The sequence below is a fragment of the Cetorhinus maximus genome, chromosome 11, assembly GCF_964194155.1.
Source record: "Cetorhinus maximus chromosome 11, sCetMax3.hap1.1, whole genome shotgun sequence".
NCBI lineage: Eukaryota > Metazoa > Chordata > Chondrichthyes > Lamniformes > Cetorhinidae > Cetorhinus > Cetorhinus maximus.
In genome coordinates, this window is record NC_135889.1 from 34315830 (window position 1) to 34450139 (window position 134310).

Here is a 134310-nt window from a genome sequence, read left to right on the forward strand (position 1 = left end):
CAAGTCCCATTCCCCAACCACCTTTGCTGACCTGTATTGGTTCCCGGTCGAGCAAAGTCTTGATTTTAAAATTCTCATCCTTTTCTTTCAAATCCCTGCCTGGCCTTGCCCCTCCCTATCTTTGTAATCTGCTGCAACCACACAACGCTCTGAGATGTTTGTGCTCCTCTAAATCTGGTCTCTTGTGCATTCCTAATTATAATCGCTCCACTGTTGATAGCCGTTCCTTCAGTTGTCTAGGCCCCAAACTCTGGAGTTACCCCCCATACCGTTCTGTCTCTCTACCTTTGGAGGTCAGGAACTCCAGGTCCTGACAGTCCTTGGGTCTTCCATGTATGTGCCTGTCGGGAAATGGCTGCACATCCGCAGTTTGGTTGTTTTGTGTTCTTTAGGCTGGGGACTGGCCCTGTGCGCATGCGCAGAAGGGAAAACAACGCAAAGAGGCAGGTCAGATGACCTGGAAGGGAACATGAATGCAGTGTGTCCCCCCGGGAACTTGGCAAACCTTTAAGACACTTTTTAAAACCTATCTCTTGAACCAAGCTTTTGATCATCTGACCTTAATATCTCCTTATGTATCTCATATTTTGTTTTATAATGCTTCTGTGAAACACCTTGGGGTGTTTCATTTTGTTAAAGGTGTTATACAAATATAAGCTGTTACAACCTTGTTCCAAAAAAGTGTAAGATTTGGAATTCTCGAGACTTCTGGCATTGCCAGCCTCCTGACCCCAACACTCCCTCTCCCCTACGCATTCCGCACCCCCGCCCCCCCGTATCTGAGGATTGAAAGATTATGGCCAGTACCTCCAGAATTTCTGTCCTTATTCCCCTAAGTATCCTTGGAAGCATCCCATCTGGTCCTGGTAACTTAACCACTCCATATACAGCCAGCCTTTTAATCCCTTCTATCACTTCTTAGCCCATCTCAATTACTTCCTCTTTCATATGACTTTGGCGGCAGCATTTGCCTTGAATAATGACAGATGTAAATTACTCATTTAGTACCTCAATCATGCCCTCTGCCTCCATGCATGCATCCCTTTTTTGTCTCTAATTGACCCTAAAAATTGCAGTAATCGCCAATGTAAACCTGGTAGGTACGGTAAGAGAATGAGCTTAAAAACTTAACTAAAACCCTTGATTGCTGCATCAGCAACTCCCACAGCGGTAATAGTAAACACACTGCAATCTCACAAATGGAATATATAATGAGACATATGTAAACAATTTTCTAGAATGATACTTTATTCCCCCAAAAACTGTAGAACCTGGTCCTAGGGATTCCAAAAATGTTGGGTGCAGTTGCAGGGGAAATAAAAGTGCTACATCATGAGCTTAGCCGACAAATACCCTCAGTGATAAGTAGGGATTAAAACTTGCCTAATCATTTATTTATTTATATATACATATACATAGAGTAGCATTAATGTATATATAGTCCACTGACTTAATGTATGTACATAAATTATGGTAAATTACATAATGCATTGATTGTAACATGTATGCAGGCCATATCCTTCTCCCTCTAGTGACATACTGTTCATAAACCCAGCTTTGTAAGTAAATCTGGAAGAAAACTATATTGGAATAGCAGTTGAAGATGCTGGTTTTTAAACAGCTCATTTTAAATAAATACATACCTTATTGACCCAGAAGTTGCTGGAATGACACATCTCCCTGCGAGCAACATGACTGAAATTATTACCTCACCCTTCAGGTCGCATTGTGTTTGCACCACAAATTCTTGGAAATACAAATTGATAACAATGCATCAAGGTCAATGTCACATCTGGGGCCATTTTAATGTGCTCAATGGTCTCTCTCCTCGACAAGGAAACAAAATGATGGAGAGAATATTAAAATTAACAGCGAAGGATATCTGGTAAATTAAAATCAAACCAGAGATAGAAATATAAGCGAAGAGGGAAAGAAAGTGGATTAAGAGAGAGAAAAACAAAGGAAAAGTAATTTTTTAAAAATCTATTTGAAACTTAAAATTCCCCTAGGAACAACTACCTGGAAAGGTGATAATCAACAGTTTAATTATTCCCTTTCTGGGTCTGTATGGTTGAGTGGCATGTCAGAACCATAAATCATCCATCTTATTAAAAACGTCCTTACACCACATATTATCAGTCCTAAATGGTTCCAGTGAGATTGATTTGCATTAATTTTGCAAATGAAGCAATTTCTTGGCATACAACTAATGTTGATGGGGAGGCTCGCAGCAAGATTCCAATTCTTATTTTTTACAAAGCTAACAACAGAGCAGCACAAATCATCCAGCAATTTGTGGAACACAAGAATTAGGAGCAGGACTAGGCCGTTCAGCCCCTCGAGCCTGCTCTGCTATTTGGTAAGATCAGGGCTGATCTGATTGTGGCCCCAATCTATTTTCCTATCCATCCTCCATTATCCTTAACTCACATGTCAATCAAAAATCAATCTAACTCAAAGTTGAATGCATTTAATGACCCAGCCTCCACTGCTCTCTAGGGAAGAGAATTCCACAGACTAACGACCCTCTGAGAGAAAAGATTTCTCCTCATCTCTGTCTTAAATGAGTGTCCCCTAGTTCTAGACTCCCCTACAAGGAGAATCAGAACTTGGCATATCTCCTCCACAAATTGCTTTTTTTTATAAGCTAATAATGGTGGACACCATGAACTTGTCATTATTTTCCAGCAATTTTTGGGCCAATATTCCTAAGGAATTATAGTACCAAATCATACTTTCTCTTCATGTTTTCCCAAGAACAATTGGATCAATTGTTAGTTTCAGAGTACAAAAATATTTCCAGAAGCTAAGCTTTGACTCTTAATAATCCTGAATGTTTTAATTCTCATTATAAATATAAATAATTTATAAAGTGTTTTGTTAATAAAACAATATAGTTTAGAAATGGAGGTTTGTGGTGCAATAGTAGTATCCCTACCTGTGATCCAGAAGCTCTGGGTTCAAGTCCCACTTCAGGAATTGATGGTCATGGAAGATGTGTTCATAATATGGCCAAACAGGTTGATTATCAGCCTGTAAATCCTTCCAATGATGGCAGGCAGTAAGAATGGGAGAGTTGCCTGCTCAGCTATACTGCAGAAGGCAACTACAAACCACTGCAGTACTTTGCCAAGCATAATCATGGACCGATCCAATGGAAGTCCATGATCTCCAACACCCTCTTAGGTCGTGGTACGTGAAGGAGTATTTTAGAAATCCTTATCAGTCCCATTATAAGCAAATTTGTACCACAGATTGAGTTGATATCAGCTGAAGTTATCTACAAGTAATAATGGCTTATTCAAAGTTGGTATATGGGTAATATTCTTCTTAAAGGAGCAGTATTGTTTAATTGGAGATTTCTATTGCTGGTCCTGAGCACAGGATGATGTACTACTATAGTCATTTGGTAGTATTGAGTATTGCTGAAAAAAGAGACATGTCAAAGCTTTTCATCCTGCACTTAGGACACTTCACAAGAATACCAATATAAGGGAGAACAACAATTTATACTGTATGAGAAGAGACTGCTGATTGGTAGAGGCGTTGCCATGGAGAATGCAGGTTAAGCAGTTCAATCCTCCCATCTTACTGGACTGAATAGAGAATGTACTGTACACCAAACAGAAAATAAAGTCACAAGTTCACCAATTTATTATTCCACTGACGTGGAATTCTGAAATAATATAAACAGGCATGAATTTCACATTACTAAGTACCCTCAGACTATATTACAGTAAAACTTCAAAACTGGTTGTGCAGGATAAAATCAATTGAATAATCCAATTCTACACCTTTTGAAATTCCATCCTGTTTTAGCAGCCTTACAAACAGAGAAATCAGAATTATTACAGCACAGAAGGAGGCCATTTGGTCGGTCGCATCTATGCTGGCTCTCTGAAGGAGCAATTAACCAAGTGCCACTACCCAGCCTTCTCCCTGCAGCTCTGCACATTCTTCCTTTTCAGATAATAATCCAATTCCCTCTTGAAAGCCTCGATTAACCTGCTTCCACCACACTCCCAGGCAGTGCATTCCAGACCCTAACCACTCACTGTGTGAAAAAGTTTCTCCTCAAGTCATCATTATTTCTTTTTCCAATTAGCTTAAATCTGTGCTATCTTGTTCTCGGTCCTTCCACCAATGACAATAGTTTCTCTCTATCTACTCTGTCCAGGCCCCTCATAATTTTGAATACATCTATCAAATCTCCTCTCAACTTTCTCTTCTCCAAGGAAAACGGTCCCAACTATTCCAAACTATCTATGTGACTGAAGTTCCTCATCCCTGAAAGCATTCTCATGAATCTTTTCTACTCTATTACGACCACATGAGGAGGAGTAGAAATGACTCCCCTATTCTACCACTCCTGTCTAACCATAACAGGGTTTATGTGTCAATTTAGAGACGATGTGATTTGCTAATACAGCAGGAGTCCCATTCATGCTTCCCATTTATAAAGAATTAGTCAGGCATGTTTTCTGAGTTTAAACAAAGAAGAAGAAAGGTTTATTGAAACTATTTCCCAAATTTAAAAAGAACTAGGTAAATCGCAACCACCATTCCCTGGGCCCATATGCCCAATAGTACAGAGGGTAGAATAAGAGGATAGGCTTCAAGGTTTTTTTACAGTTCGTGGACAGGATAAAACAAAAGAGTATACGGTTAGCTATCCTTTGGCTGGTCCCAATGCTGGTCCCATGATTCCACGGTGCGGCCATTTTGTTCAGTTGTCTTCCTGGGTGTAGTTGAATGGAACAGATTTCCAAGTTTTATCCCCAAAAGATCTCAGTTTGCAGTAGATTTCTCTTCTCAGGATGGTTACTTTGCAAATCTGAGCACAATATTTTTAAGAGAGAGTAACAGCTTCTTTGCAACCTTTCAGTACATCATTTTGATCTCTGATCTCTCTGGCTTGGTACACAGTTCTTAACATCCTACTGGCTGTGTATTCCAGAGAAATTCAATTAATCCATGCCTGCTGCCATTAATTGCTTTTAAAGCAGGTAATTGGATTTTGATGTCTCATCTCAGAAACTATTGAAAAGTTTCAGGATAGCGTAAGAGTGGAGATGGGGTCTTTCACACACCCCAAGGGGTTTGAGTATCTTCTTTGTCATCCCACTTGGGTGGACTGCAAGTTTGTATATTGTAGCTGGCTGGCAGTCCTCAATTATATTAGTAGGATTACAGTTAATTGTTTTTGAAATCCAGCCAGAAAAAGAACTAGAAATTGTATTTTTTTTTTTAAAAAAGCACATCCTCGTAACAACTCTCTCTAAAGCCCTCACATCCTTCCTGAAGTGTGATGCCCAGAACTGGACACAATACTCCAGTTGAGATTGAACGAGTGTTCTCCAAGTTTAACATAGCTTCCTTGCTTTTGTACTCTATGCACAACAAAGCTTAGGATGCTGTATGCTTTATTAACCACTCTCTCAACCTGTCCTGCCACCTTCAATGATTTATGCACACATACACCCAGGTCCCTCTGCTTCTACACCCCATTTAGAATTGTAACTTTTATTTTATATTGTCTCTCCGTGTTCTTCCTACTAAAATTCATCACTTCACACTTTTCTGCCTTAATTTATCCTGACACTTGTTTGCCCATTCCACTAACCTGTCTATGTCCGAAGTTTATTTGAAGTTTTACACTATCCCTTTCAGTTCATAAACTTCCAATTTTTGTATTGTAGGCAGATTTTGAAATTGTGCCCATCTATGCCCTTTCCACAGCCCATCTCCTGCTAAAACCCTCACCATGCTCCAGAGTTGACTCTTGTCCTCATGGCTCACATTAAGTCTTATTAATCCTGGGCTAAGGACAGAATTTTCCATGCCCGCAGGCATCGGATGTGTTCGGCGGCATAAGCAGACAATATGCCGAGAAGGCCAAAAATCGGTTTCACAAAGTCATGAAACCAGTTTGCAATCATCCACTTTGCCTGTCAGATGTCAGGAACCTCATTGTAACACATCTGCAAATCTTTATAAGCCCTGCCCATGGTAATCATCCCCCCATGCTGGATCATCTGAGTGCGCCGACGTATTTCACAACAGCATATATAAGGCGGGCTGCACTTTGCTCGCCTACCTTGCTTTGGGCAGCAATCGCAGTCATCAGTACCAGGCTTCACAGACAGCACCACATCACTTTTAGAGGGGCTGACGGGCAGCTCCATCTACCAGACCAGCCATAAGGTGTGGGTGGCTTTTCAACAGCTGCAGGGCTAGGGCTTGCATGGGGAAGGGGGAGAAGTGGCCTCATTGGAAGAGTGGAAGCACTGAGAGTATACTTTAAATGTGGTGCCCGGCATGATGAAGCAGCAAGGTGATGGTGTAACGGGCAAATGAGAGCCTGCCCGCCATCGAAACAGTGTGTTTCCCAGGAATGCAGTTAATGCGGCGGGATTGGGATGGTATGGTGTGAGAAACCGCCGTTGTGGCTGGTGGGTAAAACATTGTTTTCCCTGCCTGCTACTGCACTTAGTGCAAATCTGGGAGGATTCTGCCCTTAGTCTTGTTAATCCATCAGCCTTGTATTCATTTACCTACATTGGCTCTCTGTCTAGCAATGACTTAAATTTAAAATTCTCAACCTTGCGTTCAAATACTCCATGGCCTCACCTCTCCCTATATCTGTAACCTCCAGCCCTACAACCCTCCAAGACATCTGCGCTCATCCAATTCTTGTGTATCCCTGATTTCATTTGCCCCATCTGTGGATGCTAAGCTCTCCTTATGTGGCTATGTGCCAAATTCTGTCTGATAACGCTCCTGTAAAATGCCTTGAGACCTTTTATAGATTAAAGGTGTTACATAAATACAATTATTGGGCAGAATTCTTCCATCTGTCAGGAAGGTATAATAATTCTCATAATATTATTGGAAGTTATTGTAAAATAGCGGTGTGTGTGACTTAATTGGATTAAAGGTGGCTGGTCTGAAGGCTTTGATGTGAACATAGTAAACATGGGGTAAGTTTAGAATGTAAGGTGTAAAAGGACATTTCCATTTTTCAATGAACCAGACAAGATTGTTTTCAAGGAGTGAAATGTGTCACCTAGCCAGGTGAAGTTTAGAAACTGTGTTTATTTTTCCCAAAGATTACTGGTAAAACTTAGTGCTTTGAGAGATTTTTATTATCAGGAAGGAAAAGTCCAAAGATGTAGTGAAACAATGGGTATTTGCACTCAAAGGGGAAAATGTGTATAAAGGAGCGAAGGCTGTGTGTAAAGATAGGCAGTCTAAGATTCAACAAGTGTGAACGCCTTCAGCCTGTATGTACCAAACTGCCGCCTCCATAGACTGGACTTAAGAGAACTCACTTTGAATTCGACTGTTCAGGGTATCATTTATTTTGCTGGGTCTTTTAAAATCTATGTGTTTTACTGCTGCATTAACTTATGTTTAATTTAGTTTTATAAAAACCTCTTAAGACTCAATGGTCTTGTTATTACTGAATTCAAAGCCCACATCTCGAAACATACAAATTAAAAATTAGTTGTGACAGTTGTTTCATGTTTCCCTCTGGGATTGAACAGCTCAGTATTTACCATTTGCTGTGTCATAACACATTCACCCATGGTCGGTTTCATAGTGAGCGGGAGCGGAGAATCCAGCGGGAGTCCAAAAAATCAGAAACCCGCCTTTGCGAAAACAGGTCACAATTCTCCCAATGGTGTTTTCATGGCAGGTCAGTTATTGCACCGACTAGTGGCGCAAATGCCATTTGCGTTCATTAGCATGTCATGAATGCTCCTTAAAACAGCTGCTGGCCAGAATCCTGCCATGCCTTCCAATCTTCCATCATGCCAGCAGGAAATTACATCAGTGTCAAAGCCCATTTGAAAAGGGGCGGCATGCACAAGTCGGACCTCAGTTCGCTGTACCTTCGAGGTGAGTGGAACATACTTGCCATAGTGCTGTGCCGGTCTTGTTGTGATCAATGCCACTCTGCTGGAGCTGTAGGGTTGGTCTGTTCCTTCTCTTTGAGTTCATTGTCCCAAGGAATACCACTTTTCTGGGTTTGCCCTCTAACCTCTCGTTGCCACCGGAGTGAGCAGGAGACTGCTTAGAAAGAAAGGAGGAAGACCTCCTTGCAATGAAAGCTACTTAAAGCAACTTCATTAGCACTGTTAAAGGGCTACTCAGTGGCTTCACATCACAGTCACTGCATCTCAAGAGTTACACATCAGAATGTAGAATTTGGGAATGCAGAAATAGTGAGGGAGACACAGCTGTATCATAAATGGCATTTCATCAGTGAAGGCCTGTCATGTGTTCACCGGATTTGACACTCCTAATGGGCCAAAGCTCATCCACTTATTGACCATGAGCAACTGATTAGTCATTAATATGCCACATCGGAGACTGGAGCACAGAGCTAGGTTGGGTCAATCGTCTCACTTAAACTTTAGCATCCCATGCAGGGCTCAAGATGTTACATATCTGCGATGCCATATTGGTCACCTTGATATGTGTCTCAGGGACAAGGCAGCAAGTAGGGCAGCAAAAACTATGGACCCTTACAGTTTCCAAATGTTTCATCTTCTGAGCTTTTCTTTCTTGCCCCTTGAATCATTAATGTCTTCAACGTTTCCTTTCAGAATGAAAGCAAAAGCACATATGGATCCTGGGCTCAATGCTGCCTTTGTCAGGGTCCTAATGCAATGGAGGAGGCGAAGGAGGAATAGGTGACCCTGTGCACAGCTCCAGCAGGAGGGCCATGGTCAAGTGGAGCCAGACCATGAACAGGAGGGTCAGGAGGAGAGACCCAGACATTGGAGGCGAATCGCCAGACTTAGGGTTTATCGTCCAAGAGTCTCCCATTTACAAATGAGTGAGAGGCAATGCCATGCACATCTGTGCTTTTCCTGAGATCTAGTACATCACATATGCCACATTCTTTGTGAAGACTTGACACCATGTGGAGTTGGAGGATATTCCCTGCCAGAGGCTTTGAAGATGACCACTGCACTCAATTTCTTGGCCTCTGGTTTTTTCCAAGAATCAACAGCCTAGCTGGCTGTGGCATCTCTCAGTCCACAACACATCTATACATAAAGGAGGTCACGGATGCCCTTTACAGGAAGGCCCATCATTCTGTCAGGTTTGCTCTGGACGAAGATAGCCAGGCTGCGAGATCCATCTCAGGCTTCCCTAGATTGCAGGGTGCAATAGCCTGCACCCATGTGGCTATACAGGCTCCATGGCAGCAGGCCCTAATGTTTATAAACCACAAGGGCTATCGTTCCATCAATGTACAACTGGTGTGTGATCACCGAAGCACGTACTGCACGTTTGTGCATGGTACCCTGGGAGTTGCTATGACTCCTACATCCTGAGTCACTCCCAGGTGCCTGAGATTTGTGAGGGGCCATTACATCAGGGATGGCTGCTTGCGGATTAGGGGTCCCCAATGAAACACTGGCTGATAACACTGGTGCATTGCCCTCAGAATTCAAGGAGAGGTACAACGCTGCTCACAGCTCCACACACTCCCTTATAGAGCAGACCATAGGACTTCTGAAGATGCATTTCAGATGCTTGGACCACTCAGGTAGCTCACTCCAATACACTCCCCATAGGGATTCCCGCATCATCGCAGTGTGTTGCACCCTTCACAATCTGGCAAAGCAAAGAGGTGACCCCCTGCCAGAGAATGACCTGGAGGAGGATGAGAGCTCATTGGAGGATGAAGATTTGGAGGCCCAGGAACCTCAGGAGGCTGCTAGGGTCAGTATGAGCACGATCACGCCATGGAGGAAGGAAGATGTGGGAGACGTGCCTGTGATACATTAATTGCTGACAGGTTCCAGAAAGAGTAAAGTGAAGTGAGGGAATATGGCCACATCTCTCCTAGCCCTCAATGCCATCTTCTTTCAACTCAGGGGACGTCCACCCACATGCAGAGAGAACGTGTCCTGCATTCACACTTGCATGTTCTGGCCTCATGAATTGCCAGGCCATGGTCTTTGCTTTGGTCCGTGGGGCCCTGTGAGTGATCTCACTCTGGGAACTGAGAGCTGACTTAGGAACAAGAGCAATGCAAGAGAAGACTTGAAGCCTTCGCCACCATCTAATGATGCAAACCCTGCTGCAACTGAGATGTGGACATGACTAGAGACCTCCTCCTCCCGTGCTTTTCTTCTCTTCTGCCACTACCATTGAGGAGACACAAATGCTGCTAGAATATCAATGCTGATGAGCTGTCCTCACTCAATGGTGTTCTTTGAGGAAGAAACGCTTAAAACACACACTTCAAATAAAGATTTAAACACATCCCCCTGACATCACACAAAGGGTGTGGAGACTAATTCACCTGAGGCTGACATCACAGCAATGTGAATCTCACAGTGGGACACTATCACTGTGTGGGAGGAAGGCTAAACCTCAAAATAAGTGGACTCCAAAGTACAAAATCACAATGCCTTCAGTTGACAGGAACATTCATATAACCATCAAATGTATTCACAAAAGTGCAATTTAGATACATGTATAGCGCACCTGTGACCCAAAAGTGACATCAATTTTTCTTAACTTTCCCAACTCTAGTGCTATGCCTGGGTGCAGCCCCGACATCCATTGCAGACCTGGAGGCAGCCTGCTGACTGCTACGTCCTGATGTCTGTGATGACCTTGGCGGACATCCTCTGGTGGCCCGTGGCTTGAGGGCCCCGGCCTCATAAGGGTCACCTGTTCAGGGGCAGAAGTGCCCTCAGTGGCCTGGAAGCTGGAGTGGATGAGGTCACAGGCAGAAGGGCTGTGAGCAGCTGCACATCCTTGGAGTGTCCTGAGAGGAGGCCCCCGGGGTGTCCAGCTGACGCCCATCCTCCCTGTGGGTGCCTGAGGGCCCCGCCCTGACTCCTGCAGGAGATGCTGCACCTGGAGGGAGGTCAAGGTGCCTCTTCCCCATGTCACCTACATCCTGATGGTGCCCACCAGGGTGTGTGGCCATGGAGCGCAGGGCCGAGCGCAAATCTGGCAAGACCTGCTGGACCAAGGCCTCCATGGTGGTTACCAGCCTTCCCATAGTGGCCTCGAAGCACTTGCATGTTGGAACCACGACATCAGACAGAACGCGAACGGACTCCTCCACTGTTCACTCTAGTCTATTGCGTGACTGCTGAATCTCTGCCTGACGTTCTGCTGCCTGTCATTGTATCTCTAGCATAGATTTGGCAGCCACTTCCAGAGGCTTATCATTAGCAGCCCTCTGAGTGCTGGAGACCTGGGTTGTCCCTGCCTCTTAATGCTGTGGGGGGCGTGTCAGTGAAGTGTTCCCCAGAAAGTAAGCCCAAGCCTAATCTACATCTGTGTCCCACCAACGTGTGTGTCTCTGAGCTGGTGGGGGTGTGGGAGTGCTGTGACGGTTCTTCTGCAGCTTCACCCTCAGATGAGGTCCAGGGTTCACACTGGTGGTGCTGGACTGGCTTGGGGGCCTTGATGTGCTTGTGCCTAGAAATTAGAAAATAGAGTTTCAGTTAACAGACATGAGCTAGATAAGACTGCACATGACTCACTGTGAACGTCAGGATTTGATGAGGTGATGGAGCTGTGATCCGTAATAGGTTGGTTGGAGAGGCCAATCTCCCTGTCATCCCCAGCCAGCTAGGTTGCAGCCTCCTCAAATTCACTGAGGGTGAGGATGTCGGCCAGCCCTCCCACCAGTTTGTGATCTCTCGCACCTGTTGTGCGCCAGTATGGCCTCTATGAAGAAGACAGAAAGGCATGTGATGGGAAGGGACAGAGCAGAGGTTGGGTGAGATGCATGTTCCGTGTGTGTGGTGAGCCCTCCCCAGAAAGGCCAGAGAACGGAGTGTGAGCGACATGATAGATGGGATGGTGGTGATGTGAATGTCTCAGTGATAGAATGAGTGATGATATGTGTCCCCCGCTAATGGTTGTGTGAGTTCCCTAAAGAGAGTAGCCGTTTGAGTTCCTGATGCCATGATGAGAGTTTGATATTGGAGGGAGTTGAAGGATAACTTACCCTGGCGGAGCGGATGAGGTCATTCATTCTCTTCCTGCATTGGGTGGCACTTCGGGCACGGATGCCTACGCTGCTACGGTGTCCCAGGCCCGAGAGGTGAGGCTGCTGTTCTTCCTTCAGCCATCTGTGTGGTTGTTCCTGCACCCCCGGACCAAGGCCTGGAGAGCCTGGTGGGTGAAGCTGGGTGCAGGCTTCCTGCTGAGGCTCTCGGCTTTTCTCTTATGGGTTGCAGACATCTCTGGTGGGCTGGAGAGATTGAGATTGTGTGTTGGACTGGTGCTTAAATATGGCGCCCGAACCTTCGAACCCATCAGCTGACGGCAGGCGGACAAATCAGCTCCCAACCTGTCAGGTGATTCACGCCTCTCCATAATTAACAAGGCTCCAAGCGCAGAATCGGGCACAGTTGGCACCATTACAGATGGCAGGCTGGGCGCTGCTGAAACCGCCCACCATCGCACTTAGTTTCATTTTGGGAGAATTCCACCCATTGTTTCTGTGTTGAGTTTGATTCCAGCTACAATGTCAATGGCCTGTGTGCATCATTGAAACAAAAAACAAGACATGGTGTCAGAAGTAAATTAAATGCAATGAATGAGGTTCTGAAACCACCGACAGAGCTCAGTTTGGAAGGAAATCTCACCGAAAACTGGAGGAGGTTCCAATTTGAGCTGTACCTCACAGCGACGGGCAGTGATCAAAAAGACCCTCAGGTACAGTCTTCCATCTTTCTTCCCGTAGCAGGGGAAACAGCCCTTGAAGTCTATAACACATTCACATTTGAAAGTGATGAGAAACGAAATGACTTGAAATAAATAATGGAAAAACTTGAAACCTACTGCGGCCCCAAGAAAAACATCACATATAAAAGATATTGATTTTTACGTGCATGCAAGGCAATGACAACATTAGTCAGTGCGTAACTCAGCTGAGAAAATGAGCCAAATTGTGTGAATTTGGAGAGCTTGAAGAATCACTCATCCAAGATAGAATAATTTGTGGAATTGCAAATGATACTCTGAGACAATGGCTTTTGAGAGAAGTCGATCTCTCGCTGGAGAATGCAATAAATATCTGCAGAGTGGCGCAGACAGCAAAATTCCAAATTAAAGAGATGACAGAAGATGTTAAGCTGCACATGGTCAAGCAGTTAGATGAAGTTAAAAAGAAACAGCACTAGGAAAGAACAAAGAGACAGTCTGAACGTTAAAAGAACAAAACTGCTACTAAAACATTTAAATGCAGCCAATACAGAACAGAGCATTTATCACGCAGTTATTCAGCCTACGGAAAGCAGTGTAAGAACTGTGATAAACTAAATCAGTTCACTAAGATGTGTAAGTTAAAGAAAGTGCACACGATTGCAGATGGTGACACAGACACTGAAACTGAACTTTTCATTGGTACAGTAACAACAAATTCCAAAGAAGACGAATGGGAGGTTGATTTTAAAATTGCCAACATAATGGTGAATTTCAAGCTTGACACAGGTGCACAAGCAAATGCCATTCCTAAAAGTATTGTAAGATAAGCAAAGAAAAACAGCTAACTAAAACAAAAGTGAAGCAGTCTACTTATACAGGTGAAAAAAATTGCAGTAGAAGGCAAGTGTACACTTAAAGTGAACTCAAGCACTTCCATTCATAGTGGTGAAAACTGATGCATAACCCATTCTCGGAATCCAAGCTTGTGAAAAACCGAAGTTAATCAAGAGAATAATGACTGTCACCACTGATGACATCTTGAGCAAGTATAAAGATGTGTTCCAGGGGATTGGTTGCCTAAAAGGAGAACACACCATCAAGATTGACAAAACTGTGACACCCAAAGTACACCCGCCCAGGAAAATACCAGTAATGCTGAGAGACCGACTGAAAGCAGAGTTAGACAGAATGGGGAAACTTCATATCATCATGAAAATGGAAGAACCGACAAAGTGGGTTAATCCAATTGTAATTGTAGAAAAATCAGATGGGAATCTGCGAGTCTGTCTGGATCCCAGAGACCTAAACCAGGCGTACAAAGACAGCATTACCAGCTGCCCACAGTAGAAGAGATCACGTGTAAGCTAGCTGATGCTAAATACTATTCAGTCTTGGATGTGAGTTCGGGCTTCTGGCAGGTCAAGCTGGATGAATGCAGCTCTTATCTCTGTATCTTCAACCATACAGGCAATACAGGTTTTTACTCTTACCTTTTGGTACTAATTCAGCTCCAGAGGTGTTCCACAGAACAGTGAAGCAGCTATTTGAAGGATTAGAATGTGTGGAAACCTATATCGATGATGTTCTGGTCTGGGGAGCCTTGCGAGAAGAACATGACCACAGACTGAGGCAGGTGCTGGGCAGAGCTAGAGAAAGGAACCTCAAGTTGAAGAAGGAAAAATGCAAAATAGGTCTTCATGAAATCAAGTACTTGGGACGTGTGCTAACAAATGAGGGACTGAAGCCGGATCTGAGTAAAATTGAAGCAGTCGTGAACATGTCACCCCCAGAATATAAGAAATACTTGCAGAGGTTTTTGGGAATGGTGACCTATCTTGGGAAATTCATTCTGAACATGTCAGACCTGACAGCACCTCTCAGAGAATTGCTACAAAGTGATGTGAAATGACACTGGGAACAAAGTCACTAGGAAGCTTTGACCAGTCTGAAGAGAACACTGACCCAGGCACCAGTGTTAAGCTATTACGATGTCAGGCAACTGGTCAAGATCTCAGTGGACACTTCAAAGACTGACCTGGGAGCTGTTCTCTTGCAAAAGCGAGGCACCAGTGGCATACGCTTCAAAGGCAATGACTGAAACACAGCAGCGATATGCCCCAATAGAGAAAGAAATTCTAGCAGTTGTGTTTGGCCTAGAACGCTTCCACCAGTTTGTCCATGGCAAAGATGTGGAGGTAGAGCCTGATCATAAGCCTTTGGAAGCTATACTTAAAAAAACCCTGAACTGTGCACCCAAGAATCCAAAGATTACTAATGCCACTGCAGAAGTACCAGGTCAGAGTTAAATACAAGCCAGGCAAAGAAATATACATCGCAGACACTCTGTCACATGCATACCTACCCATCACGGAGGAAAAGGATAAAGAAACAGAGGGTCACATGCTGACAAAGAACTTACTTGTGGTTATAACCAAACTGGATGAGATCAGGGAAGCGACCAAGAACAACGCCAACCTGAGAAAACTGCAGCAGATTGTGAAAACCCACTGTTCCACACAATGGAGCGGAGTTCCTTCTGCTGTACAAAAGTACTGGAACTTTCGTGAGGAACTTCATGTAGCAGAAGGAATACTTTTCAAGCGAGAAAAGATCGTAATTCCTGCAGCACCCAGGAAAGAAATGCTGCAGCACATCCATGAAAGACACTTCATCATAGAAACATGCAGGAGGAGAGGTTGAGATGTAATGTATTGGCCTGGAATGAGAGCACAAATTGGGGAAATGATGAATACTTGTGCAGTGTGCCAAAAGTACAGTAGTCACAACAAAAAGAACCACTTCAATCACATACTGTTTGAGAGAGGCCCTGGCAGAAAATTGGAGTGGACTTGTTCACATTTGACAACAGTGAGTACCTACTAGCAGTAGATTATTACTCAAGGTTTTTTAAGTCTGTGCTGCTGAGAAATGATAGTAAGAGCATCACAGTAATAAGTCATTTAAAATCAATTTTTTCTCGCCATGGCAAACCTGAAGTGCTCATCTCAGATAACGGTCCACAATTCTCAGGCACTGAGTTTCGCAAATTTGCACAGGGATGGAAGTTTTGCCACATTACGTCAAGTTCCAAATATCCACAATCCAATGGAATGGTGGACCCTACCATGCAGACCTTAAAACACCTGTTGAAGAAGGCAAAGGCGGCGGAAGAGATCCCTACCAGGCTCTGCTGGATTTCAGGAATACTCCATTAGAGGGCATTTGATCATCTCCAGCACAGCTCCTGATGGGGAGAAGACTAAGAACTAAGCTTCCAACTGCACCCCAACTGTTGTTTCCACAGCCAGTGACCTACAGTATGCAGGACCTGCTCAAACTGAGACAGCAGAAGCAAAAACAGTACTTTGATCAAGATGCCTGACCTCTGCCTGACCTGAACATGGGAGAGACAGTGAGGATTCAGCATGAAGGGATCTGGAATCCTGCTGTTGTTGCAGGAATCACAGGAGAACCAAAGTCTTACACAGTGCAGACTCCAAACGGACAACAGCACATGAGAAACCGGAAATTCTTACGGAAAACAAATGAAACGCAACCCTGCTCTGAACCAGAAAGAGTAGCTGAAGATTAAAAACCAGAATGCACCAGTGAAGCAAAAGATAACCAGACAAAGCCTGAGAGTCCTGAAAACTATCCAAGGGGTGATAGTAACGCAGAGCTGGAGAAGACCCCTTGTCCTTCAAAATCACCTCTGTTACCATTCAGAACATCCAGTGGAAGAATTGTGAAAAAAAATACAGAGACAAAGAGATGAGTAAAGGACAAAACAGACTGATCAAAACAGAATGAGAAAGAATAGGTAAGAGACTTTGAGTACTTGAGTTGTATAAAAGTTTTTTTTTTAAAAAGGGAAATGTCATGATAATAGTTGATTGTGGTAGTGGTAGCGTTAGATACCAAACGGTACTCTGCACTAGAGATAGTGTCACCTGACCTGGGTTTGAAGGTTAGATAGCACATGTTGAAACCTGTCTTGATAGAATTCAGTTACTGCAGATATGTGTTTATGTTAGGAAAATATGTTATAAATAAAGTTAGCTCAGCTACAATGTTGACAGCCTGTGTGCATCATTGAAACAAAAAACAAGACAGTGATGACTGAGTTGATAGTACTACACATGAGACATACCTTGGTCGATTTGCTAATCACAAGCAGGTTGCGATAAACATCTGACAGCCGCTGAGCCCCCTGGGAAGCATATGAATCCCGAAAGGCAAATCAGTACAGATGGTATGGGACACCGGAGTTAACCCCGCCGATGGCATGCTGGGGGAAGGTGAACTCCGCAACTGTGAGGAACAGGAGATTAGTCGAGTAAAAGACATAGCCATGAGTAACACTGATGAGGAGTTGTTTGTAGATGGGTCACGGAGATAAGTAGACGGCAAGGCTAGAACCAGGTGGGCAGTGGTTAGATCCCATGGCAACACAGTAGCCTAAGGAGGAATGAAACCCACGGACTCAGCTCAGGTCACAGAACTTGTAGCTTAACAGAAGCCCTAAGATTAGGGAAAGGAAAGCGGATAAACGTATACTCAGAGAATGGGTATGTATTTGCAGTAGTGCACGATTACATGGTTGCCTGGATCACCTATTACCTTGTTGGGGAAGGCACATATAACACAAGGAGATAGTTAGGAACCTCATGGAGGCAGTAGGGCTACCTAAGGAGGTAGCAATAGTAAAAGTTAAAGCCCACCAGAAAACCACCACCCCAGTACAGCAGGGAAACACGTGGGCAGATCAGGCAGCTAGGCAAGCAGCTAATGCAGAAATGCCTGTAAATGCAGCCTGACAGGAGAGGGAGGAGGAACCCAACCTGGCGGACAGCTACGAGAGCATCAAAAAAGGAGGAGAAAATGTGGGAAGGTAAAGGGGCAACAAAGGGACACAATGGGATATATAGGAAAGAAGGACGGGTAGTAGCACCCGAATGTGTGCACCAGGGTTTACGAGAACTCTACCACAGGACAGCCCACAGGGTAGAAACGCAACCACTGAATTATTGCAATGAAACTGGTGGTGGCCAGTACTGGGTCAGGTTGTTGCAAAGTATCGCCACAGCTTAACACGTGCGCAACACAACCCAGGGAAACCCACCAAGGTAAAGATGGGATATCAGGAGCGCCCCAAGGGTCCATGGGAAAATATACAAATTGACTTTATGGGACCCTTACCATTTGGAGGAAGAACCTATTGCCTCGTTCTAATAGACCAATTCATGTGATGGGTAGAGGCATTCCTGACAAGGGACTGCATTGCCAACACCGTCGCAAGAATCCTAGCGGAAGAAGTAATACCCAAATGGGGCGTACCCTTACAAATAGACAGCAGTCAGGGCCACATTTTACCAGCAAGGCCATGAAAGAGGCATGTTGGCTATTAGTGGTCAAACAGAAATTTCACATACCCTACCATCCCCAAAGCTCGGGAATGGTGGAGCGAATGCACTGGACACTTAAGGCAGCCATAAGCAAAGCAATAGCCGAGATGGGTAGATGCACTACCCGCCATATTAATGCGACTCAGAGCGTTACCAAACTGGGCTATGGGTATCACCCCACACGAGCTTATGACAGGGAGAGCAATGCAGTTCCCAGGTGGAATACTGATGGGTGGTGGTGACATAAGATCTACTAAAGATGCAGTTAAGAGTTACTTGAAGTTACTGTGCCAACAGCTGCAAACCTTTAGACAGAACGTAAGGCAACAACAAGGCATAGAGGACCTGAATATGGAGGCCGGGGACAAGGGAGACCTGGAGATACTAAAGGTGGCAGCCAGGTAATGGTTAAAGTATTTCCAGAGAAGCCAGGATGTCAAGCAAGGTGGAACGGACCCTATGACATTATGATGACTAGTGAAATATGTGGCTGCATATACGACAGAGGTAGAAGAAGGTGGAAGCACTGGTCTCAAGTAAAAACATTTGACAGCTAATTTGTTTGTTCCACAGGGAGGCCAAGACCAGGATGGATTCTAGAAACTAACTATATAATTGCAAGTTGAAACATGGGCCACTACACATGGATTGGGATATGTGTCGTTCTACTGGCCTCAACAACACCTACGTGTGCTTACAGAAGGTTCAGGGGAGGAATGACTTATTCAAATTCAGGGGGAAATACATCCCCTTTGCGACACTCCAAAATGATAGTGCCACCGGAGCACTACAAAATAACAAGGTTAAACTGGTAACTGCTTTGATGGCGACACTCTCTGCTTTTTATGTCCCGATGGATATCAAAGAGTAACCTCCTTTCTCTGAGGCATTGTGGCCTTCATTAATTCATTAATGGTCTGTGCATGATCCTCCAACACAGTTGCCAAGGCCTGCACCATCCGGTGATTTAACCATATATATTCCAGCGAAAATTCGCAAATAACCCCCACTCATTATAGTATTTGTGTGGTAGCAAAACCAGGCATGAGTGAAGAAAGGAATGAAAGACAGGCACTGAAGGCCTGTAGAGTAGATGACTGCCCCTGACATAGCGCTGAACCCGCCTGCCAGATCTGCTGCCTTCCAAATCCCTCCTGGAGGCACGCCTGCCTATTCAGTGGGAAGGACCACAGGAGAAGACTTTACTGGTCCTCTCAGCCCCTCATCCTAGGACCAGCCAGCCTCCTATCACCTCACTATCCTGCACAATGGGCCCGAGTGGACAGATGGTGTTACCCTGCCCGGAAATAAGCCCAGGACCTGAAAATAGATTGGTATTAATAAAGGAGGATAAGGTTTTATACAATAATGTACGCCATGAACTGGTACCCATTGTCCTAAGCATATCAGATATATGCTTACCCCTTCAGTGCTCAATTAGAACTTGGGCACTGCTGAATCAATTGTTGAAACAAGCAGTTCCGTTTAATGGCGAAAGTAAGTGAGACCCCTGCTTCGGAGAAAGGGTGGTAAAAGCGCATTCTGGTTAATGATGCAGCCATACTGTTTAACACAGGCAACTCGGTGGTTAATTCAATTGATTTGGCTTCAGTGGAGTATAAGGTCTGCAAGTTGATTGCCCAACTTAAGAAAATATTAAAGAAGGAACAGGGAGTCCAGACAGACAACTCTGACTTAGACGACGCAGGCCTTGGAACCGTATTGGAGGGTCAGGCACAGACCATTAACAAATTAATTAATGAAGGCCATAATGCCTCATGGAAAGTAGCCCAGAATGATGTCTGCAGTACCTATGGATCATGGGTGCTTGAACAGTTACGAGAGAGTCTGAGGCAAGTACATGAGGGAGAAGTACCCCTGTGGATCACTATTGAACAATTGACCAAACTGTGTAGAAAGACAGGGTCGCACATAACCGGTTGCCAGCTGAAAGGTTTGATATGTGTGTACTCAACTAATGCAGAATGTGTTGTGAAAGATGGTATGTTGCTCAGTCTGGTCTTGGCAATCCCTGTGTTAACAGAACTTACACCAGGAAGAACATTATATAGAGTAGAAAATCTAGGAATAATTAGAGGAAATTATTATGAGAAACATCACGATGTGTTATATGCAGTAAAATAGAGGTGAACATGTACCACCCTGGATGGGTGTATTGTAGAGTCCTCCACAGTAGTGTGCCCCCATCTGATACTCAAGATGGAAAAGGCCAGGTGTGGATTTAACACAACAGCTTACAACGGAGGCCATATGGGCCACATTGCGGTCCACTGGAATATGGTGTCCTCTATATTGGGGACACCAAATGCAGGCTGGGTGACCGCTTTGCGGAACACCTTCGGTATGTCCGCAAGCATGTCCCAGATCTTCCTGTCGCTTGCCATTTCAACATACCATCCTGCTCTCATGCTCATATGTCCGTCCTTGGCCTGCTGCAATGTTCCAGTGAAGCCCAACGCAAACTGGAGGAACAGCACCTCATCTTCCAATTAGGCACTTTACAGCCTTTCTGACTTAACATTGAGTTCAACAATTTGAGACCATGAGCTCTCTCCCCTATCTTCACCCCTTTTTTAATCCCTTTATTATATTTATTTTTGTTTTTTATCTATTTATTTTTATTTTCATTTTAAAAATTAATTTATTCATTGTTTTATCCCTTTTTTATCCTCTTTTTTTATCCCTTTTTCTATCCTTTTTTTCCCCAACCAAGGCCTCTCCTCCCCACCCCAAAAAGGCCATCTGTTACTTGTTCCATGTTGTTCTTTCACAGAGTGCTTACTCTTGTTCTGCTATTTATACATTCTGCTTTCTTACCTTAATGCCACTATCAGCACCTTTTTAGCCCTTACCACTACCATTAACACTCCCTTTGTCTTTTTGTCCACGACATCTTTGTCAGTCTCTCCTCAGCCCTTACCTATCACTGGCCTTCTATCCACCTTCACCTGCTGCAATCCCCCCTTAAACAGTATAAACTTCATCACATTTCTACTTCTCTTTAGCTTTGAAGAAGGATCATATGGATTTGAAACGTTAACTCTGTTTCTCTCTCCACTGATGATGTCAGACCAGTTGAGTTTTTCTAACATTTTCTGGTTTTATTTCAGATTTCCAGCATCCGCAGTACTTTGCTTTTATGGAACCCATCCATGGTGCATATCTGGGCAAAGGGAGATATTGTATCACCATGTCATGATGAGAGTACCTCAGTAGGAATCACCTATGCCCACTGACCAGTCACACAGTGTGCTTGCACCCATAGGCACCAACCCAGGTCTGGAGGCTGGAACTGTGGATATCCACAAGCAGGAGACAGCTTGCATGCATGTTAAGAAAGTTACAAAGGGTTGCCTGACTCAATACATTAACCAATTCTCTTACCCAATTTCCCCTCTACCTGAGCACCTTAGTGCAATTCGAAGGGAACTGGAGAAGGTGCATAGGGCTTATTACAACCTGCAACAGAAGAGCAAGGACATAGATGAAGATATAGACCAGGTGGATACAACCACTTGTTGGAAGGACCTCTAGAATTGGGGCCTCACGTGCAGATCCATCCATGGATCAGGATTATCTCCCAAGTCTTGGTAGTGACCCAGCTGATAATACTGTTGTACCTCACATGCCTCGCGTGTGGTCTGAGGAGACAGTGGAGGGCTCCAAGACTGGCCAAAACTCTAAAATGCTTTAAAGATTGGGGCCACATAGCGAAGGCGACTGCAGCTTGCCAGCTTAGATAGGAACTATGCAGCATATTAATGCTCATTAGCACAACCCCAGCTTGGATTTACTGACTAGCAATATAGTACAGCGTAAGAGGCCATAGGAATGCGATATGGTCACCTCATCCGCCAGCTGACTGCTGGAAAAAGGAAGGTATAGTATTGTGGCTTGGAGCCCAGCTAGTGGACTCTGCCAACAGGAGAGATTGTTGGGGAAAGGAAAGGGTTAAAACACAATCTACTGAAAATAGGAAAAAAATAGCTGCTGATGTAATTTAGTGGTTTAGAAGAAAACAGGGTGATGGACTCTGATGTGTCTGGTGGTGCTATAATGATAAATAAGTATTAATAAGCACAGGATGAAGGATTGCTATATGTAAGATAAAGATAATAAGCAAGGATGCATGTGTCTTTTACCCTATAAATTGTCTGTGACCACTTGTATCCGTGGATCATTGGCTTTCGGGTCAGTATCCCCAGCATATGTTGAATTCTACTTTCTCAGGACTCCGTGTGGTGACTGAACTATCCCACAACAGTTCCAAGTCAGGATGGCGTGTGACTCACAGGGGAACTTGCAGGTGGCGATTTTCCCATGCATCTGCTGCCCTTGTCCTTCTAGGTCGGAAAGGTCACTGGTTTAGAAAGTGCAATAGAAGGAGTCTTGGTGAGTTGCTGCAGTGCATTTTGTAGATGGTACATATTGCTGCCACTGTGCATCAGTGGTGGAGAGGGTGAATATTTAAGATGGTGGATGGGGTGCCAATCAATCAGGCTGCCTTGTCCAGGATGGTCTCAAGCTTCTTGAGTGTTGTTGGAGCTGTGCTCATTGAAGCAAGTGGAGAGTATTCCAACATGCTCTTGACATATGCCTTATAGATGGTGGACAGGCTTTGGAGAGTCAAGAGGTGAGTTATTTGCCTCAGAATTTCCAGCCTCAGACCTTCTCTTGTAGCCATAGTATTTATATGTCCGGTCCAGTTCAGTTTCTGGTCAACGGTAACCCCCAGGCTGTTGATAGTGGAAGGTTCAGTGATGGTAATGCCATTGAATGTCAAGGGGAGATATTAAATTGTCTCTTGTTGGAGATGGTCATTGCCTGGCACTTGTGTAGAATGAATGTTACTTGATACTTATCAGCCCAAGCTTGATTGTTGTCCAGGTCTTCCTGCATATGGACTGCTTCGGTATCTGAGGAGTCGCGAATGCTACTGAACAGTGAGCAATCATCAGTGAACATCTCCACTTCTGACCTTATGGTGGAGGGATGGTCATTGATGAAACAGCTGAAGGTGGTTGGACTTGAGGAACTCCTGCAGAAATGTCCTGATTGACCTCCAACAACCAACAACCACAACCATCTTCCTTTGTGCTAAGTATAACTCCAACCAGTGAAGAGTTTTCCCCAATTCCCATTGACTCCAGTTTTTCCAGGACTCCTTGAAGCCACATGCAGTCAAAGGTGGCCTTGATGTCAAGGGCAGTCACTCTCTCTCCTCTTGAGTTCAGCTCTTTTGTCCATATTTGGAGCATGTATTGAGATCAGGAGCTGAGTTGCTCTGGCAGAACCCAAACTGAGCATCAGAGAGCAGGCTATTGCTGTGTAAGTACCGCTTGATAGCACTGTCAACAACACCATCCATCAGTTTGCTGATGGTCGAGTGGAGGCTGATGGGGTGGTAATTGGTTGGATTGGATTTGTCCTGCTTTTTATGAACAGGACATACTTGAGCAATTTTGCTCATTGTCAGTGTCATAGCTGTACTTGTAGTTTGGCTAGGGGCATGGCTAGTTCTGGAACACAAATCTTCAGTACTTTTGCTGGGATGTTGTCAGGTCCCATAGCCTTTGCAGTATCCAGTGCCTTCAGCCATTTCTTGATATCACGTGGAGTGAATCGAATTGGCTGAAGACTGGCATCTGCAATGCTGGGGACCTCAGGATGAGGCTGAGATGGATCATCCACTTGGCATTTCTGGCTGTGGATTGTAGCAAATGCTTCAGCCTTGTCTTTTGCACTGATGTGCTGGGCTTTGCCATCATTGAGGATGGGGATATTTGTGGAGCCTCCACCTCCTGTTAGTTGTTTAATTGCCCACCACCATTCACAACTGGATGTGGCAGGACTGCAGTGCTTAGACCTGATCCATTTGTTGTAGGATTGCTTAGCTGTCTATCGCTTGCTGCTTCTGCTGTTTGGCATGCATGTAGTCCTGTGCTGTAGCTTCACCATCTTGACATCTCAATTTTTGCCATGCTTTGTGCTGCTCTGGCATGCCCTCCTGCACTCTTCATTGAACCGGTGTTAATCCCTTGGCTTGATGGCAATGGTAGAGTGAGCAATATACCAGGCCATGAGGTTAGATTGCAGTTGAATACAATACTGCTGCTGCTGATGGCCCACAGCGCCTCATGGGTGCCCTGTTTCGAGCTGCCAAACAACTCATTGTTATGCTCAGTGTGAAGACAGGATTTCATCTTTATAAGTACGGTGTGGTGATCACTCTGACGTATACTATCATTGACAAATGCATCTGTAACTGGTAGATTGGTGAGGATGAGATCTAGTAGGTTTTATCCCTCTTGTTCGTTGCCTCACCACCTGCCACAGGCCAAATCTGGTGGATATTTCCTTCAGGACTTGGCTAGTTCAGTCAGTAGTGGTGCTATCGAGCCACTCTTGGTGATGGACTTTGAAGCCCCCCCCCACCCAGAGTACATTCTGCACCCTTTCCACCCGCGGTGCTTCCTCCAAGTGGTGCCCTACATAGAGTACTGATTCATCAGCTGAGGGAGGGTGGTAGAAGGTAATCAGTCGTGGGTTTCCTTGTTCATGTTTGACCTGATACCATGATAATTCATGGGATCCAGGGTCAACGTTCAGGACTCCCAGGGCAACTCCCTCCTGATTGTGTACCACTGTGCCGCCATCTCTGGTTGGTCTGACCTGCCGGTGAGACAGGACTTGCCCAATGGTGGTGATGGTGGTGTCTGGGACATTGTCTGTAAGGTATGATTCTGTGATTATGACAATGTCAGGATATTGCTCTCCCAGTTTTGACACAAGGCCGCAGTTGTTAGTAAGGTGGACTTTGCAGGGTCAACAGGGCTGGGTTTGCCGTTGTTTCTGGTGCCTAGGTTGATGCTGGGTGCTCCACCTGGTCTCATTCCTTTCAGATTTTGTAGCGGTTTGATACAACTGAGTGGCTTGCTTGGCCATTTCAGAGGACATTTAATAGTTAACTGCTGTGAGTCTGCACTCACATGTAGCTCAGACCAGGTAGGTACGGCAGGTTTCCTTCCCTAAAAGGCATTAGTGAGCCAGATGGGATTTTATGAAAATTGATGGTAGTTTCATTACTGAGATTTTCAGATTTTTATTTTTAATTGAATTTATTAATTAGTCTGATCTATTCTGACTTGTGTGAAAACTTTATAGAAGCAAATAATGCTTTTGCACCCCATCCTAATTTTCTTTCCTGCTCTTTTGAACTGGCTTGTGTGTTATAAGCTTTCTCTGTGATTCCACATAAGTTGTTATTGTTTATGTACGAAGCTGTTGAATAATTATTGCCAGATTACTTCACCATGGTGGCCATCATACCACAGCCCTGGTCTTCTTTAACCATAGTCTATTCTTGCTCTCAATGTGCCTCAACCTTCCCTCGATCACTCCTTGACCTTCCTTCACTCCTGGACCCACCCTCGGTCACCTTGATCTTCCCTTGATAAGTCTTGGCCTTCCCTCAATCAGCCTCGACCTTCTCTTAATCACCCTCGACCCTCCTTCAGTTCCCCTCAACCCTCTCTTGATCACCCTTAACCCTCCATTGGTCGCCCTTGATTTACCCTCAATCACTCTTGACCTGTCACATGATACTTCTCAGCCTCCTCTCTTCCAGCAAATAATCCAAGTCATGTCAGACAGCTCCAACTTTCTCAGTTCAACCTTGAAGACTCCCTCACCTGCTCACTCTAGCTTTAACTGGTTGTGCAAATGAAGACCAGTGTTCCTCATGTGCCTCAAATTTAATTGCAAAGGTAACATTTAGCCGCAAAGACATGTGTTCTAATAAGTATTCATTGCATACAGATCCAATACAATTACCTTCCTGCCTTGTGCTGTTGGTCCTGTTTTCAACCCGCAGTCAGGAGAATTTGGCACTTCTATCCCAACATCGGGAACTTGAAACTTTGCTTCCTGGCCTATTTATCACCCCTGTCTGCCTATTTCCTTGTTTCCTTGACCAGCGTTAAATTCTGTCGTTTAGGTTTGAATACTGGAAGTCCCTACCTAATATAGGGTTGCCACCACTGGTTTAAGGTATTCCGGGAGATTTCGTCACCTGGTTTCCTGCACCCAACCACCCTGCTCCACCCTCCTGCTATTGGTTGCCCAACATGTCCAATCTTTGTTTCTTGATTGGATAATTCTTGACTGTCAGTCAAACTGCATTTTCCTATCTCCAATACTTTTATTACTAATAACTGAAAATGTACAAAGAAAATGAAAAAAATTAATGCTCCAATGATTTTTCTTTCTGGTTTCCGGGTTTCAGCAGTGTCTTGGAGATTAATTTCTAATTCCTGAAGACCAAGGGACAATTTCTGATGGCAATCCTAACTGAACGCCATCATGAGAACACTATTGCCACAAGGGCTGCAGCAGTTGAAGAAGGCCATCCAGTGCTTTACAGGGTGATGGCTGCCAGAGGCCATTGATGCCAGACACTGCTACGGTACTATGGGGATGACCTCATTACGTGCGGAGATCCATTGCATTTTGAGATGGAAAAAACCAAATTGCAAGGAAGTGAGAGACCATGGAGGAAGATATGATATCTGACTCTGCTTCCTGAGTCTCAGTTGGTTTGAGGCTGCTGCACATGGGGAAAGGAATCAGCATAGGCTCCTGCTGGTGCTTCACTGAGTTAAGTGCACTGAGGCACAAAACACCAGACATAAAGCCATCCAGTATCGGACAGTGGCCTGGTCAGACTAGCTAAAAACAGGACTATCTGGTAGAACACTGGATGAATTACTACCTTATAATAAATATGGTTTTGACAGGGATAGCCTAATCTTGAGGATCTTTCTTAAAAGCCCCTTGTTGCCTGCCTCAGTTGAGGAGGCTAATTTAGCATCGTCTAAATGGAAACTCTCTCTTTGTTAACATAGGAAGACATAATTTTAAACCATCACCATGATTTTTTTTTGTTTTTATGGTCTAATGTGACAACAATGGGGTGCAATTTTTGGTGGTATAATGATGCATCTCAATGCAAATTGCCCACTCCTGTCAACAGTTTGACCCAAAAGCAAACACTTTGGAAAGATATGGTTAGCATCTCACACTTAAAGAAAGGTTAGTTTTCTCTCACTACATTAAAGAAATGCCTGCACAAGTTACCTTAGTGTGAGAATAGTGAGACTGACTGAAGTAGATTTATGGTGCAGCTGATGAGACTCCAGATGAAAACATTGCGCAATCTGATCCTATATTGACAGAAGCCCCCTCCACGCAGACAGCGAGCGCCTCACTCCCGACAATAGGGGCACTCTTTGCGGCGGATGGAGACACTGCTAGCACAGCGGCAGAGGAACTGAGTACGGCGGCTGTGAGGAGTGAAGCGGCCCGGGGGGGAACGGAGCAGGTAAGGAGCCGGGCCTGACCTGACCCTGGGGGGAACGGGGCCTGACCCGGGAGGCAGAGAGAGGGAGGAACCGGGCCCAGCCGTACCTGACCCGGGAGAGAGAGGGAGGAACCGGACCGGGCCCGGCCCGGGCGGGGGGGAGAGCAGCGGGACCAGGACCAGGACCGGGACCGGCCCCGGCGGGGGGAGAGCAGCGCGGCCCGGGCGGGGGAGAGGCAGGGAGAGCAGCGGGGCTCGGGGTTGGGGGGAGAGAGGGTGGAGCGGCTCTCCAGGGCCCCGGCCTGGGCGCTCCCTCTCTGGCTGCCCCCTCTCTGGCTGCCCCTGTAGATTTGATTTGTGATTTCAGCCCAGTGGGGCGTTTCCGGGCTCCTGACAGGCCCATCCCGCGGCCGGAGCTGAAGAGGGTCTCTGGGCCTGCGGCTTGCTGTGTACTTTGGGTGCGCAGTTCCTTTTTGGTGGGTGCTGGGCGCAGGAGTGGCTTTGTTTCACCCCACTGACTGCATCGAGTATTGTTCAAAGTCGATTGAGTTTTCCCACCAGCCGCCTACACTGACAGGGTTTGTTTTTCGTGGAACCGGTTCTGGTTCGGACATTATCCCTGATTGGGTTAGAAATACCTTCGGATAAAGGTTTCACGAAGATCCAAACAAGAAGAAACAAGTGTTGTGACACGCTAATGTAAGATGTGACATAATCAAACCTGAAAAAACTCAGCTATACATATATAGGAATGGACTACACCGAATGAGAACTGGGAAGATTTTCTGTTAGGAATTCGTCATTACAGAATGACACTTGGTTGAGCATCTCATGTGGTGGTACCTCGAAGGAAATGAGTTAGATTTGTTTTGTTGACATAGGCATAGGGCATGTGGAGGTTGTCGTCTTCGTTATTGTTAATTGTCTAGTTAACCTTGTATAGTGAGAAATTCTCAAATGGACATCATTTTGAAGGCCTGGCAGGGTTTTGTTTATTTTTCTTTTGTATGTAATTTCTGTGAGCAATTATAATACAGAAACATAATTGAGGGGTTTATATTATATCTTTTATACTGCAAGAGCACACCTTTTTTTTCACCTGGACATCAAGATTACAGTCTCTAAATCAGTATAGGCTGATATTGTTTTTGAATCCTTTACTTGCATTGAGAAGGTGACCTAGAGTTCTGATCTTGCTTTTGATATGTCCAGAAAGAGGTAGCTGTATTTGAAGTGGGACAAGGTGTCTCGCCAACTGATATTTCTGACCTTGTCTTTTGGTGAATTATTTGGCCTCTTTGATACCTTCTCCAGTGACATGACTGTAATCAGTAATATGCCAATTAGGAAATTTGGACTCAAGTCCCAGAATTGTAAGCATAAACTTCAACTGTCATATTCTCACTCATTTATTCAGAAAGTAACTTGGCAACAGCTTTGTTATAATTGTTGATCTTTTAAAAATGAGGTGTATTGTTCCTCAGCTGCCTGTTTTCACAGGAGTTGTAAATGATACACTTCATGCCTCAGATAATAAAGGATGGATAAATTCACCTAATTCTGGTGTCTTGATGGGATGATTTTCTATTTGCTGCCAGTAAAGGCCCCTCATGGAATGACTTTTACATGCAAATTAGGAGTAGGCCATTTTGGCAGGATCAATCCTGTTCTAAATGGGCATGGCCTGGTGGCATAAAAACTACCCTTAATTTGACATCAGAATTGGCCAGTAGATAATTGTAATACAGACATGATAATTTTTTTTGAAAGTTGTGTACGTGTGTATTTGACTGCCTGGGAGTCTATGGTGCTGAGACTCGATGTTTGAAATGTAAAGTGTCCCATTTCCCAACACTAACCACCCTGTCCTGGTTGACTAGAAAATGTATTCCAAAAATGGTGAATGGATTTTCCATTTCTGCTGATTTTATTGAGAAATAATTTCTTGATTAATGTCAGGAATTTGTAAAAACGTAACTAGATTAATCTCTTAAAAATGTGGAAATTACATGACAAGTAGGGAAGATCTTGTAGGCAATGTAATGAGGAATGCACTGCATTTTTAATTGAAATGGGAACAGTTTATGACTAAGCTACAGAAAAGAAATCTACACCAAGAACTTCTATTTATAAAGCAGCTTAAACGTAACAAAACTTTCCAAGGCACTTCACAGAAGTATTATAATACTATGCATGACACAGAGCCACTTATTAGGTCAGATGGCCAAAAGCTTGGTCAAAGAGGACTGTTTTAAGAAGTGTTTTGAAGGCAGAAGGTGAGGTGGAGAGGTCTAGGAGGGTATTTCAGAGCAATGACGGAGCAGTTAAAATCGGGGGTGCACAAGAGGCCAGAATTAGAGGAGCGCAAATATCTCAGAGCTGCTGTGGAGTTTGTAGATTACAGAGGTAAGGAGGGGTGAGGCCACGGAGGGACAGTGGAGAGATGTTGGAGGAGGATGTTGTGGTCAACTGTGTCAAAGGCTGCAGATAGGTCAAAAAGAACAAGGAGCGAAAGTTTAATTTCATTACAGTTACATAGAATGTCATTTGTGACTTTGATAACAACTGTTTTGGTACTGTGGAGGGGTGGAAACCTGATTGGAGAGATTCAGATATGGGGTTCCAGGTATAATGAGAATGGATTTGGCGGCAACATGTTCAAGGACTTTGGAGAGGAAAGGGAGGTTGTAGATGGGATGCTAGCTTGCAAGGATGGAGGGATCGAAGGTTAGTTTTTTAGGAGAGTGGTGATGATGGCAGATTTATAGGTGAAAGGGACAAACATCTGAAGAGAGAGAACCATAATCAATATCTGCTAATATGGGGGCCATGAGGGGAGTTGGCTGATTAGTTTGCTGCGAATAGAATTGCAGGAACAGGTGGTGGGTCTCATGGACAAGACGAGCACAGAGAGGGCATGAGGAGAGAGAAACTTGAGAAATACGCAAGTTCAGAACTAGAGCATTGGAGGAAATTTGGCCAGATGGGCTATTAGAATGGAGGGACGCAGCAGAGCCAGCTGATCGGATTGTCCAGATCTTGGTTACCAAGAAGTCCACGAGTTCCTCACACTCATTGGAGGTGAAGATGGAGGGGACAGGGAAGAGGAGTTTAAGAAGACAGTTTGCAGTGGAGGAAAGAAGTCGGGGTTATCAAGCAGGACTTGATAATGTTTTAAGTGGTCCAGCCAGATCTGGCAATGGATGGCTAAGCCAGTTGCCCGTCATATCCTTTCAAGTCTGCATCCTTTGAACTTGGGGAGCGTAGATGAGGGCAGTACCAAGGGAAGTAGCCAAGGTGAGAGAGAGAGTAATGGTTTTTGGAGACTAGGACATCAAAGGTGCAGGTAAGGGCATGGTTGAGTAACAGTTGTGTATATTTAGTACACAGTTACTTTTATACGCAAAAGATGGAAGCATTCCAATATAAATATAATGCCAGAGAATTGTCTGTTTTTCTGCGTGCTGGAGTATGACTATGTAAAATAATTTAAAAACAGAACTGAACAGTACAGAACCAAATTTTTATTAGGATGATAGCCTTGTTTAACTTCAGTGCAGTTTTTGTTTCTTTCATTATCCATCAGCCAGCAGCATCGGTTGGAATGGGGTATTGATATCTCTATTATGGTTACTATGTGACTGAACAGCAGGATCATAAGATGAAGTGACATGAAGGTGGCCCTTACATACATTTGATCTCATCCTACCAGAATACCAATGCCACTGATATCCTATTGTAATTTTTAAAAAATTGACTCAATGAGGCCAGTTATTTTTGAAGTGGATATAGACATATGTTAAAAATGCTACAGATGCTGGAAATCTGAAATAAAACAGATAATTCTGGAAATAACAACATTAGGCAGCACCTGTGGAGAGAGAAAAATGGAGTTCAAATTGATAATGAGCTTTTGTCAAAGCTGGAAGAAATTAGATGTAACATCATTTAAGCAAGTACAGAGGGGAGAGCAAAAGGGAGAGTCTTTGGGGTCGAAGGCAGGAGTGATTAAATGACAGAAGGGGATGATATTGGACAAGTAAACAAAAGATGGATTTAAAGGAGCTACAAATGGCAACAACAGAACTGTTACCAACATCAGTCTGGAAAAAATGGGAGCAGTGGTTATAATGTGAAGTTATTGAAATTAGTGTTAGTCTGGAAGATTGTAAAATGCCTAATTGAGAGATGAGGTGCTGTCCCTGCATGCTTCAGTTGAGCTTTGTATATATTTGTGTTGCTCCCCAGTAATCCTCTAAAATATAATGATGTCGTACACTGTAGTATATTTCCTATTGTGTAGACAATATCAATAATGGTTGTACCCTTATACAGAGTCACAGAATTGTTACAGCACAGAGAGAGGCCATTTGTCCCATCGTGTTTGCGCTGACTCCCTGTATAGCAATTTAGCTAGTGCCACTCCCTACCTCCTCCCCATAGCCCTGCACATTCTCCCTTTTTCAGATAAAAATCCAATTCCCTCTTGAATGCCTCAATTGACCCTGCCTCCACCACACTCAGGCAGCACATTCCAGATCCTAACTATTTGCTGCATGAAAAATAATTTACTCGTGTCACCATTGTATCTTGTGCCGATTACCTTAAATCTGTGGGAACAGTTTTTCCCTATCTTCTCTGTCCAGACCCCTCATGATTTTGAATACCTCTATAAAATCTCACCTCAACCTTCTCTTTTAGGAAAACAGTCCGAACTTCTCCAAACTATTCACATAACTGAAGTTCCTTGTCCTTGACGCCATTCCCTTGAATTGTGTACATTAATTGCTTTGTGCTACTTTCTCATTGTTCACAAATTTACCACTTTAAAGGAACCAGTTATTTGCAAGAAAAGTTTGTGAGAGGCAATATGTATATCAAGGTTTTTAATTTTAGGTGCTTCATCAAGAAGGTGCATGGGAAGAAGTTTAAAAAGGACTAGTTATCATAATAGATTAACACAATACTTTCATATCTTGCATTTGGGTTTGAATCTAGGCCAGAGTGATGGAAAACAAATCTTCGCATTGCGAGCTGTAACTGAAATGAATTTGGGCAGTTTCAATCCATTCTTGCTGGACATGTGTGTAAAACTGTCAGGATGCATAATTTATTGCAGAGGCTTTGCAGATAGCTGGTATTGGAATTTAAAGAAACACATTGATGATGTATGGAGTGTTTTTCTGAAGTTAAGCCATATTATTGGGGCAGCTTATGTAAAGTAGGCTTTACTCTGCATCTGGGAGATGGTAGCGTAGTGGTAATGTCACTGGACTAGTAATCCCAAGCTAATATTCTGGGGACACTGGTTCAAATCCCATCATGGCAGCTAGTGGAATTTAAATTCGATTAGTAAATCTGGAACTTAAAGCTAGTCTCAGTAATGGTGAGCATGAAATTATTGTCGATTGCCGTAAAAGTCCAATTAGTTCATTAATGTCCTTTAGGGGAGGAAATCTGCCATCCTTACTTGGCCTGGCCTACATGTGACTCCAGGCCCTCAGCAATGTGGTTGACTCTTAACTGCCCTCTGAAATGGTCTCGAAAGCCACTCAGTTCAGGGGCAATTAGGGATGGACAACATCTGACTGCGACTGACTGGATTGCTCCATAAAGAGCTGGCATAGGCATGATGGACTGAATGGCCACCTTCTGTACCATAACTGATAATGACTCAACACTCTAGTTGAGACTGAACCAGTGTTCAGAAAGACCAGATGCCCCTCTTTTGCGTCAAGGTATGAAACCTATCACTTGATTTTCAATCGGTTTTGGCCTGGGCCTTTTTCCCCTCAGGGCAGAATTAGCCTGATCATACCATCCCCCATTCAGAACATTCTGTTTTACTTTAATTTAAAAGAGATATTCTAATGTTATGAATGTGGCACTTGATGCCTTTAGAAAATTTTTGCATTCCCTTTTATGTCATCTGCCAATCTCTTCTCATACTCTTTGCCTGTCTTATTTCATTTTTCACTTACCCTCTATATTCAGCCTGATCCTCATTTGTATTATCAACTCGATATCTACTGTAAACATCTTTTTTCTGCTTCATCTTGCTCTCTCTATCTCGTCACCCAGGGAACTCTGGCTTTAGTTGCCCTACCTTTTTCCCTTGTGGGAACGTGTCTCAACTTGTACCTGAACCATCCCCCCTTTAAAGGCAGCCCATTGTTCCACTAAAATTTTACCTGCCAACTTTGATTCTAATTTACCTAGACCAGACATGTTCTCATCGCACTGAAATTGCCCTCCCCCCCAGTTAACTATTTTCACCCTTGATTGCGCCATGTCTTTTTCCATTACTAACCTAAACCATATGATCACCATTCCCTAAACAATCCCCCACTGACACTAGATCCACCTCATTCCGGAGAACCAGATCGCGCAATGCCTCCTTCCCCACGATCAAGGAAGTTCTCTTGAACATGCTTAAAAAATTCTTACCCCTCTCTGCCCTTGGATATGAGGGCTATAATGAGCTTGTACAAAAGAGGAGTTGAGGCCTGGGGCAGATCAGCCATGATCTTATTTAATGGCGGGGCAGATGATTTCCAGCATCCACAGTATTTTGCCTTTTATTATAGTAACCTAATGGTACCTTTCTTGTTCCTTGACTGTAACCAAATAGATTCTGTCCTTGACCCCTCCAGGATACCCTCTCTCCAGCACTGTAATACTCTCAACCAATGCTACCACTCCTCCTTTCTTTCCTTCTCTGGCTTTTCTGAACACCTTGTACCCAAGAATATTTAGTACCTGCTCCTGCCCTTTTTTGAGCCAGATCTCTGTTGTTGCCAGGACATCATATTCCTATGTGATTATCTGCAGCTGCAGCTTGCCAAACTTCTTTACCATGCTTTGTGTTAATACGTTCATTTACTGGAAACCTAATTTAAACTATATATTATTCTCCCTTACTCTGACCCCAATTGTTACCTTACTACTTCTTGCAATGTTACGATCTGTCTCTCCTAATCCTTTATGCACTTTGTTTCTCCTTTCTAAAGCCATATCCTGGTTCCCTTGCCCCTGCCAGGTTAGTTTAAACCCACTGCAGGAGCACTAGCAAATTGCTGCACTAGGACATTGGTCCTAGCCCTATTGAGGTGCTACCTGTCCAGCCTGTACAGGTCCTGCCTCCCCCCAGGACAGATTCCAATGTTCCAGGAGTCTAAAGTCCTCCCTCCTGCACCACCTCTCCCGCCACACGCTCATCTGCTGTATCCTATTTCTATATTCACTAGTAATCCTGAGAGTACTATCTTTGAGGTCCTGCTTGCTGTGTTCCTTCCCAGCTCTCAAATCTGCCTGCAGGACACGATCTGTCTTTCTATCTATGTCGTCGGTACCAATATGGGCCATGACCCCTGGCTGTTCACACACACACACACACACACAAACAACTCATGTGTTCTGCAGCTGATCAGTGATATCCTTAACCTTGGCACCAGGGAGGCAACATACCATCCTGGAATCACATCTCCGTCTGCAGAAATGCCTGCCTGTCCTCCCAACTATAGAATCCCCTCTATCATTATTGCTTTCCCAATCTTCCTCCTGCCTCCCTGTGCAGCTGAGCCACCTGAGCTGCTGTTTATTTGTCTGTGACTGCACTCCCCAGATGAAATAATACTTTCATCAGTATTCAGAGCTGAATTCTGGTTGGAGAGTAAGATGCACTCAAGCCACTTTTACCTGGTCCTCATGGGCTGTCTAGCAGTCATGCATTCCCTCACTGCTTGCACACCCTTAAGTTGTGGGGTGATGACATGCAGAAATGTGCTATCCAGGTAGTTCTCAGTTTCATGGATGCACGGAAACCCAGAGCTCGAGATCTCCAGCTGATGACTCTTCTTGCACATGTGTTTGTCTAGGACATGAGAAGGATCCTGGAGTTCTCACATGGCATAGCATGTGCATTCCATGAAACAGGTGCCCTGCCATCCCTCTATTTATTAGAATAACTAAATTTGACAAATAAACTAAAGACAATACTTATGTGAAAAAACTCATCAATTTCCCTTGTGATGACATCACTTTTATCATCTTTCGCTTTGAGTACAAAACAACATTAATGAAACAAACACTCCCAGGTGCTTCAGAGATGGGTAGACACCAGTGGATCCATAACCTGAAAGCCAAGAGGCTAGGGGTAAGGGAAAGTTTGCTTGAAGAGTTTGAGATTTGAGAAGGTTCTTAGAGATTTAGGGAGGAAATTCCAGAGGCTAGGACTGAAAGGCATTGAAGGGTTTGCTATCAATGCCAGGTTGAAATGAAAATGAGAATAATAGGTTTGAGTCAGAGAAAGGGAGTGTTCCATGAAGGCTTTAGGAGTTTAGAGGTGGGTTGGGCAATGCCATGATTGGAGTTGCAGGTAAGGATGGGAATTTTAAACTTAATTAGGAACCAATGAAGATCAGTAAAGATGGTGTAAAGCAATGCACTAGCAACAGAGTTTTGCACATATTGGAGTTTGTGGAGGAGAAGGTTGAGGCACCATCAGGGAGGCAGTTAAAAACAACAAAAAGGTGTGTAAGGATGTTGACACTGAAAAGGCCATGGTGGTGGTTGTGATGGGTGGATGTAAACTATCCTGATGATAGGATGTAGCATTGATGCCAAGGTTGTGAATGGTCTAATTCCGTATGTTGGTATGTTTGTCAGTGGATTAGGAAACAAAATATAGCATATTTTGTTTAGTGGGAGCAGATTAGGAAGTGCTCTTCTCGTTTGTATTGTCAGCACCCCTCAATGTCTCTCAGATTATTCCAGTTCCAAAGCAGTTCTAGAAGAAATGGGTTTTTTTTGGCCAGTAATGACCTGTGGTATTGTAAGAGCAGAGCGGCAAGGGAACATTGGAACTTTCTGGTACTGAAGGATGGCACCTGTGCTGGCTGAAAAAGCTGTCCAGCCTGATCCCACTTTCCAGCTCTTGGTCTCCTGCAGGTTATTGCATTTCATGTGCATATCCAATATGTGCATCAGTATTTTAAAAAATGTGGTGAGGGTTTTTGCCTCTACCAGACAATGAGGTTCAGACCCTCACCACCCTCTGGATGATAAAGGATTCTCCTAAATTCCCCTCTAATCCCTCAAAAACTCCCCTCAAATTACAATCTATGCACCTGGTTACTGACCTCTCTGCTAAGGAAATAGGTCCTTCCTCGCCCCTCATAATTTTATACATGGGATAGATTAAATAAGTAAATACCCTTCTATATGATTTTGTTTTATTCTTTTGTGGGATGTGAGTGTTGCTGGCTAGGCCAGCATTTATTGCCCACCCCTAATTGCCCTTGAGAAGGTGGTACTGAACCTCCTCCTTGAACCTCTGTAGATCATATAGTGTAGGTACACCCATAGTGCTGCTGCGAAGGGAGTTCCAGGATTTTGACCCAGTGACAGTGAAGGAACAGTGATATAGTTCCAAGTCAGGATGGTGTGTGGATTGGAAAGAAGCTTGCAAGTGGTGGTGTTCCCATGTATCTGCTGCTTTTGTCCTTCTGGGTGGTAGAAGCTGTTGGTTTGGAAATTGCCTTGGTGAATTGTTGCAGTGCATCTTGTAGATGGTACACACTGCTGCCACTGTGCATCAGTGATGGAGGGAGTGAATGTTTAAGGTGGTGGATGGGTTGGCAGCCCTGTATTGTCTCAATCTGGTGAAGCTATCTTATTTTTAGGTTTGTTCGGTGCTGCTCCTGGAATGCCCCCCTGAACTGTGCTTTGAACCAGGGTTGATCCCCTGGCTTGATAGTAATTGTAGAGAGGGTGATATGCAAGTCATGACGTTATAGATTGTGATTGAATATAATTCTGCTGTTGATGATGGCCCACAGCACCTCCTATATGCCCAGTTCTGAGTTGCTAGATCTGTTTGAAATCTGTCCCATTTAGTACAGTGGTAGTGCCACACAACAAGATGGAGGGTATCCTCGGTGTGAAGATGTGACTTTGTGTCCACAATGGCTATGCGGCAGTCACTGCTACCAATACTGTCTTGGACAGATGCATCTGTAAAAGGTAGATTGCTGAGGACGAGGTCAACTAAATTTTTCCCTCTTGTAGGTTCCCTCCCCACATTCTGCAGACCCAGTCTAGCAGCTATGTCCTTTAGGACTTGGACAGCTTGATCAATATTGGTGCTACCGAGCCACTCTGGTGATGGACATTGTCCCCCACCCAGAGTACATTCTGTGCCCTTGCACAGTTGGAATTTGGACTCCACACTAAACCTCAAGTAAGAAAATTCAGGGAATAACCTTATTGGCAGAAAGGACAGCCACTAATTCAGAATGTAAACTAACAAGATTTATCGAACAACAAAAATTAACACTTGATATTCCACTAGTCAAGGCATAGTATGATGCATGTCTTTCCCATGGATCCGGGAACTTTTGGGCCTTTTTTTCTTCTTGGTTCCTTGAATCTGGTCTCTTGACTCACAACATTCTTCGAGGTTAAAAAGCATCATGAATGCAAGACACCTTTCGCAGTTTTAAGACTTCAACTCTGATTTCTCAGTCTACCTTAACTGCTGTAGCTGGATTTTTCACGGCTACTTGCTGAGTGCTTTTTTTCCTCTCTCTCTATAAACTTTACAGCTGCTGCTGAGTGCTTTCTTTCTCAAGCTGAATGCTGTTACCTCTCAAAGACTGTTCACTTTTTCTAAAGGCAATTACTTTAGCCCTAATACAGGATTCTAATACTGTCTGGAGTCTTACAGCAATTCTCAACCTGGTGATGATTGCATTAGACACTTCTGGATCCTTATGGCCATCCCAAACCTATGACAATGTCGATTGACAATGTCCTCCACAAGTGCTAACTTCCTAGCAAATGCTCTACTACTAACTCCTAACTTTATCTCCTGGCAAGAGCACCCTTAGCAAGTATCGCGAGACGAATGCTATCCCCTGGCAAGTGTCCTATTTTTATCTCCTTTTTTGCAGGCAGCTTTTGCAACATTCAGCCCAAGTTGTGCACTTGTGTCAACACAACAAATAACTTCTAACCAAATATTTGCAATTCTTGACCAATGAGAAGAATGCTTCTGGATTTCCTAGAACAAACTAACCTTAATTTGCACCCTTTACTTACAATTCCAGCCCCCAGGCCAGGACTTCTAGCCAATCAGCATGCCAGTTTTTAATTTGGTTTACTGCTAATGTTACACTCGCTGGAGTCCAAATGTGCCCCGGCTATAACTCTACATATTCTTTCTAAAAGCTACATTACAGTATTTTGGCACTTCGAGATGCCAATGTAAAATCTCCTTAACAACATTCCATTAATAAATACAATTTAAGGATTTTCATCACTAAACTTAGTAAGTACAAATTGTACTGTACATAATTACACAAATGTGTCAACGAGATGAAGTCTAACACCACCTTCAGTGCTTCTTCCAGTTGGTGTTCAACATGGAGGAGTACTGATTCATCAGCTGTGGGAGGGATGGTCGGTGGTAATCAGCAGGAGGTTTCCTTGCACATGTTTAACCTGATGCCAAGATACATCATGGGGCCTGGAGCCAATGTTGAGAACTCTCAGGGCAACTCCCTCCCAACCGTATACCACTCTGCTGCCATTTCTGGTGAGTCTGTCCTGCCGGTGGAATAGGTGATGGTGTTGTCTCGGTAAGGTACAATTCAGCAAGAATGACTATGTCAGGCTGTTGCTTGACCAGCCTCTAGGACAGCTCTCCTAATTTTGGCACAAGCCCCCGAGATGTTAGTTAGGTATTGGCAGATTTCCTTCCCTAAAGGGCATTAATGAACCAGAAGGTATTTTACGACAATCGACAATGGTTTCATGGTCACCATTACTGAGACTAGCTTTTAATTCTAGATTTATTAATTGAGTCTAAATTCCACCAGCTGTCATGGCGGGATTTGAACCTTTGTCCCCAGATCGTTAGCCTGGACCTTCACATTACTGGTCCAGTGACATTACCATATGTCACTAACTCTTCCTTGAATGAATCTTATCTATTTTCAAAACAAATAAAATTGTCGCAGATTATCTTGTAAAGGTGTTCTCTTGGTCTTATACATTATTTGTATTGTAGCAATTCCATTAGCAGGAGCTAGGTCGATGACGGTATTTTGAGTTGCATTCTAATCTAATTAAATCAAAATTGCAGTGTGGCATACTTAGTTTATAGTACACGTTGGTTAATGAGTAGTCTTGTTTGGGGGACAAACCTCCAGACCTTCAGGAAGTTCCCAAACTGAGATGGCAGAGTTTTGCTGTGTTGTAATTTTCAGCTCTGAGATGCTCGAGCGCAGCTTTTCCTGTTCTTAAATTACAAGTCATTACAAAACTAAAGTACTTTTCTCACACTCGTGGATTGTTGCAGACTGACCCAGGCTCTGAGGTTCAGTGATGTTAGCAGAACCTGCAACCTGATGCTACAGTGGTTCCCTATGAATCCTTCCACTCTCAGAGCCGATTCCCATGGTTGATCACATGGGCCTTGTATCCCAGTAGAAATGCTAGTTGGCTATCCTCTGGACTCCCAACTCCATTCTATCTTGAAACTAAATAGACAGTTTAAAGTATAACAGTTTACAAAACCTGACATTCCTAGCACCTCCCTGGGACCTGAAGAATCCACCATCAGCCTACCTGCTCGGGTCGTTGTTTAGAGGTGTGAATATCTTGCACCACCTTCCCAATAAAACAACCTGTGCCTCTCCTTTAACTTTTAATAGCAAGCCAGTCAAGCTTGTGTGTCACATGACGTGTTCATGTCTCCATTTTACCTTAAATTGAAGAGACAGGCCCAAAACATCATAATCTTACAAACTTCATATTTGTAACATATTCCTTTGCTTTCTGGTATTGAGTCCTGGTTACCTGTTGTCCAGTCCCTTTGGCAAAATAAAAGGCTAACTTAGCTGCCTTCCTAATTCCTTGTTGAACTTGTAATGTTAACTTTGATTTTTTTTGTACAAGGGCATCCAGGCCCTACTGAATACCAACAACTCCCAGTCTCTCTCCATTTAAGAAGTGTTCCGCTTTTCTATTTTTTCCCACAAAATGAATAACTTTGCACTTCCCCACATTATATTCTAACTGTCACGTTCCTGCCCACTCACTCAACTTGTTTAAATCTCTTTACAGCCTTCTCGAGTCGTCCTCACAGCTTACCTCCCCACTAAACTTTGTCAGAAAAATTGAATGTGTTACACTCGGCCCCTTCATGTAGGTCATTGATATAGATTATAAATAGCTGAGGTCATTGATATAGATTATAAATAGCTGAGGTCCATGCTCTAATCATTGTGCTACCCTGCTAGTTACAACCTGCCAAACCAAAAATGATCTATTCATTTATGACCTGGAAGTATAACGATGTTTGTATTGGAAACTCTGCATTTGATTATTGTATTTTACAGAATGGTCAGTCTGCAATCCATATGGGTTACAGTTGAGCTGCCATAAAATAACTTTCCTTTTTCCATTTTCTCCACTCTCTTGAAGGCATTTACTCAATTAAGTACCGAAAGGGATTTAGGAAATTATTTTTGAGTAATAGGATCACTTTAAAAACAATTATCACAATATGCAGTATTTTTGTGGACACTTGTTAATCTTGTTATGTTTCACCATAACATCTTGTTCAGTAAATGACCTCATTATTTTAAGATTAACCAAGCTTACCAGTTACAGTCACATGCTCTGCTATAAATCCTTGCTTTTGGCCTTTGTTTTGAATTGTTTCTGGTTGTTTATTTTGTTCTTTTTCTGTTATTCTCTGTTGTGATCTATAAATGTCGAACAATTCCATATGTGACTGAAGAAGGGCTATGAAGTGTCTTAGAACACTACCCTTTCACATTTTGGGCCTGTGTGGAGCCCAAACACTTGTGGAAAATTGTTTTTTCTCTTGAGCTAATAACAGTTCCATGTCAAGTACATTTTCGATAGTTACTGACAGACATTAGTCAATAATAGTAGTTGACACCAGTGATGCAACACTCCACCTACTTTATCAAAACAATCAGCAGGGGTACAAAATGGAGTTTTTCTTTTGTACAAATACTGGCTTTTTACCCCTCCTAGGAATATCATGAGGAAGACATTTAATCTCTACCTGAAAAGGCGCTGTAAGCGTGGCCAATCTGTTAAATATTCACATTCGGGCAGCTCTTCCGAATTTGAGGTTCAGGTATGCCAGTGTATGAAGTACCTTGAATCTGATTGCATTTTATCTTGTATGGGAGTGGTCACTAATATTCAGTGAATATTCTATTCAAGGAGGGAGATGGAGGCTTGAATCAGGGCCTCTGGGTCAAAAGAGGGTATCAATGTAGCAACTTGCCTTCCTGTATATTATAACAGGATTGTTAGCTGAGTGATGGGGTTGTGGTACTCTTTGCAATGTTAGTCTAAAATTATGTAAGGCATGAACTCCTTAGCCACTCTTCTATAAGTTTGGTTGACATAAGGAACAGGTTATTATCACTTTTCCCTGATGTACTGTAAATTGAATGAATTAAACCTCGTGACTATGTTTCTTTGCTAAACAAATATACGCCCTCCAGGATCACTGAACTTTAAAGTTAACTTACTCATTTATGTATCAGTTTCTTCCATTATTAGTTTTTATTTTATTATTAAAAATGCAGGTTTAAAAACAAGAATTAATGCATTTTCCCTCAAAATTCACCCCCCCCCCTCCCCCTCCCCCAAAAACAGGAAATAATGAAACGATTGCCAGTTCCTTTGGGTCCTAGTCTAGTTTCTCAAAATATTATTGTAGACTACAGAGTAAGATCTTAAACGTTGAATGTTGAACTTGAGATTTCTGCCATTTGGTGCCATGTTCTGATTTGCCTGACATTGACAATTCACAAATTGCATCAGAGGAACTTTACAACTTTTTAATGTTTTGAAGTTTGGTAGTCTTGTATTGTGTAATGCAGTTTTATTCTTAGCCTGACACTTCTGGCAGCAAATAGCAGTAACAGCTGCAGTTCAGCATACTATCTAAGATCAGCCAGCAATGTTTTACACTCTGGCTCTGCCTGTGGATTTCTCTCCTGGACAGAACCTACACTTCTGGATATAGAAAGAGTAACCAGGATTTCTGAGGATCCTGTGGAGTGTGGAACGCTGTCTTTTATATTCGTAGCACAAGAATTAACTGTCTGAGACTTCAGCCATTCACAGTTGCCTTTGAAGTGCTGTCACGTTATCTATAATATCCAAAGAAAATTCTAAAGGCCCAACCAAGCTGCATCCTAAATGGTCTTAAAAACAAGCTTATTGGTAGGGGAAAAAAAGAAAACGCTGGAAAAACTCAGCAGGTCTGGCAGCATCTGTGGAGTGAGAAACAGTTAACGTTTCGCGTCCGTATGATGATTCTTCCGAGCTCTGAAGAAGAGGCAGACAGACTCGAGACATTAACTCAGTTTATCTCTCCACAGATGCTGATGGATCTGCTGAGTTTTTCCAGCATTTTCCAGCATTATTTCAGATTTCCAGCATCTGCAGTATTTTGCTTTTATCTTATTTGTATCAATTTTGTCAACATAAAGCCCCCAGTTATTTTATGTATAAAAAAAAATCAGATGCATGTATTATCAAAAATAACAATTTTAATCATTGCTAATCATTGAAGCCTTTGCAGCATTCATATAGCGCTGAATGACCCTGTATAAGAATTACTGATATAAGCTGCATGAAGATACATATCTTATCATTTTCATGGTGCTTATTGCATTGCAAATCTCACAGCCGTTCAGCACTATTTAAAAGCTTCAAAGTGTTCATCACGCAAAGCAGTGATTAAGATTGTTATTTTGACAAAGGCTTCTAATCGCAAACTAGAAAATTGAACCCTTTTCAAGTTCTGTCCTCTGTTCCATACTAAAAAAAAGTCTGCAGCCAATAATGTGATTTTAGTCAATATCATGACTGTTTGCTGTGCAGCACTTATGTTGCTGAGGATTGTAGTGCAATCAGCTGTATGAAAATTGTTCATACTTTGTGCCTGCAAATTGTGTTTATTTTAAAGTGCATGTACCCTGAGTCTCTGTGATTAACCATTGAGAGAAAAAAGTCAGACTTGCTTGAAAGAGTACTTAGGTTGACTACTCTGTGAAAGGATAGAGACTGGCTTTCAGAAGTGACAGTTTCACCTATTGAAAGGACTTCAGATCTCTTCATTGTCATTTGCAGTAGTGAGGGATAGGGTTGAATCTTGCGGTATTTGCAGCTTTTAACTTGAAACCTGGACCGTTCTCGGCATTCTGATGAGGACTTTATACTTTGTCTAACTTTTTTTTTATTTGGTAAATGTTGTCCTCATTAATTTGAAGCACATTTGTGCTAGAAATTGGACCATTCCCAGTTTAGATGGCTTGATGCAGAGTTAAAGTGCAGTTCAGTTCCAACTCCAAGCTAGCAAATCGCTACTACCCCAATTACTATGCCAACCATCCTGTGGCCCCTTTACTTGTGATCACTAATTAATGTCAAACCACCCTATAAACTGCTGAAACTTATCATTTATTTCACATAGGACCTTTACCATCAACATAAAGGAGACTTTCAGTATGTCTGGGTCAATTTGAATTCGGTGTCCGTCATCATACTGCTTAGTCTTCTCCTAAGGTCCCTTCCAATAGTCTCACTTTTAATCTTGATTGATCAATTTATGATATTTAAATCTTTAATGCATTTCAATGCATTAAGTCCACTTTGACCATATTGGCTAAAATTAACTGTTTAACCTGTAATTGAGTATTTTGCATCTGAAAAAATTATGAAAGTACATATGTGGTAAGTACATACGTGGTATTAAATCACTTTGGTTACCCTATTTGAAATTATTTATTTAATCTGTAATCTTCAAATTTTTGTTTAGTTGAGTGTGTATTGAACAAAAAATGGAAACCATGAATATAAATAAATAGGGCAGTTGGAAATTTTATAGTAAGGGTAATCAACAGAATTGTATCTTGACCAGACGCAAATTACACATTTTCTCGGAACTACTGGTATAACCCAATACAGAAGTGAATAGTCCTGTGTCTCAATTTGACATGTGAATTCAAATTAATACTCCTCCCTCTGAGCCTTATCAAAGGTAAATGAAAGGGACTGACCATACCCAATGAAATTTTGCTTGGTTCTAATCTATGTTGGCAATTTGGTTTCATGAAACCATTGCAGTTGGTTAAATGTAAATATTATAGTTGCTTTAGGAAAGGAGGAGCTGAGTTGCAAGAAGTGGCAAGAGACTTAAAAAAAATCTAGATTATACTTGTAATTATGTGCAGAAAAATGGCAGCTGAAATAGAATAGAAACAAATGTGCAGGATACTGCATATTACTGAAAGGTAGGCATCTGTATATTGGGGGAAAATAAAGCATGAAGTTGAAAGAGGTCTGTAGGTGATAGTCTTGGCACTTGATGCCAAATCATTGGAACAACTCTAAAACAGAATCCTAAATTATTGGATGGTCAGATGCCATTTTAAAACCGTTCAATTCTCTGTTCTGATTGCACCTTGAATATTGTTTTCAGTTTTGGTCTTCAAATTGTAAAAGAAACATGCAGATCATGGAAACTGCAAAGAAGAGCTAGGAAGCTAATCAACTGAGCACTCCTTTGTTTTGGCATAGAGATTTCATCTTGTAAAAGTATACAAGATATTATGTAGTACAGGTAAAGTAAATCCAGAGCAGCATTTCAAGGAAAACCAAGACATTAAAACAAGCAGACATAGGTAAAATGGATAAACTGCTAATTTAGGACTAGTACTGAGTGAGAGGAACTTCATGCACAGAGTTGTCATTCTTGGAATGGACTTTGGCAGGGTAGTGAAAGTAAAAAACCTTAGATCCATTCAAGATGCAGTTAAAGGGGGTGGTAGGTAAGGAATGCTGCCCCCCCCCCCCCCCCCACCAAGACAAGAACAAAATGGTCTGTTTTAAGCTAGATGACTTGTGGGCTATATGATTGTGGGGGCATTGCAATAACTCAATAACTGAGCCTGACTTTGATTTTACCTAATGTTCAAACACATACATTTCTCAAAGTAATCAAGAGCGAGGGCCTTTTTTGTTCACCTGAATATCCCCAAACTAATGATTGTCCTTTTTAAGCCAAAAATAAGTGTTTTCACACACACAAGTATTTCCTATTGAAAATTGAGTTATCCCCAGTGGATTTGAACCATTGGATTGATAGTGAGCCACACAAACCAGGAAAATCCCAGCTTCAACCGGTCTTTTTCTAGGGAAGAGAAATGGGCAGAGTTACCACTTTTTAATTTCAACCCAACAGCCACTGGTGGGAAGTGTACATACGTGAAGGTTGGGCATGTAGCAGAAGGCTGCTAACACCTTATGATGAATATCCCAAGTCTGTATTTTAAGAAGTGGGGAGAAACATTAAAGTTCAAATGATAAATGAATCCAGAAATAGAAGAAACAATTTATTTCACCCTGATTTGCTTCCCCCTGGATTTTCACCCTTTTAAGGTGCTGTCTTGTTTGTGATGAGATCCTAATTTGCTTGCAGCTCTTGCACAGTCTGTGGGTCTCTTGGATCTAGTTGAAAATGGTTAACTCAACATAAACCAAGGATTAAGCCAGAGATCCTGATCCATATAGCTCAGTGCATCAAGAGACAGTGCATGCCAAACAGTTAGGAAAGCTGTCCCATTTTTGCTTTTATTTTTTATTTGCAGTATACATGATTGCACTTACCACTTCCAGCTGCGTTTCGAAAGACAACCTACTCTCAGGCTTCAGCCTTTGCTGCTTTTGGTATGGTCTTTAAAATATAAAATATATCTAAGCTTGCTAACAGCAATAATATAGCTGGAAACATAAAATTACAAATAGATATTGCTAATAGTCATTTGGTAGTACAGAACTTGAGTATTGCTGAAAGAAGAGACATGTCTAAGCTTTTTGTCTTGCACTGTCTTGCAGCTGTCACTTATTTTGTTTAGCTATACATGTTCTTTCTGTCTGCAAAGTACAGGGCCCTGTGTATTAATATATGTAGCTTCCCGTACATGCAAATGCACCACATTGCAAAACCGACTGACAATGTTAAATTGATTGTCATCGTAATTCTTAGCGCACTGAGGATAATTCAGCAAATGTTGTCTAATCACAAAATCACATCTAACACTTTTGAGTTTTGCAAGCATAGGCTGGTTAAGCACGGTCTGTACCTTACCCGTTGTGAACAGTGGCAAGGACATGCTGTTTGATATGATCTGCCAGTCTTTGGGATGTACAGCCTACATACCTAGCATCACACTGGCACTGAAATTCACATACGGTATAAATTGTCATTTCCCCTTATATTGGCATTCTTGTGAAATGTCCTAATGAATGCAATATTCAAATAGATAGATAGATTAAGTGATTAGGCAAAACTGTGGCAAATTAATTTCAATACAGACACATATGAGGTCTCCCACTCTGAACCTAAAAAGGATAGAACAGAGAACTTTCTAAATGGTGAAAAACTAGAAGCAGTGGAGGTTGTTACAATCCTTGGCCAGACCTTGGGTTGTGGGGGCAATCTGGTTAGGAACCAATAACGTTTTGTTTAAAGTAGGCAAAGTTTGAAATTGGGGATGCTTACTATGTGAATAAAGCCATAAGATTCCACGTGTTTTGAACAAACAAAAATAAAGTTTACAAGTTCAGAAAGATATCTAAGTGAAATTTCCACACTAGTCCCAATTTGTGCTGATTATGGTCAGTTTTCAGTTGAGGAATTGTGCCACACTAAGTTAAGTAGATCTAACCCAAAGACATTTCACTCTAAAAGCTGTTAAAGAGACTTTATCCTGACCTGTCCTAGATTTGTACCCAGATTCCAGACGTAAAAAGATATCGTATGAGTGGCTCTTGTTCAGATGTTATTCATTTAGGCTGGTATGATGGGCAGTTATGCTTCAATGGGTAATGTTGAGCTTTGAAAGTAGCAATGAATCTGACAGAGACAGCCATAGCAAAGTTGGGAGTTAAAAATAGTGACGAATAACATGTAATAGGGCCAATGTTGGAAAACGAGGCCAAACATGACCCCAAATAGGATGGTGCCACCTTGAGGGTTAAAAGCAGTTATCCCTAAGTCTGTATTTGAAACCTAAACTGAAAATGTTACAAATATATAGCCAGTTACCACCCCTCTGGTTTGTGTGGAGTCAGATTTTGAATATTGGAAATGTTCCCCACTACCTATAAATATGTTAACTTTTTAAAAACAAAAGTGTTCTATATAACTTTGGCACATTTACGGTCCTCAAGGGTAAAGGTGAATGTTGCAAACATCTTTTCAACTTGAGCAGATTTAGGCACTTCTTGCATCACACAACTTTTTAAAACAATGATAATGTACACCATAGATCCTGGTGTATAAGTCGACCTGGCATATAAGATGACCCCACTTTTTCAGTGGCAAAATGCATTTTTAGGCCTATACTCAGTGTAGAAGTCGACCCCATTTTTCAGCTAATAAATGCATGATTAGGACTATACTCACATTAGGAGTTGGCCCCAATTTTTCAGCTCTCAAATATGTGTTTGGGGTTGTACTCACTTTATAAGTCAGCACATGGGATCAAGCAGGTGATATGGGCCATGTTGCCAAGACAACGTGTTGGAGTTTAAGACCGGCCCATACAGAGCAAACGGCGAAGGGCAACCGATGAACAAAAATGGGTCAGAAGCTGGTTTCAAGCTAAAAGCCATAACGTTTGCTAACTCGTTGAATAACTGCTGCAGCGAGGGAATTTGGTGGTGTTGGAAAACTGGTGCAAGAATGGAAGGAGGTGGATTCCGCCCAGAAGACCAAATGCACCATGAGAACAGGGACCAGCAACTGGCCTGATCTTGAGAAGCATGTATTGTAATGGGTACTCAAATTTTCAGAGTGGTTACATCGTCACCAGAAATGCAATGCATACAAATGCACTTAAGTGGGCCAAATCAAACCCTAAGTCCATCAAAGATTTCGGGGCAACAACTGGTTGGTGTAGCTGCTTTATGGAACAAAATTTTGTGACAGAAGACCACAATTGCTCAGAGTCTACCAAAAGCCCTCTGCCAGAATTACCAGTTTCCAGTGATTTATCATCAGACAACAGTAAAAACATGAGTACTCATTGTTATATCAGCAACATGGATGGAACGCCCATAAATTTTGATATGTCCAGCAACCAAATTGGAATGGAAAGGTTTGAAAACAGTTCTAGTGCAAACCACAGGATGGAAAGACAAGATTCACAGTGGTACTAGCCTGCATGACTGACAAAATTAAAGCCTGTGGTAATTTTTAAGCGTTAAACCATGCCAAAATTCAAGTTCACCACAGGAAGTTTTGTGCATGTTCATGACCACAGTTGGATGGATGGATGAGGGTGGAATGAAGTTGTGGTCAATAATGTGTGAAATAGATGTCTTGGTGGCCTACAGAGATCACAATTTATAAACGTGGGACATGTTTAAACCCCGTATAAGAGGCATCTGTGAAGAAGTAACATCCAAATTGCAGTGATACACCAGAATGTCTAAAGTCTGTAGTTCAACCTTTGGATGTCTGCCTCAACAAGCCATTCGGGGATCATGTTCGTTCTGAATGAAATAGGTGGATGTTTGACAAAGAAAAAAACCTTCACAAAGTGTAATGCACAAACTTGTAATCAGAACGTTCAAAAATGTGGAGCATCCAATTCAGTGGCTGGAAAGGATGCTGATTTGTTGTGGAAGGATGATTATGAAACTGAAAATGCCACACCTGATCCAGAATGGGATCCTTACAATGATGCCGTAGCCAAAGTGGCTCGGGATGAATTCCGTGAACTCTCTGCATTGGAAGCCAAAGGAGATGACGGTTTTTAAAGCTTTGATTGTGATTTAAACTATACTTGTAGAATTATTTCATTAAATAAAATAAAATTGTAAACCACAGATCATCATTGGAGACTTTAATAGCCACAGTACCCAATGGGGGTAAAAGGAGTCTAACAACGACGGAGAAGCAGTTGAAGAATGAATGGACCCTAACCAGCTTAGTCTCATCCATGATCCTAAATTGCCAGCCTCCTTCCACAGTGCCCGCTGGAAGTGTAGATATAACCCAGATCTTGCCATTGTCAGCAACGACATCGCTGGCCTCTGCAAGAAGCTTGTCACAGACCCAATACCACAGACACAACACCATCCTATTGGTATCCAGGTAAATGCAGCAGTGTTACCAACCGTCGCACCATTCAAAAGGTGCTTCAACTTCAAGAAGGCCGATTGGAACGGGTTCACACGAGCACTTGACCGTAAGGTTAAACGCATTAAACCACTACTTGAGCACTACAACCTGTTTGCAAAAGCTGTCCAGATAACAGCTAGAAGGAAGATCCCCCGAGGTTGTAGAGCACACTACATCTCTGGTCTCACCAAGGAGAATGCTGAACTCTAAAGGGAGTATGTCTCAATGTTTGAATCTGACCCCTCTCAGAGGAAACAATATCTACCGGTGAGAGGGTGATGTTAAGTATCTCTCAAGAGCGTCAAAACACCTGGGACACCTTGATAGAGACAACAGATCTTACAAAAAACAGCAAGAAGGCATGGTCTCTCATACGCAAACTTGGAGGCGATCCCAAGAAAGCTGCCCAACATCCAAATGTGTCTGCTAATCAAGTTGCACACCAGTTGCTCCTAAATGGAAAAATCAACAAGAAGCAACCAAGAGCACAACTAGATAGGAAGAAGTACAGCGATGACCCTGGCTTCACTGGACCATGCACCATGGAAGAGCTGGAAACTGGTATATCTACGGGAAAGCAATTGGTCTTGACAACATAGCAACGGAGCAGATAAAGCATTTTGGACAGCAAGCAAAGAAATGGCTCCTATAATTGTTCAACCACTGTCTGGCAACACACAAGCTACCTAATATTTGCCAGAAGGCACATGTAATAGCACTATTAAAGCCCGGAAAAGATCCCTCAGACCCTAAAAATTTTCGGCCAATTTCACTGCTTTGCCACACCAATAAGCTGTTTGAACGCCCGATACTCAATACATTAGGACCAACTGTAGATGAGAAGATCATTCCAGAGCAAGCAGGTTTTCGCCCCGGCAAATCAACAACAAGCCAACTGCTCCACCTCACACAACATATCGAAGATGGTTTTGAACAAGGGATGATAACAAGTGCTGTTTTTGTAGACCTGTCAGCAGCATGTGATACAGTGAACCATAGACGTCTCCTCTGCAAGATCCTAGAGATGACAAAAGATATTCACTTAACAGAGCTGTTAGAAAGCATGCTTCAGAATCGCCGGTTCTATGTTGAACTAGGTGGGAAGCGCAGCTGGTGGCGTATTCAGAAGAATGGTCTTCCTCAGGGAAGCGTGCTTGCACCACTGCTGTACAACATCTACACGAATGACCAACCTATAGACAATGTCACACGCCGTTTTATATATGCTGATGACTTATGTGTCACTGCCCAAAGCACTGATTTTAACACCGTGGAGAAAGCGCTTTCTGAGGCCTTGGAGGGACTAACATCCTACTATGAAGAAAACCACCTTCGTGCAAACCCATCAATGATGCAAGTTTGTGCATTCCACCTCAGAAACTGTGAAGCCAAACGCCAGCTTAAAGTAACCTGGTGTGGAGCAACACTGACGCATTGCGAGCACCCTACCTACTTAGGAGTCACCCTTGACAGATGCCTCACCTTCAAGAACCACACTGAAAAGACAAAGGCAAAAGTGAGCGCATGAAACAACATCCTGAATAAGCTCACTAACACAAAATGGGGAGCAAGCTCGAAAACATTGCAAACCAGTGCACTTGCTCTTTGCTATTCCACTGCCGAATACGCCTGCTCTGCACAGGAAAGATCTACTCATGCTAAGATGGATGCCATTCTGAATGCAAGCTGCCGACTTATCACAGGTTGTTTAAAACCAACAAACACCAACAGCCCATATATCCTGGCGGGTATCGTTCCCCATGATATAAGAAGAACGGTAGCCAGCAAGAAAGAGCGATTCCATCAAACGTCAGATGAGAGGCACCCTCTTCATGGTCGTACACCTACACCCAGCCGCCTAAAGTCAAGGAAGAGCTTCATGAACAGTGTTGTTCCACTACAATCAACCCCATCTGAAGCCCGCATCACCTTGTGGAAAGACCGGCTCGCCAGTCTCGAACAACCCCCAGCGATGGAAATTCTACCGGATGAAAGCCTTCCCCCAGGAGCTAATTGCAACTGGGCAACCTGGAAGTGTCTTAACAGACTTAGGACTGGTGTAAGTCGTTCAAAGGTGTCACTAAGCAAATGGGGATATACAACCTGCCCGACAACTTGTGAATGTGGAACTGAGCCACAGACTGTGCAACATCTCCTGCAATGTCTATCACTAGAGGAACCCTGCACTGTTGCAGATCTTGCCGAATTCAACAGCAAGGCGCAAAAATGTGTCCAGTTCTGGCTGGGCCATGTATAGACTGTCCATGGACACGATAAGATTAAATAAAATGTGACACGTTGATGTAATTTGAATTACTGGTGTTATGTTTTTTTCACATTTCTAAATGGTGACCGGCTACACCGACATTGGCAGTACACATTTTATTCTCGGCATATGGTCGACCCTGGTTTTTTGAAGGATGCTTTGAAGGTCCACTTACACGCTATGATCTGCATTAATAGCCAAGCTGCTGCACATTAGGTAGTGAAATTGCCACTAATCTAATCTGATGTAGGTGGGACAGGAGAAGATGCAGCTTGAATTACTGTGAAGTCTGAAAGAAATTCAACTATTTGTGTGCTTTCTCTCAACTAGATACACCTAATATTTAAAACACGTTACTTATTTGTCCAAAACTTCATTGTGAATTTTCCCATTTTAGTAATAAAAAATGCATTCAAATAATTGTGAAATCATAGGAAACTTCAGTATTTCAAAATGACCTAAAGGACAGTATAAGAGAGCTGTACAAGAAACATACATGATGTCTTGGTTAGAGTAGATGAATGAAGTTAACTTAAAATAGTGATCAATCATGAGTCTTTCAAAATTAAGAATATATGACTTTCTAAAGCTGCTGCAGTATGAAAATGAAGAGGCAAAGCACAACTTTTTTTTTGCACCTAGAAACAAAACATTTTCGGTTTGCCTCCATTGAGACAGCTTACCTGCTGTTGCCCTTTCAATACCTGTGTAAACTCTTACATAGAATAGAAGATGCAGTGCGCCTGAGGTTCAAACATGAATACTGTACATTGTGAATCCACAAAAGCTCTGGCAAAAGTTGCACCATTTTAAAGGGGGTGCAAGAGCCGAGATGGGTTTACCTACAGAAATCTTTGAAGATGGCAAGACAAATTGATATAGCTGTTAATAAAACATATGGGTCCTTGGCTTTATAAATAGAATGGAATGCAAAAGCAAGGAAGTTATGCTAAACCATTATAGATCACTGTTTAGGCTTCAGTTGGAGTATTGTGTCCAATTCTAAACGCCACAACTTTAAGAAAGATGTCAAGGCCTTGAAGAGGAGGCAGAGGAAATTTACTAGAATGGGGAAGAAAAACAGAAAATGCTGGAAACACTCAGACCTGGCAGCATCTGTGAAGAGAAAAAACGGAACATTTCAAGCCTGTAGCCTTGGTGTTAAATCTAGTTTTCTCTCCATAGATGCTGCGAAGCCTGCTGAATATTTCAGCATTTTCTGTTTTTATGTCAGATTTCCAGCATCTACAGTATTTTGCTTTTGTTTTTTATTAGAATGATACCAGGGATGAGGAACCTCATTAACATGACAAGACTGGAGAAACTGGAATTGTTCTCCTTGGAGTAGAAAAGGTTAAGGGCTTTGACTGTGTGAATAAGGGAACTACTTCCACTGGCAAAAGGGTTGGTAAGCAGAAGAAACAGATTTAGGGTAATTGACAAAAGAGCCAGAGGGGACGAAGATAATTTTTCTATATAGAGTTTAGAATGCACTGTTTGAAAGGGTAGAGGAAACAGATTCAGTATTAACTTTTATAAGGGAATTGGATATGTACTTAAAAGGGAGAAAATTGCATGAATAGGGGAAAAGAGCAGAGTAGTGGGACTAGTTGGATAGCTCTTTCAAAGATGACTGCATGTACTTCCACCACTGTGATGGAAATGGAAAATTTCTTAATCTCACCAACAGGAAGTGGGAGGACAACACTCACCCAGCAGTCTATCTAGAATGTGCAATTTGACACAATCTGCTGTAATTCAAGTTCTTTGCAATGTGCAATTTGATCCTGTGATTGTCAGGCAGACCAGAGTTCATAAAAGAGTGTGAACATGACTGATTTCCGAGAACATATAGTGCTGACACTGCCGCTTTCAGAGAATGTTGGGCTGTGCTGTAAGATTTTAATTTTGATTCTAATTATGATCTTGAATTGACTGCCTGAAATGGTGGTGGAAGCCAGTTCAATATTTATTGTTTGTTTTCAAGCCCCTCCCCCCATAACCTTGCCCCTCATTATCTCTTCAACCTCCTCCAGTCTGCACCCATCCAAGGTAACTGTACTCCTCCAGTTCTGGCCTCTTGTGCATCCCTGATTTTAATCACTGCAACCATTGGTGGCTGTGCCTTCAGCTGCCAAGGCCATAAGCTTTGGAGTTCCCTTCCTAAATCTCTCATGTCTCTAACTCATTTTCCTCCTTTAAGACACTCCTCAAATCTACCTCTTCACTACCCTAATATCTCCTTAAATGGCTTGGTGCTAAATTTTGTTTGACACTCCTGTGGAGCACCTTGAGAAGCTTTACAATGTAAAAAGTGCTATAAAAATGCAAGTTGTTAATGTCATGAGGCAATGCTAAACTTGTATCCATGAAGTGAGTAAAATGCAAGCCAAAACATATATTAATAAAAGTAACAGGTACCCAACATTTTTTATTAAAAAAAACTTGCATTTCTTGGGACTTTCAGGTCCTTGAAATCTCCCAAAGCTGCTATCAGCTAATGAGTTACCTTAAAATCATAGTTACTGTTCTGTAGACAAACATTTACGAACAGCGAGATCCTGCAAACAACAGATGGGATATATGAGGTAAACTAACCCTCCTCATCCTTCTCGACCTATCTACAGCCTTTGACAGAGTTGACCACACCATCATCCTCCATTCCATCCCCACCATCATCAGTTGGATGGGAATGCACTTCCCTGGTTCCATTCTTACCTATCTAATTGTAGCCAATGGCTGCAACCCTCTGAGCTGGAGAATTCCACAGATTCCCAATTCTGAGTGAAGAAATTTCTCCTCATCCCAGCCCAAACCGATTGCTCCCTTTTCCTGAGGTTGTGCCCCTGCGTTCTAGATTTCCCTCCCAGGGGAAAGAACCTCTGTGTCTATCCTGTCAAGCCCCTTCATAATCATGTATGTTTCAATAAGATCACCTTTCATTCTTCTAAACTCCATTGAGTATAACCCAGTTCACTCAGCCTTTTATCATAGGACAACCCTTTCCTCCCAGGAACCAAACGAGTGAGTCTTTTCTGTCCCATCTCCAATTCATGTATATCCTTAAATATGGAGATGAAAACTGCACACAATACTGCAGGTGTGGTCTCATGAATGCCCTATACATTTGTAACAAGAATTCCTTTTTCTTGTATTGCAGTCCCAGGCTGATTGAAGCTTATGAGCAAAGACATAAAGTAAGAAAAAAATGAACTCCACAAAGACAGTTTCAGGAATTAATTATAGATTTGATTATTTGAAAATTACGTCTTAAAAATAAAAAAGCGCCAAAGATTAGAATAGCCTTTATCACTTAGTGTTAAATGATGGATTTTTGGAAGCAGTTCCAGACAATCTTAAGGATATTGTTATTTGATCAGGAATGTGACAACTTGAAACGTTTAGGTGAATAAGTAGACCATTTTGTGACCTCAAGGTTGTGGTGATTGAATGGATAGCCTGATTTCTCCCTTTAGCTGCCAGGATAACGATTATTATGCTTTGAATTTTACTTTCTACTTGGGTTTAGCTTCACTGACAACTCCTCCCATCCCCAATGTATCTTTACCTGCCTAGGACCTAAATAAAGAATAGTTGAGACCTGAGGAGCAAATGGAGAGCCCTTGCTTGCCAACTTACTGGAATGTACTGCGGACCACCATGTGATTCTCCAATAGACGGATTGAATACAGACGCTGTCAAACTGAGACTCGGCATATAAACCAACAGACAATTTAATCAACATAGAACAGGTAAATGAATGGCATTGAATATAAAATGGTGATTGCTGTAAACATTGTTATTTTTCACAATGCATTGTATAAAAATAATTCACCTGAGCTGTGATTCAACATGCATTTTACCTCGGACATGTGATGTACCACTGCCATAATCAACGCTAGCCGCCTTTTCAGCTAGTTACAGACTGTGGATCATCCTCAAATAAAATCAACCACAGGAAGTATTGTTTCAAATCTTTTCTGGAAATCTCTCCCTAAACCTTTCTACTTCTCTACCTCTTTCTCTGCATTTAAGACACTCCTTAAAACCTACCTTTTTGACCAAACCTTTGGTCATGTAGCATCCCCTTAAGTGGCTTGGTGTCAAATTTTGTTAACATTCCTGTGAAGTGCCTTGGGGCACCTACTAATAAAACTACATTGTTTTGGAGGTATACTTAAATAAAACTAATTCACAAAATCTGCATTTCCCTTATTATTAGGTTCGTAGCTATTCTTTGTCAGATACAGGAAAACCCATACAACTTAATGGCTCTAACTTCAATCTAAATTAGTATATTAAAACCAACTTTATTTCAGTAGGAGCCAATCACAGACTTCCTGATAAATAAATATAACCAAGTTGATATCAATTCAGACATCTGTCTGGGTTTCCTTTCCACATAGTGGTAGCCACCAGATCGAGCATATTGAGGATTTCCAGAACTATGCATGTTTTGCTTTGCCCTGCAGTAGTCAGACTGAAATGTAAACACTCTTCATTTTGCAAAAAATGTAGCTGGCAATAACTGAATTTTAGTCCTGTGCATGTATTGTAACTAGTAATAAGGAATTAGAATCAACTATCTAATACAGCCAAAAACATTTTCTGTCTCAAAGGCACACCCAGCCTGGTGTGTGTCCACAACCCTAAGAACCAAGAAGTGTGCCACAGAATACGAACCCATGGGATAATGGCAGAAATCACAGATGTTTCAACTGTAACAAAATGGGACATAGTACAAGTGATTGCTGATCAAAGTATGAAGCTCTATACCAATTAGGAAGATAAATGCAATTATGAATGTATGACTGCAGAATGTACAGTGTCAACTGAAGAATATTCCTTTGTCCATTCTTAGTTAAAAAATAGACTACTGAAGGATGACGCAATACTAGTTGTACTTTTAACGTTGAGTGCATGACAAATAAAATCTTAGAGATTCAGCCACATATATGGTCTTACTAGGTCAGTTGATGTACCGTTGGCTAAGTTCTGAGTATTTGCTACTCAAGGGTAAATGAACAGCAGTGCCTATACTCCTAGGATTCAAAAGTTATGCTGGAGAATGATTCGAATGATGGGAGCATTATAATTAATTTAGCTAAGTAAGCTTTAATAGTAACTGGAAGTCAGGTATAGGCTGTGAAGCTGTGGTCTGAAATTGCAGTAGTACACCTCAATTCATATTACATATGCAAAACAATCTTAAAATACCAGATGCCACAACTTGAAGCTGAACTTTGTGTTCTAATCTACAAAATTCCCTGAGGAAATAGAACTCCCAAGTGACCTTGGGTCGCTTTAAATTATGTATTAATTAAATTTCTGGCCATAACAAATAAAAGGTCTTGCATTTATATAGCACCTTTAACAACGTAACATTCCAAAGTACTTTACAGCCAATAAATCAATCATAAAGAGACATACAATGTCTTTACCTAGGCAGCAGAATAACATATAAAACACAGTTGATCGCATCATCCTTCTCCAACACCTCTCTTTGGTCCTCCAACTGGAACTGCCCTTGGCTACTTCCATTGTTATCTATCGAGTTTTAGCCAGAGAATCTGCAGTGGCTGCTGTTCCTGCTCCCGCATCATTACCTTGCAGCCCCTCAAGGATTCATCCTTGTTTCCCTCCTATTTCTCATCTACATGCTGCCCCTTGCAACGTAATTAAAAAACAGTCAGATTCCACACATATGCTGACGGTACCCAGCTCTACCTGACTCACCATCTCTCTGTCCCTACAACTGCCTTTGATTTATCATGCCTTTTGACATCTGGTCCTGAATGAGCAAAAATTTCTTGTAATTACATATTAGGAAGACTGAAACCATTGACTTTGATCTCTGTCACATGCTCCATTCTTTAGCCACCGACTTCATCCTTTCCCTGGTCACAGAAGCTAAATCAGACCATTTGCAGCCTTGGCATTCTGTTTGACCCTGAAGTGAACTCCAACCACATATCTGCTCCTTCAGCATGACCGTGTACTTCCACCTATATAACATCGCCAATCTCTGCCACTGCCTCAGCTCATCTAGTGCTGAAACCATCATTCATACCACTGTTACCTCTAAACCTGATTATTTCAGTGCTCTCATGGCTGGCCTCCCAACTTTCATAAGCTTGAACTAAATCAAAACTCTGCTGCCCATATCCTAAATCTCACCAGGTTCTACTCAACCACACACCTCTACTGGTTAACCTACATTGGCTCCCAATCTGGCAATGCCCCAATTTTAGAATTCTTGTTCTTGATTGCTCCTCAAATTCTAGCCTCTTGTTTCCCCAATTTTAATCACTCCACCATTGGCGGCTGTGCCTTCGGCTGCCTGGGCTCTGAGCTCTATCTCCCTAAAGCTTACTGCCTCTGTATCTCTCTAAGCTCCTTTAAGAAGCTCGTCAGTACCTACCTCTTTGATCAAGTGTTATGTCACCTGTCCTAAAATCACCTTATGTGGACTTGAGTCAAATTTTATCTGATAAAGCTCTTGTGAAGCTCTTTGGAATGTTTTACTATGTTATAAGCACTATTTAAATGCACATTGCTGAATTCACCCAAAGACTATTGGCTAAGTATTTTATTTCTATTGTTGATATAGCAGCCAATCCTTTATCCAGCATTAATTAGGAGAGATCATTAAAGACAGTTTTTTAAAAGTATTTTCTGCTGTACTTTTTAAGAGTTAAAAGTTATATGAATGTGCATGAAATGGAAAGATCCACTTGGTCTTTGCTGAGGCACTTAAACCTCAGCTGGATTGCTGTGTCAACAGAATCAACTCGTGATTGGTTTGTGCGTGTGTGTATTTTCAATTGGCTTGTTTCAATTTCTCCATGAGAAGCTAAAGGTAAGCAGTTTTATGGACTAGGACTGTAAACTTACATTGAGATGTATCTACAGTATATAAGCCCTTTAACTGTATTATGTGTAGTTAGCAATAAATGTGTAAGCATCTAATAGTGTTGGCACTCCTTCTAAAAACAAAATTACATTCTGCTGTTTTTAGGAAGCCAGAAACGATATTTCAGATTGCTAAGTAATAAAAATGGTACAGTGTTAGCTACGGCCTTGATTGCCTGATAGTGCGAGAACATGGTGAGGAGTGGATGGATACAGCACACAGTGGACGGATACAGCACATGTTCATTGTTTGAAATAAGCACTGCTACCCAGAATAACAGTCAGACCATAAAACTTGCAATTGCAGCATCCCATGAATGTTGAAGTAATCTATAAAATGAAATGTAAATGGAATAGGTTACACGATGTACAGGATGTGCAGAATGCTGCTAGTTTAAAAAGTTGTGAATAAACTGAAAAAAAATAGTTATTTTAAGAAACCTGTGTCACCAAGACTGATTCATATCAATCGTTTTTTAAACTAGATCACATGCGTATGAGTAGATTTTTGGATATCAAGTTATACGAAAACATTTAGAAACCATTTCAATCCAAGTTTGAGCAATTTTTGGGCAAATGGAGTGCATCTGACTAACTGAGTAAAGTCTTGGAGCTTGGTGAGAAGGGAGTTCAGGGAAGGGGAGAAGAAGTTGTTCATTTCCTCTTCCCGTCTTTCTCACCGCATAGAAATTGGTTCTTGCTCTACTATAGGGAAAGGAGCTAGCTGTTTGGCGGGTATCTGATAAGTGGGTAAGTTCTATTCTATCCCTAATGTTTAAAATAGTACACAATTTGGTGGTAAAGTTAATAAAATATATAAGATAGCAACGTAAATAAGTGATTAATTAAGTAATTATTTAAAGCACACTAAGAAGAGCAGGACAGGTGATGTGTCAAGGCTGCAGCATGTGGGAGCTCTTGGATAACATTATGATCCAGGGCAATGTTTGCACCTTGAGGAACTTTGGCTCAGAGTCATTGAGCTGGAAGCTGAGCTGCAGACTCTGTGACATATCAGGGAGGGGGAAAGTTACCTGGATGCTTTATACCAGGAGGCAGTCACACTATTTAGGCTAGGGTCTTTTGATTTGGTCAGTGGCCAAGGACAGGAGGGTGTGACTGTGAGTAGACAGGTAAGGGGACCCAGAGTGCAGGAGTGTGAGCCTCTGCGATTGTCCAACAGGTTTGAGGTTCTCTCAGCTTGTTTGGATGAGAATGGGGGCTGCAGAGTGGATAAGCAAACTGACTATGGCACTGTGGTACAGGAAGCCATCCAAGTGGGGGGAGCAAAAAGGAATGTAGCGGTAGTAGGGGACAGTATAGTAATGGAGGTTGACACTGTTCTCTGTAGCAAAGAGAGAGAGTCCAGACAGCTTTGTTGCCTGCTCGGTGCCAGGTTTTGGGACATCTGCTCAGGGCTGGAGAGGAACTTGCAGTAGGAGGGGAAGGAACCAACGACATAGGCAGGATGAGGAAGGAGGCTCTGCATAGTCAGTAAGATGAGCTAGGCACCAAATTAAGAAGCAGAACCTCAAAGGTAACAATTTCTGGATTACCTGAGCCACGTGCAAATTGGCATAGGACAAATAAGATTAGAGAAATGATGCGTGGTTCAAAGACTGGTGTGGGAGAAGCGGGTTCTGGTTTGTGGGGCACTGGCACCAGTATTGGGGAAAGTGGGATCTGTACCATTGGGACAATCTACACGTGAACAGTGCTGGGGCTGACGTCCTCGAGCTGCCTAACTAGGGCAGTAGAGGGGGTTTTAAACTGAATAGTGGGGGCAAGGAATCCAATTTGGGAAGATGTGGTAAACCAAAGAGTAGAAGCAAGGCAAGAGAGACGGGTATTAAAATGGGATATGATAAACAGACTGTGACAGGAAGGGGCAGAGAGGGCAAATCTAAGAGTAAATCGGCAGATAAAGCTAGACACTCCAAAAATAATAAAAGGACAAAACTGAAGGCTCTGTATCTTAGCGCGTGTAGCAGTCAAAATAAAACAGATGAAATGATAGCGCAAATAGAAATAAATAAGTACGATCTGATAGCCATTACAGAGACATGGCTACAGGATGACGTAAATTGCGACCTGAATGTGGAAGGGTACGTGACATTTAGGAAGGACAGGAAGTTAGGAAAAAGTGGAGTGGTGGCTCTGTTAATTAATGATGGTATTAGCACATTAGAGAGGGATGACATAAGTTCAGGAAACCAGTATGTGGAAGTGTTTTGGGTTGAGATGAGGAATGATAAAGGCAAGCAGTCACTAGTGGGAATGTTGTACAGTCTCCCTAATTGTGACTACCCAGTAGGACAGAGTATAAAAGAAGAGATAATGGGAACTTGCTAGAAAGGTACAGCAATAATTATTGGGAATTTTAATCTGCATATAGACTGGAAAACTCAGATGGGCAAAGATAACATAGATGAGGAGTTAATAGAATGTTTTCGGGATAGTTTCTTAGAACAGCTTGTTCTGGAGCCAACCAGAGAGCTGGTTATTGAGCAACAAGATAGGATTAATTGATAATTTCCTACGGAAGGTACCCCTAGGTAGCAGTGATCATAATATGCTTGAATTTTACATTCATTTTGAGGGAGAAACGAGTGTGTCCAAGGCTAGTATTTTAAACTTAAAGGTAATTATGAGGGCATGAAAACAGAGCTAGCTAAAGTGAACTGGCAAATGAGGTTAATGGATAGACCAACAGAGGTTCAGTGGCAGACATTTAAAGGGATATTTCAGAATACACAATATATATGTTCCATTGAGAAAAAAAAATTCCAAGGGGAGGACCCACCATCTGTGGTTAACTAAAAAAGTTAAAGACAGTATCAAACTTAAAGAAAAACCATATAATTATGCAAAGATGGGTGGTAGGTCAGAAGATTAGAAAGAATATAAACAACAGCAAAGAATGACAAAAAGATTAATGAGGGAAAAATTAGAATGAGAGAAAGCTAGCTAGTAATATAAAGACGGATAGTAAGAGCTTCTATAGATATTTAAGTAAGAAAAGAGTTAACCAAGTGAGTGTTGGTCCTATAGAGAGTCTGTCTAGGGAATTGACAATGGTAAGTAGGGAGATAGCGGACGAATCAAACAGGCATTTTGCTTCGGTCTTTACTATAGAGGACACAAAAAACACCCTAGAAATAGCTCTAAATCAGGAAATGGAAGGGAGGGAGGTGGAAAATTGCAATCACCAGGGAAGTGGTGTTGAGCAAATTGTTGGGGCTGCAGGCTGACAAATCCCCAGGGACAGATGGACTTCACCCTAAGGTTTTGAAAGAATTGGCTAGTGAGATAGTTGATGCACTGGTTTTAATTTTCCAAAATTCCCTGGATTCGGGGAAGGTTCCATTAGATTGGAAAATTGCAAATATAACTCCTTTATTCTAAAAGGGAAGACAGAAAGCAGGAAACTATAGGCCAGTTAGCCCAACATCTGTCATAGGGAAAATTTTAGAAGCTATTAATAAAGATGTTAAAGCACTGCACTTAGAAAAAATCAAGGTAATCAGGCAGAGTCAACATGGTTTTGTAAAAGGGAAATCATGTTTAACCAATTTATTGGAGTTCTTTGAAGGAGTCTCATGTGCTGTGGATAAAGGGGGACCAGCGGATGCACTGTATTTAAATTTCCAGAAGGCATTTGAGAAAATGCCACATCAAAGGTTATTGCAGAAAATAAAAGCTCATGGTGTGGGGGCAACATATTGGCATGGATAGAGGATTGGTTAGCTAACAGGAAGCAGAGTTGGCATAAATGGGTCTTTTTCCGGTTGGCAGGATATGACGAGTGGTGTGCTACGGGGATCAGTGCTGGGACCTCAACTTGTTACAATTTATACAAATAACTTGGATGAAGGGACTGAAGGAATGGTTGCTAAATTTGCTGCTGACACTAAGATAGGTAGGAAAGTAAATTGTAAAGAGGATGTAAGGAGGCTACAATGTGACATAGGTTAAGTGAGTGGGCAAAGATCTGGCAAATGGAGTATAATGTGGGAAAATGTGAAATCAGTTATTTTGGCAGGAAGAATAAAAAAAGAAGCTTATTATCTAAATGGTGAGAGGATTCAGAGGGATCTGGGTGCCCTAATGCATGAATCACAAAAGGTTAATATGCAGATATGGCAGGTAACTAGGAAAGCTAATAGAATGTATTCATTTATTGTGAGGGCAACTGATTACAAAAACAGGGAGGTTATACTTCATTTGTATAGGGCATTGGTGAGACCACATCTGGAGTATTGTGTACAGTACTGATCTCCTTATTTAATGAAAGGTATGAATGCATTAGAAGCAGTTCACAGGAGGTTTAATAGACTAATACCAGGAATGAAAAACAAAAATACCTGGAAAAACTCAGCAGGTCTGGCAGCATCTGTGGAGAGGAACACAGTTAACGTTTCGAGTCTGAATGACCCTTCAACAGAACTAAGTAAAAATAGAAGAGAGGTGAAATATAAGCTAGTTTAAGGGGGTGGGGGTGGGACAAGTAGAGCTGGATAGAGGGCCAGTGATAAGTGGAGATTGTCCTTTTGTCTGTGACATCTTTTGGCAAAGAGGTGTTGAAGGTGGAGATATTATCTGAGGAATGTGCTAATTAAGGGTAGAAAGCAAGACAAGCAAGGTACAGATAGCCCTAGTGGGGGTGGGGTGGGGTGAAGGAATCAAAAAAGGCTAAAAGGTAGAGATAAAACAATGGATGGAAATACATTTAAAAATAATGGAAATAGGTGGGAAAAGAAAAATCTATATAAATTATTGGAAAAAAAGGGTGGGAGGGGGGGATCGGAAACGGGGTGGAGATGGAGGAGAGAGTTCATGATCTAAAATTGTTGAACTCAATATTCAGTCCGGAAGGCTGTAAAGTGCATAGTTGGAAGATGAGGTGCTGTTCCTCCAGTTTGCGTTGAGCTTCACTGGAACAATGCAGCAAGCCAAGGACGGACATGTGGGCATGAGAGCAGGGTGGAGTGTTGAAATGGTAAGCGACAGGGAGGTCTGGGTAATGCTTGCGGACAGACCGAAGGTGTTCTACAAAACGGTCACCCAGTCTGCATTTGGTCTCTCCAATGTAGAGGAAACCGCATTGGGAGCAACGAATGCAGTAGACTAAATTGAGGGAAGTGCAAGTGAAATGCTGCTTCACTTGAAAGGAGTGTTTGGGCCCTTGGACGGTGAGGCGAGGGGAAGTAAAGGGGCAGGTGTTGCACCTCCTGTGGTTGCATGGGAAGGTGCTGTGGGAGGGGGTTGAGGTGTAGGGGGTGACGGAGGAGTGGACCAGGGTGTCCCGGAGGAAACAATCCCTGTGGAATGCCGCCAGGGGGGCTGAAGGGAAGATGTGTTTGGTGGTGGCATCATGCTGGAGTAGGCGGAAATGGCAGAGGATGATCCTTTGAATGCGGAGGCTGGTGGGGTGATAAGTGAGGACAAGGGGATGATTGTGTTATGAGGAAAGGCTGGACAGGTTAGGCTTGAATCCACTGGAATTTAGAAGAGTAAGAGGCGACTTACTTGAAACCTTTAAGATCCTGAGGGGTCTTGACAGGGTGGATGTGGAGAGGATGTTCCTCTTGTGGGAGAATCTAGAACTAGAAGTCACTATTTAAAAATAAGGCGTTGCTCATTTAAGACAGATGAGAATTTTTTTTCTGAGGATAGTGAGTCTTTGGAACTCTTCCACAAAAGGCAGTGGAAACAGAGTCTTTGAATATTTTTAAGGCAGAGCTAGATAGATTCTTGATTAACAAGGGGGTGACAGGTTATCGGAGGTAGGCAGGAATGTGGGGTTGAGGTTACATTCAGATCAGCCATGACCTTATTGAATGGCAGCAGCCTCGAAGGCCCAAGTGGCCTACTCCTCCTAATTGGTATGTTCAAATGTTTTGTTCCAGTTGGTATTCATAACATGAAGATGATTGTGAGGTAATTAATTTGATCAGTTTTCTGTTTCTGAATTGCAAGTAAATTCTAAGTCAAATTTCATCAATTGGAGGGGATGTTTTACTTTTATTGTTTGTACATTGCATTTGCTACATGGTCAATGTCATTTTTGACCATCCCTAGTTACCCTGGGAAGATGAGTGTCATGGGCTATCACCTTGAACTGTTGTGTTGATTGTAGTGATTAGCCCCACCGTGGTGTTAAGGATTTCTACAATTTTGATCCAACGATTATGTCCAATTCAGACAGTATGAGACTCACAGGAGAATTTGGAGCTTATGGCGTTTCCATGAAATAACTGCTGTTATTTTTAGTGGTAGAGGTTGCAGTGCAGTGTGTTCAGTTGACGTGACACTGGTGGGTTTCTGCTGTGCAGCCGCCTAGGTCAGTTTTTAAAAATTCATTCATGGGATGTCGGTGTCGCTGGCTCAGCCAGCATTTATCGCCCATCCCTAATTGCCTTTAAGAAGGTGGTGGTGAGCTGCTGCCTTGAATCGCTGCTGTCCATGTGGTGTAGGTACACCCACAGTGTGTCAAGTGATACCCTTTGCCCACACTCAGCAAAAATTATTAACACTGATCCCTCCTTCAGAAAATTCACTGTTAATGTTTATTAACATCAATATTACTTTGAATAAGATATGGCTTTATTTTCCTGAGCTAAAATATGTATCTATGGAACAAAAAAACTCAAACTGACTGCAGGTCAACAATTGTTCCAGTGAAGCATGTAATACTTGTATAAGCTAAAGTCAAACAAAGGCCCAGATCTTGTTGAAAAAAATAACAGCTTCTAAACAACACACACCATTATTAATGTGAAAATCACCCAGTGACTTATAGTGAGAAAGATACACCCCATAAATTTTGAATTGCTACAAGTTACTGACTGATTTGTATTGCTCCATCATTGGGTTTGTGAAAACAGCATCTTGCCCTTAATTTTTGCGAAATTGCTGGATTTGGCCATTAATTACCCATGAAACTTGCAACAGAAAATTTTGTCTAGTAATTAACAGCATAAGTACTCTTTTAACAATGTAATCAATCTCCCTTATGTAGAAAGTGAACAGTTAAGTCTGAACTCTCATTCCTTCAAGTTGTGAATTGTTGATTTTCAAAATGTCAAATTTTTAATGAAAAAAATTCCTACTTTTCCTTTTTCTCTTCTCTCTGAATTCAATCTTTCTTTCTATCTCTGAACTTAGTTTGACATTGAATTCACCTACTCTAAATCCCCATCTCGACCCTTCTCTGTTTATTCCTCAATCATAAACCTCTTTGGTTAAATTGATGAACTGCTTGTCCCACTGTTCATCAAGGTCCTAGACGCCCTGTTGCTCTTGCTGTGCCGTTATAAGCTTACACTTCCAAGCAGCTTTGTAGCCAAAACATTTTTATGCTGAAGGAACAAGTCTAACTAACTGGATATGTGGGAGCTGCCCAGCTCCAGAAAATTCTGGGCCGATTATTCATATCAAATGTAATTATGCAATTTATTAGCCTGAAGTCAGAACAAGGGCCTTTGTTCTACCTGTTCTTGTTTGCTGCGTGGTTTGTATATTCAGTTTCTCCTCCTCTAAAGTTTTCACATAAGTTACTCTGTTCCACATACTGAGTGCTTGCTAAACTTTAACAGGAAATTGTGGAATGCCATACTGTGCATTTTTGCAAAAGAACTGGTTACGTCAGTGCTAATGTTAGACTTGTTAGGACACAAGTGGAAATATGTGAAGCTCACAGCAGTTTGGCTATTTGTTGCAATTGGCAAATTCCTTGTGTGTGAGGAGCTTTTTTGCTGTCCAGCACCAGAGCTTTAGCTGAGATGACAACTAAGTGGTACAGGCCATCTCCATAGCCTGTACCAATGCTGCCCTTCAGCCACCCAAAGTGTTGGAAGTGAAACCTGCAGTCTCTTTCCCCCCCCCCCCCACCCTCCCTTGTTCCATTAGGACACTTAGCTTCCTCCTGTTGTTGATCGTAATTTTTTTATTCATTCATGGGATGTGGGCATTGCAGGCTGGGGCAGTATTTATTGTCCATCCTTAATTGCCCTTGAGAAGGTGGTGGTGAGCTGCCTTCTTGAACCACTGCAATCCATGTGGTGTAGGTACATCCACAGTTCTGTTAGGAAGGGAGTTCCAGGATTTTGACCCAGCGACAGTGAAGGAACGGTGATATATTTCCAAGTCAGGATGGTGAGTGGCTTGGATGGGAACTTCCAGGTGGTGGTGTTCTCATGGGTCTGCTGCCTTTTTCCTTCTGGATAGCATTGGTCGTGGGTTTGGAAGGTGCCGTCTAGGGATCCTTGGTGAGTTTCTGCAGTGCATCTTGAGGATGGCACACACTGCTGCCACTGTTCGTCAGTGATGGAGCGACTGAGTGTTTGTGGAAAATAATAACCCAGATGAGACTGATGTCTGGGAATGCCAAATGGGTTGGCAGGAAAGGCTTAGGTTTAAATCAGGCTCCCCTCCCAATGCTCAAGTGTAATCCAACTATTACTAAACCAGTAACTCAAGACAAAAGGCTGTGGGAAAAGATAATAAGCTTAGAAGTGAAATTTATCATAGTCAGAATTGCATTTGATAGCCTAGTGCCTCTTCTGAGCTTTATTAGACAAATCAACAATTTGAAATTTAATATGAATGTTCATGAATTGATGTTTAAATGTCAAGTTCCTTTTACACTTACAGGATGTGAGTGGTGCCTGGACAACCTGTTTACTGTACTTCTGCCAAAACTGGAGTTGGACAGAATGAACCCATGCTAATTTGTACAACTGATGTTTTGAAACAAAAAATCTCCATAAAGCCTATGCTGGATCCATCCTGGAAGTGTTTAATTCTGTGCAAAACAAGGAAACTTATTTGAGTTCCTAGCCATGGGGTGTATGGTGGAGGGTTGATGGGAAATCGCTCCCAAAAAAGTAAATGTATACCAGTTGGAGATGGTTCACTGCAGTGTGTGCAGTCTGTCTGGTTTTGAGGATCGTATGTATTCCCCTGACTTTGGCAACTATGTGTACAGAAGTAATTTAGGGCAGCATAGTGTAAATGTTTGTAATTCATTCTCAGCACCAGTTTGCACTGGAAACAGTAAATTTATATAAGTTGGTTCAGATCAAATCGTAAGTAGCTCAAGGAAATCATGGCTGTTATTTCCTTGTATTATTTATTTTGCTTTTGAGATGTTTGTGGTTGTGTGATAAACTAAGTTAAGTTGTGACTAGGTTTTTGAAATATATGTAACAGTTATACTTGGGTTCAATTATGATATTGTACTCAATTTTTGTTAAACTGAAAGTCATACATTGAAGATTTGTGTGACCCAGTGGATAGTGTGAATTAGAGTTTGAGACTACTTCAGTTTAAGGAGAAACTAAAAGTTTTACTGAAAATCTTTTGTTTAATGATGAAAGCATAGCGTAGTTTACTAAGTTAAAACTAATTCAGTAAGATATCTATTACATCGTAGGTTTCATTTACATTGCAACTATAACTTCTGTGCAACATAAATTCACTTCACACCAGGCTAAGAAGTTACAATGTAAATCCAGAGACAGGGCCAAACTCGACTCTGGATTTCCAGTACAACTTTAACATCAATGTGAAGTAAAAGTACTTTGCACTGACGCTACATTTAGTGTAATTACAACCTTAAGAAGGGGCTTTTCAGTAATGCATTGTATTCTGGGTGAATATTACCTATCTGTCTCCAGCATTGTTGATTGGGTTTCAAAAAGCCTATTTGTTTCAGTAAATCAATCTTGTGCCTTTACTTTTACAGTTGCAAAGTGATCAGTGAAGAGCAACATCATAAAGATCACCGCTTCATGGTTGTGCAATTGAAATATCATTGAAACTGGAACACTGAACTTACAAGCATAAGGGATCATGGCAAGCAGAGGAGCTTCTAGACCAAATGGTCTAGGCCAGACAAAGATCTGTCAGTTCAAACTGGTTCTACTAGGAGATATGGCAGTGGGGAAATCGAGTTTAGTCCTGCGTTTTGTCAAAGGCCAGTTTGATGAATTCCAAGAGACAACAATTGGTGGTAAGTGTTCTTTTAAAGTATGCAATATTTGATGCAGGTTAGTTACACTTATTTAAGATGTACCTTGGCCTTTGCAGAGTATGTTGTCACATTCTGACCAGATCTGAGATTGGGGAACCAGTAGGAAAATCGAAAACTGCTATTCCTTTGAGAGATGTCAAAGGGATGGATCTGCCCTTCTTTATAGTGTGGAAATAAGAATGACAAGTGCAACATTCATGGAGTAGTGCAAAAACACAGATTTATAACTTTAGACTAAAGTGACAGTATTTCTGGTAGTTTTGGTACAGGCTTGTTAATGTTTTTGTAGAACTTAGAAAATTGGAATAAAGCCTCAGGAAAAGTCACAGAAGTTAGGAGTGCATTGAAATTCCAGCTGAATTCCCAACTTCAATAATTTTCCAAGTGTGGTTGAGGAAAATGAACTAAAAGTAGAGTTAGGTGGTGGCATAGTGATACTGTCACTGGACTACTGTTCCAGAGACCCAGGGTAATGCTCTGGGGACTGGGGTTCGAATCCCACCATGTCAGATGGTGAAATTTGAATTCAATAATTTGGAATTAAAAGTCACTTTAGGAAATCTGCCCTCCTTGCCTAGCCTGGCCTACATGTGACTCCAGACCCACCAGCAATGTGGTTGATTCTTAAATGGTCTCTGAAAGGCAATTAGGGATGAACAGTTAGCAACGCCCCCATCCCATGAATGAATTTAAAAAACTGCTGGGAAAATGGGAAAGAGCATTTTCTGCTTCAGTCACCATCCAATAGCAACAGTGGTGTTGGTGTTACAGTTCACTCAGAGAATCAGAGTGGCTGTGGCAACATGCACTTTTACATATAATCTGGAGCTATGGATAGTGATAGTAGAGGCTCCAATTTATTTCCATCATATGGCTGATTAGGAATCTCTCCCACTCTTACCATGGGCATGGGCAAGGATTTTCAGGTTGATACTCAACCTGTTTGGTCATGTTATGAATGCACCTTCCTTGGCTAGCAGGCACTGAGATGGGATCAGGAGCTTTTGGCTCTGAGGCAGGGATGCTACCCACTGTACCCCAAGATCTCCCTAATAGCAACAGTAAGAGTCCAATCCATGTCAGAAGGGATCAACTATGTATTTTGAAAGGCTTATATTGGAAATCATTTCTCCTATTGTTTACAGTAGCAAAGTCCAAGACCATTTAGGTAAGCTGGCCCTGGATGAATTCAGTGATATTGGCAGTTCCTTCAATCAGACTACTTCACATTGTCCTTGGCTACTGCAGGACATGTACTATTGAGCATGTTTGGGGAACTAGGGCAAATCTTTTTTTTTCTAATGCTAATGACATTGGATGGCTGCTTTGGGATAGAAACATACCATGATTATGTTAGGGAGTTAAATTATTAAGCATGAGAAGCGAAATATCCTCAGTAATGGCCATCTCCCCATATCTTTCCTCTTCCTCACCCATCTCCTAAAAAACTTCCTGGACCAGCATGAGTAAAGATTGCCATCATTTGGATTAATGGATCACAGTCTTCAACTATGAATATCAGAGAGTTTTTATTTTCTCAATATATGAATTTTAAATTCAATTAACATTAACCAAGACAGAATATGCAAGGTACTGCCAATGATGAAAACAAATCCTAAGATAAATTAGGAACTAATGATTAAGTCACTCCAAGGTTAGGTTTAAAAAATGAGAAGATTAAAAGTGGAAAGGAAAATCTGAGAAGAATAATGAGCAGTTATTAATTTATTCCTGTATGTTTAGATGCTAGAGCTGTAGTTACTTTTGCTGGTCCCCAGTGGTTGAACAACATAAATAGTGAAAATGCTATATTGTTGTCAGGAAAGAGCTCTTGTCTCTTTATGATGTTGAGGTTTAATAACTAGGTGTCCTCTTTTTACTAACAATCCTATTTGACAAAGATCTTTCAACTAAACATGTAGTTTACAGTATAAAACTGTAGAGTTCTCTAGAAGGAGGGAGAGTAGAAGAGTTGTATAGTTTCAGAAGAGGAAGAGATGAATTGATAAAGACAATGGTGATAGCATGGAAGATAGTGGGAAAATCAGTCTTTTCTCGGGCACCCCATCTGTTTTGGGCCTTGCAACAGTCATTAAAAAACCCCTTCTCTTCACCCAGGTAGCTGAATGTTCTGTTCTCCAAATAGTTTTATGTGATTGTTGACTTTGTCCCAACCCATTGGAACATGTGCCCTTAAAATAACGGCATTCCTCAGTATTGCACAAGAATGCCAATTTGGATTGTGTTTTAAGGACTTGCTATGGGGCTTAAACCCACAACCTTCAGGTTAGCAGACAAGCATTGTCAACTGAACCAAGTTGACACGAAAGAGATTGTCATTTATTCCTCAATTAAGACCAAGTAGGTTAGGAAATTTCTATCATCTCTTGGGAGATTGTGTTGCAACTAGGATGAATCTTCAACATCTTAGTGGTACTATACAACATTGCATTGTGCTGCAGGTGCCTAGTTGATCATATGGGACTGTGACAGTATTGACCCAGAACCCCACCAAGTTGCACTGTGTTGTAGAATGTAGGTTTGCATTTGCAGCCTGACAGAGAGAAAACAAATGCCGTTTTTGAGCTGGGTAAACAAGCTGTAAGAAATGTTTGTTTGACTGCATAAAATTCATCCAACTTTTCATTTTTGTTTTGCAGCTGCTTTTCTTGCTCAGTCAGTCTGTCTGGATGACACAACAGTGAAATTTGAGATTTGGGATACTGCTGGTCAGGAACGTTACCACAGTTTAGCACCAATGTATTACAGGGGGGCCCAAGCTGCCATTGTGGTTTTTGATATCACAAAACAGGTAACAGTGGTTATTGAAGTTTAACCCCTAATATTTCCTGGAAGGAGTAGGGCTGTTTCAAAGTTTTAAAATATGTGCTGTCAGAACTTCAGTAAGGGAGTTTCACATCTACCAACAAGGTAACATGAGTAACAGTTCCTATTTAAGTGTATGATAGGTAAGATTTAGATATGTCCTGGAGTGCCAGTCATCTGTCTTTAGAACATAAGAAAAAGGAACAAGAGTAGACCATTCGGTCCCTTGAGCCTACTCCGCCAATCAATAAGACCATTGCTGATCATCTTGTGTTTCGATTTCCATATTCCCATCTACTCCCGATAACCTTTGATTCCCTTGCCTAACAAGAATCTATCTACCTCTGCCTAAAAATATTCAATGACCCTGCCTCCACCGTCTTCTGAGGCAGAGATTCCAAAGTTGTACAACTCTGAGAGAAAAAATTTCACCTCGTCTCTGTCCTAAAAGGGTGACCCCTAATTTTAAAACAGTGTCCCCTAGTTCTGGACTCACCCACAAGAGGAAATATCCTTTCGACGTCTGCCTTGTCAAAGCTGTTCAGGATCTTGTATACTTCAATCAAATCACCCCTCACTCTTCTAAACTCCAGTGCAAACAAGCCCAGTCTGTCCAATCTTCTGAGACGATCCACTCATTCCAGGTATCAATCTAGTAAACTTCCTCTGAACTGCCTCCAATGCATTTACATCCTTCCTTAAATAAGGAGACCAAATCTGTAGACAACATTCAAGGTGTGGTCTCACCAATGCCCTGTATAACCGAAGCACAACATTCTTACTTTTATAAAAGCAAAAAACTGCAGATGCTGGAAATCCAAAACAAAAATAAAAATACCTGGAAAAGCTCAGCAGGTCTGGCAGCATCTGCGGAGAGGAACACAGTTAACGTTTCGAGCCCGTATGACTCTTCAACAGAACTAAGTAAAAATAGAAAAGGGGTGAAATATAAGCTGGTTTAAGGGGGGTGGGGGTGGGACAGGTAGAGCTGGATAGAGGGCCAGTGATAGGTGGAGATTGCCAGAAGATATCATAGACAAAAGGTCAAAAGAGGTGTTGAAGGAGGTGATATTATCTAAGGAATGTGCTAATTAAGGGTAGAAAGCAGGACAAGCAAGGTACAGATAGCCCTAGTGGGGGTGGGGTGAAGGGAAGGGATCGAAATAGGCTAAAAGGTAGAGATAAAACAATGGATGGAAATACATTTAAAAATAATGGAAATAGGTGGGAAAAGAAAAATCTATATAAATTATTGGGGAAAAAAAAGGGGGATCGGAAAGGGGGTGGGGATGGAGGAGAGAGTTCATGATCTAAGATTGTTGAACTCAATATTCATTCCGGAAGGCTGTAAAGTGCATAGTCGGAAGATGAGGTGCTGTTCCTCCAGTTTGCGTTGAGCTTCACTGGAACAATGCAGCAGGCCAAGGACGGACATGTGGGCATGAGAGCAGGGTGGTGCGTTGAAATGGCAAGCGACAGGGAGGTCTGGGTAATGCTTGCGGACAGACTGAAGGTGTTCTGCAAAGCGGTCACCCAGTCTGCATTTGGTCTCTCCAATGTAGAGGAAACCGCATTGGGAGCAACGAATGCAGTAGACTAAATTGAGGGAAGTGCAATTGAAATACTGCTTCACTTGAAAGGAGTGTTTGGGCCCTTGGACGGTGAGGAGAGGGGAAGTTAAGGGGCAGGTGTTGCACCTTCTGCGGTTGCATGGGAAGGTGCCGTAGGAGGGGGTTGAGGTGTAGGGGTGATGGAGGAGTGGACCAGGGTGTCCCGGAGGGAACGGTCCCTGCGGAATGCCGCCAAGGGGGGTGAAAGGAAGATGTGTTTGGTGGTGGCTTCGTGCTGGAGTTGGCGGAAATGGCGGAGGATGATCCTTTGAATGCGGAGGCTGGTGGGGGTGATAAGTGAGGACAAGGGGGACCCTATCATGATTCTGGGAGGGAGAGGAAGGTGTGAGGGCGGATGCGCGGGAGATGGGCCAGACACGGTTGAGGGCCCTGTCAACCACCGTGGGTGGAAAACCTCGGTTAAGGAAGACATGTCAGAGGAACTGTTTTTGAAAGAGGCATCATCAGAACAGATGTGATGGAGGCGAAGGAACTGAGAGAATGGGATGGAGTCCTTACAGGAAGCGAGGTGTGAGGAGCTGTAGTCGAGGTAGCTGTGGGAGTCGGTAGGCTTGTAATGAATATTGGTGGACAGTCTATCACCAGAAATTGAGACAGAGAGGTCAAGGAAGGGAAGGGAAGTGTCAGAGATGGACCATGTGAAAATGATGGAGGAGTGGAAATTGGAAGCAAAATTAATAAATTTTTCCAGGTCCAGACGAGAGCATGAAGCAGCACCGAAGCAACCATCGATGTACCGGAGAAAGAGTTGTGGGAGGGGGCCGGAGTAGGACTGGAACAAGGAATGTTCCACATACCCCATAAAGAGACAGGCATAACTGGGGCCCATCCGGGTACCCGTAGCCACACCTTTTATTTGGAGGAAGCGAGAGGAGTTTAAGGAGAAATTGTTCAGTGAGAGAACAAGTTCAGCCAAACGAGGGAGAGTAGTGGTGGATGGGGATTGTTCGGGCCTCTGTTCAAGGAAGAAGCGGAGAGCCCTCAGACCGTCCTGGTGGGGGGTGGAGGTGTAGAGGCATTGGACGTCCATGGTGAAGAGGAGGCGGTTGGGGCCAGGGAACTGGAAATTGTTGATATGATGTAGGGTGTCAGAGGAATCACGGATGTAGGTGGGAAAGGACTGGACAAGGGGAGAGCGAATGGAGTCAAGATAGCAAGAAATGAGTTCCATGGGGCAGGAACAGGCTGACACAATCGGTCTGCCAGGACAGTCCTGTTTGTGGATTTTGGGTAGGAGGTAGAAGCGGGCCGTGCGAGGTTGGGAGACTATGAGGTTGGAAGCTGTGGAAGGAAGATCTCCAGAGGAGATGAGGTCAGTAACAGTGCTGGAAACAATGGCTTGATGTTCAATGGTGGGGTCATGGTCCAGGGGGGAGGTAGGAGGAAGTGTCTGCGAGTTGACGCTCAGCCTCTGCGAGGTAGAGGTCAGTGTGCCAGACAACAACAGCACCACCCTTGTCAGCAGGTTTGATGACAATGTCGGGGTTGGACCTGAGAGAACGGAGTGCAGCAAGTTCAGAGAGAGACAGGTTAGAGTGGGTGAGAGGAGCAGAGAAATTGAGACGACTAACGTCACGCCGACAGTTGTCAATGAAAAGATCAAGAGAAGGTAAGAATCCAGAGAGAGGGGTCCTGGTAGCGGGAGAATATTGGAGGCGGGTAAAAGGATCCGTTGAATGGGGAGAGGACTCCTGCCCAAAGAAGTGAGCACGGAGATGAAGGCGGCGGAAGAAGAGTTCAGCATCGTGCCGAGCCCGAAATTCATTGAGATGAGGGCGCAAGGAATTCTTACTTTTATGTTCACTCCCTCTCGTAATAAAGGATAGCATTCCATTAGCCGCCTTAATTACTTGCTGTACCTGCATACTAACTTTTGTGACTCGTGCTAGAACACCTGGATCCCTCTGCACCTCAGAATTATGCAACCGTTCTGCATATAAGTAATACTCTGCTTTTTTGTTCTTCCTGCCAAAGTGAAAACTTCATTTTTTCCCACATTAAACTCCATTTGCTAGATCTTTGCCCTCTCACTCAACCTATCTATATCCATCTGCAACCTCCTCATGTCCTCTTCACAACATGCTTTCCTACCTATCTTTGTGTCATCTACAAATTTAGCTACCGTGTCTTCACTCCCCTCATTGAAGTCATTGATGTAAATCATAAAAAGCTGAGGCCTCAGCACATCCTGCCAATCGAAAAAGACCCATTTATGCATACTCCCTGCTTTCTGCCAGCCAGCCAATCTTCTATCTGCCCTACACCAGGCACTTTTATTTCCTGCAATAACTTTTGATGTGGCACCTTATCAAATGCTTTCTGGAAATCCAAGTACAGTACATCTACAGGTTCCCCTTTATCCACCACATGTTACTCCTTCAAAAAAACTGCAATAAATTGGTTAAACATGATTTTCCTTTCACAAAACCATGCTGACTCTTCTCGATTGCCTTGAGCTCTTCTAAGTGCCCAGCAATAACCCCCTTAATGATCGATTCTAACAACTTCCCCACAACAGACGTCAAGCTAACTGGCCTATAGTTTCCTGTTTTCTGCCACCCTCCCTTCTTGAATAGAGGGGTTATATTTGCTACTTTCCAGTCTGATGTAACCTTTCCAGAATCTAGTGAATTTTGGAAAATTAACGCCAGCGCATCGGCTTCCTCATTAGCCACCTTTTTTAAGACCCTAGGATTTAGTCCATCGGGTCCTGGAGACTTGCCAGCCTGCAGCTCCATCAATTTTCTCAGTACCGTTTCCCTAGTGATTTCAGTTTCACTAAGTTCCTCTCTTTTTTAACTCCTGATTTGCAGCTTTTACAGGAATGCTTTTTGTATCCTCTATAGTGAACACAGAAGCAAAATATTTGTTCATTTCTTCTGCCATTTCCTTATTATCTACTATTAACTCCCCACTGTCACTCTCTAGAGGGCCAACACTCACTTTACTCTTTCCCTTTTTAAGTACCTGTAGAAACTCTTGCTCTCCGTTTTTACATTTCTAGCTAGCTTCCTCTCATACTCTTAATTTCTTTCTCCTGGTTAACCTTTTAGTCATTCTCTATTGTTCTTTATTTTCTGACCAATCATCTGTTTTGCCACTCATGTTTGGGGAGTTGTATGCTTTTTCCTTAAGTTTGATGCTTTCTTAACTTCTTTAGGTAACCACGTATGGTGGGTCCTCCCCTTAGAATTTTTCTTTATAATAGGAATGTATTTATTCTGAATACTCTGAAATATCCCCTTAAATACCTGTCACTGCTTCTCTATTGATCTATACTCTAGCCTAGTTTCCCAGTTCACTTCAGCTAGCTCAATTTTCATCCCCACATAGTTGCCCTTATTTAACTTCAAAATACTAGTCTTAGACCCACTCTTCTTCCTTTCAAACTGGATGTAAAATTCAATCATATTGTGGTCACTGCTACCTAGGGGTGCCTTTATTCTGAGGCCATTAATTAATCCTGTCACATTATGCAATACCAAGCCTAATATAACCTGCTCTCTTGTTGGCTCCAGAACGTGCTACTCTAAGATACTATCTCAAAAGCATTCTAAGAACTCCTCATCTAGGCTACCACTGCCAATCTGATTTTTCCAGCTTATGTGTAGATTAAAATCTCCCATGATTATTGCCGTCCTTTTATCATAAGCACACAATATTTTCTCTTGAATACTTTGTCCTACACTCTGGCTACTGTTAGAGGGTCTGCAGGCTACTGTTAGAGGGTCTGTAGACCACTCCCACTAATGACTTTGTTCCTCTACTATTCCTCATCTTCACCCAAACCGATTCTACATCCTGATCTCCTGAACCAAGGTCATCTCTAACTATTGCACCAATGCCCCCTTTGATGAACAGTGCTACCCCTCCACCTTTACCTAGCTTCCTATTCTTCTTGAATGTCATGTACCCCATAATATTAAGGACCCAATCTTTGTCGACCTGCAGCTGTGTCTCCGTAGTTGCAATCAGATCTTACTTATTTACTTCAATGTGGGCCATCAATTGTTATGAATGCTACGTGCATTCAGATAGAGAACCTTCAGTTTTGTTACCTTTGTAACATCTAGTCCTGACTGTTGATGTATTCTTAGGTTTTTTCTCTGTCCCTTCCTGCCATTCTCTGACCCTCATTTCTCATAATACTATTTCGCTCTCCTGTCTTGACTTTACACCTTGAATTTCTACCTCTACCCAAGCTTGATCCCTTACCCGCCTTGTTTGCTTTAAAGCCTTCTCTACTTTCCTATTTATGCGATTTGTGAGGACACTCATTCCAGCAAGGTTCAGGTGTAAACCGTTCCAATGGTACAGCTCCCACTTTCCCCAGCACTGATGCCAGTGTCCTACAAACAGGAACCCACTTCTTCCACACCAGCCTTTGAATTTAAAGTACTTAACTAGATAGGGACCCTGAAAATTGGTAGGCAACATGGAGTAGCATTGCAGATTAAGAATAAAACACAAAATGCTGGAAAACTCAGCAGGTCTGGCAGCATACGTGGAGAGAGAAACAGAGTTAACGTTTCCAGCCTAATATGACTCTTCTTTGGAACTTTGGTTCAGTATATTATTATACTGGGATATATTTTTACTAAATTGCATTTATTCACTTGCTTTTTTGTTTTTTTTCTAGGAAACATTTGATAGAGCAAAAGCATGGGTAAAAGAGTTACAGAGACAAGCCAGCCCTAATATAGTGATAGCCTTGGCTGGCAACAAAGCTGATCTGGCAGATAAACGAATGGTTGAGTATGAGGTAATGATTAATAACAATGTATATTTATACAACACCCCTTGCATAGAATGTCACAGATTCTTTACAGGGAACATTTGAAGATTCGACCGGAGGCAAGAAAGGTTTTAGGATTGTGGGGTATAAGCACTTTGAAATTCAGGCCTGGAGGGCCATAAACCTGGACAAGGATAATGGGTGTGTGAAATGTTCAATCAGAGGATGCAGACTGCACAGATTTAGATGAAAGTCGGAGGACAACAAGCTGTCAAGCAGAACATTGGCATTATCAATCCTGGTCAGCTATGTTTTATCATTACTATTTTTATAACATTTTGGCTAAAGAATTTGGGGGGGTGTGGGGGGGTAGTGTGTAGAGAATCATGGAGTGCTGTACCTGCTTAATTCTCCTTTGTGTATATAAATAATGTACTATCACTTCTATTTCTATAGTTTTGAAAAAATAAAATGACATCATACAAATATATCTTCAAAACAGGCAAACCTAATGTGGACTATTGACTCATTCTTGCAGTTTAGTAAATTCCATTTATTGCCGAGGTTATAGTAGTTCAGTTGCTTCAAACCACATTTAAAAGAGCAGCATTAAACCAAAGGTTTCCAGATGGCAGGAACTTGTCTCCTGGAACTTTTCCTCAGTGAAGGATTCAGATCAGTAGGTCAAAGGGAACACCGACCAGTTGTCCACTGTGCAAAGCATAGCTGAAAGCTTTCTTGATTGCACTGATGGAAGACTTCTCCTTGATTCCTGTAATATAATGAATTCTCTAGAAATCAGATTCAGAAGGAGATTCTTGATACTAAACCATTAATGAAGCTACTATCAGACTTTTGATGTTTTCTATCAGAGTGACAGAGAGCCTTAGTGCTTAATATCACTCCCACCTTTCCTCTCCTGTGACATTAGAAATTTACAATCCAGTGACAACATGAATGAAGAGTGTGGTTGTACAGATAAGTGTACAGAAATCTGGCTTCATAATTAGGATTGCAGGGCATTCGGTGTGCTGTAACTCCTCATTAATGTCATTTTAAGCCTTCTAGGATAATCAATGCCTTGTAAACTAGCAAGAGTTAAGTCAAAGCACATTACACTAATGATGATGATATAAATGGTCTGATATTATGTCTATGCGAAAGTGTCCCGACTCTTTTTAGTTTAAAAAAAAATGTTGGTTATCAGAACTCCAGATTTTATTTCACAAACATAATTTTAACTACATAAGTTTAGCATTCATATTATCACTGCAGCTACGCCAAGAACTTTATAAATCTAAGACTCCCGTGTGAGAGTTTAACAGCACAGTGCACAAAAAATGTGAAAGTGGGAAGGATGAAGATGTTTATGATTGATATTTGGCCTAGGCACATAACTCTTAAATTTATTGTCAAAGCCTTAAATGTTCTTCTCCAGGAAGCCAGTTGGTGAAGGATAGAACTGAAGCTAACCTTTATACACTTTTATACTTATCTACAGAATTATGTATTACAAGTATATACTCCCTAGTCCAATAAATAGTATCAGTCTTTGTCCATTTGTAGGGTCTCAAGTGAATCACCAGTTAATATCTTCTACTCACATGCAATTAAGCATAATCCAATCAAAAAACTAAGACATACAAAGCAGCGAAAACTAGTGGTAGGCCAGAGGATTGGGAATTTTTTAGGAACCAGCAGCGGATGACTAAAAAGCTAATGAAGAAGGAGAAAATTGATTATGAAAGTAAATTGGCAAGAAATGTAAAAACAAACAGCAAGAGCTTCTACAGATATATATATAAAAAAAAGAGTAGCTAAAGTGAGCATGGGACCCTTGGAGGATGTGACTGGAGAATTGATAACAGGGAACAGAGAAATGGTACATAATTTAAACCAATATTTTGCATCGGTGGAGGACATTATAAACATCCCAAAAACATCAGATAAGCAAGGAGCTAATGGGAGGAAAGATCTTGTAGCAGTCTCTATCACAAGGGACAAAGTGTTTGACAAACTAATGGGACTAAAGGTAGACAGGTCATCAGGACATGATGTCCTGCATCCAAGGGTTTTAAAGGAAGCGGCTGTAGCGATAGTGGAGGCATTGGTCGAAATATTCCAGAACTCTCTGGATTCTGGGAGGGTCCCAGTGGATTGGAAAACAGCTAATGTGACACCCCTGTTCAAAAAGGGAGGGAGACAAAAAGCAGGAAACTAAACGCCAGTCAGCCTAACATCTGTCATTGGGAAAGTGCTAGAGTCCATTATTAAGAAGAAATAGCAGGACATTTAGAAAAATTTAACACAATCAAACAGAGTCAACATGGTTTTGTGAAAGGGAGATCATGTTTGACAAATTTGCTAGAGTTCTTTGAGGATATAACAAGCAGAGTTGATAAAGGGGAGCTGGTAGATGTAGTGTTTTATGGATTTCCAGAAGGCATTCGGTAAGGTGCCACATAAAAGGTTATTGCCCATGGTATTGGGGGTAATGCATTAGCAAGGATTGAGGAATGGTTAACGCACAGAAGACGAGAGTCTGGATTAATGGGTCTTTTTCAGGTTGGAAAGATGTAACTAGTGGAGTGCCACAAGGATCAGTCCTCGGCCTCAATTATTTACTATCTACATTAATGACTTGGAGGAGGGGGCAGAGTGTAATGCATCCAAATTTGCTGATGATACAAAAATAGGTGAGAGGGCATGTTGTGATGAGGACATAAGAAATCTGCAAGGGGTTGTAGATAGGTTGAGTGAGTGGGCGAAAACTTGGCAGATGAAGTTTAATGTAGGAAAATGTGAGGTCATGCACTTTGGTAGGAAGAATCAAAAGGCAGGTTATTATTTAGATGGAGAGAGACTCCAAAAAAGTGCAGCACAGAGGGATCTGGGTTTTTCTTGTGCATGAAACATAAAAAAGTTAGCATGCAGGTGCAGCAAGTAATTAAGACAAATGGAATTTTGGCCTGTATTGCTAGGGGGTTTGAGTTTAAAAACAGGGAAGCCTTGTTATAACTGTACAGGGTGTTGGTAAGGTCTCACCTGGAGTACTGTGTACAGTTTTGGTCCCCGTATTTAAGAAAGGATATACTGGCATTGGAGGCAGTTCAAAAGAGATTCACTGGGCTGATTCCTGGGATGATGGGGTTGACTTATCAAGAATGGCTGAACAGGTTAGGCCTTTATTCATTAGAATTTAGAAGAATGAGGAATGATCTTATTGAAACGTACAAAGTTCTGAGGAGGCTTGACAGCGTAGATGTTGAGAAGATGTTTGCACTAGTGGGGGAATCTCGAACTAGGGGACATAGTTACAGAATAAGGGGGCACTCATTTAAAACTGAGTTGTGAAGGAATTTCTTCTCCCTGAGGCTAGTGAATGCCTGGAATTCTCTACCCCAGAGAGCTGTGGAGGCTAGATCACTGAAAGTATATAAAGATGAGGTAGATAGATTTTTGAAATATCGGGGAGTTGAGGGTTATGAGTAGCTGGCACGAAAGAGGAGTTGAGGCCTGGGGCAGATCAGCCATGATCTTATTGAATGGCAGGACAGGTTTGAGGGGCTGAATGGCCTACTCCTATTTCTTATGTTCTTATTAATTTAAAACTAACAGACTTCCTTCCCTCTTTAAATAAAAATTAGAGTTAATATCTACTACCAAAATTTCAAAACAAATTAAACTAAAAACCTCCATATTCCATATAAAGTACTATATTGCGACATGCCCCTCCTGTAGGACCCTAACAATTTCTTTGAGCATGCATTTCTTTTTCTAAGACGATCAGACAGTCGATGACTTGCACCCACCCATTTAATTTGAGATTTCCTTTGTTTCAAGCCAGCAAAGTCAATCTGTAACCTTTTCTCACTTGCACTTTTCATAAGAGTGTACATTATCTCAAAATGAACAATTATCGAATCTAATATTCAATGGGTATACTATCTTCAGTATGTCCATTGTAAAGAATCTCACTTAAAATATTTGACATAGAATTGCACGCCCACAAGAACCAATGGCCCAGATTTTCCGGTCTCTGGATCGCCAGAGTCTGGACTTTACCCTCCCCATGACATGCTTTGGAATTCTTCTAAAGTCCCAATGCACTGAGTTTGTGAGTATTGCCCGGGAAGTTTGAACTTCCGATGGGCAATTGCCCAGCTCCCCAGAACCCTCCGAAAAAGTCTTCAATTCTAAGTCAGAGTTGGAGACTTTGGACAGTTCCAACTTACTCAGCTGAATTGTTACCCGACAGAAAATACCTAGTCCAACTCCTCGGTAACTGTACACCTGACCCCCAATCATTCAGATTGTCCGCCCTCTTCACCCCCTGCCACCCAGCCTGACCCGAGTCACTTGTCTCACCGCCGACGTGACCTGACCCGACCTCACCACCCTGCCCACCTGCCCCCCCACCACCCTACTCCCTTACCCACTTACTTATTCACTCATCCACTCACCCATTTACTCAGACACTCATACCCTAACACACTGAAAAGCTGTTTAAATGTCCCAGTTTTCCATGTGTTAGTGAACACTACCAGAATACGCTAGTGCCGTAAAAAGACTGTGTGGGTTGTCTTCCCCCGACGATCCAGCACCACGCAGAAGCGGTTGGATTTAAGGTATACTCCACATTTCTGAAGAACCCAAGTTTGGAAGCCCCAGCCAGAAATGTGGAGTTCTGACGCTGAAGAGTAGGAGCCAGAACAGCAATCCATTGATTGCTGCTGCTTGGAAGATTCAGGCTATTGCTTCAGCAGCTAAAGCTGCAGTAGAATACTCATTAGGAAGATTAGCATGTGTAGCATTGTTAAAAATGTTGAGTTTCATGTCCTTTGGGTCACTTAAGGATGGAAACTTATGTATACCTTTCTCCAGTTTTGATTTTAATATTTTATTTCCCTTTAAAACATTCTCAACTTTAGGGTGTTTCATCACTATACTTAACTGCAATACGTCAAAACTATCTCCTGGCTTAGTCTAAGTGCCTAACCAGTTCAACTGACTAATCAAGCTTCGCGATTGCTTTGTCTCTTCTTTAGATATAATGTCATCTTCCTAAGATGGCCTAGCGTGATTAACTAGGATGGGAGTAATGCTTTCTAAATAGGACTGTTGATTTTAAGTTATTCCAGACCTACCATACTTAATTTATAAACCAGTGTTGCCCGATAGGATTTCAACATCTGCCAAACTTGTGATGATCAGGTCACCATATTTGCCATATGATGCAAAATATATGCAAACGGGTGAATCTTGTAACAATCTTCTTAAAGTGAACTGGCGTGAGGCACAGGGCTAAAGTTGAGCAATGTTGCAATTGACTGTGACAACAGTTCTGTCAAAGAATATTTTTAGTAACAGCAACTAATTATTACACAGCATTCAGTTGTGGTGTAGCAGTTAAAATATTTCGACATGTTTTCACTTCCTTCTATAGGGGCTTCTTTACCACATATTTTAATGGAGCTAGGCTACAGTTTTTTAATGTTAAGGATTGATTTTTCGGCAGGATTTTCTACTTACAATGTGTGGCCATGTCAAATGTGTCAGAGTCTGGAACCATATCCTCAGCGGGGATGTAGTGGTAATGTCAGTGGACGAGTGATCCAGAGGCCCAGGCTTATACTGTGGGGGCACAGGTTCAAATCCCATCAGGGCAGCTGGTGGAATTTAAATTCAATTGATAAATCTGGAATTAAAAAGCTAGTCTCATTAATGGTGACCATGAAACAATTCTCGATTCTCGTAAAAACCCATCTGGTTCACTGATGTCCTTTAGGGAAGGAAATCTGCTGTCCTTACCTGGTCTGGCCCATGTGTGACTCCAGACCCACAGCAATGTGGTTGACTCTTAAATACTCTCTGGAATGGCCTAACTAGCTACTCAGTTGTCTAATAAAAGGAATGAAACCAGACAGACCACCCAGCATCGACCAAGGCACTGGCAACGGCACACCCAGCTCTGTCGACCCTGCAAAGTCCTCCTTATTAACATTTGGGGGCTTGTGCCAGAATTGGGACAGCTATCCCATAGACTAGTGAAGCAACAGCCTGACATAGTCATGCTCATGGAATCATACCTGACAGACAATATTCTGGACATCACCATCCCTGCCCCGTCCTGTCGGTGGAAGCACAATGGTATACAGAGGGAGGGAGTAGCCCTAGGAGACCTCAACATTGGCTCCAGACCCCATGAGGTCAAAAATTGGCAAGGAAACCTGTTGATGCTTATCACCTGCCACCCCCACCCCTCAAGCTGATGAATCAGTACTCCTCCATGTTGAACACCACTTGGCAAAAGCACTGAGAGTGACAAGGGCACAGCATGTACTCTGGGTGGAGGACTTCAATGTCCATCACAAAGAATGGTTCAGTAGCACCACTGCTGACCAAGTCCCAGAGGAAATAGCTGCGAGATTGAGTCTGCGGCAGGCGGTGAGGGAACCAACAAGAGGGAAAAACCTACTTGAAGCTTGTCCTCACAAATCAAGCTGTGCAGATGCATCTGTCCCTGACTGTATTGGTAGGAGTGACCACTGCATAGTCCTTGTAGAGATGAAGTCCTGTCTTCACATTGAGGATACACTCCAGCGTGTTGTGTGGCACTACCATCGTACTTAACGGGATAGATTTTGAACAGATCGAGCAACTCAAAATGGACATCCATGAAGCATGTGACCATCAGCAACAGCAGAATTGTACACAACTATAATCTGTAACCTCATAACCTGGCATATCTCCCACTCTACCATTACCATCGTGCCGGGGGATTAACCATGGTTCAATGAAGAGTGCAGGAGAGCATGCCAGGAGCAGCACCAGACATGCCTAAAAATGAGGTGTCAACCTGGTGAAGCTACAACATAGGACTACTTGCATGCCAAATAACGTTAGCAACATGCAATTGACAAAGCTAAGCAATTGTGCAACCAACAGATCAGATATAAGCTCTGCAATCCTACCACATCCAACCGTGAATGGTGGTGGACAATTAAACAACTCGTTAGAGGAGGAGGCTCCACAAATATCCCAATCCTCAATGATGGGATAGCCCAGCACATCAGTGCAAAAGATGAGGCTGAAGCGTTGGCAACCATCTTTAGCCAGAAGTGTCGAGTGGATGATCCTCCTTCTGAGATCTCTGTCAGTCTTCAGCCAATTTGATTCACTCCACGTGATATCGAGAAACAGCTAAAGGCACTGGCTACTGCAAAGGCTATGGCCCTGGCAACATTCCGGCAATAGTACTGAAGACTTGTCCTCTAGAACTAGCTACACTGTTCCAGTACAGCTGCAACACTGGCATCAGCCCGACAATGTGGAAAATTGCCCATGTATGTGCCGTACACAAAAAGCAGGTCAAATTCAACCCGGCCGATTACAGCCCCATCAGTCTAATCTTGATCATTAGCAAAGTGATGGAATGAGTTGTTGGAAGAATGCTATCAAGCAGCACTTCCTCAGAAATAACATGCTCACTGATGCTCAGTTTGGGTTCCGCCAGGGCCATTCAGTCCCTGACCTTATTACAGCCTTAGTCCAAACTTGGAACAAAGAGCTGAACTCTGGAGGCGAGGTGAGAGTGACTGCCCCTGACATCAAGGTAACATTTGATGTAGTGTGGCATCAAGAAGCCCTAGCAAAACTGGAGTCAATGTTAGGGGGTTGCGCAGAGGGAACTCTCCACTGGTTGGGATCATACCTAGCACAAAGGAAGATGGATGTGGTTGTTGGAGGTCAACCTTCTCAGTCCCAGGGCATCAGTGCAGGAGTTCCTCAGGTAGCGTTCTAGGCCCAACCATCTTCAGCTGCTTCATCAATGACCTTCCATCATAAGGTTAGAAATGGGGATGTTCGCTCATTGTTCGGCACCATTTGCGACTCCTCAGATACTGAAGCGTTCCATGCCCATAAGTTGCAAGCCCTGGACAACATTCAGGCTTGGGCTGATGTGTGACACGAATGTAACTTGCCACTTAAGTGCCAGGCAACGACCATCTCCAACAAGAGAGAACCCAGCCATCTCCTTGACATTCAATTACCATTGCTGAATCCCGCACTATCAGCATCCTGGAGGTTAGCATTTGTCAGAAACTGAACTGGACCAGCCATATAAATAATATGGCTACAAGAGCAGGTCAGAGACTGGGAATTCTGCGGTGAGTAAATCACCACCTGATTCCTGTCCACCATCTGCAAGGCATGTCAGGAGAATGATGGAATACTCTGCACTTGCCTGGATGAGTGCAGCTCCAACAACACTCAAGAAGCTGGACACCATTCAGGACAAAGCAGCCCACTTGATTGGCACCACATCTACCACCTTCAACATTTACCTCCTCCACCACTGACACATAGCGGCAACAGTGTTTACCATCTACAATTGCATGCAGCAACTCATCAAGGCTCCTTCGACAGCACCTTCCAAACTTGCGACCTCTCCACCAAAGACAAGGACAGCAGATGCATGGGAACCCCACCACCTGCAAGTTCCACTGAAAGCCACACACCATCCTGATGTGGAACTACATTGCTGTTCCTTCACTGCCGCTGCATCAAAATCTTGCAACTCCATTCCTAACGGCACTGGATTTACCTATACTACATGGACTATTTGCAAGAAGGCAGCTCACCATCACTTCCTCGAGGGCAATCAGAGATGGGTAATAAATGCTGGCCTAGCCGGCGACACCCCTATCCCGTGAAAGAATGAAAAAAAACGTTGAATTGGCTGCTGCAAGGTCATAACATCCAATTGATTAAAATCTCTCATCTGGACATATTGGACAACACTGATCTAAACCAATATATTTAAAAGCTCCATAAGTCTGTCTGAGATGGTCTTATGTAGTTTCTCAGAGCTCTCTGATTTTTTTTCCTTGATGAAAGCCTATCTCCCTGAAGGCAAGGCATTCAAATGTCAGAAAATTTGAACTAATTGGTAGTACCTTCTGGAGCAGGAGGACTACCGTACAGCACAGAAGGCAAATGGGGATTTTGCCCATAAATTTAGTGGTGGGATTATACCCTCCAACTCTGTGGAGTGAAATCTTTGCATGAACCGCCCACGCCAAGGCGTTTGTCACTTGCAGTCTGGTTGATCGGTTAAAATTTTATGCATCATTTAATCCATCACCACATGATTTGTTTCGTAAAGTCCATTGCTGAAAGGACTTTAAGCTATGATGGTCATGGCCATGTTCTTGTTTTCACACATCTTTAAACTCATGATTGGTAAATTCTCTTCCATTATTAATCAGACTCTTCGCTGGTGGCAATGTCTGGTGTTTGTCCATTTCTCCATGATTTTGTCTATAATAACTCGTTTGACCTTACTAAATGTTGTTGTAAAAAAAAACTAAATCTGGTTACCAGGTCTACAAAATTTAGAATGAAAATATTGCTGTCTTTGTCCCTTACTGTTCGTTGCCATGGATCTACTACTTTCATTAGCCTCTCCTTCTCTTCATCAGCCACACTTGCATCTTTTAGCAGGATTTTTAGTTTTTGACAAGTAGGGTGAAACTGCTTATGTAATTTTAAGTTATTTTGCTTTTTATCTCTGATTCTTATTACCTGATGCCATTAGTAATTGTCTAACACTCTAAAGAGAAACACCAGGGGCTGAATCTTCGGCTTGGTGAGCGGGGGCGGGGCTTGCTCGCTGAGGCGTAAAATGACACGTGGTGACGTTGGGCGTGCGTCACAGTGTGTCATTCAGACTTTCAGTTCAGTGCGCACGCACCCGAGTCAGCTGCATACCCGCCAAACTGTCAAAGGCCTATTAAGGCCATTTAACGCAATTAAAACAATAAACTGAGCTGCCTGTCCAACCTTAAGGTTGGCGGGCAGGCAAAGAACCCAGGTAGCCTTTGCATTTTTCATGGAACCTCATCCACAGGCGGGATGAGGTTTCATGAATGATTTTAAATTTTGACAAAAATTTTTCTTGAAATTAATGCATGTGTCCCAGCTCATGTAACAGTTTCACATGAGGGACATGTCATAATTTTCTCACCACTTTATTAAACTTTTTGGACTTAAAACTAATCTGCCTCAAGGAAATTTCTGCCCTCTTTCATGCGCATGCGCGAAAGAGCGCACTCCCAACTCTGGCAACCCCCACCCCGCCCAGACAGGGAGCGCACAGCGCTTCCGGATGTGTGTCACACTGGGTGGGCCTTAATTGGTCCTCCCATGTAAAATGGCAGTAAGGACCTGATCGGGGGCGCCGATTGAGCCTGGGCCTGTGCCCGCTTCCTCTCCGTCCGCCCGACAGGCAGAAAATTCTGCCCCAGGTTTTGTTAAGGGGGTACAATAATGCCCTGATAGTGCATCTGCAGTTTGTCCAGACTTTCCAGAACACTTGTCTTATGCTCCGTCAAGTTTCATTTGTGCTTTCTTCACCAGTTTTATCCAACGCCATTGGTATCTCATTAGAGACTGCATCAGTATTTATAAAATGACTTACTCCAGCTATTTAACATGGAATTACAACTCTTTATTGATCTCAATGTTTTGTCATCACCAAATCTAAACGAAGTATTTTGTATTCCTTAACCTTGCATCAATCCTCTCTACTTGGTGAATCAAGTTAACATTTTAATCTATCTAATCCACATACTGTTGAGGTGCAATCTGTCTAGCACTAACTGTCCAGGACTAACACATTGTTTACAGGGCTGAAACACTTTGTGATCAGTATAATTTGTTCGGATTCATCATTATCTTCATCCTCTTCCCTAGAATTCTCTTCATCTTTCGTTTAGAGGACTCTGCATCTCCACTTTTTGAAGTCCATTGTATAATGATACTTCATGTCCAACCAGAAGCAAAAATTAACTGTTCCTTGGGCATTCCAGGGGTTCATTCACCTATTATAGTTTCAATTCTGTCTTCTGCAGTAATAGCTAGACCTGCTAAAGGTGCTTTCATCCTCATTCTACCTGTCCATTGTATTCACGTTTGCGTCCAGTATCTGGAACATTTTGAAATATGATAATCATTGAGTCCTCAATTCTTTGTGTCACCACAGAATGTTCCATTCATTCCACAAAGGCTGAAGGAAATGATTGTTTCTCCAGAAATTTTTTTAAGGCAGCAGACATCTGACCCAACACGGTCTCCACCTCCAAGAACCGAACATTAGTTGGAATGAGAAGCTTGTCCAAATGAGACATCTGAACATAATCCAGTAATTTAAATGCTAGTACTGATCCAGAAATCCCTAAATTGAATTTTGTCATTCCTTTATACAATCTGTTAAAAAGTTCATGATATATTCCTCTGAAATCTAACAGTGTGACATGCCTCATCGGCATTTAGTCAATCATCATCCTTGTAAGTTTTGTCCAAGAGCTTGAATAGAAGCTCCAAAGCTGCTTCACTATCCATCTGAAGGGTATGTAGCTTGAAAAATGCTTCCTTCGGATTTTACTTCTTGTAAGAAGTGATAACGCCAAGGCTATACCTTTGTTTCCTCTTTGGTAGCAACATAACCATGTCCACGTCAGTCTTTCACTGGGCATATGGTTCAGACTCAATGGCTACAAGGATTTTAGTTTTCTAAGTGACTTTTTTTCTTAACTTCCAACCTTCACCTTTAAGCATCCATTCTTTGCTGCCATGTTCTAATTCAAAAACCAGTTGACGAAGGATTGAACTGAATCAGCCTTTACACACTTTTATATTTATTTACAGAATTACACACAAGCAGATGCCTAAATTAAAACCAGTTTATAGGAGCTTAGGTGAATCCTCAGTCAATGTCCATCACCTGCATACAATTAAACACAATCTACAATTAACATGAAATATGTAGTTCCTTTGATTTTTTTTTTCAGGAAGCACAAGCATATGCAGAAGACTGTGGTCTGCTCTTCATGGAAACATCAGCTAAGACAGCAATGAATGTCAATGATATATTTCTCGCAATAGGTACAGTGTTTTGGATTGTAATGTTTTCATTCATTTAGATCTGGATTAAGAATGAGCAAAATCTGCATGTAAATTGGTTAGTTTAAAACACATAACCTTCCTTAGTTTGTGTGGCAGGAGAATAATGCGATTTCTTGAATTCCACTGCAGTGCAAGTCCTTCACGGGATCCTTTGCATTGTTCCACCATAATGGACTTTAAACGCACAATTTATTAGTGGTTCACCCCTCTAGATCATCAAGCCTCACCACAGTTGGGAGCTGACCACAAACTCTACTGTGGAGAAGCAGTGGAAGCGGAAGGAGGGAGAGCAGAACTCTGGCTCAAGAACCCCTTTCCTCAGAGCAACTTGTCCCACTTTGCCCAAAGACTTGTGGCTCCAGGATTGCCCTGCTGAGTCACCTGAGACACATGAAGCCTGGCAGACATAATCATCATTTCGAACAACTGACGATAACAATGTGCATTGATATGCCATATGGCTTTATACAAGCAGAAACAAAACATCTTTACAAATTACAGTTTTATTTCAGATTTCCAGCATGTGTACTGTTTTGTATTTGTTTTACAGTTTTATTAGTTTGGTTTTAAAGACTTGGAAAGTGATTGACTTTATAATGTTTCAATAATTTGTGTCAGAGCTGTTCGCAGCAGTGATGGGGCCACCAGGCCATCATGCCCACCATCTTGGGCAATCCAAAACTAATCCCACTGCTACATGCTTTCTGCATTGCCTTTTATCTTCCTTTGCTTCAAATGTTTGTTAACTTTTCCCTTAAAAGAAGCAAGATTCTTGTCTCAACCACTCCCTGTGACGAGATATCGAGATATTCTAGGCTCCTCTGTTTAAAAAAAATTCTCTTAAACCCAGTGTCCCAACCCTGGCATCATAATAGTGAATCTACACTGTATACTTTATGTGGATTTAATTTCCTTTCTATAATGTGGTGCTGAAAATTACATGCAATCCTCTCTTTCTGGCTTAACCAACATTTTGTGTACATATATATAAACATAACATTCTACTGGCCTTTAGTTATGGGTTTATTTACGTGCACTTGTTTCAGGGAATTATGTGTTTAAACATCTAGGTCTCTGTTCATCCACACCCTTCAATGTCTTTCCATTAGATGTATAATCCATTTTTTTCCCTCCATAATATATTATCTACACACATCCACAAAAGGTACATCAATCTCCATCTCCTTCCTGCTCATTTTACTAACCTGTCTGTCCCTGAAGTCCATTGCAATCTTCTCCACTGTTTGTGGACACTACTTTTCTGTCAAGAAATTTCAAATTTGTATTTTCTTTACCCAAGCTCAAATCATTGATATGTAACGCGGCAATACCAGTGATCCTAGAAGTTTTGGAACACTCGCTTATCCTCATATTTTTGCTTCCTGCCCACCAAACAAGTTTCCGTTTGTGCTGACACTTCCTCTTCTGTCATACAAATTTTATTTTTCTATCATGGTTATTAAAATAAGTAAGACAAAAAAAATGCCTTTAGGCAAAACCCTTAGCTTTAAGTTCCTTAGCATCCTGAGTGCAAGTATTTTCAATTGCTTTTCACCAGGCTTGGGACCATGGCTACAAAGATGGAAGTACTATAAATGATGTATGGTTGGTGGACGACAGTCCATGTTCACATAAAAAAGACAAAATATAAAATGTTGAATCCTATCCAACACTTCAAACCAGAGCCACACTTTGCTTGGTTAAATCAGATGCTATTTTGTATAACTTGTACCCTCATGTTATTTCACTCATAGTTACTTGTCATACTGTAGTTCCTTGAGATTTTACAGTAGCTGGCAATATAAGTTGGGGTAGGGGAACTCTACTCTGTTTTATTATTTGAATTGAAATTTACTAACCGGGTTAACTCTGAAGGTTGCAATGGGGTTTGTATATTATGGTTTTACAAAATCGTCAGAAAATTTGTTGGTCAAGATGACACCACCAGTTGAATTCAGTGCAAAGGTACCCATCTCCTTTTCCGGCTCAGTACTGTAATCACAGAATCACAGTGCAGAAGGGGCCCTTCGGCCCATCAAGTCTGCACCGACATGTGAGAAACACCTGACCTACCGACCTAATCCCATTTACCAGCACTTGGCCCATAGCCTTGAATGTTGTGACATGCCAAGTGCTCATCCAGGTACTTCTTAAAGGATGTGAGGCAACCTGCCTCCACCACCCTCTCAGGCAGCGCATTCCAGACCGTCACCACCCTCTGGGTAAAAAAGTTTTTCCTCACATCCCTTCTAAACCTCCTGCCCCTCACCTTGAACTTGTGTCCCCTTGTGACTAACCCTTCAACTAAGGAGAACAGCAGCTCCCTATCCACCCTGTCCATGCCCCTCATAATCTTGTACACCTCGATCAGGTCGCCCCTCAGTCTTCGCTGTTCCAACAAAAACAACCTAAGTCTATCCAACCTCTCTTCATAACTTAAATGTTTCATCCCGGGCAACATTCTGGTGAATCTCCTCTGCACCCCCTCCAGTGCAATCACATCCTTCCTATAATGTGGCGACCAGAACTGCACACAGTACTCCAGCTGTGGCCTCACCAAGGTTCTGTACAACTCCAACATGACCTCCCTACTTTTGTAATCTATACCTTGATTGATAAAGGCAAGTGTCCTATACGCCTTTTTCCACCACCCCACTGACATGCCCCTCCGCCTTCAGAGACCTATGGACACCACGCCAAGGTCCCTTTGTTCCTCAGAAATTCCTAGTGTCATGCCGTTCATTGAATATTTCCTTGTCAAATTACTCCTTCCAAAGTGTATCACCTCTCACTTTTCAGGGTTAAATTCCATCTGCCACTTATCTGCATATCTTCCTGTAGCCCAAGACACTCAACCTCACTGTTAACCACCTGGCCAATCTTTGTGTCATCCGCAAACTTGCTAATCCTATCCCCTGTTTGAGTCCTATATGAAGTGACCTTTGACAGTCTGAATTAAATTCCAAAAGCATAGCATTCTAGCAAAGAGAAGGGCTTTGTGTGCTGTATATGTGATGCATCATTTGAGATTGTTTGCTGGCATTGAGTGCAAATATTCTTCATTAGTGCACACAGTGCCTCACAAAAAAAAATTTGATTTCAAAGGAGATAATGTCTCTGTACATAAGTTTTAACTCTCAAAATCCAGTTTTTGCTACAGGAAAAAGCTCTTTTTAGACGTTGAACAAGGGAAAATATGTGCAAAATTTATGCTGCATGGGGAAGTCAGCTCAGTGTTTATATAGTTAGGACAAAAATATTGTACTGTATGAATAGCAGCGTATTATTATGCCAAAATACAATTGGTATTAAGGACTAAATAAGATTAATCATTTCTAACATAAGTGGTAAAGCAACACATGAATGTAGAAAGGAATGATAACCCTAACCTCAGAACATCAATCTGTCCTTGAATATGTATGCTGCTTTAATTTTTATATGAAAATATACTGAGCCCCTCTGCAGCAGATCAAGTGCTGTGTAAGTTAAGCGTATACAGCATGCGCTGGGCACAAACCTTTCAAAGTAAGCCATTTTTCCATGTTACTAATTGTATTTTGTTGTTTCCCCACAGCTAAGAAAATGCCAAAAAATGATCCTCAAAATCCAGCAACTGCTGCCAGAAATCGAGGGGTAAATCTTCAGGAAACGAATCAGCAGAGCCAAAGGGGCTGCTGTGGCAATTAACAGTATTTGGGCCTCAAACAACATGAACAATAGAAAATGTGGATTTGGAGATTCTGTTTCCTTTTTATATTATTAGCGCACATTGCTGTGCTAATTCCTTTTATTCTCTTCCATTTTGGACTACTGCATGAGTCATTCTTCACATGGTTGACTACAGGTCTCTTCTGCTTTTATCAGGCACCTGTAAAAAGTAAATGATGTAAATAACGTGGCAAATCATTATGTAAAGGTTAGCTATCCCTTTTCACCAGATTCAATGAAGGCTTTCTCTGTAAATCAAACTTTGTTGAGGGAAAATATTCTCCCACTCTTTCCCATTCTCCTAGCCAATCCATTATCATTTCTTCTTCTCAACTAATTTTATTACAATTTCATGTACAATAAGCATACAGAATTTGCCTAATTTGCAGATACTCTGAAATACAAAATCTCTTTCTATGAATGCATTTTCTCAATTTCACATGTAGGTTTAGCTTGGGGGTAGGGAAGGTATTTTAAAGTGTAAAATAATACAGCTTTGAAAAGCTTTCAACAGTTGCTTATGAAAATCTTTAAGAACAAAATTGTGGTAGTTCTGTTTTACTTGGGCACAATATTTTAGAAGCTCAACGCTGCTTTTTGCTGTTGTAGTTTGAAACCCTGTTAATGTCTCAACCACAGTGAAATCCTATTAATTCAAGAAAAGGAAGGTTGCTTAGAACAAGTCTTGTCTATAATGCAAGTGGCAGTGCCCTTCTTCATTTATCTTCCACATATCATGGCTAAGTCAAAGGAAGCTATTGGGATAAATTGTTACAGTTGCCTGTTTTATTTATTTTAGTGCTATTGATTACATTTTGCTTTTCACGTATATATATAAAACATACCCATGTATATCTTTCTTCCTATACATCAGTAGGGGAGAAAATGCTCTACTGACAGTGTGCTTTGTATGTCTATTCTCGATTAGTAAATTTTGAATGAATATTAGATATTCTTGTATAGAGTAAGGGAAAAAAAAGTCACATCCAAGTTTCCAAATCTGTATTAATTGCAGGAAATCCTTTCTTTTAGCAAACTGTTGTGACAGATCATAAAAATGGGGTGCAGCATTGTTAAAGTTGACAGTCTGAAGTGATGCTGTTCTTTTGGTCAAACCTTAAGATGCATGTAAGGTTGCCCTAAAAGTCTTGCCTTTCCTAAGCCCACTTCAAAAGGAAACTTGTTGTTTTAGTTCAGAAGATATTCTTGGCAGTACAAATCTCCCTGAAGTCTGCATCAGGCACTTAATTCTAGGAGTCCAGGAAATTACACAGAAGTGCAGTAACATCAATGCCCTTTTATTGACCAAATAGATTGCCATGGAGGGCAGGGACCACCAAATATTTTGGCATGGAGGCTGGGACCACCCTAGATAGCCTCATTGCACTGGGAAATTATACCATTTATGAACAATTTATTGCCATTGAGCCACATGACTTAAAAACACAGCCTGTTGAGCCGTTTGTGGGGAGAACAGCGAGACAAATGTAAACAGTCAGAAGACATAAGAAACTTTGATACCATACAGTTGAGTGTTGGGATTTCATTTTGGCCAGTTATCCTAAAACAATGAGGATTGCCAACAAAGGGCAGGCAAAATTTTGGAGCCTATGAAAAAGGTAAGAAGCATTGATTTATTCTCTTGAGATTACTGCGTAGTATCAACACCTACTGGGGGCAAGGATTTTATGCAGTTAAACAGACTACAATAGGAGCTGTATGACTAATGATGGCATCTTTGTTGCAAATAGCCTTTGTTCTATAGCTGCATCCTTATTACCATTGGCACTGGTGTTGCCTCACAGAACCAAACCATATTAACTTTTGCAGATGTCAATAATCTTATATCTCTTAGGAATGTTAGGAGAAGGCTAATCAGCTCCTCAAGCCTTCTTCACCATTCAGTTTGATCATAGCTGATCTGTACTTCAACTCCATTTATTTGTCTTGCTTCATGCTCCTTAATACACTTACACAACGAAAATCATTAGATTTCAGTCTTGGTCTTGAAAGTTTTAATTACCTCTGAATCCAAAGCCTTTTGGAGAGAGAATTCCAGATTTCTACTGTCCTTTTTGTGTATAAGTGCTTCTTGGTTTTGCTGCTGAATGGTCTTGTTCGAATTTTAAAGTTATGTCCTCTTGTTCTTGATTTCCACACCAGAGGAAACACTATTTTTATATCTTCCCTTAAATACTGTGATCAGTTCACCTTTCAGGCTTCTATACGGAATTTAATGCTTCTGATAAATTAGGAAGATGAAGGGGTTGTTAATGCCTTAGTAAACATGTCACAAAGCAGTTCACCCAAACCGTACACTGGTAGCAATTGGACCTAGCATCCCAGATAGGCTAAGGATGCTGTCAAAATACCCTGTTGGAACTGCATGAGTTTGGGGACACCAGATCAGAACAGGATAGAGATTGATTGACTGCAATGGACCAATGATTAAATAGCCCCTTGGCTTAATTTTCAGATTTGTGTATGGAGATTACCTACTTCATTGAGATGCTCATTTACTTCTGCCTGTGGAACTGCACCCTAGTATTGCCTTAGGAGCAGAAAAAGGAAACTAGTTGGAGTGGAGAAATACAAGAAGCACTGTATGCTGAAAATAAACTGTGATATTAAAGGAAACTTGGTGCATATGCACCCCCCCCCCCCCCCACCCCATCTCAATCAGTTTGGTTTGTCTTATTTTATCCATGGGATGTGGAAGATGAACACAGAGGTTTAAGTGCAAGTAAAATTGAATGATGTGCCTTTCTGAATCAAATCAAGGCCTGGTGTAAAGACATGCATCTTTTACATTTTTCTGTGTGCAATTATCATTTGAATGTGTTTTACTCCAATGGGTAGATTTCACAAATTTGCTGCCCCAGAGTTGAACTTTTCTTGTTGGTAGTGCATATTGGGAATTCTGGCAAAGAATTCGACCAGCCCCAGGTACTTTTTCATCCCTAATGGAGAATCCATTATTGGTGATGCTGATTTTCATGCTGAATTCCTAGATTGTAGTCTGATGGGTGAGGTTTGTACCAGAAGTGTAGAGTTGTTTAATCTTTACATGTGTAGTCGATTTCATCAGTCAGCTGCTAAATGCAATTGTTTGTTAGTGAGTGGGGGGAGGATGACCTTCCAGTGAGACATAAATGTTTCCTTCCACATCACAGAATATCGGGAATGAAAGCAGATTTAGAACCACTTTTTTCATAAAGAAGAATGGCATAAAAGTGACTGTCTGGAATAGGGAATAATTGAAAAGAGGTGAGATTTGCTAAACATTTAACACATCATTAAATATTTCCAAGTTTGAAAATGCTGTTACAGTATTAGTTTAAGTTGTGTTTAAAGAAAGACTTAAGCTTTGGAATGTATGTGATTGATTTTATTTAATGTTACTTTTTTCTCTTGTTGGGACATATGCCTCTTGCAACTGAAAGTGTGATGGGTTCCCCTCTGTTGCTGTCCAACTCCCCATGCAGGTTGGCTAGAGTGGATTGAATGAAACCTAGGGCCTCACTACTGTGATGCAGCAGATTGGTGTTCCAGTATATGGAATACCAGACGTGGTTTTATTTATGCTGGATACGTTTTCACACCAGTATAAAACTTTTGTCATGGTACTGCTAATGCACTCTGCTTTGTTCCTCAATAATTCTGTTTGTAATATTCTTTAAAAAGTGGTAACATTACTTCCGATTGTTTGTATTATTGATATTTCATTTTTCTTCCCCATATCAAATGCATTTTTAAAAATGGAACTTTATACTCATTTAAGGGATTATATGTAATGGTGATGAGTTTTGAGAACAGTGTGTGGCTTAGCATCATCTTTTCCAGAATTGCGAAACAAAAAGAGTACTATCCAAATCAGATTATACTCAAATCAGATACTATTCCTTCTTCAAAAAAATCCTAAACAGTAACATTTGTTCATTGCTCAAAAAAAACAGTAATTTTAATACAATGGTGACTTAACCCAAAGGCCTTACACTTGTATTTTGCAGTAAAACAAAAAGACAACATAAATCCAACTAGTGAAAACAGAACATGAGCATTTGGCAAAACTGTTGTGCTATCCAAACTTGACTGAGCTGTTTAAAAGTACTTTCCCTGGTTTGTGCTGTGATCTGATCTCAGCCATACCTGTAATTGGGTACTCCTGTGTACCTTGGCACCCCTGTGCTTGGGAGGCTTATGATTCCTAATGCTGAGAAGAGTGTTTGCTGTGGACATTGGGTGAGGGCAGGGGATTGGACTCTGCTCTGGTGCACTGCATGGTCAAATGCCAGAGCATTGCCCTATTCATAAAATTGTAGCCAAGCATCAGAAAAGGAGGCATAAAATCGGGGAGAAGGAAATATTTTCCCTTGCCCAGTTTTCAAAGGCAAAGTTAATTTGGAACACTTGTTATTCCATTTTTTCTTGCACAAATGGAGGATAGATATGTTAGAACTGTTACCCCCTGTTCTAATGAAAACCTTTGCTGTAACTAGAGTACAGTTTGAAAATAAGCACTATATAAAATACACACTAATACTCTTGGGTTCAATAGAAGTGGATGTAACTTTGTGAAGAGGTTTTTAGTTGTCTTATTTTATTGCAATAAACGCAGATAAGCAAAATTGTGTGTGGATTGAGGCAACTGTTTACTGATTACATTAAGGTTATATTTAAAAGGTAAATAAAATTGAAAATAATTCATTATCTGCTTAACATATTCATTACTATTGAAGGATGCTGGGTAGAACTGAAGTACCACTACCAAACACATCTTCCCTTCACCCCCCCCACCCCCCCCAACACTGTCGGCATTCGTAGGGATCGTTCCCTCCGGGACACCCTGGTCCACTCCTCCATCACCCCCTACACCTCAACCTCCTCCCACGGCACCTTCCCATACAACCGCAGAAGGTGCAACACCTGCCCCTTTACTTGCCCCCTCCTTACTGTCCGAGGGCCCAAATATTCCTTTCGAGTGAAGCAGCACTTCACTTGCACTTCCCTCGATTTAGTCTGTTGCATTCGCTGCTCCCAATGCGCTCTCCTCTACATTGGAGAGACCAAACGCAGACTGGGTGACAGCTTTGCGGAACACCTTCGGTCTGTCCGCAAGCATGACCCAGACCTTCCTGTCGCTTGCCATTTCAACACAGCACCCTGCTCTCATGCCCACATGTCTGTCCTTGGCCTGCTGCAATGTTCCAGTGAAGCTCAACGCAAACTGCAGGAACAGCACCTCATCTTCTGATTAGGCACTTTACAGCCTTCCGGACTCAACATTGAGTTCAACAACTTCAGACCATGAACTCTCTCCTTCCTCACCCCCTTTTTGATCCCCTTTTTTCTAATCATCATTTTTAAAAAATATATATATTTTTCTTTTCCCACCTATTTCTATCATTATTTAAAAAATTTATTTCCATCCATTGTTTTATCTCCACCTTTTAGCCTATTTTGATCCCTTCACCCCACCCCCACTAGGGCCATCTGTCACTCGCTCATCCTGCTTTCTACTCTTAATGTCACCATTAGCACATCCTTTAGCTAATATTGCTACCGTCAACACCCCTTTGTCCTTTTGTTTATGACATCTTTGGCAATCTCTCCTTTACCTCCACCTATCACTGGCCCTCTTTCCAGCTCTACCTGTCCCACTCCCCTTAAACAGCTTATATTTCACCACATTTTTATTCCTCTTTAGTTCTGATGAGGAGTCATAAGGACTCGAAACGTTAACTCTGTCTTCCTCTTCACAGATGCTGTCAGACCTGCTGAGTTTTTCCAGCAATTTTTGTTTTTGTTTCAGATTTCCAGCATCCACAGTATTTTGCTTTTATGCTTTTTTTCTTAACTGGGATCTTTTGTTTTAAAGTGTGAAATTGAATACATTTTCCATTTTTATATGGTTCTGTTCTATTTTGAACTTAATGATCTTTACCTTAATGTTGGGCTCTTACCCTGTGTTTGGGAATGCTGTTTTGAGCAGACACTTTCTAAAATGATATTTGCATTTAAAAACTCAACAAAAAAAATCCTTTTAAGTTGATGTAAATTAAATTTTTTATTTGAATAGCTATGGCTTCAATTGAAAACCAAACTATTTTTACAGTCACAAGCTCATGCTTGTCTGATCATATGTCACCACTTCTAGCTACTAGAAGAAAAATAACTTTCATTTCTAAGGTAACTCATCATATCCGCTCCATTACATTTGAAGGCTAGTTACTTTGGAGGCAAAGGCAGCAGTCAACATGCACACTGCAAAATGAGATTAGTAATCAGTTAAACTGTTTGATGTTAAAGTTCGAGGAAGAAATGTTGTTCAGGACACCAGGAAAATGCCTTGCTCCTTTTTGAATGATCCCATGAAATTTTGTATGTTCAACTGAACATGTAGGGAGCATTTTTCACTGTAGTGCTGAGTTTTGGCCTAGATTATGTGCTCAAATCCTGGAGTTGAGCGTAAACCTCCAACTTCTCTAACTCAATTATTGCTTGTTTGCTAAATCATCAAACCAAAACCACTGCCCAGTGTTGAGTTCTTTTCCTGTTTCGTTAGATAACCAACCATTTCTCCACACACAGATAAGAGATATTGCAGCCCATCAACTGACATATTGTGATGCTGAGGAAGCCTTTTACATAGTTTGGAATCTGTGTATGACTTGAAGTGAAAAGATTTTGCCTGCTTTTAATCCAGCTTATGTTATGTCCTTTTTCCAATTTTTGAACTTGGAAGATGGGCGAGAGTTGACCTTTGTCGTATTTTTGGAATTACTTGCTATCTCTGTTGGAATTCAAATGTTCAAATCTTGTTCTATGTTCTGTACTATATCAGCCTTGTTTACTGGTGAAATGGAATTGTTCTCCATTCCTTATGTATTGAAAAGTAAGTGGTATCCCTGTGTTCCATTCCTGATGTGTAATAACTATTGTGATGGGTTCTAATGGTTAATTGGGTGTATATGATATGCTCACCATCATGTAGGAATTGAGTTCCCTGCAAGATGCCAAAATATCATTAGGGTATGAATAATGCTCTTGTCACTGGACTCTGGCCAAAAGATGAGTTGTTTTCTGGTGAATTCCCTGTGATTTTTCTGTTGTTTATCCGGAAGATACCACATCTTGTGGGTAGCCAGGCTTGATGTTGGAAATGCAAGACAGAGCATGGGTATGAACGCACACAATTTTAGGAATCCCCAAGCTTCATATCATCATTTTTGAACTGTGCTGAGTTATCTGATCGCTGTCAGAGGATGTTGGGGAACAGCAGTAGTGGTATTGGAATTGGCCTTAACTCTGGGCTGGGGAGTTGGCTCTACCAGCCATCACTCCAGCCATCATTCATCCGTTCTGATGAAGAGTCATACAGACTCGAAACTTTAACTCTGTCTTCCTCTCCACAGATGCTGTCAGACCTGCTGAGCTTTTCCAGCTATTTTTGCTTTTGTTTCAGATTTCCAGCGTCCGCAGTATTTTGCTTTTATCACTCATCTATACTTGTCTTATCTTATTTTTCAGCTGTCTGTAAGATTGCAAGTATTGCAAAAGGAAAGAAAGAAGCTTGGTTGAGCTGTTTGGTTCTCAATTTTGTTTCTGGATAGGCTGCTCTTTTTTGCTCCCTGTGAAGTGTTGTAGTCTGATAAGTAAATCATGAAGGGGAAAAAAGTATGGATTACTTTCCTTTAGTAAATCCACATTTGACAGCCAATAATATCTTCCAGGATTAAATTGGTTTTAATTTAGTAGATGAAAATATATTAACATTTTGTGTTTTTATATTGCCTATGTCTGCGGTGCTGAGTTTTTTTATAATTGCATAATACATTATACATGGTATACATGCATGGTGTATTTTGTTGTCAATTAGCCCTTCTCAAAGATGGTGATTCTTGCAAGAATGCAGCTCCTTGGCATTGTCCCCATTACAGAAGAGTGATTAGGAACTTGAACTTTGACTGATTTGAAAGAACATCTTGTCTCTCTTTCTCTGCAGCCCCACTGGTTGCGACGGCCAATTCTAATGCTACAACTGCTGTACCCCAACCCCCCTGGCCAAGATCAACTAACTCCGCACAGTTCAAGAATTGACCTTCTGGTCTAAGGGATGAGAGACCTTTCAGGTGCTTTTTTAAGAAAAGCCCCTCAGGTTATAGATATTTTGTTCAAATTAGCTGCAAGTTTACTCTGTATTGTATCTGCGATGTTATTTACATTCATACTGACTACATCACTGGGGTTAAAATTATTAAAATATATTGCAATTTTCAAAAATTGCTTCAATTTCAAATAATACTTATTAAAATAGATATTCATAATACAGCAAAATACTATGCTGATCATGATCAAAAACTAGAAATCTATTTTAAAACTTGTCTCTAATTCCACATCAGTGCATTTTCAGCTTCTACAATTGTTCTCTATACTGATTGCCTTGGTCTTTTCCCACCTTCTTATGTTCTCACTCTTGAGGTTTCTTTTCAGAATGAAGTGTGTATGCTTGCCTTCTCCCAAAGCCATGCTGCTGTCTGCAGACCCGTCCAGTTTTTAATTTGCACAGCCCCACATCTCAGACAATGCAAATCATGAGATATGCCTCATCAGCTGATGAGTCTGTAAAGGGGTACCCAATGGAAGATTCTATGGGACATGTGCTGAGCTCCCCATTATCAATATAATCATACAGTATTATTTCATCTCTATTCATAGAAGGAAGCCAAGAGTATTTGTGCTGTCCGCGTTTTCCATTTGTCTCACCTTGGCATTCATCTAACGTGGCTTAGAACCCAGTTGTTTGAGGGTTAATGATGTCAATAGGCTCTCTTGGTCTCTGTTTTCTGGGTTATAGATCAGTGGGCTGTGGCTGAAGTTACTGGAGATCTGAAGCTTTTCTTTCATTTGTGCTCTTTGACTTGCGGTGGGACAGAAGTGATCAATACAACTGAATAGAGGCAGCACATAAAGAGAACAATTGTCATAGATGAGTTTCTCCTGTTTATAATATTCTCTGTAACCAGGCATGACATTGTGCACAAGGATTTTTGGGATGTCTTACCCGCTGAATTCCTCTTGTACATAGAGCCCAGGCTCCTCTTAGAACTTCAGATCGGCAGCATAGCAAGAACTAACTGAATGGGGAATCATAGGTATGAAAGTATAGCCCAACTTATCTTTAGTTTTCTTAGGCGTTGTGTCAGTTTCATGATTGTCTAAAATTTATTTGGAAATGGAAAGCCGTTGATCCTTAAACTATCCTTTTGTATGATAATTTTGACTGTTTACCAGTGATGCTGTAGAACATGGTTCCTGACTATGAAAAAAATTACATATAGTTTGTATTTTTATATTAATGTAGTTTATATTATATTAATATGGCTTATATTAATGTGGGGAGGCATATCTATTCTCAGCGAGCCAGGTCCCTTGTAGGGAAGCTATGTCAATGTTCAGCCTATTAAGTTCCATGTCGATCACAACTGTCTTGCACATGTTACCGACCAGCTGCAAGTCATCTGAAAAACCCGTGGAGATGGTCCTGACATTCCAGCTTGCCAATCAAAGTTGGCATTTTCTTTTCATTTGCATTGTTTGTCTGGTGCGATGGATTCGGTTCACTTATTGAGCAGAGAAACTAAACACCATTGAAGCAGATGGACTATGGTGGGTCAGCACCTTGCTTCTCGGGGGCGACACATTTTGAGGTGGGTGGTGGCTGACAGTGGGACCTGATGATCCCTCGCACCGTTGAAGACAACCCACAGCACTCGTTTGCTATACCAATCAAGTTGAACTCATCACTTGTAACTGCTGTCTCCCGTGTTGCATTAGCAATATCAATAATTATGAATGCACCAGCCCAAGTTTATTGAAAGTATGGGTTGATGGATTCTAAATGGGCAGGTAGGTAGTAGTACTTTAACAATATAAAAAATATTCTAAATATTGCAGTAGAGTTTCTGCTCAATCCAGATGCAAATTGTGCAGAAAATTGCACTAGTTTTCCAAATTGACTTTATAGTTCAAGTTTCTGATCAAACTCATTTACATAATCTCATTTAAAATCATCTATGAACAGCAAAATCAGTTTAATAGAATTATTTTCCCTTAAATTAACAAGTATTCACTGATGTAGTCAGGAGTGGTAACCTGGCATAGTTTCATTAATACAGCTGAAAATGAGATTATCACAAAAGATAAGCGTTTTCTATGAGCAACATGATTTAAGTAACTGAAAATGACATTTAAAAAACTGCACAGAACCATGTACTATTATTTGTGTACAGTAGCCAATTTCTTGGTAAGTTAAATATTTGTAATATTTAAACATTTGTAAAAGACTGCAGGAACGATATTTGAATTGCTGCTTCAGTTTTGTTTAAAGGCTGAAATATAAAACATGCTGGCAGTAATTTCCTAAATATTGTAAATTAGTGTTCTTGCGTCTTAAATAGAGACCTTAATTTTAAGAGCCTCCTTGAAGGCCCACAAACAATTACAGTTCGTGGAAGCTCACCATGGTGATTCATTCGATTTGGAGGCATGGCCCATTTTGTCGGTGGGGTCTAATTTCAGCGCAGTGCTTTTTATACCAGCGTAAAAGATCTCAATCTCGATATGCACTGAATGTAACTTGCGGTTGAAATCCCTGAACCTTTTACACTTGTTTGGCTATTTTTGGGTGAAACTTGTGCAACATATCAAACTTTATCATACTGCATTGCACACTGGCCAACTTTTATTTCACAGTTTCTCTATTTTCTTTTCCTAAAAAAACAAACTGGTCATTTCTGTAATGTAGTGGTAAAATATGCAGTAAGGACACAGACTCTACGCCTTACCTCTGGCATCTTTTACTGCATTTTGCTAACCAATAGGAAGATTTAAGGTGCTGCAGGACCCCCCTCAAAAAAAAACAAAATATGAAAGATTTGCATTTATATAGCCATTTTCATGACCATAGGCCATCTCAAAGAGCTTTACAGTAAATGAAGTACTTTTGAAGAGTAGTCACTGTTGTAATGTCGGAAACATGGCAGCCAATTTGTGGACAGCAAGCTCCCACAAATAGCAATGTGATAATGACCAAGTAATACAAGAATTAGAAGCACAAGTAGGCCATTTGGCCACTTGAACCTGCTCTGCTGTTCAATAAAATATTGACTGATCTGATTGTTGCCTCAATTCTACTTTCCTGTCTGTTTCCTTCCGTCACCACTCCTTTGTTGATCAAAAATCTAACTAATCCTTGAATATATTCAGTGACCCAATCTCCACTGCTCTCTGAGGTAGAGAATTCTGCAGACTGACAAGCCTCTGAAGGAAAAATATTCTCTTCATCTCGTTCTTTAATTGGGGACCCCTAGTTTTTAAATTGCCCTATAGTTCTTGATTCCCTACAAGGGGACTTGTCCTTTCAACATCCACTTTATCAAGTCCGCTCAGGATCTTATGTTTCAATAAGATCATCTCTCATTTTGTGATGTCTATTGAGGAATTAATATACGGACAACAAGGAGCAGGAGTAGGCCATTCGGCCCCTTGAGCCTGCTCCATCATTTAATAAGATCATGGCTGACCTGATAGTAACCTCAAATCTGCATCTTGCCTACCCCTGATAACCTACACCCCCTTGCTTACCAAGAATCTATCTACCTCTGCCTTAAAAATATTCAAAGACTCTGCTTCCACCGCTTTTTCAGGAAGAGTGTTCCAAATTACTGGGCAACTCTCATGCTCTTTGATATAGTGCCGTGAGATCGTACACGTCCACCTGAGAAGGTAGACGGCCTCAATTTAATGTCACCTCTGATATGGTGCAGCACTCACTTTTACTGCACTGGAGGGCCAACTTTTTGATTTGTGTACTTAAGTTCAAGTCGCACTCCAGAGACTTAAAAAATGGCCTGAATGTCAATTTAGCAGAAGCTGAGGTTCTATTAGCCAGCTTTGGTTTCTTTTCAAGCGAGAAATATTTCTATGAACTATGATGCAACAACTGTAACACAGAATTAATAACTACATTCTCCATTCTAAAAGTGGAGTTGCAGAGATAGCAGATGCAGGAGCTTTGATTTTCCAAAATTCCCTAGATTCCAGAATGGTCCCAGCAGATTGGAAATTTAAAACCACTGTCCAAGAAAGGAGGGGGAGAGAAAACAGAACTATAGGCCACTTAACCTAACATCAGTCGTCAGGAAAATACACTTTGAAAATAAAGTTTTGTGAGACAGAATTATTGTGGGTTTGTGAAAAGGGGAATAATATTTAAATAATTTTTTTAAGAATGTAACCAGTAGGGTAAACGGAGGGGAACGTTTGATGTAGGTGTAGTGTACTTGGGAGCCAGTGGATGTAGTATACTTGGATTTCCAAAAGATATTCAAGAAGCTGCCATATAAAAGGTTAATACGCAAGACCACAGAATCACAGACTTAATGGTGCGGAAGGAGGCCATTTTGCTCATCATGTCTGCACCAGCTCTCCAAATGAGCATTATGACCTAGTGCCATTGCCCTGCCTTCCCCCCCATGCCCCTTCACATTGTTTCTATTCAAATAATTATCTAATGTTCTCTTGAATGCCTCGATTGAACCTGCCTCTACCACATTTCCAGGCAGTGCACTCCAGACCTGAACTACTCGTGAAAATTTTTTTTCTCGCGTCGCGTTATTTTGCAAATCACTAAGTCGTTCTTGATCCTTTTGTGAGCGAGAACAGCTTCTCCCTACCTACTCTGTCCAGCAGCTCTTAATTTTGAACATCTCTATCAAATCTCCTCTTAGTCGTCTTCTCTCCAAGGAAAACAATCCCAACCTCTCCAATCTATCTTCGTAACTGTAGTTTCTAATCCCTGGAATCATTCTTGTAAACCTCTTCTGCACCCTCTCCAATGTGTTCACGTCCTTCCTATAATGTGGCACCCAGAATTGTACACAGTACTCCAGCTGTAGTCTAACGAGTGTCTTATATAAATTCAGCATAACGTCCTTGCTCTTAAACTCTCTGCCCCTATTAATAAAACCCAGGATACTATATGCTTTATTAACTACTCTCTCCGCCAGTCCTGACACCTTCAATGATCTATGGACATATACACCCAGGTCTTTCTCTCCTGCACCCCCTTCAAAATTTCTCCCCTTATTTTATATTGTCTGTCCATGTTCTTCCAACCGAAGTGCATTTTCTCACACTTCTCCGCATTGAACTTCATCTGCCACCTATTTTCCCACTCCACCAACTTGTCTATGTCCTTTTGAAGTTTACACTGCCCACCTTGCAGTTTACAGCACTCCCAAGCTTCGTATCATCTGCAAACTTTGAAATTGTCCACCGCACACCAAGATCTAGATCATTAACATACATCAGGAAAAGCAAGGGTCCCTATACCGACCCCTGGGGAACTCCACTACAAACCTTCCTTGAGCCTGAAAAATATCCATTGACCATTGCTCTCTGCTTACCATTTTTTAGCCAATTTTGTACCCACATTGCTGCTGTCCCTTTTATTCCATGAGCAATAACTTTTCTCACAAGTCTATTGTGTGGCACTGTATCAAATGCCTTTTGAAAGTCCATGTGTCTCTTCAGAAAACTCCAAGTTAGTTAAACACAACTTCCCCATTGCAAATCCATGCTGGCTCTTTCTTATCAACCCATATTTTTCCATATGGCTACTAATTCTATCCTGAATGATTGTTTCTAGTAGCCTGCCCACCACTGAAGTTAAACTGACTGGTATATAATTGCTGGGCTTATCCTTGCAACCTTTTTTGAGCAAGGGTGTAATGTTTGCAATTTTCCAGTCCTCTGGTACCTCCTCTGAGTCTAGGGAAGACTGAAAAATTATGGCCGGTGACCCTGCAATTTCTACTCTCGCTTCGTTCAATATCTTCGGATGCATCTCGTCCAGTCCCAATTCCTTGTCAACTTTAAGTACCGACAGTCTATTCAACACTCCTCCTCCTGATCAATTTTGAACCCCTGTAGTGACAAAGTTTCCTTATCAGTCACCATGGCCTGGGTAGCATCTACCTTCTTGGTAAAGACGGATGCAAAGTGTTCATTTAATACTCCAACCATGGCCCCTTCGTCCATGTGTAAATTCTCTTTTAGGTCCCAAATCGGCCCTACTCTTTTTACCACCCTTTATTTATATGCCTTTAGAAGACTTTGGGATTCTCTTTTATGTTGGCTGCCAGTCTTTTCTCATAATCCCTCTTTGCTTCTGTAATATGCTTTTTCACCTCCCATCTAAACATTCTATATTCCTCTTGGTTCTCATTGTATTTTCTACCTGACACCTGTCATAAGCATACTTTTTCTTTTTTATCTTAATTTCTATCTCCTTTTTCATCCAAGTAACTCTGCATTTGTTTGCCCTACCTTTCCCTTTCGCTGGAATGTACCTTGACTGTGCCCGAACCAATTCTTTTTTGAAAGTATAGCCCTTTGTTCAGCTACAGTTTTTCCTGCCAATCTTTCATTCCAGTCTACCTGGCTCAGCACCATTCTTTCCCCAACAAAGTCGGCTCTAGTCCACTTAATTATTCTTACTCTGGATTGCCTATCGTCCTTTCCTATCATCATCCCAAAATGTACAGTACAATGATCATTCTCTCCTAAATGTTCCCCCATTGACACTTGATCTACTTGGCCCACCTCATTTCCAAGAACCAGGTCTTTTCCTGTTGGATTGGACACATACTGCTGTAGAAAATTTTCCTGAACACAATCTAGGAACTTTTTCCCCTCTCCGCCCTTTACACTACCACTGCCCCAGTCTACATTTGGGTAATTAAAGTCACCCATTATAGCTACTCCATAATGCTTGCATCTTTGTAATTTCCCTGCTGATTTGTTCTACGTACTTCTCACTATTTGGTGGTCTATAGACTACACCGAGCAATATAATTGCACCCTTTTTCTTCCTTAGCTCTAGCCAAATTGATTCTGTCCTTGAACCCTCTGGGACATGCTCTTTCTCCAGCACTGCAATGCTCTCCTTAACCAATACCGCCACCCCTCCTCTTTTTCTTCCTTCCCTATCTTTCCTGAACACCTTATACCCAGGAATATTTAACATCCAGTTCTGCCCGCCCTTGAACCAGGTCTCTGTTATTGCCACAATATCATATTTCTACATGGCAATCTGCACCTGTAACTCCCCAATCTTATTTACTACACTCCGTGCATTCACATACATGCATAGTAACCCTGATTTAGATTTTGTTACTTTGTCCCTCACCCCGACTTCACCTATTAACTTAATATTCTCTGTACTAATGTTTTCTGTCCCTCCCAGTATTTTGTGCACCCTGGTATTCCTCTCTAATATTTTCTAATATTGGTTCCCACACCCATGCTGATTTAGTTTAAGCCCCTCCCAACAGCATTAGCAAAATTTCTTGCAAGGTACTCAGTCCCAGTTCTGTTCAGATGCAACCCGCCTGGCTTGTACAGGTGCCATCTCCTCCATAGCCAGTCCCAGTGTCCCAGGAATCTAAAGCCCTCCTTCCTGCACCATCTTTCCAGCCACACATTCATATGCCTTATCCTCCTATTTCTGTGCTCACTGGCATGTGGCACTGGGAGTAATCTGGAGATTACTACATTTCAGGTTCTGCTTGCTAATTTTCTACCTAGCTCCCTAAATTCTGATTGCAGGACCACACCCCACTTCCTACCTAAGTAATTAGTACCAGTGTGGACCATGACCTCTGGCTGTTCACCCCCAGAAGAATGTCCTGTAGCCGCTCTGTGACACCCTTGACCCTGGCACCAGGGAGGCAACATACCATCCTGGAGCCATGTTTACAGCCACAGAAACGTCTGCTCCCCTAACCAAAGAATCCCCTATCACTATTGTTCTTTCTTCCTCCCCATCTGTACAGCTAAGATGCTTATGGTGCCACAAACTTGGCTCTGACCAACCAGTGTCCTCACCAGCTTCCAAAACGGAAAACCAATTTGTGAGTGGGACCGCAGGAGACTCCTGCACTACCTGCCTACTTCTTTTGCACTGCCTGGTACATAAAAACATAAGAAATAGGAGCAGGAGTAGATCATTCGGCTCCTCAAGCCTGTCCCGCCATTCAATAAGATCATGGCTGATCTGCCCCGGGCTTCAACTCCTCTTACGTGCCAGCTCCTCATAGCCCTCAACTCCCTGATATTTCAAAAATCTGTCTACCTCCTCTAAATTTGTGATCTAGCCTCTACAACTCTCTGGGGTAGAGAATTCCAGACACTCACTAGCCTCCGAGAGAAGAAATTCCTTCACGTCTTAATTTTAAATGAGTGTCCCCTTTTACTGTAACTATGTCTCCTAACTCGAGATTCCCCCACTAGTGGAAACATCTTCTCAACATCTACGCTGTAAAGCCCCCTTAGAATCTTGTATGTTTCAATAAGATCATTCTCATTCTCCTAAACTCTAATGAATAAAGGAATAACCTGTTTAGCCATTTTTGATAAGTTAACCCCTTCATCCCAGGAATCAGCCCAGTGAATCTCTTTTGAATTGCCTCTTTTGGTCACCCATTCCCTCTCTGTCTCCAGGCCCTTAAGCTGCGGTGTGACCACCTCCCCAAACGTGCTATCCACGTAGTTCTCAGCCTCGCGGATTAGCCATAATGACTTCAGCCGCCGCTCAAGCTCTGAAACCCAGAGCTCAAGTTTCTGCAGCTGTCAGCACTCCTTGTATGTGTGGTCGCCTAGGACACCAGCAGCGTCCATGCCTTTGCACATATTACAGGATATGCATTACACTCGACTGAGCTGCCCTGCCATGTCTTAACTCTATTTCCCTTACGTTAACTTTATTCTACTTTGGATTATTTATATTACTTTATTATATTGGCCCTAAATTTCCCTTAATCCTGGCACTTCTCAGTTAAATCCAAGTACAGCAACTTGTTTAAAAATACATTTTTCTAATTTACTCACCAGGTCCTTCTTACCAAGGCCGCCGCTCTTTCTGAGGACATGTAGAAAAGAAAAGGAGCCCCTCCTTACCGAACTCCCTCAGTCACCTCTGTTCTTGAACTCTCGTCACTTCTCACACTATTTTTATAGCTCCTCTGCTCTCTTCTAGGTGCTGCTAACTGCCTGTCCCAGGGTCCTCCTCTCTCACTCTCCTCTGCGCTCTGATCAGGGATCATGGAGTTGATGGTAATATATTAGGATGGATGGGGGAATTGGTTAATGGACAGGAAACAAAGAGTAGGGATAAACGGGAGCATTTTCAAGTTGGCAGCTTGTGACAAGTGCAGAGACACAAGGGTCAGTGCTGGGATCTCATCTTTTTTTCATTCTTTCATGGGATGTGGGCATCACTGGCAAGGCCAGCATTTGCTGCCCATCCTAAACTGAGTGGTTTGCTAGGCCATTTCAGAGGGCATTTCTGAGTCAACCATATTGCTATGGGCCTGGAGTCACCTGTAGGCCAGACCAGGTAAGAATGGCAGACATTGGTGAACCAGATGAATTTTTATGACAATTGATAGTTTCATGGTCACCATTACAGAGACTAGTTTTCAATTCCAGAGTTATTACTTTAAATTCCACCAGCTACTGCAGTGAAATTTGAACCCATGCCTCCAGGGCATTAACTTGGGCCTCTGGATTACTAGACCAGTGACATTACCACCACACCATCATCTCCCATGAATTTGCAATTTAGATTAATAACTTAGATCAAGAGTACTGAGAGGTTTGCAGTGATAAAAAGCTAGGTGGGAATGTAAGCTATAAAGGGGACCATAAAGAGATGTAGACAGGTTAAGTGAGGGGCAGCAAGGTGGCAGATGAAGTACAATGTGGGAAAGTGTGAGGTTATTCGCTTTGATAAAAATGGAAAAGCAGAATATTTTTTAAAAGGCATGATACTTCCAAATGTTGATGTTCAGAGAGACTTGGGTGTTCAGCAAGCAACTGAGAATGCAAGTTGCATTTTGGCTTTCATGGCAAGGGAATTGGAGTTCAAGAATATGGCAGTCTTGCTAAAATCATATAGATCTTTGGTGAGACCACACACCTGGAATATTGTGTTCCAATGTTGGGCTCCATATCTAAGGAATTTTATTTGCCTTGGCGGTACAGTGACGGTTCACCAGATTTGTTCCTGGGATGAAAGGTTTGTCCTATGATGAGAGGCTGAATAATTTTTTTTTATTCATTCATGGGATGTGTGCTTCGCTGGCTGGGCCAGCATTTATTGCCCATCCCTAGTTTATTTGAGAAGGTGGTGGTGAGCTGCCTTGAACCATTGCAGTCTAAGTGGCGTAGGTACACCCACAGTGCTGTTAGGGAGGGAGATCCAGGATTTTGACCCAGTGACAGTGAAGGAACGGCGATATATTTCCAAGTCAGGATGGTGAGTGACTTGGAGGGGAACTTCCAGGTGGTGGTGTTCCCATCTATCTGCTGCCCTTGACCTTCTAGATGGTACTGGTTGTGGATTTGGAAGGCGCTGTCTAAGGAGCTTTGGTAAATTCCTGCAATGTATCTTAGTTCCATTGTTTAAAAAGGGATCAAAGGAAATGCCAAATAATTATAGGCCAGTTAGTCTTACATCAGTGGTGAGCAAATTAGTAGAATCAATCCTGAGAGATAGGATTAACTGTCATGGGGAAAGGCATGGACTAGTCAGGGATGGTCAGCATGGATTTGTTAAAGGAAGGTCTTGCCTCACAAATTTGATTGAATTCTTTGAGGAAGTGAAAAGAAGGGTTGATGAAGGTAGTGCATTGGATGTTGTGCACATGGATTTTAGCAAGGCATTTGACAAGATCCCACATGGCAGATTGGTCAGGAAAGTAAAAGCCCATGGGATTCAGCGTAATGTGGCAAACTGGATAAAAGGTTGGCTTTGTAACAGGAAACAAAAGGTAATGGTCGATGGATGCCCTTGTGAATGGAAAGTTGTCTCAAGCGGTGTTCCACAGGGCTCGGTGTTGGGACCCTTGCTGTTTGTGTTATATATTAATGATTTGGATGTGAACGTGGGGGGCACGATTGCGAAATTTGCAGATGACACAAAGATTGGCCGAGTAGTGGATAGTGTAGAGGGTAGCCAAAATCTCCAAAACAATATAGATGGGTTGGTGCAGTGGGCGGTTAAGTGGCAGATGGATTTTAACGTAGAGAAGTGTGAGGTCATACATTTAGGGAGGTCAAACAGTTATAGGGATTACAAAATAAATAGGAATATACTAAGAGGGGTAGATGAAGTGAGAGATCTTGGCGTACAAGTACACAGGTCCCTGAAGGCAGCAGTTCAAGTAGACAAGGTTGTAAAGAAGGCATATGGAATGCTCTCCTTCATTGGCAGAGGTATAGAATATAAAAGTAAGGATATAAAGTTGGAATTGTAAAAAACACTGGTGAGGCCACAGCTGGAGTATTGTGTGCAGTTCTGGTCACCACATTACAGGAAGGACGTAATAGCTCTGGAGAGAGTGCAGAGGAGGTTTACAAGAATGTTGCCAGGGTTAGAAAAGTGTAGCTACGGGGAGAGATTGCATAGGTTGGGGTTATTCTCCTTAGAACAAGGAAGGCTGAGAGGTGACTTGATTGAGGTGTACAAAACTATGAGGGGAATAGATAGATTGGACAGGATAAAATTGCTTCCCTTGATGGAGAATTCTAGAACCAGGGGACATAGATTCAAGATAAGTGGCAGAAGGTGTAGGGGGTACATGAGGAAGAACTTTTTTACGCAGAGGGTAGTGGGTGTCTGGAATTCGCTGCCCAAGTTGGTGGTAGAGGCATAAGCTTTAAACTCTTTTAAAAAGTACCTGGAACTGCACCTAAAGTGCTGTAAGCTGCAGGGCTATGGGCCGGGTGCAGGAAGGTGGGTTTAGAAAGGGCACCTGGGTGTCCTCGGGCTGGCATGGACAAGATGGGTCGAATGGCCTCCTTCTGTGCTGTAATTTTTCTATGGTTCTATCTTGTAGATGGCACACACTGCTGCTACTGTGCGTCAGTGGTGGAGGGAATGAATGTTTCTATGTGGTGCCAGTCAAGCAGGCTGCTTTGTCCTGAATGATGTCGAGCTTCTTGACTGTTGTGGGAGCTGCACTCACCCAGGCAAGTGGAGAGTATTCCATCACACTCCTAGCTTGTGTCTTGTAGATGGTGGACAGGCTTTAGGAGTCAGGAGATGAGTTACTCATTGCAGGATTCTGAGCCTCTGACCTGCCCTTGTAGCCACAGTATGGCTAGTCCAGTTGAGCTTCTGGTCAATGGCAACCCCCAGGATGTAGATAGTGGGAGTTTCAGTGATGGTAATGCCATTGAATGTCAAGGGGTGATGGTTAGATTCTCTCTTGTTGGAGGTGGTGATTTCTTGGCACTTGTGTGGTGCGAATGTTACTTGGCACTTGTCAAACCAAGCCTGTATATTGTCCAGGTCTTGCTGCATTTGGACATGGTCTGCTTCAGTATCTGAGGAGCCGTGAATGGTGCTGGACATTGTGCAATCATCAGTGAACATCCCCACTTCTGTCCTTATGATGGAAGGAACGTCATTGATGAAGCAGCTGAAGATGGTTGGGCCTAGGACACCATCCGGAGGAACTCCTGCAGTGATGTCCTGGAACTGAGATGATTGACCTCCAACAACCACAAACATCTTCCTTTGTGCTAGGTATGACTCCAACCAGTGGAGAGTTTTCCCCCTGATTCCCATTGACTCCAGTTTTGCTAGGGCTCCTTGATGCCACACTCAGTCAAACGCTGCCTTGATGTCAAGGGCAGTCACTCTCACCTAACCTTAGGAGATCAGCTCTTTTGTCCATGTTTGAACCAGGGCTGTAATAAGGTCAGGAGCTGAGTGGCCCTGGCGGGACCCAAACTGGGCATCAGTCAGTAGGTTATTGCTAAACAAGTGTTGCTTGATAGCACGGTTGATGACCCCTTTCATTACTTTACTGATGATGGAGAGTAGACTGATGGGGCAGTAATTGGTCAGGTTGGATTTGTCCTGGTTTTTGTGTACAGGACCAACCTGGGCAATTTTCCATATAGCTGGGTAGATGCCAGTGTTGTAGCCGTACTGGAGCAGCTTGGCTAGGGGTGCGGCAAGTTCTGGAGCACAGGTCTTCAGTACTATTGCCAGATTATTGTCTTATAGCCTTTGCACTATCCAGTGCCTTCAGCCGTTTCTTGATATCACGTGGAGTGAATTGAATTGGTTGAAGACTGGCATCTGTGATGCTGGGGACCTCAGGAGGAGACCGAGATGGATCATCCACTCAGCACTTCTGGCTGAAGATTCTAGCAAATGTTTCAGCCTCATCTTTTGCACTGAAGTGCTTGGCTCCCCCATCATTGAGGATGGGGATATTTGTGGAGCCGCCTCCTCCAGTGAGTTGTTTAATTGTCCACCACCATTCACGACTGGATGTGGCAGGACTGCAGAGTTTAGATCTGATTCTAGGGTTGTGGGATTGCTTAGCTCTGTCTATCACTTGCTACTTATGCTGTTTCTTTCTGGATTTAGACGAATTTGAGTTGAAATCTTTGAAACTTTTAAGATTCTGAGGGGGCTTGACAGGGTAGACAGAGATTGCTTCACTGCTGGGGAATCTAGCACGTGGACAGAGTCTCAGGATAAGTAGTCAATCATTTAGGACTGAGAGAAGGAGAAATTTCTTCACTCAGAGTGTTGTGAATCTTTGGAATTGTATACACCAGGGAACTGTGGATGCTCCATCGTTGAATATATTCGTGATTGTGATAGAATTTTGGGCTCAGGATGATGGGGTATGGATCTACTTCTATTTTTCATGTCCTTTTGCTTTTTGTTGCCATGATGGCCGGTCATGTGACAGGAAAAAGAACAACAACCTATTACGCCTTTAACATGAGACATCCTAAGCTGCTTTACTGGAGTGTAACCAAACAAAACTTGTCAGCCAAAGGAGAGATTGGGATAGTGACCAAAAACTTGGTCAAAAAGGAAGGTTTTAACGAACATCTTAAAGAAGTAATGGGCAGTTGGAGTGGTTGAGAAAGAGAATTTGAGGGCTTGGGGCCTAAATAACTGAAACATAATGAAGACAGTTCTATCTTTTTGATTCTCACTATATTTTTTTCTGTCCCTGTCCTGAAAGCCTTGACTTCATGCTGAGCTACGATGTAATGGAGATCAGTCACTTAACTCCCTGTTTAGGTGACCACTACTCATGAGTGAGCCTAGATGGTGAATGTTAGCAGGACAGCAGAGTCCAACATATAAATGCTAGGAGTACTGGGATCAAGAGTTAAAACCTTGGTTACTGTTCCCTCCCCTAATCCAGGGGTCCTGAACTGAATTATAGCATTCCTACTATAATCCTGAAATTAACAAACTAACAGAAACTGGGGATAATCTTTTGTCTAAATAGCTCAGTGGATATATTCACTCTGAACCATTGAGTAAATGCAGATCTGCATTTTCAATTTTTTTTTTAGATGCATTATCATCTCTGACTCTGCGAATCGCAAAAAAGAAGAGTAAATTCAGCTGCCAGCTCCAATTCAACACGTTTATTCTCAAATTGGGTTGCCTGATACTTTGGACAGTAACTAACAAATTTTCTGATAATCAGTTTGGCCCCCACTGGGTATCGGCAGCCAGAAGTATAATCAGCAGAGGAAAGTAATCATCAGTATGTCAAACTTTAAACATTACAAGAAAATTCAGAAACAGCAATTAAAATGCACTTCCTGCAGTCTAGTGTACTGTTTTTGCTGCTCATGGTGTGGTCTCTTCACTGGGGAGATCAAATACAGCTCAGGTGACTGCTTCACTGAACATCGCCATTTGGTTCAGAAGTGTGACACTGACCTTCCTGTGTCTCACCACTTTCGCTCCTCCTTTGTTTTCCCACATTGACCTCTCAATCATGAATTTCTGACAATATTCCAGGGCAATACAAGCTTCAAGAAAAGTATGTGGTCTGTTTGGCCAGTTGAAGCTCTCTGGTCTGAACACAGACCTTAATCATTTCAAATCATAACTACAGCCTCCATTTCTTCACAACAATAGGTGTTTGTGATATAAGGTAGTTCTGTCACTGTCTGGGGGAAGGGAGGTTGACATTTGAATTTGGAGACTCTCCCTTAGAGTACAGTGCTGGTGGAGGTATGAGCCAATGATGTGGGCCTGTTCTTTTTGATGTCTCATTACTGAATGGGATTTGTTTGCATTTTGTGTTTGACGATCTCTGTTGTATGTTCAATAGGTTTCACAAAGAGGTTGAGAGTCTTGTGTGGTTCAACATTAACTGTTTATTGATCACGCATAACTATGTACGTATATACAGGGTATAGCCTAAGCTGTGAGCTAACTCCATGCTTGCTTCTATAGAGGCCTCTGTCCCATACGCAACTGCCTCTCTGTATCACTTTACATCACGTTGTGGGTGGTACTGTTTCCCAGTACCACATTAACTCTTGCATGCCAAATACCCTTATGCTACACCTGCACCCAAGTTTTTACCAAACATGGTTACCTAACAATCATGCTACCTCTTTTTCCCCCACCTCCCCCCTAAGTCCCCGTCTCTGACTTTATAAATTCTGACAGCCTGGAGGCTTGACAATTCTTCCAGATCTCATTCTGGTCACATTTGGAGGAGTGGTGGGTTCTGTTGATTTGGGAAACCTTTGTTGATTCTGACTTTGAGTTGTAGCCTGTGTTTCTGGCACTTGGATGTCTTTTAATTCATTCAAGTGAATTGTAGGAGGTTTGCCTTGAGGGTTGCAGCGGAGGCTCCTCCTGTTCCTCCTGATCATACCTTCCGGTGCATGGCTGAGGTGTGATCTTGACTGGTCATCGTCTCTCCAGATAATGACGCCCTCTCTTTTTCAAGGTCCTTGATCCACACCCTGTCCCCTTTGTGTAACTGGGGTAGCTTTCTAGTGCGGTACCTGTTATTGTAGGCAGACACCTGCCACTGCCTTTTAGACAGTTCTCCGTCCTGAATGTTTCGGTAGTCCCTGACTGCTAACCTAGGGATCAGTTTCTTTGGCAGCATTGGGAGTTGGGTGCAGAGTTTTCTGCCCATGAGGACCTCTGGAGCTAAACCACATGGCAGCAGGATGGATCTATAAGTTAAAAGTGCCGTGGGATGTTGTCGGACTTTCTCAGAAGAGCTTTAATGGTGCGGACGCCCCTTTCCGCCTCACTGTTCGATTGTTGGATACCTTGGGGAGCTGATACAGTGTTGAAAGCCGTAACTGATGACAAATTGGCTGCGGTATTCATTTGCAAATTGGGGGCCGTTATTGGACACCACCTGGTCTAGGATGCCGTGGAGCACAAACATTTCCTTCTAGGACCTCACGACTGCCTCAGTGGTCATCGTGTATAATTACTTCACCTCGATCTATCACAAGAAGTAACCAACCACGATGAAGAAGGACTTGCCATTTCTTCAAGGGCCCTTGATATGCCGACCACCATACTGCAGATTGGGCATGCGCTCTGCACTTTGTAATGCCCAGGTGGCCTTGGTGAAATTTTTTGGAGACTCTCCAGCTGATGGGAGACTGAAATGACCAACCACTCGTTGTATACTAGCAGGCCATCTGCTGTTCAAACCAAAATTTCATGACACTGCCGTCTGGCCTCTGCTTTGGCCACCCTTGTTGACAGTAATGGTGAATGCGGACACATTCCTCATCTCACATCTGCTCCTGGCGGATTTACTGAAGTTTTCATGAGGTATCCGGTAGTTGCCTCCTCGCCAGTTGGGAGTATGACTCAAGCTCCTCAACCAAGTTGACATCATGTGTTACAGGAAGGTCAGCCGTGGCCCTGAATAGTGTGTCTGCAGTCATTTGATGTTTCCCTTGAACATTCGCCATCTCATATGCAAATTTCATGAGACACAAATTGAATCTCGGAATTCTGCGGAGGGCATCTTTGCAAGTTCCTTCTCGTCTAACAGCGAGACCAGTGGTTTATGATCCGTTCCAATGGTGACTTTCAGGCCAATAACGTAGTCAGAGAGCTTCTTGCAAGCCCACAGGACTGCAAGAGCTTCTTTCTCAATAATAGCATACCATATCTCTGTGTCTGACTGTCCTCTAGATGTGTAATACACTGGTCAGTGACATCCATCCAGTTGTGCCTGAAATAAAACTTCCCCTAGGCCTATGGACGAGGCATCTGCTGCTATAGTAGTGGGCAGGGATGGGAAATAATGAGCCAGGATATTGGATGAGAGCAGCAGTAGTTTGATGTGCCCAAACGCTTGTCAAGGTGTGGCGGGGGTTCTGTGACCTGTGCCAGGTTGGGTAGAAATTTCACCAACTGGTTTACCATGCTCGAATCTCTAGAGGTCTGGAATAGATAATGGGGTTGGGAACTCACTGACAACTGTAGCTTTTTGTGGGTCTGCCATGATGCCTTTGCTGCTGAAATGTGTCCTAAGAACCAAATAGAGGCCTTGGCGAACTCGCATTTCTCGTTCTGTGTCAACCCTGCTTCCTGCAAGCTTTCCAGGACAGCAATGAGCTTCCTGTCGTGTTCCTCCACAGTCATGCCGTGGACCAAAACATCATCCGTATGGCAGATGGCGCCCTCCAGGCCTTGCAAAATGGCCGACATCGTGCGTTGAAAAATCTCGGGTCAAGGTAATGCAGAATGGCAAGTGGTTGAAACAGAATCTGCCAAAAGGGGTGACAAACATCAGTAACCTGGATTTCACGTCTAGTGGAAATTGCCAGAAGCTGCAGCATTGGGTTTTGAAAACACTGCTGTTGGAGAGCTTGATCAGGCTGTCGTCCACCAAGGACGTTGGGTGGACTTCTCTCTCCACCGTCTTGTTGAGTTGTGTCAGGTCGACACAGATACGGATGGACCCATTTGTCTTTGGAACTGGGACTATCCTGGAACACCATTCGGTTGGCTGAGTGACGGGGGAAATGACCTCCATCTTGGTCATCTCGTCCAGTTATTGCTGCACTTGCTTCATGAGTGGCTGTGGTATTTTCTGTGGTGGGAATGGGCACATGAGCTTGGCATCCTCCCTTAATGTAATAAGGTCTGCAGTCCTCAGTCGCCCCAGCCAGTGAAGATTTTGGGAAACTTTTTAAATTTGGAACCAGACCTTTGCTGGTTGACCTCATCAATTTTCTGAAGTAGGTTGAGGTCGACACAGGCCTTTCTGCTTATAAGGGAAATTCTTGATTGTGGGCTACAAATAATGTCTCCTGTATTTGTTTTTCTTTTGCGGGCTACACTCCAATACAATGCACCTTAACTGGGAGCTTGATGCTGCCTGCTCCATACAGCTGTGTCATGGGTGGCATCAGACATTGTCACCAGGCATGGTTCCTTGTCCAAGAAAACCGTAACATTGTGTCCCATGTCCAATTTGGAGTTGATGAGGTGACCGTTTATTGAGATGTCCACATTCCAAAGAGAGAATCCAAGTTCCTTGAAATCACCCAAGAAGCACAGGTGGGTCTCTTCCTGGTGTGGTACCTCATGCCACGGATTGTCTTGGGATCCTCCACCTGTTTGAGTGTCTTAGCTTCGCGTAGCTTTTGAAGTGTCCCAGGCGATTGCAGTTGAAACACTGCACTGAGATTGCTGGATAATGAATTCGCCTGTGACGTCATTTGGCGCCACAGTGCTGATATGCTCACCTACCCTCTTGTGGTCGGTTTGGGTATTGCCTTCCTTGGCCTGGAGTCTCTCTTTGCTTTACTAGTTGGGACAATTTGAGTTGCTCTGTACCACGGCTTGCTTTCACCATGTAAAATGGCTTGGTGCTGTTGGCGGATTTCAGACTGTCTAACTATTTGGATGGACTTCTCTACAGTCAGTTCTTCCTTGGCCTGTAGTATGTCTGAAAGGGCATCGCCAGCCACTCTGACAACAATTCTGTCTCTTATGAGCTCTGACTTAAAGTCACCATAGTCATAGCCTTCAGCCAATCTGTATAGTTTGTTTATAAAAGAGTCAACCAGTTCTCCAGGCTTTTGGACATATTTGTTGAATTTTGTTCTCTCTCAAGTTTTGTTTCCTCTTAGGTAAAAATATGTATCAAACAATTTTAGAACTTCATTAAATTTAGCTGATGACCCGTTTATTCTTTTCCTCGCAGTGATATCATTGACTACCAGGCCTAATCAATAAAGTAGAATATTTACTTGTTTCTTTTTTTCTAATCCTGAAGCTATCATGTATCTTAAGAATATTTTCCACCAAAGTCCCCAATGTTGTATTTGGCCTGGCCCTTGGATCAGTCCAAATTGACCTGGTAATGTTAACATCAATTGATTTGTTGTCCATGGTTGCTTTAAAGTTCAGGTAGGTACAGCTTCAAATGTTGGGCAGGTTTTAAAGATGGCGCCGCAGTAACCATTTTTTCCAAAGAGTCTTCCCAAGCTTATTGCATTTTGGCAGGCTCTGTGGTGATGATGGTCTTGACTTCTTTGGGGTTTAGTTTTTCACAGCAATTTGCTAAATCAACTATTCTGGGCCTTCCCTGTGATTTGGGAGGATTTTTGGACATTTTACAATCGATTCCAGGCTTTGGCTGAGATTCTTAAAATGCCTCCTTTTTTTCTTACAAAAAGCTTGTCTGCCACATGGTATGGCACTGATTCTGAACCTGGGCTGGCCACGCTGTTTTCAGAAATGGGCTGCTCTGTCTGACTTTACGAACATATGAAATAGGAGCAGAAATAGGCCTTTTAGCCCCTTGAGCCTGCTCTGCCATTCAATAAGATCATGGTTGATCTCTTTGTGTTTTGAATTTCACATTCTAATCTACCCCTGATAACCTTTGATTCCCTTACCTAACAAGAATTTATCTATCTCTGCCTTAAAAATATTCAATGACCCCGCATCCACCATCTTCTAAGGCAGAGAGTTCCAAAGGCGCACAACCCCCTGAGAGAAAAAATTTCTCCTCATCTCTGTCCTAAAAGGGCGACCCCTAATTTTAAAAGAGTGCCCCCTAATTCTGGACTCCCCCAGGAGAGAAAACATCCTTTCCACATCCACCTTGTCAACACCATTCAGGATCTTGTATATTTCAATCAAGTCACCCCTCACTCTTCTAAACTCCAGTGGAACCGAGTCCACTCTGTGTAACGTTGTCTGAAAAGACAACCCGCTCATTTCAGGTATCAATCCAGTAAACCTCCTTTGAACCACCTCCAATGCATTTACATTCTTCCTTAAATAAGGAGACCAAAACAGCACACACTATTCGAGATGTGGTCTCACCAATGCCCTGTGTAACTGAAGGATGACATCCTTACTTTTAAGTTCATTTCCTCTCATAATAAAGGATAGCTTTCCATTAGCCTGCTTAAATACTAGCTGTACCTGCATACTAACATTTTGTGACTTATGCACTAGAACACTTAGATCCCTCTGCACCCCAGAATTCTGCAGCCATTCTCCATTTAAGTGGTACTCTGCTTTTTTATTCCTCCTGCCAAAGTCAACAACTTCACATTTTCCCACATTATACTCCATCTGCCAGAATTTTGCTGATTCACTCAACCTATCTATATCCATATGCAACCTCCTTGTGTCCTGTTCACAACATACTTCCCTCCCTATCTTTGTGTCATCTGCAAGTTTAACTACCATGCCTTCACTCCCCTCATCATTGATATATATTATAAAATGTTGAGGCCCTAACACAGACCCCTGCGGGACTCCACTCGTCACATCCTGCCAATCAGACAAAGACCCAGTTATGCGTACTCTTTTTTTCTGCCAGATCTTTTACCCATGCTAATATGTTACTCCCTATACCATGAGCTTTTATTTTCCACAATAACCTTTAATATGGCACCTCATCCAATGCCTTCTGGAAATCCAATACAGCACGTCTACAGGATCCCCTTTATACGCAGTGCTTGTTACTCCTTCAAAGAACTCCAATAAATTGGTTAAACATGGTTTCCTTTTCACAAAACCATGCTGACTCTTCCTGATTACCTTGAGTTTCTCTAAGTGCCAGCTATAACTTCCTTAATGAACAATTCTAACACCTTCCCCACAACGGACATCAAGCTAACTGGCCTATAGTTTCCTGTTTTCTGCCTCCCTCCCAGCTTGAATAGAAGGGTTATATTTGCTACTTTCCGGTCTGATGGAACCTTTCCAGAATCTAGCAAATTTTGTAAAATTAACACCAACGCATCTGCTACCTCATTAGCCACCTCTTTTAAGACCTTAGGATGAAGTCCATCTGGACCCGGAGACTTTCTGGCCCGCAGCTCCATCAGCTTGCTCAGAACTGCTTCCCTAATGATTTTAATTTCACGAAGTTCCTCTCTCCCTTCCACCTCCTGATTTACAGTTATTACTGGAATGTTTTTTGTATCCTCTATAGGGAAGGCAGAAGCGAAATATTTGTTCATTTCATCCACCATTTCCTTATTATCTACTATTAACTTCCCATTCTCACTCTCTAGAGGACCAACATTCACTTTACTTTTTTCCTTTTTAAATACCTGTAGAAACACTTGCTATCTGTTTTTACATTTCTAGCTAGCTTCCTCTTATACTTTTAATTTCTTTCTCTTGATTAACCTTCTAGTCATTCTCTGCCGTTCGTTATATCTGACCAATCATCTGACCTGTCACTCATCTTTGTACAGCTATGTGCTTTTTCCATAAGTTTGATGCTTTCCTTAACAGCTTTAGTTAACCACGGAGGGGGTGGGGGGGTCCTCCCCTTAGAATTTTCCTTTATAGTAGGAATATATTTATTCTGAAATATACCCTTAAATGTCTGCCACTGCTCCTCTATTGATCAATCCCCTATTCTAGTAGTCCAGTTCACTTCAGCTAGCTCAGCTTTCATCCCCAAATACTTGCCCTTATTCAAGTTTAAAATACTAGTCTTAGTCCCACTCTTCTCCCTTTCAAACTGGATGTAAAATTCAATCATTTTGTGTTTGCTAGGGGTGCCTTCACTCTGAGATCATTAATTAATCCTGTCACATTACACAATATACCCTGCTCTGTGGTTGGTTCCAGAATGTGCTGCTCTAAAAAAAACTATCTCAAAAGTGTTCTATGAACTCCTCACCCAGGCTACTACTGCCAATCTGATTTTTTCCAGTTTATATGTAGATTAAAGTCACCCATGACTATTGCCATCTCTTTATCACAAGCACCCAATATTTCTTCTTGTATACTTTATCCTCCATAGTGGTTACTGTTAGAGAGTCTGTAGACCACTCCCACTAGTGACTTCTTTCCCCTACTGTCGCTCATCTCCAACCAAACCGATTCTACGTCCTCCTGAACCAAGGTCAGCTCTAACTATTGCACCAATGCTATCCTTGATCAACAGTGCTACCATTACCCTCCACCATTACCTAGCTTTCTATTCTTCATGACTATCATATACCCCTCAATATTCAGGACCCAATCCTTGTCATCTTGCAGCCACGTCTCCGCAATGGCTATTAGATCAAATTTAGTTACTTCAATGTGTGCGATCAATTCATTTACTTAATTATGAATGTTACGTGCATTCAGATACAGAGTCTTTAGTTTTATCTTTTTGTTATCTTTGTAACATCTAGTCTTGATTATTGGTGTATTCTTAGGTCTTATCTCTCTATCCCTTCCTGCTATTCTATGACCCTCATTTCCCATATTACTAATATGGTCTCCTGCCTTGAATCTACCCCTTGATTTGCCACATCTGCCCAAGCTTGGTCCCTCACCCACTTTGTTTCGTTCAAAGCCCTCTCTACTTGCCTAGTTATGCAATTCGCAAGAACACTCGTCCCAGCGCAGTTCAGGTGTAGACTGTTCCAACGGTACAGCCCCCACTTTCCCCAGTGCTGGTGCCAGTGCCCCACGAACTAGAACCCACTTCTCCCACACCAGTCTTTGAGCCACGCATTCATCTCTCTAATCTTATTTGCCCTATGCTATTTTGTACGTGGCTCAGGTAATAATCCAGAGATGATTACCTATGAGGTTCTGCTTCTTAATTTGGTACCTAACTTCTCATACTGACTATGCAGAACCTCCTTCCTTGGCCTGCTATGTCGTTGGTAACTACATGAACCATGATGACTGGTCCTCCCCTCTCCCTGCAAGTTCCTCTCCAGCCCTGAGCAGATGCATCTGTCCATGACAGTATCAATAGGAATGACCACCGCATAGTCCTTGTGGAGCCGAAGCCTCGTGTTCACATTGAAGATACCCTCCATCGTGTTGTATGGCACTACCACTGTGCTAAATGGGATAGATTTCGACTAGATCAAACAACTCAAGACTGGGCATCCATGAGGCTATGGGCCAACAGCCGCAACAGAATTGCACTCAACTACAATTTGTAACCTCATTGCCCAGCATATCCCCCACTCTACCATTGCCATCAAGCCAGGGAATCAATCCTGGTTCAATGAAAAGTGCAGGAGCAGCACCAGGCATACCTAAAAATGAGGTGTCAACCTGGTGAAGCTACAACACAGGACTTGCATGCCAAACAGCATAAGCAGCAGGTGATAGGGCTAAGAAATTCCACAACTGACAGACCTGATCTAAGCCCTGCAGTCCTGCCACATCCAGTCATGAAAGGCGGTGGAGAATTAAACAACTCACTGGAGGAGGAGGCTCCACAAAAATCCCCATCCTCAATGATGGGGGTACCAAGCACATCTGTGAAAGATGAGGCTGAAGCATTCACAACAATCTTCAACCAGAAGTGCTGAGTGGATGATCTATCTCTGCCTCCGCCGGAGGTCCCCTGCATCACAGATGCCAGTCTTCAGCCAATTTGATTCACTTCACATGATATCAAGAAACGGCTGAAGGCACTAGCTACTGCAAAGGCTATGGGCACTGACAATATTCCAGCAATAGTACTAAAGACTTGAGCTCCAGAATTTCCCGCGCCCATAGCCAAGCAGTTGCATTACAGCTACAACACTGGCATTTACCGGGCTATATGTGTCCTGTACACACAAAGCAGGATAAATCCAATGCAGCCAATTACCACCTCATCAATCTATTCTCAATCATCAGTAAAGTAATAGAAGGGGTCACCAACAGTGCTATCAAGTCACATGCTCAGCCATAACCTGCTCACTGATGCCCAGTTTGGGTTCCGCCAGGGTCACTCAGCTTCTGACCTCATTACAGCCTTGTTTCAAACATGGACAAAAGAGCTTAACTCCAGAGGCAAGGTGAGAGTGACTGCCCTTGACATCAAGGCCACATCTGACCGAGTGTGGCATCAAGGAGCCCTAGCAAAACTGGAGTCAATGGGATGCAGGTTGAAAACTGCCTGCTGGTTGGAGTCATACCTAGCTTAAAGGAAGATGATTGTGGTTGTTGGAGGTCAATTATCTCAGCTCTAGGACATCACTGCAGGATTTCCTCAGGGTACTTTCCTAGGCCCTACCATCTTCAGCTGCTTCATCAATGACCTTCCTTCCACCATAAGGTCAGAAGTGGGGATGTTCACTGCTGATTGCACAATGTTCAGCACCATTTGTGACTCCTCAGATACTGAAGCAGTCCATGTCCAAATGCAGCAAGACCTGGACAATATACAGGCTTTGGCTGACAAGTGGCAAGTAACATTCACGCCACACAAGTGCCTAGCAATGACAAGAGAGAATCTAACCATCACTGCTTGACACTCAATGACATTACCTTTGCTGAGTCCCCCACTATCAACATCCTGAGGGTTACCATTGAGAAGAAACTTAACTGGACTAGCTGTATAAATACTGTGGCTACAAGAGCAGGTCAGAGGCTGGGAACCTGCGATGATTAATTCACCACCTGATTCCCCAAAGCCTGTCCACCATCCACAAGGCACAAGTCAGGAATGTGATGGAATACTCCCCACTTGCCTGGATGAGTGCAGCTCACACAACACTCAAGAAGCTTCACACCATCCAAGACAAAGCAGCCCACTTGATTGGCATCCCTTCCACAAACATTCACACTCTACCACCGACGAACAGTAGCAGCAGTGTGTACCATCTACAAGATGCACTGCAGAAACTCACCAAGGCTTCTTAGGCAGTACCTTCCAAACCCACAACCACTACCATATGAAAGGACAGGGCCAGCAGATGCATGGGAACACCATCACCTGGAAGTTCCCTCCAAGCCACTTACCATCCTGACCTGGAAATATATCGCTGTTCCTTCATTATCGCTGGGTCAAAATCCTGGAACTCCCTTCCTAACAGCACTGTGGGTGTACCTACACCACATAGACTGCAGCAGTTCAAGAAGGCAGCTCACCACCACCTTCTCAAGGGCAATTAGGGATAGGCAATAAATGCTGGCCTAGCCAGTGATGCCCACATCCCATAAATGAATAAAGAAGGAAAAAATATCCTGAACCCTGGCAACACAGCCATCTGGACTCATTCTTTACTCCTCCTCACTATATTGTCCCCTACTACCACTACATTCCTGTTTGCTCCCCCCATTGTACAGCTTCCTCTACCATGGTGCCATGGCCAGCCTGCTCATCCACCTTGCGGGCCTTGCTTTCACCCAGACAGGTTGTGAACACCTTAAACCTGTTTGACAATTGCAAAGCCTGAGGCTCCTCCCCTACTGTCTGCTTGGTCCCATTACCTGCCTCAATCATGATCACGTCCTTTTGTCCCTTACTGCTGACCAAAGCAGACAATCCTATTCTAAGAGGCGTGACTGCCTTCTGGAACAAAGTGTCCAGGTACTTGTCCCCCTCCCTTAAATTGCGCAATGTCTGCAGTTTGGCTTCCAGACCAATAATCCTGATTCTGAATTCCTCTAGCTGCTTACACTTTCTGCAGACCTGTTTGTCATGGATCGCCTTGGCGTCCAAAAGCCCCCAAATTCCATAGCTGCAACAAAACACCTGTCCTGCCATTATTACTTATGTTATTTAGATAGCTTAATTTAATTACTCACTGAATTAACTTAAAATAATTCCTATGAATACCACACCTCTTTCCCCCATGCACTGAATTCTGATGTGACCCTAATTCACTTCTCACTCCAGCGTAGTCAACTGTCTCCTCATGTGCCCCTTACTGACCATGCAGTTTGAAAAGCCTGTCTCTTTTATAGACCCTCTGAGTCACTACCTAGTTTAGCTTCCTGATACAGTCATTGATACTATTTGAACCACTGCTTTCAGGTGATTAACAGATAACTGCTACTCCAACAGTTCTCTGTCTAACAAGCTAACCTAACTTAAATCAAGGTTAGTGCTATGTCAGGTGTTGAATCTTAATCCATAGTTAAAACCTGAGAAGGACTTACCAGAACTTACCACATGAACCTAATTCACTACTCACTTGCTGTCTGTCTCACTCTGGTGTAGTTGCCTGTCTTCTGCTGTGCCCCTTACTTTGTTTACAGCACCGAAGCTTTTTAAACTTTTTGCTCAGCCTTGCTAGGTCCTTTGACTCTGCACTCTGTGGGCATTCACAATGGACCTCCATGAGTTCTTGTGGAGTCCTCAGTTGCACAGTGGAGCCTTTTCTTCTGCCTTTTTGCTTCCAATTCTACAATAGAGCTTCTTTCAGGCGACATCCCTCTGTCTTCACTTCAGGTGCTTTCAGTCAGGTCAGAATGCTGCTCCTTTAATTTTCCCGCAGTTGGATTTCTGTTCCAGCTTCTCTGAGGTCCTGGGATTTTCCATTAGTTGCCACCATGTTGTGTGTTCAGTTCAGTGGGTCTCACAAAGAGGTTCTGAGTCTTTTATGGTTGAACATCAACTGCTCATTGATAACACATACCCTGTGTCATGTTCACTGGGCACAGTGCGCTGTAACATCAAGCCCCACTGTTCCCCGAGCTGTGACAAATGTGAAAAAATTTGATCAAACCATCAGATTGCCCCAATTCTACCTAACTGTTTAATTTAGGTTAACAGAGTACGAGCACCAGGTTTGTAAACTGAATAAGTAAATAACTGTTTATTGAACAAACTCGTTAACCAGTAGCAAAAGAAAGAAATATGAACTGCTAATTTCTAACTATAACTTAAACTCCATCCCTTCTTAAATCCCTATACACACACATACAAGACACATAAAACATGGACTTTAAGGGTGAGATAAAACAGTTCAATAGCACCAATTCCAGAGTACAGGATTCCATGGGTTGATTTTGATCGATGTCTTCCAAATTCCTTTCCGTTCTTGTTGATGACACGAGGTGGTCCTCCAGCACTTTCTGTATTTAGTTCACTGCTTGAGCACTTGCCTTTCAGTGTCTCTAACAGTGATTTTCTCCTTTGCCTCTTGACAGGGGTTTTCAGAGAGAGCAGGTTATAGAGATATGAGGAGAAAAACCAGCTCACTATTATTGTGGAATTACTGGAATCTTCCATACACAGGAGAAAGAGGTTTTAGGTCATGTTCCATGCAGGCTAGGAGCTATTAAGCATTGCTTTCACACAAAACCTGGTCACCCGGTCAGGGGCCAATTAAAACATTGCTGCCAGACAGCTCCCTTGGTCCAGGACTCCTTTCTGGCAGCATCCTGTCTTTCATGGCATACTCTGTTCCAGGACTGCAACATTGTATATATCTCTCATTCTGTTCCAGTGGACATGTTCTTCAACTGCAGCCATTGTAATTTTAATTCACAGTCCAACTGAAAATAAAAAGAATAAAAGCAAAATACTGCGGATGCTGGAAATCCGAAATGAAAACAAAAAATGCTGGAAAAACTCAGCAGGTCTGACAGCATCTGTGGAGAGAGAGAGAGACAGGGATAACATTTTGAGTCCGTATGACTCTTCTTCAGATCTAAGGGGAGGTAGAGATGTGAAATATATACTGATTAAGGGGGGTGGAAACGGTGAAGCTGGATAGAAGGCCAGCGATATGTGGAGGCAAAGGAGAGATGGCAAAAGATGTCATAAACAAAAGGCCAAAGGGTTGTTAATGGTGGGTGTACTGGCTAAAGGAAGTGCTAATGGTGACTTTAAGAAAACAAAATGTGATAATGGCCGGACCAGGTAAACACTCTGGAAAGTGACAGATGGCCCAAGTGGGGGTGGGGTGGGGGAAGATAGATCAAAAATAGGCTAAAAGCTGGGGATAAAACAATGAATGAAAATGGAAATAAATTTTAAAAATAATAATAATGAAAATAATTGGGGGAAAAAATTAATGAAAATTAAAAAAGTAAAATAAAATAAAAATGAATATGGAAACAAGGGGGATGGAGGAGAGAGTTCATGGTCTGAAGTTGTTGAACTCAATGTTAAGTCCGGAAGGCTGTAGAGTGCCCAATCGGAAAATGATGTAAGGACTCCACCCCATTATTTCAGTTCCTTCACCTCCATTGCATCTGTTCTAATGATGTCACTTACCAAAACAGTGCTTCTCACATGTCTTCCTTCTTCCTTAACCAAGGTTTCCCACCCACGGTGGTTGACAGGGCCCTCAACCATGTCCGACCCAACTCCCGCACCTCTGCCCCCTCACCTTCCTCCCCCTCCTGGAACCGTGATAGGGTTCCCCTTGTCCTCACTTATCACCCCACCAGCCTCCGCATTCAAAGGATCATCCTCCACCATTTCTGCCAACTCCAGCATGATGCAACCACCAAACACATCTTACCTGCACCCCCCCCCCCCAACCCCGCCCCACCTCCCACTGTCAGCATTCCGTAGGGACATTTCGCTCTGGGACACCCTGGTCCACTCCTGCAACACCCCCAACACCTCATCCCCTTCCCATGGTACCTTCCCATGCAATTGCAGAAGGTGCAACACCTGCCCCTTTACTCCCCCCGTCCTCACCATCCAAGGGCCCAAACGCTCCTTTCAAGTGAAGCAACCCTTCACTTGCACTTCCCTCAATTTGGTCTACTGCATTCGCTGCTCCCAATGTGGTCTCCTCTACATTGGAGAGACCAAACGCAGACTGGGTGACCGTTTTGCGGAACACCTTCGGTCTGTCCGCAAGCATAACCCAGACCTCCTTGTCGCTTGCCATTTCAACACACCACCCTGCTCTCATGCCCACATATCCGTCCTTGGCTTGCTGCAATGTTCCAGTGAAGCAAACTGGAGGAAAAGCACCTCATTTTCCAATTAGGCACTCTACAGCCTTCTGAACTTAACATTCAGTTCAACAACTTCAGACCATGAATTCTCTCCTCCATCCCCATCCCCCTTTCTTCGTCGCCCTGTTTTCCATATTCATTTTTGTTTTAAAAAAATTTTCATTAATTTTTTTTCCTATTTATTTTCATTATTATTTTTAAAATTTATTTCCATTTTCATTCATTGTTTTATCCCCAGCTTTTAGCCTATTTTCGATCTTTCTTCTCCACCCCACCCCCACTAGGGCCATCTGTCACTTTCCAGAGTGTTTACCCTGGTCCGGCCATTATCACATTTTGCTTTCTTAATGTCACCATTAGCACCTCCTTTAGCCAGTACCACCACCATTAACATCCTTTTGACCTTTTGTTTATGACATCTTTTGCCATCTCTCCTTTCCTTCCACCTATCGCTGGCCTTCAATCCAGCTTCACCGGTTCCACCTCCCTTAATCAGCATACATTTCACCACATCTCTACCTCCCTTTAGATCTGAAGAAGAGTCATACGGACTCGAAACGTTATCTCTGTCTCTCTTTCTCTCCACAGATGCTGTCAGACCTCCTGAGTTTTTCCAGCATTTTTTGTTTTCATTGAAAATACAAAGATATGTTCTTTACACCAGTCCAACAGAAATACAAAGATATGTTCCCTACACGCCTCCAACCTTAAAAAAGATGAAACGCCCTTTCAAAAATGCGCTTCATCACAAGGTATGTGACTCATGAACAACAACACACGAGACCTACTTTCATTCGTCCTTCTCCCTCCTTATACAATCTTCAGCATTACTTACCCCTTTAATTTATTTTAGTATTTCACACCTGGGACAATGCATCCGTGATCACATTATCTCTACCGGCAATATGAACAATCTTTATATTGAATGAGTGAAACAATAGACTCTATCTAAACTCTCATTTCGAGTTTTAAACTTTTCAATGAATGCCGGCAGATTATAGTCAGTGTGGATTAATGTTTATTTGTTATCATGTTGAACATAAACTTCAAAGTGTTGAAGAGACAACAACAATGCTAGAGTTTCTTTTTCTACGAAAGAGTACTTCCTCTGATATTGATTTAGTTGCTTGGAAAAGTACTCCACTGGCCTCTCTACTCCTAACTGATCACCTTGTAATAGGACTGCACCTACCCCCAAGTCGCTAGCATCAATTGCCATTTTAAAAGGTTTGGTAAAGTCGGTGGTGGCTAAAACTCGTTCATTTATTAAGATTGCCTTCAGTTTTTCAAAGGCTGCTTGGCATTCTGCTGACCATATCACGTTAGCCTGTTTGCTGAACAAATTGGTGAGGGGTACAGATATTGTGCTGAAGTTAGGCACAAACTTCCTATAAAACCCACACATTCCCAAAAATCTCAGGATTTCTCGTTTAGTTTTAGGAATAGGAATTCTATTAGAGTGTTCACTTTTGCTGTTCTTGGCAACACTTGCCCTTGTCCTATGATGTGACCTGGGTAAGTTACCCTTGCTTTTGCAAATTCGCCTTCAGCCAGATTTATGACTAAGCCAGCCAATTGCAATTGCTTAAACAAGTCCTCTAATTGCTTTACATGTTCTTCCCAAGTGTTTCTATATATTACAACATCGTCTAAATAAACCACAGAGTTAGGTACTTCATCTACGACTTGATTCATTAATCTCTGAAACGTAGCTGGGGCATTTTTAAACCCAAACTGCATGACCAGACATTGATACAACCCACTTGGTGTAACAAAGGCAGATATTTCTTTAGCCCTTGATGTTAATAGCGCCAGTACCCCTTCAATAGATCAATTTTAGAAAGAAATGGGGCACTGCCATCCCTATCGATGCAATCTTCTAACCGAGGAATTGGGTACGAATCTGTCCTTGTTACTATGTTCGCTTTCCTGTAGTCCATACAAAATCTAGTGGATCCATCTGGCTTTGGAACCAATACTACTGGTGAGCTCCAGCCACTTTGGCTAGGCTCAATCAATTGATTGTCCAGCACATATTGGATCTCTGTTTCTAACTGAGCTTGTTTTTCTGGACGCGACGATAATGATGTTGTTTTAACGGCAGAGTCTCCTATGTCCATGTCATGTTTAGCTAACACAGTACATCCTTACAAATTCCCTTATACTTCCTAAGTAACCTTATTGGGTCTTCTCTTGGTCCTTCCTCTAAATATGAGAATAAAGTGTCTAACTGTCCCAGTATTGTCGTATTCTCTTGTCAAATTGTAGGAGGTTCGCTTTGGGCACTGTCTACTTTTCCTTCTACTTTGCCCTTACTGTTTCTGTCATCCTCCACCACTCCTACCACCTGGCACACTTGCTCTATCTTATCATCTTCTCTGCGATGATATTGCTTCAACATGTTTATGTGACATAAACGTTTCTTCTCCCTATGCTCAGGAGTATATATCAGATAAGTCAATTTACTAACCCTCCTAACTATCTTATAGGGGCCACTGAATTTCACTTTCAGGGGTTCACCCTGCAAAGGTAATAATACTAATACGTTATTTCCTGCTTGGAACGTTCTAGTTGTAGCATGTATGTCTGTCCATTCTTTGATTTTGGCTTGGGAAATTTTTAAGTGCTCTCATGCTACTTTACATGCTCCTGTGAGAATTTCCAGAAACATGGACACATAATCCAACATGGAGGATTCATCTTTCGGCTTTAGGAACTTTTCCTTAATTACTTTTAATGGACCCCTTATTTCATGGCCATAGATCAATTTGAATGGGCTAAATCCAGTAGATTCACTCGGGGAATCTCTGGTAGCAAATAATAAGAAAACTAATCCTTTGTCCCAATCCTTTGGGTATTCATGGCAATAGGTCTTAATCATGGTTTTGAGAGTCTGATGGTATCTCTTTAAAGCTCCCTGTGTTTGTGGGTGATAGGCAGTAAACTTTATTTGTTTCATACTCAAATTGCGGATTATGTCCTGGAAAATTTTAGACATGAAGTTAGAACCTTGGTCAGATTGTATTTGAATTGTTAGGCCATAATAAGTGAAAAACTGAGTTAACTTTTCCACTAACCTTAGCTGTAATTGTCCTTAAAGGAATAGCTTCTGGAAATTGGGTTGTCATATCCATGATTGAAAGAATATACTGATGTCCTTTGTTTTGGGTAATGGTCCTACACAATCTACTAATACCCAATTAAATGGTTCTTCAAAAACTGGTAGGGGTATTAAAGGTGTTGGTTTGATTACATGTTGAGGCTTACCTACTACTTGACTTGTATGACACCTTTTACAAAATTGCACTACGTCCTTATTAAGTCTTGGCCAGGTAAAATGCCTTTTTATCGGTGCTTGGGTTTTCCATATTCCTTCATGTTCTGCCATAGGGATTTCATGTGCTCCTCGCAATATCTCCTTATGATATTTGGGTAGTACCACTATCTGA

The 134310-nt window shown here is 42.3% G+C and overlaps 1 protein-coding gene across 2 annotated transcripts; it reads left to right on the forward strand.

Annotated features, from left to right (window-relative positions):
* Positions 1-27389: 27389 nt before the first annotated feature.
* Positions 27390-94903, forward strand: rab5b (RAB5B, member RAS oncogene family). 2 transcript variants are annotated; one of them, XM_078551791.1, is made up of 7 exons: positions 27390-27507; positions 55581-55756; positions 68665-68931; positions 71613-71764; positions 78049-78171; positions 90000-90093; positions 93689-94903. In XM_078551791.1, exons 3-7 carry the CDS (start codon positions 68772-68774, stop codon positions 93799-93801), a joined length of 642 nt encoding a protein of 213 aa, XP_078407917.1. In that variant the 5' UTR covers positions 27390-27507; positions 55581-55756; positions 68665-68771; the 3' UTR covers positions 93802-94903. The 2 variants fall into 2 exon arrangements, with proteins under 2 accessions (XP_078407917.1, XP_078407918.1); XM_078551792.1 differs by lacking the exon at positions 55581-55756 and having other exon boundaries at positions 27426-27507.
* The last annotated feature ends 39407 nt before the right edge of the window (positions 94904-134310 follow it).

Excerpts from the sequence above, each read along its gene's own strand:
- rab5b (XM_078551791.1), top strand. The coding sequence starts at position 68,772 with ATGGCAAGCAGAGGAGCTTCTAGACCAAATGGTCTAGGCCAGACAAAG. Across the intron at positions 78,172-89,999 it reads AACGAATGGTTGAGTATGAG|GAAGCACAAGCATATGCAGA; the intron begins GTAATGATTAAT and ends TTTTTTTTTCAG. Across the intron at positions 90,094-93,688 it reads TGATATATTTCTCGCAATAG|CTAAGAAAATGCCAAAAAAT; the intron begins GTACAGTGTTTT and ends GTTTCCCCACAG.